Raw genomic sequence first — 144179 nt, 5'->3', positions numbered from 1 at the left:
TGCATAGGTTTCCTCCAGGTGCTCCGGTTTCCTCCCACAGTCGAAATATGTGCAGGTTAGGTGGATTGGCCATGTCAAATTGCCCCTGAATGTCCAAACGATTATGTGGATAGGGTGGAGGTGTGGGCTTAAGTAGGCTGCTCTTTCCAAGGGCCAATGCAGACTCCATGAACTGATTGGCTCCTTATGCACTGTAGGGATTGTATGATTCACAAGAAATGTGTACAACTTCCCACATACTGCAGGGTGAGCATTCTCCACAGTCCTGACATACCTTAAGCTTGCTTTTTAACTATTTAATACAAACTGGAGATGGAAAAGTAAGGTAGACTTACTCACCAATCAGCTCCCTTTCTTGTTCCAATGACTGGAGACTTCTAAACAAAGTATCAAATGAAGCATCTCTTTCACCCTGTGCACCGAATTCCCACCACCACTCTACACATCCATCAGGCATAGTCTCCTGTCTCCTCTTGTTACCTTTATTATCTGTACAGTTTGAAAAATGGTCAGTTTACATAAAGCATCTGATGAGTCACTACCTAGTTTAGCTTCCTTCTGCAGCAATTAACTCCATATGAACTAACTCCTTTCATTTGATTAACAGATAACTGTCACTGACAGTCAGTCCCTTCCTCTCAAACCAACTCCTTTCAGCTGAGTTGGTTCCTTGTTCATCTTGTTCCATGCTGCATGTTATCACCACAACAGGGGTTGATCACCTCCATATCAACTATCATTTTGGGGGAGTTCTTGCTATTAACATTCCCCATTTATCCAGACTGTGGACCAGCAACAATACACGCTTGCTTGCCTGTACCAGTGATGTTTTCCTTTATAGCCAACAAGTCCTGGAGTAGGGGCAACACGGTGGCGCAGTGGTCAGCACTGCTGCCTCACAGTGCTGAGGAGTTAGGTTCGATACCGGCCCCATGTCCATGTGGAGATTGCACATTCTCCCCGTATCTGTATGGGTCTCATCCCCACAACCCAAAGATGTGCAGGGTAGGTGAATTAGCCACGCTAAATTGCCTCTTAATTGGAAAAAAAGGATCGGGTGCTCTAAATTTATTTTAAAAATAAGTCTTGGAGTGGAACTTGAACCTGGGGCCTTCTGGTTTAGAAGTCTGAGAGTTAGCCACTGAGCGAATCCTGCTCTGTATTCTTACTGTCATCATTGGGTTTTTTTGGAATATATTTTATGAAGGCATATATAATTTTGACAACAATTTTCAAGAGGAAAAAAACAACAGGACAAATAACACCCACCCAAACAACAACCAAACCCAGCCAACGTGGCTCACATACACCATTCCCCCTTTCCCACTAAGTATTCTTGTTAACAAGTTATAGCCTCTATAGCTTTTCACCTGGTCAACAGTACTCTTCTCCGCCAACATTTCTGCTCATTGTCTACCCGAGTGGCAATGCCTCACCTAGACTTATTCATTCCTATGAGCGGGGTCTCACTGGCGAAGCCAACATTAATTGCCCTTGAGGTGGTGGTGAGCTGCCTTCTTGTATCGCTGCAGTTTGTGTGGTGTAGGTACACCTGCAGTGCTCTTCGGAAGGGAGTTTTAACATTTTGACACGTGCAGCGACACTGAAGGAATGGTGATATATTCCCAAGTCAGGGTGGCATGTGAGTTAGAGGAGAACTTGCAGGTGGCAGTTTACTATATGCTACTCTTTTTCTTCAAGGCAGTAGAAGTTGCAGGCTTAAAAGTTGCTGGTGAAGGACGTTTGGTGAGTTGCTGCAGTGCAGCTTATAGACGGTGCGCAGTGCTGCCACTGTGTGTCGGTAGTGGAGGGAGTGAGTTGTTAAGGTGAATGAGATGCCAATGCTTTTTCTTGGGTATTTGGGGATTTCTTGAGTATAATTTGAGCTGCATACATCCGGGCAAATGGAAACTCCTGACCTATGCCTAGTAGATGCTGAACAGGCTTTAGGGAGTCAGGTGGTGAGTTACCCCTTCGACTCTGTCAACCGTGAGGGATTGTGGAACATTCTCCTTAAATTCGGCTGCCCGCAGAAACCCATCACTATTCTCCGCTTCACCACGATGACATGCAAGCCGTGATCCTCACCAAAGGAACCATCACAAACCCAATACGCGTGCAAACTGGGGTCAAACAGGGCTATGTCATCGCACCAACGTTCCTCTCCATCTTCCTCAAAGGAACTCTCCACCCCCATCACCCTGAATCTTCAACTGGAGTGAAGCTAACTTACCGGACAAACGAGAAGCTGTTCAACCTCCGTCGCCTCCAGGCCAGAACCAAGACTACCCCAACTTCTGTCATCGAGCTGCAGTACGCAGACGATATCTTTGTGTGCATGCACTCAGAGGCCGAGCTACAAACCATTGTTGACGTATTCACAGAGGCATATGAGAGAATGGGCCTCAGACTAAACAACCGGAAAACAAAGGTTCTCTACAAGCCCACTCCTGCCACAGAAAACTGCCCGCCGACCATCAAGATCTACGATGAGCTCCTGGGCAATGTGGATCATTTCCCATACCTCAGGAGCCTCCTCTCAGCATGAACAGACATCGACGATGATATCCAGCATTGACTCCAATGTGCCAGTGCAGTGTTCGTACACCTGAGGAATAGAGAGTTCGAAGACCGAGACCTCAAATCCAGCACCAAGCTCATAGTCTACAGAGCAGCCATGGTCCCCATACTTCTGTATGCATCAGAAACGGACAATCTACAGCAAAAACTTCAAATCACTGGCGTGATATCGGGTGTGATCTAGTGGGAAAAGATCTAAGTGTCATTTTGGGTGCGACATGCTGGATGTTTCCCGACGGCTGGGCCAGCAAGATCGCGGCCCATATTTAACAACACTTAGTACTGAAAGTGAGTCACCAGGAGCTTCGCGCCATGCTGCCTGTCCTGCCAGTTGATTTCCCAGACACGTGCCTGCCAGCTCCCCGCTAACAAGGGGCAGTTGCTTTAAAACGCACCCCCCCAACTCACTCACAGTCACCACATCAGCATGGCACCACGTAGATTTGCTCCATGTTTCGTGGATGCCGATCGGCCAGGCTTCTGGATGCCACGGAGGCAAGATGGGACAACCTGTTCCCCTGAGGGGGCCAGAGGACCAGCTGCAGGTCCGGCAATGAGGCAGTGGCAGCGGCCGTCAGTTTGGGTAGCGTAACCAGGAGGACTGTCGTACTGTGCAGGAAGACCAATGACTTCCATCTCCACCAAAGACCGGGTCACAAGGGTAAGTGAACACTTGCCCCCTGGCATCAGTCCCACCTGCCACCTCCCTGACTCCCCCCCCCACTCCCGCCACACCCCCAACCCCCACCCAACCGTCAAACAAGTCAGCACTTCGCACCCTCCCCACATCCTAGTAAATTAATAATTTATTTACTTAATTCTTGGGAACCTGGTGACCATATGAATCCTCAAACAGCAAACCTATGATTCATTCAATCGTCTACCTACTCACAACACTAGACCGTTGATTAAATCAAATCAGCAACCATTGTTGAAATTTCTTCTTCTGGAAGCATGTTGCCACCATTGTGTGAAGCCTGCCAAAACCAACAAACACAGGAAATCTATTATTCTGCAGTGAACGGGAACACCATCTTGAAAGCTTGTAAGATCTTAAAGCTGTACTCACCTTTTTAAGCTCTACAACAAGGCTCATAATTTCACATTTCCAACTCCACTGGGACTCACATAAAGCCTTCATAGGGTGGAGTAGAAAAAGTACTGTTAATTCAGACAGTGGTCAGGGACAGAGTGGTGTGACTGCAAGGGAGGCAGGTAGGGGGATCCTGAGTTTAGGAGTTGAGGAGCCTCAGCCCTTGACCTTGTCCAACAGGTATGAGGTACTTGCTCTCTGTGCATGAGGAAGAGGGCTGTAGGGAGGATGCGTTGACTGACCACTGCACCGTGGTACAGGAAGCCATTCAAGAGGGGGGAGCAAAAAGACAAGTGGTAGTTGTAGGGGATTCTATAATTAGGGGGATTGATGGCATCCTTTGTAAGCCAGGTCGAGAGTCCCGCATGGTATGTTGCCTGCCCGGTGCCAGGGTGAGGGACATCTCTGATCGGCTTGAAAGGATTTTGGCGAGGGAGGGGGAGGATCCAGTTGTTGTGGTCCACGTTGGGACTAACAACATAGGTAAGACTAGGAAAGAGGACCTGTTTGGGGATTATCAAACACTAGGGACTAAATTAAAAAACAGGTCCTCCAGGGTTATAATCTCTGGATTACTACCCGAGCCACGTGCCAATTGGCATAGGGTTGAGAAAATTAGGGAAGTTAACACGTGGCTAAAGAAGTGGTGCGGGAAAGAGGGATTCCATTTCATGGGGCATTGGCATCAGTACTGGGGCAGGAGGGACCTGTACCGTTGGGACGGTCTTCACCTGAACCATTCTGGGACCAGTGTTCTAGCGAATAGGATAAATAGGTTGGTCACAAGGACTTTAAACTAGCAAGTTGGGGGGAAGGGAAGGGTAAAGCTATGGACAGTATAATGGTTAATGGAGAGCAAGGCAGCAGGTTACGTGACAGGTTATTATGTAAAGGTATGGGTTCAAAGACAAGGAAAATTAGGAGAAAGGGTAAAAGGAAAAATAAATTGCAAAAAGTTACTGATCAAGGTGTTAGGATTCATAACAAAGACATAAAAAACTGCATAAGTGTACTTTACCGGAATGCTCATAGTATATGGAATAATGTGAATGAGTCATGGCGCAAATCATCGTGAATGACTATGATTTAGTGGCCATTACTGAAACATGGTTAAAAGATGGTCACGATTGGGAGTTAAATATCCAAGGGTATCAGACTATACGAAAGGATAGAATGGACGGTAAGGGCGGTGATGTAGCTTTGTTGTTTAAGGATGGCATCCGGGCAATAGTAAGGGATGATATTGGTGCTATGGAGGACAAGGTTGAATCAATTTGGGTGGAAATCAGGAATAGTAAGGCGAAAAGGTCACTGATAGGAGTAGTCTATAGGCCACCAAATAGTAACAGGATGGTAGGGCAGGCAATAAGCAAAGAAATAACGAATGCATGTAGAAATGGTACAGGGGTTATCATGGGAGATTTTAATCTGCATATCGATTGGTTTAACCAGGTTGGTAAACGTAGCCTTGAGGAGGAGTTTATAGAATGTGCCCGGGATAATTTCCTGGAACAGTATGTAATGGAACCTACAAGGGAACAAGCGGTCCTAGATCTGGTCCTGTGTAATGAGGCAGGATTGATTAATGATCTCATAGTTCGGGATCCTCTTGGAAGGAGCGACCACAATATGGTGGAATTTAAAATACAGTTGGAGGATGACAAGGTAAAATCAAACACTAGTGTTTTGTGCTTAAACAAAGGCGATTACAATGGGATGAGAGAAGAACTAGCTAAGGTAGACTGGGAGCAAAGACTTCATGGTGAAGCAGTTGAGGAACAGTGGAGAACCTTCCGAGCGATCTTTCACAGTGTTCAGAAAAGGTTCATACCGACAAAAAAGAAAGACGGTAGAAAGGGGAAAAATTGACCGTGGATATCTAAGGAGGTGAGGGAGAGTATCAAATTGAAGGAAAAAACATACAAAGTGGCACAAATTAGTGGGAGACTAGAGGACTGGGAAGTCTTTAGGGGACAACAGAAAGCTACTAAAAAAGCCATAAAGTAGAGTAAGGTAGACTATGAAAGTAAACTGGCTCAGAACATAAAAGCAGATAGCAAAAGCTTCTACAAATATATAAGACAAAAAAGAGTGGCTAAGGTAAATATTGGTCCTTTGGAAGATGAGAAGGGAGATTTAATAATAGGAGACGGGGAAATGGCTGAAGAGCTGAACAGGGTTTTTGGGTCAGTCTTCACAGTGGAGGACACAAATAACATGCCAGTGACTGATGGAAATAAAGATATGATAGGTGAGGACCTTGAGATGATTGTAATCACTAAGGAGGCAGTATTGGGCAAGCTAATGGGGCTAAAGGTAGACAAGTCTCCTGGCCCTGATGGGATGCATCCCAGAGTGTTAAAAGAGATAGCTAGGGAAATTGTAAACGCACTAGTGATAATTTATCAAAATTCACTAGACTCTGGGGTGGTCCCAGAGGATTGGAAATAGCAAACGTGACACTACTGTTTAAAAAAGGAGGTCGGCAGAAAGCGGGTAATTATAGGCCAGTAAGCTTAACTTCGGTTGTAGGGAAAATGCTGGAATCTATCATTAAGGAGGAAATAGCGGGGCATCTGGAGGGAAATTGTCCCATTGGGCAGACGCAGCATGGGTTCACAAAGGGTAGGTCGTGTCTGACTAATTTGGTAGAATTTTTTGAGGACGTTACCAGTGCAATAGATAACGGGGAGCCAATGGATGTGGTATATCTAGATTTCCAGAAAGCGTTTGACAAGGTGCCACACAAAAGGTTGCTGCATAAACTAAAGATGCATGGCATTGAGGGTAAAGTGGTAGCATGGGTAGAGGATTGGTTAACTAACAGAAAGCAGAGAGTGGGGATAAATGGGTGTTTCTCTGGTTGGCAACCTGTAACTAGTGGGGTCCCTCAAGGATCAGTGTTGGGCCCGCAGTTGTTCACAATTTACATAGACGATTTGGAGTTGGGGACCAAGTGCAATGTGTCAAAGTTTGCAGACGACACTAAGATGAGTGGTAAAGCAAAAAGTGCAGAGGATACCGGAAGTCTGCAGAAGGATTTGGATAGGTTAGGTGAATGGGCTAGGGTCTGGCAGATGGAATTCAATGTTGCCAAGTGTGAGGCTATCCATTTTGGGAGGAATAACAGCAGAATGGATTATTATTTAAACGGTAAGATGTTAAAACATGTTGCTGTGCAGAGGGACCTGGGTGTGCTGGTGCACGAGTCGCAAAAAGTTGGTGTGCAGGTGCAACAGGTGATTAAGAAGGCTAATCGAGTTTTGTCTTTCATTGCTAGAGGGATGGAGTTCAAGACTAGTGAGGTTATGCTGCAATTGTATAGGGTGTTGGTGAGGCCGCATCTGGAGTATTATGTTCAGTTTTGGTCTCCTTACCTGAGAAAGGACATATTGGCACTGGAGGGAGTGCAGAGGAGATTCACTAGGTTGATCCCAGAGTTGAGGAGATTAGATTATGACGAGAGGTTGAGTAAACTGGGACTGTACTCATTGGAGTTTAGAAGGATGCGGGGGGATCGTATTGAGACATATAAAATTATGAAGGGAATAGATAGGATAGATGCGGGCAGGTTGTTTCCACTGGTCGGGGAAAGCAGAACTAGGGGGCATAGCCTCAGAATAAGGGGAGGTAGATTTAGGACGGAGCGTATGAGGAACTTCTTCACCCAAAGGGTTGTGAGTCTCTGGAATTCCTTGCCCAGTGAAGCAGTTGAGGCTCCTTCTTTAAACATTTTTAAGAAAAAGATAGATGCCTTTCTAAAGAATAAAGGGATTCGGGGATATGGTGTACGGGCCGGAGAGTGGAGCTGAGTCCACAAAGATCAACCATGATCTCATTAAATGGCGGTGCAGGCTCGAGGGGCCAGATGGCCTACTCCTGTTCCTAGTTCTTATGTTCTTATGTTCTAATTCCCACCAAGCCTTCGACTATGACACTCTTTCTCACTATCCTCATCACTATCATCCAACTGTACGTTTCCCGTTACGTCTGCCAATTTTAACTGATTGTCATGTTTCATGGCCATTTTCTGAAGTTCAAACTCCCTCTCTTTATCTTTTTCCCTGATCTGTATCTCCCTTTCTTTTTCTTTTTGTTCTGCTAGGGCTATTCTTTCTTTTCTCCTTTCTTCTCTCTCCTTTTCTTTTTCCTCTCTCTCTCTTTCTCTTTCTTTTTCCTCTCTCTCACTCTCGTATTCAAGCCGCTTTAATTCTTTCTCATGTTCCATTTGTTTAATTTGCAACTGAAGTTTTGCCATTTCCAATGAGTCAAACTCTATCTCAGGCACCTTTAAATTCTTAACCACCGCCATAATTACCTCATCTTTTCGCATCCTGTCAGGTAATGTTAACTGCAATATTTTTGCCAAATCTAACAGTCTATTTTTACTCTCTGAAAGTAAGGTATCACGTGTTATCGTGTCCACCCCCAAAAACCTCTGAGTCTCTGAAAGAGCCATTGTTCACAACACTCTCCCCACTTAAACTAAAATACCACACCGGAAAAGCAACAATCCTTCACTGTCTTTAAGTTCACAAAAGCCAATCCAATAGATAGACTTTTATCCCCCTCGAGCCCCCAATTGTTATGGGTGAGGCGTTTTCAGAGACCCAAGATGTTTCATGGAGTTCAACCAACCTCTCCCTTTAATGTATTTGTTGCTTTTCCTAGCACACGGCTTGTTCCCGAGGTGTGGAATTACAATTATGGACACGTGGGTTTTTAAACACTAAACAATGTTTACTCCATGAACTCAACTTAACATCTTAAATAAACATTGGATCTCTCAACACCCCTTACTTCAAAGATAACTCAGAAAATATTGCAACAGTAAATAATTCCTCAAAATGTTCCTTCAAACTTCCAAGAGACTTAACACCTTTAAACAGAATCACATCAGGTTAAAGGCTTTACTATTATGAGTTTAAATCACCCAAATGATCCAGAGATAGTCTTTCATGGCAGAGATTCAGCTCACTGCAAACACAGACACTCCCCAGGCTCTTTGTCTCCAAACTGCAGCTCTCTGGAAACACACAGACACACACAAGCTGCTTTTTAAAACTGCAGCTCTCTGGAAACACACAGACACACACAAGCTGCTTTTTAAAACTGCAGCTCTCTGGAAACACACAGACACACATAAGCTGATTAAAAAAAAACTGCAGCTCTCTGGAAACACCCAGACACACACAAGCTCTTTTTCAAACTGCAAAACTAAACTGCAAAATGGCTGACCTGACCTCAGCTCCACCCACTCTCTGACATCACTGTTTTCTTAAAGGTACATTGCTTAAACATCCATGTCTTAAAGGTACTCTCACATGACAGGTTGAGACTGAAAATTGAGGAGACATACAGCCACGCTTCTTGGGTGAGATCAAAGATTGTTGTTCTTCATTTTGGAATGCTGACATCCTGGTTAATGGTCACCTAACAAAGTTAAAATTAGATTTGAGTGCCTCTGTCACAGTTCTGTCAGACAAGGAACAATGGTTCTATTTGAACAATGGAAACTCTACTTTACAGAGCAGGAGAATGTCCAACTCCCGGTCATAGGCATGATCCCGTAACCACTGAGAACAGCCGCAAACAAATCTCTGAGCTGATGTACATCATCCATAACCAGCTTTTCTCCCTCCTGAGCAGGGATGTCTGCCTAGCCCTGGACCTCCTCTGGACCGATGTGAAGACTGCCATCGTCATTAGCCAGCCAGGAATACCAAACACTTATCAGTATTCAGATTCAGATTTCTCCTTTGACCTCTGCTCTCTCATTGTATAGCAGCTTTGTCCATTATCGTTGCAGGTCCTGGAAAAGCCCCAATGGTCAGACCAACCTACTGCTGGTGATTGTAGTTCCACGGAACGATCTGCAGACTGAAAATCCTCTACCTCCAACTATGATGATGGTACTACTCATCGACACATCAACTACTGTGCACACCCTGCTACTTCTTGGCATTAACAACACAAAGCAATGATGAGTCTGCTATTAAACCTTCTTCTCACCAGAGGATTTCTCTTTCTTAGCCTCAGGGGGCTCCCAGACAGAAAAACAAGAAGAAAAGCCAGCACCAAAAAGATGATTTGAAAACACAAACTGGAGAAAAAGCATCCGTGAAAGTGGCAATGACCTCGAGTATCATAGGGAAGAGCTCGCGGAGGCCAAGCATAAACAGGGGAAGGTGAGTGCAGAATCCAGAGTGTCCCACCCACTCACCTTATCAAACACCACTTACTAAACCTGTGGCAGAGTCTATCTCTGTGCGCTCCACAAGGAATGGGCATGATTAACAGCAACCACGCATCAACACAACAGCCAAAACTGACCAGGCATGGCTCAACAGGCAACGGAAGAAAGAAATGAAAGGATACCAAATGCCAGTCCAACCTTTGAGTCAACAACAAAAACCTACCACTATCCTGACAGAACAGCGAACCTGGCATGGAACGGTTATAAGGCCTGCAGAAACATCTGGGGTAATGAGAGTATTAATGCTAAAACTGTAACTAATGTTAGAATAGCATTAAGGTTGAAACAACATGAGATGTTTCATGCATGAGACGTATAACAATGTAAGATTTGAAGTAACTCCATACCCATGGGACTTAGGGGTGGTGTAGTAGAAGGGTCTGATATCACCAGGTGCACGTGGAGCTGAGTATCACCCACACAGTGATGTAAGAAGGCACATGACTCAGACCCAGGGTCAATTGAGGGTTGGCCAGAGACGTGCTAAGACTTAAAATGGAGAACGATTCCTGCCTGTACCTTTTATGTATATTTGTATACAGTCACAAGTAGTTGATAAAGATTTGCTGTTAACATACAGAAGATTACAAGGATTTCTTTAACAGACAAATTCTTCAACTAGCACCATCCCAACAAGTTTAATGACATTAGAATATTATAAATTGCTGTGTGGCCTATTTTTGTCTTCTCTCTTGGGCAGTCCATTAGGGTTGGGGATGACTTGCTTTCACTCCGGGGAGGTGGGTTCTATGGTGGCTGAATCGTTCAATCCTGGATCTGCAGACTCTGCCACAGGTTTAGTAAGTGGTGTTTGATAAGGTGAGTGGGTGGGACACTCTGGATTCTGCACTCACCTTCCCCTGTTTATGCTTGGCCTCCGCGAGCTCTTCCCTATGACACTCGAGGTCATTGCCACTTTCACGGATGCTTTTTCTCCAATTTGTGTGTTCTAAGACAAGCGATTCCCACATGTCAGAGGGGCTGTTACATTTATTTAGGCAAGCTTTCAGAGTGTTCTTGTAGCGTTTCCTCTGCACTCCTAGTGATCGCTTGTCAGATCAGAGTAAAGCATTTGTTTCAGGAGTCTTGTGCCAGGCAAGCGAGCAATGTGTCTCGCCCATCGCAGCTGGTTGAGTGTGGCCAGTGCCTCGGTACTGGGGATATTGGCCTGGGAGAGGACGCTCATGTTGGCACGTCTATTCTGCCAGTGGATTTGCAGGATTTTGCGGAGGCAGTGTTGGTGATATCTCACCAAGGATTGGCTGTACATTGTCCATGTTTCTGGTGCATACAGGAGGGCTGGGATCACCGCTACTCTGTAGACCATGAGCTTGGTGCTGTGTTTGAGGTCTCAGTCTTCGAACACTCTTCCTCAGGAGTCCGAAGACTGCACTGGTGCATTGGAGTCGATGCTGGATTTCTTTGTCGATGTCTGCTTGCGCCAAGAGAAGGCTCCTGAGGTATAGGAAATTACCCACATTGTCCAGGGGCTTGCTGTGGATTGTGATGGTCAGGGATGGTTATGTGTGCCAGGAGTGGGCTGATAGAGAACCTTTGTTTTCCGGATGTTTAGTCTGAGGCCCATTCTCTCATATGCCTTGGTGAATGCGTTGCCGTGGGTGTGTAGCTTAGGACCTGAATTTGCAAAAACACAGATGTCGTCTGCGTACAGCAGCTCGATGACCAAAGTTAGGGTCTTGGTTCTGGCCTGGAGGTGTCGGAGTTTGAAGAAAATGGAGAAGAGCATTAATGTGATAACGCAGCCTTGTTTGACGCCAGTTTGCGCACGTATTGGGTCTGTGGTGGTTCTATTGGTGAGGATCATGGCTTGTATGTCATCGTGGAGCAGGCGGAGAATGGGGACGACTTTCTGCGGGCAGTCAAATTTGAGGAGGATGTTCCACCATCCCTCATGGTTCACAGAGTCCAAGATCTTTGAGAGATTGAAGAAGGCCATGTATGGAGGTTGAAGCTCCCTGCACTTTTCCTGGATTTGTCGCGCGCTGAAGATCATGTCCATTGTGCCTCTTGCTAGGCGGAAGCCGCACTGAGACTCAGGGAGGATCTCTTCAGCCACTGGGAGGAGGCAGTTGAGGAGGATTCTCGTGATGATCTTTCCCATGGCGGAGAGCAGGGAAATCCTTTGTAGCCATCTGGGATGGCCACTTCCCGGTTACAAAATGGACACTCGCAAAGAATGCAGGGAAAATTGGACAATACTAAGAAAGAAGCAGGTGCAAGCTCTGTCTGTTGATTGGAACCTTAAGCTCTCAGACAGGACAGAAACTGCCAAGCAATCGACATACTAATGAGCCATCTCTGGGGACAAAAGGGAAACATTTAGATACACAATGTTAAGGCAGACACCCCGGCGCTTGAAGAGTCTAAAACAAAGCAGACCAACGGTCACTAGGACACGCCCAGCAATCAAGGAACCACCCGTCTATTGGAGGAAGATCGATATGAATGATTGGGAAAGACCCAATTAATTGAGGCCAAGTTCAAGGCCCGCCCAAAAGTGAGCAAAGCCCTTTTTAGCATAAAAGGTATTCCCCAAGGGAGAATCTTTCTTCTTTGGCTTTGGCTCTCAGCGAAAAGAGAGACCTGCCTAGCAGCTACATCAGACCAAGTAAGTTCCAAGTCAACGCACGCTACGAGATAGACGCTCCTAGTTGCTACCTTGTAAACAGCTCAACCCAGCAGCCTCAGAACCGAGCAACGGCCATTGTTCCTCTGACTGAGAGGGCACCCGAAGCTAAGTATAGGCTTTAGTAATAGTGGTAGTTTAGTTTGTAGAGTTTATGCATGAGTAGATTTGACTGTGTGTAAATAAATGAGCATTGCTCTTGAACTTACTAACTGGTGTATCGAGTCTTGATCAGTATTCGGTTCTGAACCTTGTGGCGGTGTCGAAAGGTACCTGCCGACTCTTGAGCAAACGTAATTAAACAGAGCTAAATTAAGAAACAGCCAAAGTTAGCAACACCTTCTGTAATTTCCGCAGTCGGACTTGTCTGATTTCTCGAAGGTGGTCAGAATTAAGGCGTCTCTGAGAACACCCGGCATGCTCTCTTCTTTCGAGACAAGGGTAATGATATTTTTGTCCTTCATTGTTAACTACTAATATGCTTTGCAAAACTTCAGTTTCCTAATTATTGAGGATAATGACTAATAGAATTAGACACGGTAGACCATATTAAATATGTCTCCTAATTTCTGATAATAATTTATATTATATTATTACATATGATCTTTTATTTTATGCCAGTTTGCCTGTTTTGTAATGACCTTTAAATTAAGTGACTGTAGTTAAGTGTGACTTCATTGACATTTTTTCAACTTTCATTAAAAAACAGTTTTCCAATTAATTTCAAGTCACGGATCAAGAATGAGGGAGTTAATACCATGGGATATTTGATCATCATTTTTGTAAATACCATATCATGAATAATCTTTCCCAAGGCTCCTCAGAGATCCCTAATTTTGTGTTTTGCTGCAGAGTCTGTCATCATTCCACTGTCAAAAAATCCCACAGAACACGCATCTTAACAGATTTTCATTCCTTCCTTGCTCCGTCCCCAGTACAAACCGTAAATTCCTCTTACTTTGCTTTGCTGAGTCTCTTTGATGTTGCTTAACAATATACTTCAGGCATATTAAGTGGCCAGTAATCAGAATGCAGGAGAGGCACAAGTCTAGCAAGTTTTGAATATCACTTCAGTTTTGCTTTGGCACAAGTTAACTGTGATAGGAAACAAGACATAAACATTTTCTAAAATCTTGGAAGCTCTCCAAGATGAGGGCAGTGCGGTCGACGTTGTCTACATGGACTTTAGCAAGGCCTTTGACAAGGTACGCATGGTAGGTTGTTGCAAAGGTTAAATCTCACGGAATCCAGAGTGAGGCAGCCAATTGGATACAAAATTGGCTTGACAACCAAGCCAAAGGGTGGTTGGGGAGGGTTGTTTTTCAAACTGGAGGCCTGTGACCAGCGGTGTGCCTCAGGGATCAGTGCTGGGTCCACTGTTATTTGTGATATATATATAAATGATCTGGATGAGAATGTAGGAGGCATGGTTAGTAAGTTTGCAGATGACACCAAGATTGGTGGCATAGTGGACAGTGAAGAAGATTATATAAGATTACAATCGGATCTTGACCAATTGGGCCAGTGGGCTGATGAATGGCAGATGGAGTTTAATTTGAATAAATGTGAGGTGATACATTTTGGTAGATCAAATCAGGACAGGACCTACGCAGTTAATGGTAGGGAGTTTGGGGATAGTTACAGAACAAAGAGATCTAGGGGTACAGGTTCATAGCTCCTTGAAGGTGGAGTTGCAGATGGACAAGTTGGTGAAGAAGGCATTCATCATACTAGGTTTTATTGGTCAGAATATTGAATACAGGAGTTGGGACATCTTGTTGAAGTTGTACAAGACATTGGTAAGACCACACATGGAATACTGTGTTCAGTTCTGGTCACCCTATTGTAGGAAGGATATTGTTAAACTAGAAAGAGTGCAGAAGAGGTTTACGAGGGTGCTACCAGGACTTTATGGTCTGAGTTATAAGTAGAGGCTGGATAGGCTGGGACTTTTTTCCCTGGAGCGCAGGAGGCTTAGGGGTGATCTTATATAGGTCTATAAAATAATGAGGAGCGTAGATAAGGTAGATAGTCAACATCTTTTCCCAAATGTAGCGGAGTCTAGAACTAGAGGGCATAGGTTTAAGGTGAGAGGGGAGAGGTACAAAAGTGATCAGAGAGAACATTTCTACACACAGAGGGTGGTGAGCATCTGGAACGAGCTGTCAGAGGTAGTGGTGGAGGCGGGTACAATTTTTTTCCTTTAAAAAGCAGTTAGACAGTTACATGGGCAGGGTGGGTATAGAGGGATATGGGCCAAATGCGGGAAAGTGGAACTAGCTTAGTGATAGAAACTGGGCAGCATGGACAAGCTGGGCTGAAGGGCCTGTGTGGTGGTATGTATTAGGGGTATTAAGGTACCCTGTGATGCCGAGAGGCTATTGGTGGATATACACTGGGTCCCGATTGGATCAGCCGACTACTGGCTCCACCCAGTAAGGCGGAGTATAAGAGCCCGGGTTCTCCCAGCAGCCGCATTCTGTAACTGTGCTGCTGGGGAACAAGTCTGCGTAATAAAGCCATCGTTCGACTCCTTCTCACCTCGTCTCGTGAGTGATTGATTGTGCTACAATTTATTACGCAGACTTTAAAGGACATGGAGCTCCGAATCATTCCGGAGCGTCTGCGAATCAGCCCCCATGCGGCAAACTCAGCGGCCACATCCATCACCCATGACGACTTGATATTTGCAATGTTCGCTTGCTGACTGATTGAACTGACTCTTAATAGTCTACATAACTGAGCAAAGTGTCTTTGAATTTCAGAATATTCCAGAGGGAGGACAATGACAGACCCCAGAGGGAGGGCAATGAAAGAGTCCAGAGGGAGGGCAATGAAAGACTCCAGAGGGGGGCAATGAAAGACCCCAGAGGGAGGGCAATGAAAGACCCCAGAGCGAGGTGAATTAAAGACCCCAGAGGGAGGGCAATGAAAGAGTCCAGAGGGGGGCAGTGAAAGACCCCAGAGGGAGAGCAATGAAAGACCCCAGAGCGAGGGTAATTAAAGACCCCAGAGGGAGGGCAATGAAAGGCCCCAGAGGGGGGCAATGAAAGACCCCAGAGGGAGGGCAATGAAAGACCCCAGAGCGAGGGTAATTAAAGACCCCAGAGGGAGGGCAATGAAAGAGTCCAGAGGGGGGCAATGAAAGAGTCTAGAGGGAGAGCAATGAAAGACTCCAGAGGGGGGCAATGAAAGACCCCAGAGGGAGAGAAATGAAAGAGTCCAGAGCGAGGGCAATGAAAGACCCCAGAGGGAGAGCAATGAAAGACCCCAGAGGGAGGGAATGAAAGACCCCAGAGGGAGGGCAATGAAAGACCCCAGAGGGGGGCAATGAAAGACCCCAGAGGGGGGGCAGTGAAAGACCCCAGAGGGGGGGGCAATGAAAGACCCCAGAGGAAAGGCAATGAAAGACTCCAGGGGGGGGGGGCAGTGAAAGACCCCAGAGGGGGGGCAGTGAAAGAGTCCAGAGGGAGAGCAGTGAAAGAGCCCAGAGGAAGGGCAATGAAAGACCCCAGAGGGGGGGGGGGGGCAGTGAAAGACCCCAGAGGGAGGGGCAATGAAAGATTCCAGAGGGAGGGCAATTAAAGACCCCAGAGGGAGGGCAATGAAAGAGTCCAGAGGGAGGGCAATGAAAGACACCAGAGGGAGGGCAATGAAAGACTCCAGAGGGAGGGCAATGAAAGACTCCAGAGGGAGGGCAATGGAGGACCTCAGAGGGGGAGGTGGCAATGAAAGAGTCCAGAGGGGGGGGCAATGAAAGACTCCAGTGGAAGGACAATGAAAGAATCCAGAGGGTGGGCAATGAAAGAATCCAGAGGGAGGGCAATGAAAGACTTCAGAGGGAGGGCAATGAAAGACTCCAGAGGGAGGGCAATGGAGGACCTCAGAGGGGGAGGTGGCAATGAAAGAGTCCAGAGGGGGGGGCAATGAAAGACTCCAGTGGAAGGACAATGAAAGAATCCAGAGGGTGGGCAATGAAAGAATCCAGAGGGAGGGCAATGAAAGACCCCAGAGGGTGGGCAATGAAAACCCCCACAACAAGGGCAACCAGAGAATTGCAGAATGGAATTAAGTTAACACATGGTGAGAGAACAGTCCAGCACAGAACTCGGAAAGCATCAAGTCTGCGTGGAACAAATCCATGCAAAACCATATTTGGAACTGTACATAGTTAAAGCCAACCAATAAAATGTTTGAACGTACAAGCCTCAAAATCTTATATATTCCCGTAACAGCCTCCCCGAACAGGCGCTGGAATGTGGCGACTAGGGGCTTTTCACAGTAACTTAATTTGAAGCCTACTTGTGACAATAAGCGATTTTCATTTCATTTCATTTCGTATTGGCCATCACCATTGCAACATCAAAAAAACATATTAAATACATAATATGAAATGCCGGTGGTGGATCTAGTTGGATCTCCGGAAAGGAGTCACTAAGGGACCCCTTTCACACATAGAAAATACATAAGAATAGAAGCAGGGGGAGGCCATTCGGCCCTTCGAGCCTGCTCTGCCATTCATTTTTGATCATCAAGTTCAATACCCTGATCCCGCCTTCCCCCCATATCCCTTGATCCCTTTAGCCCCAAGAGCTATTGCTTCCTGAAATTATACAACGTTTTGGCCTCAACTACTTTCTGTGGTTATGAATTCTACAGATTCACCACTCTCTGGGTGAAGAAATTTTCCCCACCTCAGTCCTAAAAGGTTTATCCCTTATCCTCAAACTGTGACCCCTAGTTCTGGACTCCCTCACCGTCGGGAACATTCTTTCTGAATCTATCCTGTTTGATGCTGTTATCATTTTATAACTAATCCTCTCTCACTCTTCTAAACTCTGATGAATTTAATGCTAACCGACTTAGTCTCTCCTCATATGACAGTCCCACCATCCCAGGAATCAGCCTGGTAAACCTTTGCTGCACTCCTTTCATAGCAAGAACATCCTTCCTCAGATAAGGACACCAAAACTGCACACAATACTCCAGGTGTGACCTCACCAATGCTCTATACAATTGCATCTCTAATCCTATACGGAAATCCTCTTGCTATGAAGGCCACATACTATTTTGTCTTCTTTCATTCAAGTGTATATGGCGGGATGGATTGTCCATAAACACGTGAACCACTTAAGGAGTAGAGAGATGCTCCAGCAGTCAGTGTTGCCATCAAGAAATATAATCCGAAGTACCTGATCAACCTGTTATACCATAACTGATGTCTCCATGGAAGTGATGAATCGCCTCTGCCAGAAGAGATACCCGTTATTTCAGTTCCCGTTAACATCGATCTTGTGAAAGCATCTCAGATTACAGAATTTGTTGTATCTGTCCAATTAAGATACTTCAACCAGCTCCTTAATTAAAGTTTACCCAGATGTCTTTATTTATAAGTAGAACAAAGTACAGGCATGGATATAATGCAGCACACTTTATTAAATAGTTAACCTGTAAATTACCCACTATACATACAAGAAACATCAAAGATTCGACTATACTATCCGCAAAAGTGGCTTAGTAAGTTGTAAATCCGATCCCTGAGTCTCTTTGGTTCCTCTTTGCAAAGGTAATTCGCGCTGGCTGTTGCTTGCTTGCTTGCTTCCTTCTGGTCTGGTCAGAGTCACTCACACACCAGAGACTTTGCTTCCAGTCATTGCTTTGAGTCTTTGCTGCTAACCTTCTGGTTCTGGTGTCTCTGAGATGCCTACTTATATCCCCCTCCCCGCCTTTCCAGAAACTTCTCTGGCTTACGGCCAATGAGGTCTCGGGAGGGGATCCCAGCAGCAAATGGTCCGGTTGATGACCGTTTGACAGGCAACCTGAGCCTGCCCCGGGTGTCCCATCTCTGGTGGTGTGGGCTGCACATGACCTTCCCATATAAGGCAACAGTAGATACTCTCGGTGACGGAAAGTCTGGCTCGATCTGGGCTACGAACAACAGACTTCCTGAGGTTTGACTGCAGTATGATTTTAAAATGACCACAACACCACACTACAAGAAACAGAGAAACCCCTCAAAAACTCCATTTATATCCAACTCATGTACATAATGGCCTGTGACTTTCGACCAGTGGCGGAAAGCCATGGGCTGCCGAAAGTAGAATTTTTGTTGCTTACTTTCCTCCATAGAAAGCTCCTGATGGAATTCCCGATAATAGCAGCAGCCTAGGGCCTCTGGCAGGACAGTATCCGTAGGCCCCAGTGTGGCACAGGAGGAGTGCAACCTTATGATGGGGGCAGTTTGAGAACGCCCATTGAGGACAAGTTATGAAAATCCATTATAAAGTGAAGACAGACGCAGCCATAGGATTCCCTGCTATTATTAAGGTACGTTGAAGCTTTTTATAATTTTTTTCATTATTGTTTTAAACAATTAATGCCATTATTATTGGCTCATTTAAAGTGTAATTTTTATTTTTTGTGATTTAAGATGATTTTTATTCAATATTTATAAATAAACATAGGTTTTGTCATTTGCTTTAAATCTGCGAAACTACTGTACAAATTGGCAGTATGTTATTCTCAAACTTTACGTGTGGCGTGTTTGGAAGTATTCATATATTTAATTTAACATATGGCAACTCAAGCTGTAGCAGTGAAGAGAAGACAGAAGGCCATGGATGATACAGGGTGTGTATATATCTTAATAGATAAAGTAATTGCTAAAATGTAAAATGCTAGTTTCTGACTGTAAAAGAAAGGGAATAACGGTTGTTTTGCCTACTCAGCTTTTGTTGTGTCGAATGCAATCTTAGCAACACACACTGATGTCTGTTTGCTAACATTTTGAGCTGTCATAAAATGCTGTAACCTTGCTCCTGTTTAAATTGTTCTGTGCAGCTGGCCACTGTCTTGATGTAAAATGTGTTTCGAAACATCCGGGTCTGGTTTCTTCATTCGGGACTCTTATCTTCTCCCATTGGAAGTGAATTGCTTGCAGCGCCGCTGAGCAGATAAAATTCAGGTCGTGCAAATGGGTCTGCACTCTACCCATGTGAAACACAAACAATGCCCAGCCTCGCTGGCATCCGGGTCGCTGGGGCTGCCCCACCCACCACAGACTGGCATTCCGGCCAAGAAGGTGACTGCACCCGTTTCCAGGAGTCTGAAATTGACTGAATGCTGGGTGCCATTGAGGAGAGGAGGGACACCCTCTTCCCCAGGGTGGGGCGGAAACTCAACCATACCTTACTGAACAGCACCTGGGAAAAAGTGGCAGAGGCTGTGAGTGTTAGCAGTATCACCAGGAGGACCGCACACAATGGCGCAAGAAGATGAATGACTTCCTTGGTGCAGCTTGGGTGAGTCGCCACCTCTGAGCCCTTGGCATCACTCCCGATCCTCACATCACCCCACAATCCCCTAGAGGCCCAACATCAGCCCACCTGCCTGCATCTGCCTTACATCCCACCCTCCACCAAACCCAAACACATAGAATTTACAGTGCAGAAGGAGGCCATTCGGCCCATCAAATCTGCACCGGCTCTTGGAAAGAGCACCCTACCCAAGGTCAACACCTCCACCCTATCCCCATAACCCAGTAACCCCACCCAACACTAAGGGCAATTTTGGACACTAAGGGCAATTTATCATGGCCAATCCACCTAACCTGCACATCTTTGGACTGTGGGAGGAAACCGGAGCACCCGGAGGAAACCCACGCACACACGGGGAGGATGTGCAGACTCCGCGCACACAGTGACCCAAGCCGGAATCGAACCTGGGACCCTGGAGCTGTGAAGCAATTGTGCTATCCACAATGCTACCGTGCTGCCCCCATGTTTGCACTCTTTGGACAGGAGCCTTGTACACACATGCCACCAGCTGCAGGCACCCCATAGAACTCACATACCATCGTCTCACTATGATCTTTCTGTGTCCCCAAGGATAAGACAGCCAATAATGGGTATGAGTGCCAGAAGGTGGGAGGGGGAAGTTACAGACTTCCAGTTTACGACAGAATCGAGGAGGGTGCTACTTTTGCGATGCTCCGCCCCCTCCAAAGCAGCGTACTCTAGGAGGCCCGCCCCGACCGGCTGAGTTCCCAACTGCGTGGGTCTCTCATGGTCTCATCCATCGCAAACTGAGCATGGCTGCTGCGCACTCAGCCCAACGCCGCCACAGTCGGGACTGATCCGCAGGCAGAGGCGACGTTATTCGGGGCTGGGAGCACTGTGGGAGGGTGGTCCGGGACGCGCGAGCCTGTCCAAAGAGGGGGCACTATCTCGCGGGCCGGGTCCGCGTGCTGCGTCCGCCATGTAGCATGGTGCGACCGTTGCAGGCTGCCGCCGTGCGCATGCGTGGCCATGGACCCAGCAATTCTCCGGGGCATATTGGCAGCTAGAGCCGGGTGCTCTGTGCTGCTGTCCTGCTAGCCCCCAGCAAAACGGGGAACTGGTGGCCGTTTTTCGACAATGTTTCTGGGGTAAAACGCCACCGTCCCCACGCCGGCGTGGGGACATAGCCCCAGAATCATTGCTCCAGCCCCAGATTTTAAATCCGCAATGAATTCTCCAATACCAGTCAGAGAGATAGATCACATTAGCTTACAGGAGGCTTGCATGTGTTAACTAAGGCATTAAACGTCCCTGAAGCATTTGAAGTAATCACTGAGGTTTGTAAGGATCAACATTACATCTGGGAGACTCTTAAACAACACAGCTTAAATTCCATTGCAAAATCCAAATGTACTTCAGCTCTGAATCAGCTGGGAGGACAGGCGTGCGAACGTCAGCATCCTTGAAGGCGCCAAGAGAACCACTAGCAAGGCCATGATCATCCGAAACCAACTCTGCTGGGCCAGTCATGTGCTTAGGATGTCAGAGTTCCCGCTGCCAAAGCAAATTTTCTACTGCCAGCTCCCAATCAAGAGGACAAAGGATATAATTCAAAGACACCCTGCAGGTTTCCCTCAATAAATGCAACATGGACACCAATGCCTGGGAGATCCTTGCTCAGAAGTGACCTACTCGGAGGAACACCCTGATTGAAGGGACACAATTCTTTGAGAACACCCAACGGCAGGAGGAAGGCCAGAAAAGGAGCCTGAGAAAGGAATAGCAGTGATCTAGAGTCCAAGGATCAAACCCACCTTCCGGAAACACCTGTCAAGTGTGCGGTTGATGATACGGCTCTAGGATCGGGCTCATCAGCCACGCAAAGACCCATAAATCCATGATCAGTAACACGGAGTTTCTAAGGTGGACAATCATACTCGTCAGCGAGTGATTGCTGAAGATTGCATACACTCCAAACACATTCTATAGTTCCTTTCATTGAATTAACAGCCTCATAACAACCAAAGTTTAAAAAAAATCTTTCTTTCACTTTGTGTGACTCCAAACTCACTTTATAAAATATGTTTTAATGGGATTAACATCCTCATGACAGACCAAAGTTTAAAAAATATGTATTCAGAGTGTGGTATCGCCACATGGTGAGGGAGACAGAGATATTTTGGGAGCTTGCCACAGGCATGGGGCTGTTGTACAATTATTAATAATAAATATATTTTTTGTTCACTAATAATGTCTGAGTGAAATGAGAAATGAATGGCTTTGGTAGAAAAGGGATCTATCTAACACCCCTGCATTAGAGTAAAATCACATACTCGTCAAATGGTCATGGGTTTGGAAGGTGCTGTCTAAGGAACCTTGTTGAGTTACTGCAGTGCATTTTGTAGATGGTACACATGGCTGCCACTGTTCGCCGGTGGTGGAGGGTTTGAATGTTTGTGGAAGGGGAGCAATCAAGCGGGATGCTTTGTCTTGGATGGTGTTGAGCTTCTTGAGTGTCGTTGGAGCTGCACTCATCCAGGCAAGCGGAGAGTATTCCATTACACTCCTGACTTGTGCCTTGTAGATGTTGTAGATGATGGACAGGCTTTGGGGGGTCAGGAGGTGAGTTACTCACCGTAGGATTCCTAGGCTTTGACCTGCCCTGGTAGGCACAGTATTAATATGGCTAGTCCAGTTTAGTTTCTGATTAATGGTAACCTCCAGGATGTTTATTGTGGGGGATTCAATGATGGTAATGCCATTGAATGTCAAGGGGCGATGGTTTGATCCAATCTTGTGGGAGATGGTCATTGCCTGGCACTTGTGCGGCACAAATGTAACTTGCCATTTGTCAGTCCAAGCCTGGATATAATCCAGGTCTTGCTGCATTTGGACATGGACTGTTTCATTATCTGAGGAGTCGCGCATAGTGCTGAACATTGTGCAGTCATCCGCAAACATCCCCGCTTCTGATCTTATGATGGGAAGGAGGTTATTGATGACACAGCTGAAGATGGTTGGGCCTCGGACACTACCCGGAGGAACTCCTGCAGTGATGTCCTGGAGTTGAGATGATTGACCTCCAACCACCACAACCATCTTCCCTTGTGCCAGGTATGACTCCAACCAATGGAGAGTTTCCCCCCTGATTCCCATTGACTCCAGTTTAGCTCGGGCTCCTTGAGGCCATACTCGGTCAAATGCTGCCTTGATGTCAAGGGCAGTCACTCTCACCTCACCTCTGGCATTCAACGCTTTTGTCCACATTTGAACCAAGGCTGTAATGAGGTCAGGAGCTGAGTGACCCTGGTGGAAACCAAACTGAGCATCTGTGAGCAGGTTATTGCTGAGTAAGTACCGCTTGATAGCACTGTTGATGCTTGAATCACGAATAAACTATTACAATCTGTCCCTGGGTGTCCTGTGGTTATTTGGAAGATGTACACCACACCACTGTGAAAGCACATCTTTACAGAAGGCCAGTCGCGTTTTGATAAATGCTTGAGCTAGTTGCTGGAGGCTGAATTTTCTGCAGCTTACTTCCTGGTGCAGCAGCAGAGTGAGGCAAGACTTCTGTCTGTTCAATGGTACTCATGCTGTCTGTGCCAAATCAGAATTGTCAGCACTCACATTACTTAGACGAGCTCTGGGTCTCACATTGGCAGCTCAGTTGCTTTCGCATAGAGAATAACCCATTGCTACATATTTTAAAGGCCTACAGATTTGGCCGCTTGCCAAATTCTTCTTCCTCGCTAGTAAGCGGTAGCAGTAACAGGGCAGACTGGCAACAGACAATCCCGCCAACGTTTAGTTTAGACAGGTGGGTGGGTCCAAAATCCAATTCAAAATTTTCAAATCTCAGTAAAAATCAGTGATACTGACACCAGTAATGCCAGAGTTCTATTTTCAGGTATGCAAGACCACTTCAGGCAAATTTTATTGCTACCCTTCATTACCTAGTTTTACTGCTTTTTCCATTGAGTAGAGGGTCAGTCACAGCCAGCTCAATGAACCCACACATTTCTGAAAAGCAGGAACTAATTTATAGATCTCCAGGTTTGCAATGCAGCTAGGAGTCAGCGGGATGTGTAAAAATGCACCACAATAAGCATATTTTCCAGTCAGCATCATTTTCACACCATGATGGAGATCTTTAGTGGCTTACAATCTGTGCCCAGGATGTAATAATGTAATATTGTGCCCTCTCTGCCCCCAGCCTGCCACAACGTGTCTCTTCACTGATTCCTTATACGCAATTATGATACTAAAAGCTTGTATATGTATTTTAATGTACCCATTATGGACTGCATGCAGGTGCCTGCTTTTTATTTAATTTGTGAATTTATCCTCTCTCCCTTCAGGACTATGCAGTCCAGAGTTGTGAGAAAGGATTGACGTCAAGTGGGGGACTGACAGACCTAAGATCCCGACAAAGAGAGGAAAAAATATGTAGATCCTGGAGAGAGCAAGTGTTGAGGGTGTTGTAGATTAGGAAATACAAAGAAAAGTACAGCACAGGAACAGGTCCTTCGGCCCTCCAAGCCTGCGTTGACCATGCTGCCCATGTAACCTAAAACCTTCTGCACTTCCGGGGTCCGTATCCCTCTATTCCCATCCTATTCATGTATTTGTCAAGACGCCCTTTAAACGTTACTATCGTACCTGCTTCCATCACTTCCGGCAGCGAGTTCCAGGCACCCACTACCCTCTGTGTAAAAACTTTTCCTCGAAAATCTCCTCTAAACCTTGTCCCTCACACCTTAAACCTATGTCCCCTAGTAATTGACTCTTCCACCCTGGGAACAAGCTTCTGACTATCCAGTCTGTCCATGCCCCTCATAATTTTGTAGACTTCTAGGGGCGGCACGGTGGTGCAGTGGTTAGCACTGCTGCCTCACACCGCCAAGGACCCGGGTTCGATCCTGGCCCACCTGTATTAGACCTTCCAAAATGCAATACCTCACATTTGTCTGGATTAAACTCCATCTGCTATCTTTTCGCCCAAGTCTCCACTATGCACATCCCTCCATTCAGAAAAGCCCCCTTCTATTGCTACTTTCTGTCTTATATAACCAATGCAGTTCAGTATCCATCTTGCCAGCTCACCTCTGATCCCATGTGAGTTGACCTTCTGTACCTATTTCTATGAGGGACCTTGTCAAAGGCCTGACTGAAGTCCACGTGGACAACATTCACTGCCCTGCCTTCACCAATCGGAGAGTATATGCTTGCAGAAGGTATGTCATGACATTCTGATTCTTTTTCTTTCCAATAACTCATTCGATTAATTGAGTTCATTTACACACTCTGCCAGGATTATATGGTACCTTGGAGAGTATTTCTAGTTAAGAACACATTGAATGGGGTGCAACCAATTCATAAAAGGTGTGGGAAAAATAAACTTCAGATGTAAGAGAGTCAACATTTTCAGTGGTTTAAAGTTACCTTTAAACTTTTTATGGCCGACTGTCTTCTCAGATGTTAAAAATATAACTGCCATTGGAATGCCTGGATGCCTGAATGAAATTTCCTGACCAGGGTTTAATTTGGAGTCAACACTATGAAACAATTCTGTTGCTTATTCTTACTCCAAAGGATACATCAGGGGCGGCACAGTGGCTAGCACTGCTGCCTCTCAGCGCAAGGCCTTGGGTAACTGTCTGGTTGGAGTTTACACGTTCGCCCCATGTCTGTGTGGATTTCCTCTGGATCCTCTGATTTTTTAACCACAGTCCAAAGATACGCAGGTTAGATGCACTGGCCGCACTAAATTGCCCCTTCGTGTCCTGGAATTTGTAGGTTAGATTAAGGGGTTATTGGGATAGTGTGGGGAAGTGGGCTTGAGGGGAGTGCTATTTTAGAGGGTTGGCGCAGACATGATAGGCCGAATGGACTCCTGCACCATAGAGATTCTATAAAAACAGCATAACAGCCGTTCTGCTATCAAGGCGTACTGCTGCTGAATATCACTCAGGGCACACACTTGTGATATCTGAATGTGTGGCATTATGTGGGTACTTAAATAATGAAAGCAGCCCCAAACACAGAACCATGTGAAATTTACACAAAGCAGTACCAAGCTAATTGAATTCACTTTGGATTCCCAGAAATAATGAAAATTGAAAGGATTTTACTTGTTGTTAGCATATCTTCACACTCGTATATATTTTTTTAACCCTTTGCATTTTAGTAGTGGATGGATTTGCAGGCTGATTATCAGCCTGTTGAATGCTTCTTTCGTGGCCAACAAGCCCTGGTGATGGATTTGATCCCAGAGCTCCTGGTTCAGCGGTAGGGGTGCGAGCACTGAGCCGCGAGGCCTCCTGAAGAATTTCACTGATCAACAGACAGCATCAAAGACAGATGAGGTTGTTGCTATGGTTTCCTGCAGTTCGATCACACTTCAGTGTAACAAAGTTGTGATCAAGCCCAATTACCTTTCAGGGTTATTTATTTGAACTTGGAATAAAATAGAACTGTGCCACCACATAGCTAACAATTTTAAGTGGTTCTGGAACACTTCAGTTGCTAATGGGTTGAATTACAACACAGTGACAGGTTGTGTAGATGAATAGCCTGTGTTTACCTGTTACACAGAAAGCAATAATAGGTTTAAGGTGAGAGGGGCAAGGTTTAGAGTAGATGTACGAGGCAAGTTTTTTACGCAGAGGGTAGTGGGTGCCTGGAACTCGCTACCGGAGGAGGTAGTGGAAGCAGGGACGATAGGGACATTTAAGGGGCATCTTGACAAATATATGAATAGGTTGGGAATAGAAGGATACGGACCCAGGAAGTGTAGAAGATTGTAGTTTAGTCGGGCAGCATGGTCGGCACGGGCTTGGAGGGCCGAAGGGCCTGTTCCTGTGCTGTACATTTCTTTGTTCTTTGTAATACCACCTTCTGAAGGGCAACTAGGGATTGGCAATAAATGCTGGCTTAACCAGCAACGCCCACATCCCATAAATGAATAAAGAAAAACCTGCTTTGTTCCTACATCGCTTTATTTCTCCATTTCTTTGAATACCTGTCATCATTTTAAACATCTCTACCAAATTATCCTATAACCTCCCCTATTTTAACAATTACAATTCAATTCTTCAAGAAGAGAGACTGGACAAGATACTTTGTGTAGAGACTCTCTTCCTCAGAACTGTCCTCTTTTTGGCTACGTTGGAATGCCCTGCGCAGGGAGCTGTGGGTGCTCACTCATTGCGTATAATCAAGACTGAGTTTGATAGATTGTCTGATACTAAGGGAATCAAGGAACCTGGGGATCGGCTGGGCAAGGGGAGTTCACCTTAAAGATCGGCCATCGTCTTATTGAATATCAGAACGGGTTCCAGGGCCCAAATTGCCTACCCCTGCCACAATTATATTCCTACGAGTGGATTACTGGATCACGAGGGGACAGTGGAGAGTCAACCTTAGCGGTACACTCTCCCATATGAAGTAGCATATTCCTCTCAGACTATTTACACAGCTGGCCAAGTATGGTAGACCCTCAGAAGTGTCAGCAAACAAGTTGGTTAACCTCCTTTGCAGGAAGACTAATCCAACCGTTTCTGCCATCAATTTGTAGAGTCTTTCTGGTCTGTTTATTTCTCTGACAATGCATGCTCTCTTTTTTCTGCTAAGTGTACAGAAGACTGACATGAGCAAACAGTCCATCCAAGTAACTTAATTCTCCTCCCTGGAGTTGCAATGACATTAACTGCCATCATGTTTCTGGATCTTTGCAATTTCTTTGTAACATTCAAACAATCAATATTATAAACTGCATGCTTTTCTCTCAGTGCAATATTGATTAGCATATTATGTGTAGATCAACATCACTACTTGTAACATTTAAACTTAACATTTAATAAGAAATGCAATCAGCAGGAAATGTCAGAATCAATTTTTAATCTCCTCGATAATTCATAAAATCTCCTCGATAATTCATAATTAGGCATCTGTTGTGATTAGTGTTGTGCCATTATTGACTGAGACCACTTATTTTACTATGAATGCCCAGGCTGGCCGTCAGTATTAGTCATAAAAAGAAAGACTTGCATTTTTATAATACTTTTAACAACCACCAGACAACTGAAACCACGGTACAGCCAATGAAGTACTTTTGGAGTGCAGTCACTATTGTCATACCAAAAACATGGCAGTCAATTTTGGACACTGCAAACTCTCACAGAAATCAATGTGATAATGACCAGTCCATCTATTTTTGATTGATGGATAAATATTGACCAGGAACCAGGTGTAATTCCCCTCTGAGGAATCTTGGTTAAAGATGAGGGGTGGGATTCTCCACCCCAGGCTGCCCGGAATACGATGGGACAGACAATCGGGCATCGGGGGAAACACAGGATCAGCGCTCTGCGTCGACCCGAATGCGATGCTCCGATGGCACGATGACATTGTGAACGGGGTCCACGATCCGCACCGGCGGGGGATGTAAATAAATGTAAGTGGTCACCCCTTGGGTGGGGTGGCACCCAGGCTATCGGGGGTGGGGGGGCTGCTGTGCAGTGGGGGTGGGGTGACGGGGCCGATGTGTGGTGTAGTGGGGGGGGGGGGGGGAGTGGGCATGGCCAGCAACAGGACCTCACTGTCAGGCTGCCCGCTTAAGTTGGCCGCCCGATAGCATTATTCCCTGGAAATCCCTCGTATTCCACACCATGCATAATTCTGAGAATTGCAAGGTATAAAACTGGTGCAATTCAGCACTGGGGGGGGGGGGGGGGGGGAACATTAGGCTGAATTCTCTGTTCCTGAGGCTGAGTGCCAATGCCAACGGAGGATCCCTGGTGTTTCACGACAGGAAGATCGGTGCGAAACCCTCACTGATTCCGCTACCGGTGAGGGTCTAGCAACGGCGCCACGTGAAACACCGGCGGAATGCGCGGAAAATAGTTGGAGAATAGTCGGGTCCCATGCTGCACATGCGCAGGGCTGACATGCTGCAGCCGTGCACTCTTATACACCACACACATGCACCGGTCGCACCGGCAAAAATGGCGCCGGCCGTGCTGAACCGCATACCCGCGCACCCTGACCCCACAGCCCATCTCCTGGCCACGCCCCACCACTCCCCCCAGCCCTGGCAGAAACCCCCCTGCCAGCGGCACGGCTCTCGGCCGAGTGTGGCGGCACTGGACACTGTCCGCAGCCGGCACCCGAGGCTCCCGACTGCTGGGACCACACTTGGCCCGAGGCGTCGGGAACACGGCCCATCGGAGGCGGAACATCGTGGGTGGACCGGCTGATGACCTACCAATGACGTTGCGGGTGTGCACGCCGCGCGTCCCGATGATGCTAATTTGGAGGGGGCGGAGCATCGTGACCCGCATATCCAACCAGCACCTGCCCCCATTCCGGCGTCAGGAGCCATTGTCCGCATTATCGCTGTTCCTGATTTTGGCATCGGGCTACGGAAAATCCCGCCCATAGTCTCCCAAATGGAGAATCCCGGCCAACATCTCAATCAATGCAACACAACCTCAGTGCTGCACTGGATGTCAGCTTTGATTTTTGTATTCAAGCCCTGGAGTGGGACTTGAACCCAGAACCTTACGGCTCAGAGGCAAAGCTGATTGTTTCAAAACATTTTTTAATATGTCCAATTGGCATGATAGAATTCATTGGTTCTGTACAATGTATGGAGATGGAAGCACTGTAGGCTGTCAGAGGGGCAGAAAGAGCCATGGGTATTGGGTAGAGGGTATGTACCTGGGCAGGAGAGGCCATGGATGTGTTATGGGAAGTCTGGGGTGGAGGGGGTGTGACTAGTGAGAGTTTGAGGGGTTCTTGTTTTCATTATAGCTAGACTGATGTTCCAACGGTCCTTTCAAACATCCAGCTCCATACCCAGCAGCCCCTGTGGATGCCTCCAAACGCTTCCCGGGGTCGTCTGGTCTGACTACAGTCTGCACCCACCCCCGCACAATGAAAGACCTGTCCTTCCGGGCAATTACTCCTGAGGGAGATCCGCTAAGCTGGGAATTTTCCTAACTCCCGCTACCCACCTCGAGGATGAAAATCAAGCTCAATGTGATTGTGATAACGCTTGTGCAGTGTTGAAGAATAGCTGCATCTAATTTCCTTGGCGTTAATCCAAAGTATGCAGACTCGATATAGCTGAGGTTTCGTCACATCTGTTGTGTAAAGTGGTGTATTGTGTCTGTTCAGAAATTGACACAATGGACCTTGCTTCAAAGGTTAGTGAGGACCTAACCTTACATTTATGAGTTCAGATTCAAAAGAAGGAAATCCTCATGTATGATGGCATGAAATATCTGAACAATTGTTTTATTTGTCCCACATTATGTAGAGCACCTGGAATTCCTTTGTAGAATTCCTGTTTATAATATCATCATTTCACAAGTGTTCTGATAACTGCAATAAGCTCAGAGATGACCTCACAACACTGTGGATCAAGTCTCACTCCAGAACTTGAACATCTAAACTAGACTGCCACTTTGATGGAGTACGGAGAAATGACTGAACTGCTAGAGAGGCTACCTGCGAGATGAAACACTACGTTAAGCGCCCAGCTGCCTGATCAAGTGGATATAAGCATTCCATTTATGCTATTTTAAGAAGAGTGTCATGATATGCAAACATGCAACCAATGAACACTCAGAATAGGACACTCAGAGGTGGCATCACCACAAGGGGCCAGGACATAAAGACTATAAAAGGGATGAGGCAGTCACACCCTGCCTCTTTCCACAGACAGACATCTAGAGAGTTAGACAGGGTTGATCAGCAGCATCACACCCCGGCACGTGGCTTAGAGCAAGCTGGTACAGTTAGACTGAGTTACTACAGTTAGATTAGCAGAGACTCGAACTCATTTGAGAACTGTGTTAATAGTTCAATAAACACGTTGAACTCATTTCAGAGTCTGGAGCATCCTTTAGTTAAGACTGCATCAAGTAGCAGCCTGTGTTATCCGAAGCAGGATAACACATCATGATACCAGGAGTGACTGTTCAATCTATTTAGTTCAACTCAGCAAGATCCGTGACAACCAGATACTGCATACAGGCACGATGGAAAAGATTCAGGCTCCTCATCAGCTCAGGACCACCGGCATTCTTAGTGCCAACTGGCGATCATTCAAGCAGAAATTTCAACTATGCGTGGAAGCATCCGACCTCAATGGCACGACCGAAGTGCGGAAGATAGCTCTTCTACCCACCACTGTGGGTGACCATGCGATAGAGATCTTCAATTCCTTTCACTTTTCCAAAGGGCAGGACAAAACTAAGTACCAAACCATCCTGGACAAATTCGACAGCCACTGTGAGGTGGACACCAATGAAATCTTCGAACATCTTCAAGCAGAGGATGCAAGGTAAAGACGAATCCTTCACCTCCTATCTAACTAACCTTAGACTGCTAGCGCAATCCTACTACTTCGGTGATATCACTGACTCCATGATCAGAGACCAAATCGTTTTTGGAGTCCACTCTGAACCTCTGCGAGAGCAATTGTTGAAAATCAGGCACATGACCTTGCCAGTCGTGATTTAAATGTGTACTGTGCATGAGCACTCTAAAAACCGCAATTCACAGTACAAAACGGCAGAAAGTGAAAAACAAGCCTCCCACGAGGTGGAGAGTGTTCAGGCCATCTCCCGGATGCAGCGCATTGACGAAAGCGGTTATTTTGCACGCTCGTCCCGTGGCCCGACGCATGCGCAATGTGATCGGGAACAGGAAGCGGCCGAAAACCTCACTGCGCAGGTGCAGACGTCCGAGCACCGCACCGTGCATGCGCAACGACGCACAGAGCGTCATGACGCCGACGTCATGATGTGTGCGAACTGCAGCACCGCCCATTTTTAAAAAACTGCCCTGCTCCCATTTCCGACAGCGGCGCATCAGAAGTGTGCAACACCGAATGCATGACTCTGATCCAGGCAGTGCGACGGATCCAGATGATGAATACCTGGACAGCACTTACCGAGTGGGCATTATTACGAAGTGCGAATACGCCACACCGGACACATCGCAAGTAAAATCAATCCTGGCCGTGGATTCCGATGATGAATGGCATGCAGTGATGAAGGTCAACCACTGCCCCATCCAGTTCAAACTGGACACAGGTGCCTCCGCCAACCTGATTTTGCAGGTGGACTTCAAGAGAATCAAGAAGCCCCCCACAATCCTTCCAGCTGCCTGTAAATTCCTGGACTAGAATGGAAACACAATCAAGGCACTGCGGTCCTGCCATCTGCAGGTGTCCAGCCGACACACACAAGCAAGCTTACGCTTCGAGATTGTTAAACCAGACAGGGCGTCCCTGCTAGGTGCGCACGCCTGCAAGCAACTGAACCCATTCAAAGGGTCTACACCATCACCCCGTCCCATTCGGATTTTCAGGCCAGCATCAACGACATCCTAACCCAGTACCCAGATGTATTTAGAGGGATGAGCACGCTGCCGTACGAGTACAAGATTCTACAAGGCCTGATGCCAAGCCAGTGGTCCACACACCACGACGTGTCCCTGCTCCACTGAGAAAGCGCCTGAAGGCAGAGCTCACGAGTCTACAACAAAAAGGCATCATCTCCAAGGTCACTGAACCAACCGACTGGGTCAGCTCGGATGGTATGCGTAAAGAAGCCTTCAGGGGAACTACGCATCTGCATTGACCCCAAGGATCTAAACAAAAACATTATGCGGGAACATTACCCCATCCCGAAGAGGGAAGAAATCACGAGTGAGATGGCACACGCGCGCTTCTTCACAAAATTGACATACTGCGGATGCTGGAATCTGAAACAAAAACAGCAAATACTGGACGTTCTCAGTAGGTCTGACAGCATCTGTGGAGAGAGAAGGGAGCTAACCTTTCGAGTCTGGATGACTCTGTCAATGCAAAACAAATGAACTGTTTGTGGGTCTTTGCTGCGTTTAAAATGGCTGCTGTATTGCCTTACATAATGAAATATTACTCTGCCTGCAGTGTAGTAAGACCACATCCTTGCTCCTTCCTATCTCTGTAACCTTCATGAGTTCTACAATCCTCTGAGATATCTGCACTCATCCAACTGTTGATTCCTGTGTTGATTTCAAACCTCCATTGGTAGCCATGCCTCCAGCTGCCTTGGCACTAAGCTACAATGATGAGGTATTTCTTCGCAGAGGTTTGTGCACCACTTGCTAAAACTTCCCCTTAGTGTCCAAAGATGCGCAGGTTAGGTGGGGTTGCGGGGATAAGGCGGGGGAGTGAGCAGAGGTAGGGTGTTCTTTTGGAGGGTCAGTGCAGATTCGATGGGCCAAATGGCCTATTTCTGCGCTATAGGGATTCTATGGTTCACTATTCGGTGAGCAGTGGAGCCTGTGCCTCACAGCACCAGGGAGCAGGGTTCTATTCCAGCCTGGGTGATTGTCCATGTGGAGTTTGCACATTCTCCCCGTGTCTGTGTGGGGTTCCTCCGGGTGCTCCGTCTTCCTCCCACAGTCCAAAAATATGCAGGTTAGGTGGATTTGCCATGATAAAATTGCCCCTTCGTGACCAAAGATGTGAAGGTGGTTATGGGGTTACAGGGATAGGGCAGGGGAGTGAGCCAAGGTCGTGTTGAGGGTTGGTGCAGACCCGATGGGCCAAATGGCCTCCTTTTCCACTGTAGTGACTCTATGGTTCTATTGCTCGGTGAGCAGAGGAGTCTGTTGGAAAGATTTCTGATTTACACTGGAGTCAAGAGGTATGGGAGGTAGGCAGGCAGGAAAGTGGATTTAGGGCCACAATCAGCTCTGCCATGATCTTATTGGTGCTGGAGGAGGCTCGAGGAGCCTAATGGCCTACTCCTGGGGCGGAATTCTCCGCAATCGGTGTGAAGACCGCCGACTGGCGCTAAAAACGGCACGAATCAGTCCGGCATCGCGCCGCCCCAAAGGTGCGGAAGTCTCCGCATCTTGAGGGGCCGAGCCCTAACCTTGAGGGGCTAGGCCCGTGCCGGACTGATTTCCGCCCCGCCAGCTGGCGAGAAAGGCCTTTGGTACCCCGCCAGCTGGCGCAAAACTGACTTTGCCGGGCAGCGCATGCGCAGGAGCGTCAGCGGGCGCTCACGGCACCCCTCGCATGCGCAGTGGAGGGGGTCTCTTCCGCCTCCGCCATGGTGGAGACTATGGCGAAGGCGGAAGGAAAAGAGTGCCCCCACGGCACAGGCCCGCCCGTAGATCGGTGGGCCCCGATCACGGGCCAGGCCACCGTGGGGGCCCCCCCGGAACCAGATCTCCCCGCACCCCCCCAGGACCCCGGAGCCCGCCCGCGCCACCTTGTCCCGCCGGTAAGAGAGGTGGTTTAATCCACGCCGGCGGGACATGCATTCCAGCAGCGGGACTTCGGCCCATCCGGGCCGGAGAATCGCCGGGGGGCGGGGAGGGGAGGGGCCCGCCCAGGGGGGGCCCGCCCACCGGCGCGGCGCGATTCCCGTTCCCGCCGAATATCCGGTGCCGGAGAATTTGGCAACCAGCGGGGGCGGGATTCACGCCAGTCCCCGGCGATTCTCTGACCCGGCGGGGGTCGGAGAATCCAGCCCCAGGTTCTTATGTTCTTATTAAGCTCTGGAATTCCCTTTCTAAACCTCTTCTCCTCTCAACTCTTTCTTTAAAAAAACTCCTTAAAACACCTCATTGGCCAAGCTTTTCACCACCTATCCAACATGGCTTGATGCTAACACTGCATGGGCTGGTTTAACTCAGTGGGCTAGACAGCTGGTTTGTAATGTAGAACAAAGTCCAGCAGGGTGGGTTCAATTCCCATACCGGCTTATCCAAACAGATGCCGGAATGTGGCGACTAGGGGCTTTTCACAGTAACTTCATATTTGTGACAAAAAGATACTATTATTATAATAATTACCTGAAGGACATATTGAAGTGGTGAAAAGTCAAAAGTACAGTTCGTTCCTTCAGTTTTATAGAATGGCTTCCACGCTGCTAATATGATCACTTGCTTTGCAATCAAGGGGATTATCTCAGCTCATTTCTATCCATGTTCCCCGTGGTAAAATTATTCAGAAGAATGGGGTCAGCTTCCAAGTGTATGCTGATGACCTCCATACATCTACTTCATCATCAAAACCATGTCTTCCACCTCTACCCTTCTCTTTTCTTTGCTGGAGAAACCTTGGCTCACAAAGCTAAGGTTCTCTGATGTCTTTATTTCGCGTCTCTTGCATCAACCCTTCTCAAACTTTAATGCATCCCAAATGCCACAACCAGACTCATCAGCCCTGCCACCACACTAGTTCAGTCTAACCATCCCTGGCTCCCTCTGCCCCAGCAAGTCAGTTTCACATCTCTCTGTGGTTGTGTCCAATTCCACCTCAGACTTCTGTCTGAAACACACACCCTCTGATCCTTAAGACCTACCTCTTACTAAACATACCGTCGCCTTTTCTAAGTCACTTGAAATGCCTCCAGCTTTGTTTGATAATGTGCCTGTGAAGAGCCAATGAGGGCTATTCATACAAATATTTCCAATGTTGCTGCTGTTCTTGGAGTTGTGCCACCAGACACATGCTCTTCCCTTGTCTCCCTCCATTATCGGCAGTGCTCATTCAGCCTCGAGGCTCCAGCCCTCATGAGCACTCCGCCCAGGTTCATTGTCTTGCCATTAAGAATTCCACTTTAAATTCCGTTATCTCTTTTATGTAGTTCTAGTGAATTACCCATCGATTCCTGTGACACAACTTTCTTGTGCGCTATTCCCATATCCTGTACAGCATATGTTGTTTTATTGAGTGTGGAGTGTGTTTAACATTAATTTGCCCATCTCTGCTAACTGCTCTACTCCCTATATGTTAGTTGATTATTTATCAGTCCGTTGTGGAAAGCTGCTCAATTCAAATTAAAAGGTTGAACTTCACAACTCCCTAATAAGCGCAATGGAACTGCTGTGCGTCATGAAGGTCTGTGCGTCCCTGGACATTAAATTAGCAGTCTGTAGAGATTGTAATATTTAAGATACAGGATGTTCCGATGCTTGTCACATTGGTTCCTTCCTAGTGACGAGAGTGGGACCCTCTGGGTGTCATTTGATAGGTCACCAGATCTATTCAAATGTCAGTGGATAACTCTTTTTGAGGCAATCAGTTTTTAGAGAGACTGCCAGCCAACAAGTGTCGCAGAGACTGGGACAGGAGCTGAGCTCGCCAGCAGATCGCGGCGTCATTTTGAATGACTGCCCCGATGTCTACAGCCACCTCCCCCTTCCCGCCTTTTCAGGCCCGCCCCCCCCCCCCCCTCTTTCTGGACCCCTTCCTTCTCAACCCAACCTTTTCTTGGCCCCTCACATTCCCCCCCCCCCCCCTCACCTCCCCTCATGGGCAAGGCCCCCCAAAGCTTGCCATATGGCACTGCCAGGGTGCCTGAGTAGCACTGCCAAGGTGTCAGGGGTGTGGTGTTGGGTGTTCTGACACACAGATGAGCCAACACGGTTGTATATGGTACAACGCTATTTTATTCAAACTTACTATGTACAGTTTTGTCTTGACACTCTGCACGTGGGGGTTCCCTGCTTGTGATTTTGTAACAGCTCTTCTCTGTGTCTTTGTCCCCAGACCTACTGACCACCAGGTGTCGTGCTCGTGCTTTTTATGTGGTTGGTGTTCTTGTCTGTGATTGGTTGTGGTGTTGTGTGCTCTGATTTGCCTGTTGGTGTGTCCATCATGATGTGTGTGTTTGAATATCATGACATCCCCCCTTTTTACAAAGATATGTGCCTACGTGGTAATAAATATGATCGTGTCGTGAGTGCATCTAAGAGTGTGTGTGTGTCGTGTGCAGCATGTGCATATGACGGAACTATGTACATGGGGCGATGTCGGGTGCGTCACATGAACCAAGTTTTACCATAACATAACATGAATGCGAACGAGAGAAGAGAAAAAAAAAACTTGAACAGTTGTCCAGTCAGACGACATCTGGAACGATAAACAACAACAGGTTATCATGTAAAATTGTGCAACTTGTTAGACATATGAACGGTGTTATAAGTCCAGTCTAATGGGCTTGCGACGAGTTCGGGTTGACCGCCTCAAGGGCGGATCAAGAACCACCGGCTGCTGTGCAGGCATGGCCATGGGTGGCGATGGAAAGGGCGTGATGTGCGGCAGCTCCACAAAGTCATCCTCGGAAGCCTGTTGAGGATCTGGCGTGTGCGTACTGTGTGGCTGTGAGCGTGGAAGTCGGCGAAGGGCGCGCCGATTGCGGCGACGCACTGAACCATCCGGCATGCGAACCAGGAACGAGCGGGGAGCCACTTGTCGGAGGACTTCGGCCGGTGCTGACCAGCCACCATACGGTTGATGGACGCGTACTTTGTCTCCGGAGGACAGGGGGGGCAGGTCCGTCGCTCGTGTGTCGTACCGACTTTTCTGGCGATCACGCTGCATTTGCATGTTCCGAAGAACCGTCTCATGGTCTGTTGTTGGTGCCAGGATGGAAGGTACCGTCGTCCTGAGGGAGCGACCCATTAGTAGCTGCGCTGGCGAGAGACCCGTGGATAGCGGGGCCGATCGATAGGCCAGCAAGGCGAGGTTAAAGTCCGATCCGGCAGCAGCCGCCTTGCACAGGAGCCGCTTGGCGATGTGGACGCCCTTTTCAGCCTTCCCGTTCGATTGTGGATGTAGAGGGCTGGATGTCACATGAGTGAAACCATATGCTGCGGCAAAGGACGACCATTCACGGCTGGCGAAGCAGGGTCCATTGTCTGACATGACAGTCCTTGGAATGCCATAGCGAGCAAATGTTTCCTTGCAGGCCCCAATGACTGCGGACGACGTCAAATCATGGAGAGGCATGACTTCCGGGTAGTTTGAGAAGTAGTCTATAATAACGATGTAATCTCTGCCGAGCGCGTGAAATAGGTCAACACCCACCTTCGCCCAGGGGGACGTCACCATCTCGTGTGGTAGAAGTGTCTCCGGAGGTTGCGCCGGCTGAAACCTCTGACAGGTTGTGCAGTTGAGCACCATGTTGGCTATGTCTTCGTTAATACCCGGCCAATATACCGCCTCCCGGGCCCTTCGTCTGCATTTTTCGACGCCCAAGTGGCCTTCGTGTAGTTGATGAAGAATCATCTGGCGCACGCTGTGCGGAATAACGATCCTGTCTGATTTCATAAGGACCCCGTCTATGTTGGTAAGGTCATCTCGCACATTATAAAACTGGGGGCACTGCCCTTTGAGCCACCCTTCCGTCATGTGGCGCATCACTCGCTGCAGAAGGGGGTCAGTCGCCGTCTCTGCGCGTATGTGGGCCAGACTAGGATCATCAGCTGGCAGATTTGCTGCTGTCAGAGTTACGTGTGCCTCAATTTGACGCACGAACCCCTCCGCATCTGGTGGTGTGCTCACTGCTCGGGAAAGAGTGTCCGCCACGATGAGATCCTTCCCCGGAGTGTAGATCAGATCGAAATCGTACCTCCTGAGTTTAAGTAAGATGCGCTGGAGGCGAGGAGTCATGTCGTTCAGGTCTTTGTTAATGATGTTGACCAGGGGGCGGTGGTCAGTTTCAACCGTAAATCGTGGCAGGCCATACACATAGTCGTGGAACTTGTCCAGTCCAGTTAACAAGCCCAGGCATTCTTTTTCTATTTGCGCGTAGCGCTGTTCGGTAGGGGTCATGGCTCGTGAAGCATATGCAACCGGGGCCCGTGACGACGTGCTGTCTTTTTGCAGGAGTACCGCTCCAATACCAGATTGGCTGGCGTCTGTTGAGATCTTTGTAGGGCGCGTCGTGTCAAAGAACGCCAGCACTGGTGCCGTGACCAGTTTGTGCTTGAGCTCCTCCCATTCCCGCTGATGCGATTGGTGCCAGTTGAATTCTGTCGATTTTTTTACGAGATGGCGCATATTTGTTGTATGAGAAGCCAGGTTGGGAATGAACTTCCCAAGGAAGTTGACCATGCCCAGGAATCTTAGGACAGCCTTCTTGTCAGCCGGTCGTGGCATGGCTGTGATGGCGCTAACTTTGTCTGCATCGGGACGGACCCCTGACCTTGAGATGTGGTCCCCGAGGAATTTCAGCTCCGTCTGGCTGAAGGCACACTTCGCACGGTTGAGACGCAGGCCATTTTGTCGTATGCGGGTGAAGACACGTCGTAGACGATGCATGTGTTCCTGCGGAGTGGTGGACCAAATGATGATATCGTCCACATATACACGTACCCCTTCGATGCCTTCCATCATCTGCTCCATAATGCGGTGGAAAACTTCAGATGCTGAAATGATGCCGAATGGCATCCGGTTGTAGCAGAATCTGCCAAAAGGGGTGTTGAATGTGCATAGTCTTCGGCTGGCCGGGTCCAGTTGGATCTGCCAAAATCCTTTGGACGCATCCAATTTGGTGAATATTTTGGCTCGCGCCATCTCGCTGGTGAGGTCCTCTCGTTTCGGGATGGGATAGTGTTCCCGCATGATGTTGTTATTCAGATCTTTAGGGTCTATACATATGCGGAGCTCGCCAGAGGGCTTCTTTACACAGACCATGGAGCTGACCCATGGCGTGGGCTCCGTGACCCTGGATAGGACCCCTTGGTCCTGAAGAACCTGCAGTTGTAACTTGAGGCGGTCTTTGAGTGGCGCAGGAACCCTGCGAGGTGCATGAACGACAGGGATGGCGTCCGGTTTGAGTCGAATCTTGTACGTGTATGGCAATGTCCCCATGCCTTCAAAAACCTCCTGGTTGTGAGCAAGGAGGGAATGGAGATTTGCGTGGAACTCAGCATCCGGGAAGTCGGATATCTCATCTGGAGAGAGAGACATAATGCGCTGTACCAGGTGAAGGACCTTACACGCCTGTGCGCCCAGTAACGAGTCCTTTGATGAGCCGACAGCTTCGAAGGGGAGTGTGGCCGTGTGCATCTTGTGAGTTACCTGTAGCTGGCAAGATCCTATGGACGGGATGACGTTCCCGTTATAGTCAACCATCTTGAGCCGGGATGGCGTGATGGGTGGTTTGACCTTCATGGCCTGGACTGCAGAATATGCAATCAGGTTGGCGGATGCGCCGGTGTCCAGACGGAAGGTGACGCGCGATCGGTTGACCGTCAGGTGGCACACCACTCATCGGCTGGATTGATGGCATTGACCTTGTTGACATCGATGACGGAAACGCGGAAGGCATCCTGGTCATCTGCATCACTTAACTGGAAGTCTTGATGCGTGGGCTGGACGGTCCTGACTTGTCTGCGAGATTGTCGAGGATGTGCCGGATCCATGGGTTGAGCCGAACGACAGTGGGCAGCGTAGTGGCCCATCTTGCCACATCTGAGGCACTGTCGGTTTTTTGCAGGACATTGCCCTTTTAAATGTAGAGCTCCACAATTGCCGCACGTCATGACGTCACGGCGTTCGTTGCGCCACTGCGCATGCGCAGTGCGATCTTGCGGTGGGCGCGCCTGCGCAGTGCGTCCCTCGTTGTGGCCGTTATTTTTGGCGCGCACCTGCGCGGGAGACCGCGAAAAGCGCGGGAAGCGGCCGCTGTCGTCCGGGCCGTGGGTCGGGAAGTAATCGACGGCCTGGATGCGTTCGACGTCGTGGGCGGCCTGGCTTGCCGATTCGACGGCTGGGGACCCCCTCCGTGCCAACTCGGACGCCTGAAATCGGGCAAAACGGCAGGTAGCATTTTCGTGGAGGACACAGGCTTCCACAGCAGACGCTAAGGTGAGGCTTTTTATTTTAAGAAGCTGCTGGCGTAGGCCACTAGAGGCAACGCCAAAAACAATCTGGTCCCTGATCATGGACTCTGTGGTGGTGCCGTAACCGCAGGACTGCGCTAGAATCCGGAGGTGCGTCAAGAAGGGTTGAAAAAGCTCCTCCTTACCTTGCAGGCGTTGCTGAAAGAGGTATCTTTCAAAACTTTCATTTACTTCAACTTTAAAGTGCTGGTCCAGTTTGAGGATGACCGTGTCATATTTGGATTGGTTTTCGCCTTCTTCGAACACCAGTGAGTTGAAGACGTCGACGGCGTGCTGACCTGCGTAGAAGAGGAGCATTGCAATCTTCGTTTCATCCGAGGCACTCTGTTTTTCGGTGGCACGGATGTACAGGTCAAATCGCTGCCTGAAGAGCTTCCAATTGGTACCTAGGTTCCCCGCGACTTGCAACGGCTGCGGTTTGTCGGTGCGGTCCATGTCCAGAATGGCAGGTTAGTAGGCAGGTATCGATCCACTCCTGTACCATGTGGTGTTGGGTGTTCTGACACACAGATGAGCCAACACGGTTGTATATGGTACAACGCTATTTTATTCAAACTTACTATGTACAGTTTTGTCTTGACACTCTGCACGTGGGGGTTCCCTGCTTGTGATTTTGTAACAGCTCTTCTCTGTGTCTTTGTCCCCAGACCTACTGACCACCAGGTGTCGTGCTCGTGCTTTTTATGTGGTTGGTGTTCTTGACTGTGATTGGTTGTGGTGTTGTGTGCTCTGATTTGCCTGTTGGTGTGTCCATCATGATGTGTGTGTTTGAATATCATGACAAGGGGGAGTGCCCCGACGTGTCTGGTCCACATTTGTGGAAAACAGTTCTAAACAGCGCCTGGTTGATGGTTCGCAGTCGCAACAATTGCCTCCCGAGCACTGGTGAGTGGTATCCGGTTATTATCTCATTATCTGGATCAGGCCCAGCGAGGGTGTGATCCAGATCGCGACGGGCAGAGCGAGTCTGGTGACTCGTGGTTGGCTTGGCATCCGGGGCAGAGCCCAATTTGAGGCTCTCGCGCGATTCACTGTTTATGCCCAGCTCTGCACTGGGCGCAACGCAATGGCTGAATTAAGCCCAAAGTTCAGTGAGTTTGGCTGACTCGCAGTGGGACTAACATTTGGGAGACTTTTGAGAAATCCAAGGACTCTTTTGTTTGCATCTGTCATTACTCTGTGGTGTGTCCACTCACAGTGTGTTTGTTACTTCACGTGTACCTCATACTTACTGAATGTTAGAGTACAAGATACATATTGTAAATTGTTTTATTTTTCTGAACGTGTAAAGTTTGTTTGCATTTGTTCAAAATCCATAGAATCGTATGTCTTTATTCCAAAAGTAGTTGTATTTAATCTCAAACTTGTATTTGGATTTGGACTTGTCACGTGTACTGAGTTACAGTGAAAAGTATCGTTCTGCATAGAGTCCAGACAGATCGTTCCATACATGAAAAAACATAATAATAATAATAATCGCTTATTGTCACAAGTAGACTTCAGTGAAGTTACTGTGAAAAGCATAGGATATATGATGAACACTTAGACACAGATATTGGATGAAGTACATGGAGTGGAATGCGACTCAGTAGAGAAGATGTGTGGAGACATCAGTTCAGTCCATGAGAGGGTCATGAGAGGGGCTGTTTAGCACAGGGCTAAATCGCTGGCTTTGAAAGCAGACTAAGGCAGGCCAGCAGCATGGTTCGATTCCCGTAACAGCCTCCCTGAACAGGTGCTGGAATGTGGTGACTAGGGGCTTTTCACAGTAATTTCATTTGAAGCCTACTTGTGACAATAAGCCATTTTCATTTCATTCAGCAGTCTGGCAACAGCAGGGAAGAAGCTGTTTTTTGAATCTGTTAGTGCATGTTCTCAGACTTTTGTATCTCCTGCCCAATGGAAGAGAATAACCTGGGTGGGAGGGGTCTTTGATTATGCTGCCCGCTTTCCCAAGGCAGCAAGAAGTGTAGACAGAGTCAATGGATGGGAGGCAGGTTCATGTGATGGACTGGGCGGTGTTCACAGTGCAGATGGCACTGCCCCGTGCACTGAAAGGTTGCAATGGGCAGAAATGCTCCAGCAGAGTTGGCAAAACAAAAGAATCTTCAGTACAAATCTAACAAAGTAAATACTTCAGAAGGAAACAGAGGAAAAGGTCTGAAATCTCAAGGCCAAACCAACAACAAACTCTCACCTGAACTCGCAATAATTCACACAGCCACTGCCCCAGCTCCCTTTTATCCTGCATTTGGATGAAAGAAGTGAAAAAACGGGATGGCCGCCTGCTCGTGTTGCCCGTGCACTGATCTAAACCTCAGGAGGACAGCGTAACATTCCAGTCGATTGCCCTTTTAATTGTCTTAACAAGCTGATTAATTTTCTGCAGGAGCATTTCTGACTCCTCCTACTGGAATATTGTGCGCACATCCGACATCTCCTTTTTAATAAAATAGTTTTATTGGTTTTGCATTTATTTGCAACAACAATTCCAGAAAAGAAACACAAAAAAGGGAAGAAATAAACAAGTATGAATATATAGGAAACATATATACAGATACGATGTATATTAACATTGGGCTCCCGGTAATCAGTTACCACAACCGTACTGTTTAACTATACCTGATACGAAAACATACCCGGGTGTGTTTGAGGCCACCAAGGCACTGTTGTTGTTTGCTGTGGCCACACCCATGAGATTTTTTTCTTTCCCTCAGTACCCTTTGGTTCCTCTGCCCTACTTCCGGCTGGTGTCACCCCATTTCCTGTCCCCCAACCCCCTCTTTCCTTCCTCTTTGGTGCCTGAGTTGATTCCATGCCCTGAGCATGGCCGCTGCCACCGGGTTTCTTGAGTACTCGGTTGGGGGAATGGGTGCTCGGAGAGATGTCCCTGTGCAGGAGGCCTCCTCTGTTCTCACCCATTCCGCTTCCGCCTTTTTGATCCACCCCCGCACCCTTTCTGTGTTCACTGTCCAGTGGTAAAATGGGAGGTTCGCCAGGGCCAGGTCCCCCATATTCCTCCTTCTTTGGAGGACGCTTTCACGGATGCTCGGACTCTCACAGGGCCGCCATTGCCACAGCCCAAAAGGCAGCCATCTTGTTACGCACCCCACTGACCATCCACCTTAGTCCCTGGTTCTGCCGAATGACACAGGCCGTATGGGTGCCGAGTGAGGACCTAGTGGTTCCTCACCTCTGCGGCAGTTGTGGGGGGCGGGGAGGTGAAGTGAGTGTTGGGGTGGAGGATTGAAGGGGGAGGGGGATGGAGGGAGGGTTGGGGAGTGGAATGTCTGTGTATACTTACTCATGATGCCCAGTGTAGGTCATTGACCTTCTTCTGACACTGGAAGCCAGTCCTCCTGTTCACACTGCCCGAGCTGACTGCTGCCGCCACCTCATCCCAGGCAGCACTGGCTGCCTTGTGGCTCACCCTCCAGGACCCTCGGGGGAACAGGATATCCCTCCTGGCCTCCACTGCGTCCAGGAGCCTCTCTAGGTCAGCATCCCCCAATCTTGGGGCCTGTCTCCTGGGCGCCATTGTTGCGAGCTGGCTGGCGTTGGCTGAGCAAGTGCAGCTTAAGTGCTGCTCGACCTTGTTAGCAGGGGGCTGGTGAGCGCAATCACGACGAATCAGCTGGTGAGCCGGCATTCGGGGTGAGAAGCCCGTGAGGCCTCGTTAAGTGGACCAAATAATGTTGAATAGAGTTGCCGGTCTTACTGGGCCAAGCGCCGGGAAACCCGCGACAATTCACGCTCGCTACCACTCTTGGAAATTGTTACAGAGAATCGCGCCCGAAGTCTCCCCCCATGATCAGTTGGCGGGAGCCTAGGTCAACAATCTCCACCATGGTTTTCTTAATGAGGTCAGCGCCGCCCCAGTTAGGGATGCATATGTTTACAAGCACCACCGGTGCTCCTTCAAGGACACTGCTAGCCATTACTACCGTCCCCCGGGTCTGTCACTGTGTTTGTCACTGTGAAGATAGTCCTTTAGCTAAACAGCATGGCCACCCCCCTCACCCTCGTACTGAAGCACGCTTGATACGTCTGTCCTATCCAGCTCTTCCTTACCCTCAGTCAGTCCTTCTCCCTGAGGTGTGTCTCTTGAAGGAAGACTATGTCGGCCCACAGGCTTTTTAGGTGGGTGAAAACTCTGGATCTTTTCACCAGGCCATTGACACCCTGACGTTCCAGGTGATTACTCTGATGGGGGGTTTCTGCCCCTCCCTCTGCCATACTTACCACGTGGATGTGCCCCTGCACGCCAGGGTTTCCCTTTGATTATGGGCCATCCAAGATAGCCACTGTTGTCTTATTTGTTCCAACCGTTGCACGTGTGACCTGTTGTGACCAGCATTCTACCCTCCCCCACCTAATCCATGACCGCACAACCCCCTGGCCGACTGCCCTTGCCATTCCTTCTTCCCTTTTCCCCTGCCTCGATTGCCTTCCCTTTACCCCTCGAACCCCCCTCCCCCAGTTCGTTATTTTGTCCCCCCTCCCTTTACCAGGTGGTCTCCCCCTTTCGGGAGGTGGGTCGCGCACCCCTCTCTCTTTTTACTCCTGTGTACGAGCATACTCGCCAGCATGATGGCTCTTTTTGTGCTCGTCCTCCCCCCTCCCTTCTTGCTTCAATGAACCTCTGCCTCCTGTGCCGCCCCTTGCCCCCCCCCCACCCCCCTCCACCCCCACCCACCCAGATCGTGGAAGCATTCAGAACCAAAATGAAGTCTTGTTTGTGAATTCTTGATTGTCCCTTATTGCTCTCTTCCCAGCCCGTTCTTCCTGATGAACTCATTCGCCTCCTCAGACGTGTTAATGTTATTTGTTGTCACAGATTACCCGAAGTCTCACAACCAGATACAACATTCCAAACCGTACCTTGTTCTTAAATAAAGCTGCTTTTGCCCAAGTCTCCTCTCCTTTCTGTCCAAAGCCTCTTTAATGGGGGCCAGAACGGCTTCTATGGCAGACCTCATGACCGACATAAGGTCCTCCTTTATAGGGTCCCTGGTGTTTCTGGAGTTCTACTGAAAGAAGCTCCCTCAACTGCTCCACCGATGAGTGGGCCGAAATTTGCATTGGCAATCCTGCTTGGTCTGCCATGCTCCACTCAGCCTCGCTCCGCGTCTCCCCCCCGCTCTGAGGTTGGGGTCCTCCTCTCCCATAATTTGTCCGGCCCTCTGGCTGGTTCAATGGCGGTTCTTTGTTTGGTGGTTAGTTTGGGTGAGGATGGGAGGGGTTTGGTTACTTTTTGTGTCCGATTGACAGGTTAAAAGGCCTAAGTTGAAGTTCCCAAGAGAGAGCCACCTTTCATGAAACCGCTCAGCTCAAACCCGCCACTGGAAGTCTCACCCAACGTCTTCTTGCGCGATTTAACATTCTTCCGGGTCAGCCACGTGCCTGAAAATATTGCATAAAATTCTGACCATTAAGTGGCCAATTTAGTGACTTCTCAAAGACTACTGGAGCCTGTGGAATTATACATAAAATTACTTAGAATTTGCAGCACAGAAACAGGCATTCAACCCAACTGTCAGTGTTTATGCTCCACGTGAACCTCCACTGACCCCTCTTTATCTCGCGAGCAGCTTAACCTTCTACTCCTTTCTCTATCATGTACTTATCTAGTTTCATTTTACACAAGCCATTACTGTCATCTTAAATTTAGGACAGCCAGCTTTAGTATTACATCTGAAATAAAATGGTGATGTTAAGCTGCTGGATTCTTTAACATGTTCTTTCAAACTGCATTCTGAGCTTCATGCCATAAGTGTTTTATTTTGCTCTGTCCTGTTGCCATTAAGTCAAGTCTGATTCATAGCCAAAGAACATAAGGAAAAATTATGAGGTGCAAGTTTGGTATCTGAGATCTGATGGATCCAGTGTGGTTCTGCGAAGAATTTGATCTCCTGTTTATTTGACCTCTTTTATTCAGAGGAGGGTATGTACTCTGAAAATGGAAAAGGGGAAAGGTTGTTTGATCAGTACGAGTGATGTTTAAAAATGTGAATTCCAAGAGTACGATGGATGCAAAAACAGATTAGCAATGAAAGTAGTCGAAGGGTTTGAAAAATGAGACTGGCAATAAAACAATGAACAATAAAAGCTTTGCATTTATATAGTATGTTTAATAAAACATCCCAAGCTGCTTCACAGCCGCGTTACCCCCCAAAAAACAACAAATCGAGGATTGTAGAATATTGACCAAACTAGTGGACAAATGAAGATGAAGCTGTGTTGTTTGCACGGACAGATAAGTGCAAAATAAAGGTTCCAGTTCTGCAAGCAGGACTATTGTCATGAATTACAACATTTTTTTTTACACAGAACATTTCAGATCCCAGAGTGTCAGACTGAAGGCTTCACTGTTGTCCCATCAACATTGGGAACTAAGTGAGGGCTTGCCAATTATTACTGATAATATTCCAAATAACAGTTGGCACCATGAATAAGGATAAATGTATTCCTCAAATGTTGACAACACAGAGAATAACAACTCTTCATTGTTTAATTGTACTCCAGGAGTGTTTAATTGTACTCCAGGAGTGTATTACCCCTGAGCTTAATTTGCTAGGTGTCAGCTCCGATGGTTACCCATGTCAACTTACATGAAGGAGCATTGATATGTTCTAGCACACTGAGTAATATGAGTCCTCCGCCATCCTATTCGCCAAGTGTCCATCACTGGAAAATGCTGGGATCACCTGACAGAGCTTCGATGAACCGTTAACATTTCAGTAATAGCTATGTTCAGTTATAATTGATGATGATTTTGAAATTCATTCTATCCAATCATGTCATACTTCGTGCAAGCCATGAAATTATTTAAATAATACTTAACAGTGATCTCTCTGGAATGCATGGCAACAGTTGCCACATAACTATAATCATTGCGCCTCAGGAGTAATTAATTGTATGTGAATCATTTGAAGAAGCTTCTGAGAAAGGTGTGCATGCCATATGTAAGTGCAAGTCTCTATTTTTCCTTTGTTCAGTTCCCTTCCGAGTTTGCATGAAGGGAAATCAATTTCAGTCATTAAATTAAATTGTATTGACTCATCTTTTGAAGCTGAAGAAAAGTGAAGATGACCCTTATCCGATCAGTAACTTTCTATTGGTCTCTACAGGAACTTGAAGAAAGACAATTTCACATCTTAAGTGATGCGTGAGAATTTGATTACATTTATACCTGATTACTTCTTTTTTTATATCAACTTCGAGTACCCAATTCTTTTTGTTCCAGTTACGGGGCAAATTAGCGTGGCCAATCCACCTATCCTGAACATCATTTTGGGTTGTGGGGGTGAGACCCACGCAGACACGAGATACATAATTATTTCAATTTATTACATAGTGGGCGAAATTCTCCGCCTCGCGATGCCGCAAGGCGAATTGCGGTTGGGTGGAGAATCGGGCGTCCGGCCAAAATCGAGATCGGTGCCTGCCGCCAACTCGGGCACCATGCTCCGGTCCCTTGCTGATGGCGATAATGAGGTTTGCACCCCAGGCCAGCATGCAGATCCACCATTTGCTGTATTTAATATGATTAGCGGGTTGGACACAGAATGTGTCTGCAATGCTCCATGTCTCTCAGGCAGATCTCTCACGGGTGGGAATTACTACAAGTATTGACGAATGTGGACTGGGCGCCATGGCTGTGGAGGGGAAAATGGAGGCGAAAGAAACACTCAAGCACCATTGAAAACTGTTGGGCTTGCTGGGGATGGCTGCCCAGGATGGGAACAGCAGCAGAAGCGGGTAGGAACTTGGTGCCAAGTCCATGGACTCAGATTATTCCCCTCAGAATCGGGAAGGCTTGCCTCAGGCCGTCATTGCTGCAGTCTGTATTTTCATAGATTATCATAGAATTTACAGTGCAGAAGGAGTCCATTCGGCCCATCGAGTCTGCACCGGCTCTTAGAAAGAGCACCCTACCCAAGGTCAACACCTCCACCCTATCCCCATAACCCTGGAGCTATGAAGCAATTGTGCTGTCCACAATGCTACTGTGCTGCCCAATAAACGCACCTCTTTGGTGCTACTTACAGGCTCTTGGCTGCTCACACTGCTGAATGCTGCCTGTGTCCTAGAAGTGCTCAGAAAACCTCTAGTCATCCAGGAGCCCACCCCTCTGGACACCCTCATACCACAGTTATATCATCAAGGGCCCAGGTCAATCAGGAGCCCACTGGGTTTTGGCACTCCTCAGAAGCGCTGCCCCATTGCAGAGGGAGCAGGGGATCAGCAGAGCTCAGCCCAGAGGACACCTGCACTGCAGCCTACAGAACCCTCCCTGATTCTCGGCCCCTCTCAGGGCAGAGGACGAACCAGTGATCCACCATGCTACGGATCACCAGCTGTCTCCTCCTGCTGAGGCTGGCAGCGCTGACTGCCTCTGCCACCACCTCTCAGGCAGTGTTCAGGAAGCCAGGCTTCAGTCTGTAACCCATGCTGGGGAAGAGGGTATCCCACCGCTCCTCACTGGCATGGAGCTGTGGGTCCACCTCGGACTCCTGGCCTTGGGGGGCAGGTCTCTGAGCCACCTTGGTGGCTGCAGGAAATGTGTGGTAAGTGGAGTGCTTAAAAACAGCCAGTCTCTTTGGTTTTAACCCTGGCCCCAACAATTAGAATGCCCGCTCTCAGGGAATTGCTTGGAATTCGTGCCAGCAGAATTCTGGCCCATTACTATAGACTGAATTGCTCCACGAATAGTGCCCCAGAGGTAATGCGAACCGCACGCAATTCAGTCCCGGTGCCAACACTTAGGGCGCATTTCTCGAGAAACCTTTCTCAGTGTGGTAGCGAGCGGGAACTGCCATGGGGTTCCCGGTGCTCGGCCCAGAGAGGCTGGCAATGCTATTCAACGTTAACTGGTCCACTTAACGAGGCCTCACAGTCTTCTCGTCATAAATGAAGGCTCACCAGCCCCATGCTCGCCAGCCCCCGCTGGGAGGGAGGGAGAGAGGAGGGGGGGGGGTGGAATGGAGGGGGATACCCACACCCAGTGACCATCAAGGCGATGGTCACGCTGAACCTCGGTACCTCGGAGTCTTTCCTGGCACCGAGTGGGGACGTGTCTGTGCTATTGCAGATATCCACACATGGGTACATCTGTGCAGTCACGGATGCCCTATATGCTCGGGCAGTGGACTACTGTGGTAGTATGTATTAGGGGTCATGTGGGACTGGAAGCCCTAATGTCATTGGCTGACAGATCCCGGGTCCTGGTTGGCCGTTGACCTCTAGCTCCGCCCTGAAGGCGGAGTATAAGAAGCCGGAGTCCTCCCCCGCAGGCCATTCTACTATCGAGCTGCGGGGGAACAGACACGCTTAATAAAGCCTCATCGACTTCACTCTATTCGTCTCATGGAGTCTTTGTGCGCTACAATTTATTAAGCGTGCCTAAAAAGGACTATGGAGCTCAGGATCATCCCGGAATGCCTGAGGATCAGCCCCCACGCAGTGAATGCGGCAGCATCCTTCAAGCACTGGCAGACTTGTTTCGAGGCCTACCTCAGAACGGCCACCGGCCGGGTCACAGAAGACCAAAAACTACAGGTCCTGCACTCGAGGGTGAGCACGGAGATTTTCTCCCTCATCAAAGACGCGGAGGATTTCCAGACGGCGTTCGCAGCACTGAAAAGTCTCTATGTCCGCCCAGTTAACCAAATCTACGCTCGCTACCAGCTCGCGACGAGAAAGCAAGGTCCCGGAGAATCGATGGACGAATTCTACGCCGCGCTGCTGATTTTGGGACGAGCCTGCAGCTGCCCTTCGGTGAAGGCAAATGAACACACGGACATGTTAATGCGCGATGCTTTTGTGGCAGGTATGAATTCCTCCCAAATCCGCCAAAGACTTCTAGAAAGAGAGTCGCTAGGACTCTCAGAGGCCCGGGCCCTAGCAGCCTCCCTAGACGTGGCCGCGCGTAATACCCGCGCCTACGGCCCCGACCGCACGGCAGCCCATTGGGCTCCGTACGTACCCGTCGCGACAAACCCACCCCCCCCCCCCGGACATCCCACAGGCTTGCGCGGTCCAAACGCCAAGTCGCACCGGGGGCGCCCGCTGCTATTTCTGCGGCCAGGCGAAACACCCCCGGCAGCGCTGCCCGGCCCGCACAGCAATCTGCAAGAGCTGCGGGAAAAAGCCATTTCGCGGTTGTGTGCCGGTCCCGCGAGGTCGCCGCTGTCCCGGGAGAACAGGGAGCCCTGCACGCCGCTTACGCTCCCCAACCCCCCCCCCCGGCGCCCCATGTATGACCCGCCGGCGCTACCAACTTGGGTCCCGACCACCGCTGTCCCCAGAGATGAGGGAGCCCCACGCGGTCCTAACGCTCCCCAACCCCCCCAGCGCCCCATGTGCGACCCGCAGACGCCGCCATTTCGGGTCCCGGCCACCACGAGGTGAGGAAGGGCGCCGCCATCTTGGACCACCCCAGACCTGTACGACGCGTGGGGGCGGCCATTTTGTCCACCCCCGCCGCCATCTTGTGACCCCCCAGCCATGTGCGATGTATGGGGGCTGCCATTTTGTTCATCCCCGACGCCATCTTGGACGGCAACAACGGACCCCACTCCACTACTACAACCACGTCTCGCTTCAATTACGCTCGATCAAGCTCGGCCCCGGACACTCCAGACGACGACGACAACGGTGCTAATAAACGGCCACGAGACACCATGCCTAGTCGACTCCGGGAGCACGGAGAGCTTTATCCACCCCGACACGGTAAGACGCTGTTCCTTGACTACCTATCCCAGCGCACAAAAGATTTCCCTAGCTGCAGGATCCCACTCCGTACAGATCCAAGGTTTCTGCATAGTTACCCTAACGGTGCAGGGGAGGGAGTTCAAAAACTACAAACTACACGTCCTTCCCCAACTCTGCGCCCCCACTTTACTGGGATTAGATTTCCAGTGCAATCTACAGAGCCTTACGTTCAAATTCGGCGGCCCAATACCCCCACTCACTATCTGCGGCCTCGCAACCCTGAAGGTGCAACCCCCGTCCTTGTTTGCGAACCTCACCCCGGATTGCAAACCCGTCGCCACTAGGAGCAGACGGTACAGCGCCCAGGACCGGACCTTCATTCGGTCCGAAGTCCAGCGGCTACTAAAGGAAGGCATAATCCAGGCCAGCAATAGTCCCTGGAGAGCACAGGTGGTAGTAGTGAAGACAGGGGAGAAACAAAGGATGGTCATAGACTATAGCCAGACCATCAACAGGTACACACAACTAGACGCGTACCCTCTCCCCCGCATATCCGACATGGTCAATCGGATTGCCCAACATAAAGTCTTCTCCACCGTGGACCTCAAGTCCGCCTACCATCAGCTCCCCATCCGCCCAAGTGACCGCAAGTACACAGCCTTCGAGGCAGACGGGCGATTATACCATTTCCTAAGGGTCCCATTTGGCGTCACAAACGGGGTCTCGGTTGTCCAACGGGAGATGGACCGATCGGTTGATCAACATGGGTTGCGGGCCACGTTCCCGTATCTCGACAATGTAACCATCTGCGGCCACGACCAGCAGGACCACGACGCCAACCTCCAAAAATTCCTCCAGACCGCCAAAGCCTTGAACCTCACGTACAACGAGGACAAGTGCGTTTTTAGCACCAACCGGCTAGCCATTCTGGGCTACATAGTGCGCAATGGGATAATAGGCCCCGACCCCGAACGTATGCGCGCCCTCATGGAATTTCCCCTCCCGCACTGCTCAAAAGCCCTGAAACGCTGCCTGGGGTTTTTTTCATACTACGCCCAGTGGGTCCCCCAGTACGCAGACAAGACCCGCCCCCTAATACAGACCACGACCTTCCCTCTGTCGACAGAGGCTTGCCAGGCCTTCAGCCGCATCAAAGCGGATATCGCAAAGGCCACAATGCGCGCCATCGACGAGTCCCTCCCCTTCCAGGTCGAGAGCGACGCCTCCGACGTAGCTCTAGCGGCCACCCTTAACCAAGCGGGCAGACCCGTGGCCTTTTTCTCTCGAACCCTCCACGCTTCAGAAATCCGCCACTCCTCAGTGGAAAAGGAAGCCCAAGCCATAGTGAAAGCTGTGCGACATTGGAGGCATTACCTGGCCGGCAGGAGATTCATTCTCCTCACCGACCAACGGTCGGTAGCCTTCATGTTCGATAATGCACTGCGGGGCAAAATCAAAAACGACAAGATCTTAAGGTGGAGGATCGAGCTCTCCACCTTCAACTACGAGATTTTGTATCGTCCCGGAAAGCTGAACGAGCCGTCCGATGCCCTATCCCGCGGCACATGTGCCAACGCACAAATTAACCGCCTCCAAACCCTCCACGAGGACCTCTGCCACCCGGGGGTCACTCGGTTTTTCCACTTTATCAAGTCCCGCAATCTCCCATACTCTTTAGAGGAGGTCCGTATAGTCACAAGGGACTGCCACATCTGCGCGGAATGCAAACCGCATTTTTTCAGGCCGGATGGTGCGCACCTGATTAAGGCTTCCCGTCCCTTTGAACGCCTTAGTCTCGATTTCAAAGGGCCCCTCCCCTCCACCGACCGCAACACATACTTTCTTAATGTGGTGGACGAATACTCCCGCTTCCCATTCGCCATTCCCTGCTCTGACATGACCGCGGCCACAGTCATTAAAGCCCTGAACACAATCTTCACACTGTTCGGTTGCCCCGCATACGTCCACAGCGACAGGGGGTCCTCTTTCATGAGTGACGAGCTGCGCCAGTTCCTGCTCAGCAAGGGCATAGCCTCAAGCAGGACGACCAGCTACAACCCCCGGGGGAACGGGCAAGTAGAGAGGGAGAACGGCACGGTCTGGAAGACCGTCCTACTGGCCCTACGGTCCAGGGACCTCCCAGTTTCACGGTGGCAGGAGGTCCTCCCGGACGCTCTCCACTCCATCCGGTCGCTATTATGTACGAGCACTAATCAAACGCCTCATGAGCGTCTCCTTGTCTTCCCTAGGAGGTCCTCCTCTGGAACGTCGCTGCCGACCTGGCTGGCGGTCCCAGGACCCATCTTGCTCCGAAAGCATGTGCAGGCACACAAGGCGGACCCGTTGGTCAAAAGGGTTCACCTCCACCACGCGAACCCGTAGTACGCTTATGTGGAGTACCCCGACGGCCGACAGGACACGGTCTCCCTGCGGGATATGGCGCCCGCCGGCAACACACACACCCCCCCGACACCATTCACCCAACCCCCCCCCTTCCTGCCACCGCCGCACCCCGCGACCGCCCCCTTCCCAGGAGGATCGGTTCCCCTCCCCTCAGGCCCGACCAAGGATAAAGCCCAAGCTGAAACCGTAAGGCTCCCGGAAATGACAACACCGGTACAAGCACCACCACCACCACTGGGGCCGAGGCGATCGACACGGACGACCAGACCGCCCGACCGACTCGTGGCGTCGATCTAAATCAATATATGGACTTTTCACAAGAACATTTTGCTTTTCTCCCGATACCTTCTGTAAATAGTTGAAACAGGACAAAATTGTACATACTGTATTGCCATGTGAATGTTTTCCTCCCAGGACCAGCCCTGTAAACCCTTACCACCATGCGAAGCATCACCTCGCCGGGTTCATTTTTGACAAGGGGTGAATGTGGTAGTATGTATTAGGGGTCATGTGGGACTGGAAGCCCTAATGTCATTGGCTGACAGATCCCGGGTCCTGGTTGGCCGTTGACCTCTAGCTCCGCCCTGAAGGCGGAGTAAAAGATGCCGGAGTCCTCCCCCGCAGGCCATTCTACTATCGAGCTGCGGGGGAACAGACACGCTTAATAAAGCCTCATCGACTTCACTCTATTCGTCTCACGGAGTCTTTGTGCGCTACAACTACATTAACTTCAGTCAGGACCAAGCCCACCAGGATGGTCTGGCAGCAGAATTCGTTGCCGTCGCTGGCATTTTCCAGATCCAGGGATGGACAGACGGGACACATGCCTCCCTCGGAATATCGGCTCATCACCAGTAGAAAGGGCTTCCACTCCCTCAATGTGCAGTTGCTGTGTGAATGCCACCTGCAGATCGTGCATGTCTGCGCCCAATATCTAGGCAGCACGCAAAATGCTTACATCCCGGTGCACTCATAAGTTCCTGACACCTTCAAGGCATTCCCTCGGGTGAGGGGTTGGCTCTTGTGTGACAAGGGTTATTTGCTGAGGTCGTGGCTAGTGATGCCTGTCCAGAGGCCCCAGAGCGACATGGTGAACCATTATAAAGGCACCCATGCAGCAACCAGGACCAATATCAAGCGATGCACGGGCATTCTCAAGACGAGGTTCAGTTGCCTGGACTGCTCTGGTGGGCTCTCCAGTACAGCCCCAGGAGGGCCGTGCACATTGCGGTGGCCTGCTATGTCCCGCACAACATTATGCAGCAGAGAGCGGACATGCTGGAGGAGGAGATGGAAGAATGCTAGGCCTCATCCGACATGGGGGATATGGGGTTGGCCAGGGTGACGAGGGCCTGGGGCCCAAGTGGGGTGCTCCAGGGCCGCTGCAACTTGATCATCCTCAGGTTTGCCAATCAGAAGGCTTGGCCATCGGCAGCTCAGCCTCCCTGTCCCACCTCTCCATACCCCCCACAGCCACCCACATCCTCCATGTCCCTCCTGCCTTCATTCCATCCCTCCACCCCAGCTCCCCCACCCACTCTGAGGTTCTTACCAGCATCACCATATGCTGTTGGCCCTGGGTTGGGAGTCTCAGCGGGTCTTGTAGGACAGAGGATGATGAAGGCTCACTGTGAGATGAACTCTGTTGCTCCTCTTCGTTTGACAAAGTCTGGCTACTGCCTTCGGGATCACATTCCACTGACTGCCCAGGTCATTCTGTCTGCTGCCCATTCCACCTCACGGGTTCATATATTCTCGGGGGAGGCAGGGATGGGGCTGTGATTGGGGGGGAGGGGGGACAGTGATGGAGATGGTGAGCGATTATGGCGCCCCCACACATCTAACCCCATTCCCTGCCGCCTCTGAAGGTGACAACAGGCGGTATGTGCAATTGTCCTGGAGACCCTGCCCTATGCCATCCTGCAACATCCACACCCCACACTAAAACCTCCCATCGCTGTTCCCCCACCCCGCCCAGCACACCCTCTACACCCAGCCCACACTTTTTTGGACAGAGGATTGAGGCAAGTCAGAATGTTGGTGACTATATACAGTTTAATAGTGACTATATACAGTTGTTGTGCCCTGACCCTAACTCTGTGCTGTACCCATGCCAACTTAACTGGTGTCTAACGTTTTCAACTTTCATGGCCAACCGTTCCTTCTACATGTTTCCCAGACAGCACATCAGACGTGGAGGCGGCCTGGTGTATTTTTTGCCCTGTGACCTGAGAAGCCTTTGACGGCCATTCTCTGGAGGGCCTGGCCCTGGATGAACCTGGCCGCCTTCTAGGTGGTACAGGCGACGAGGTGCCGCCCTATTCTGCTGCCTGCCCATGAAACGCACCAGTGTCAGGTGGAAGGGATTCAGAAGCGCTAAGGTGTTCCAGCACCTCCCTTGTGGGAGGCACTGGCACGGGCCCCATCACTTCCTCATCCCTTGGGGTGCGTGAAGGCCCCCAGACTACTCCAGGGGATGGAGGTGAGGCCGGCGTGAGTTCCAGGTGCTCCACTGTCACCTGGTTCTGCCAGTCCTGGAGACCCACTCTCATCTCAACTATGGTCTCGATGCCCTCAGCCATGGAGCACAGAGACTGTGCCATGCCACTCAGAGACTGTGCCATGCCACTCTGAGACTGTGCCACGTCACTCTGTGACTGTGCCATGCCACTCTGAGACTGTGCCATGCCACTCAGAGACTGTGCCTCGTCACTCTGAGACTGTGCCACGTCACTCTGAGACTGTGCCTCGTCACTCTGAGACTGTGCCTCGTCACTCTGAGACTGTGCCACGTCACTCTGAGACTGTGCCATGCCACTCTGAGACTGTGCTATGCCACTCTGAGACTGTGCCATGCCACTCTGAGACTGTGCCACGCCACTCTGAGACTGTGCCACGTCACTCTGAGACTGTGCCATGCCACTCTGAGACTGTGCCATGTCACTCTGAGACTGTGCCATGCCACTCTGAGACTGTGCCATGCCACTCTGAGACTGTGCCATGTCACTCTGAGACTGTGCCTCGTCACTCTGAGACTGTGCCACGTCACTCTGAGACTGTGCCTCGTCACTCTGAGACTGTGCCACGTCACTCTGAGACTGTGCCATGTCACTCTGAGACTGTGCCACATCACTCTGAGACTGTGCCATGCCACTCTGAGACTGTGCCATGTCACTCTGAGACTGTGCCATGTCACTCTGAGACTGTGCCTCGTCACTCTGAGACTGTGCCACGTCACTCTGAGACTGTGCCTCATCACTCTGAGACTGTGCCACATCACTCTTAGACTGTGCCATGTCACTCTGAGACTGTGCCACATCACTCTGAGACTGTGCCACATCACTCTGAGACTGTGCCACATCACTCTTAGACTGTGCCATGCCACTCTGAGACTGTGCCATGTCACTCTGAGACTGTGCCATGCCACTCTGAGACTGTGCCATGTCACTCTGAGACTGTGCCATGTCACTCTGAGACTGTGCCATGTCACTCTGAGACTGTGCCACGTCACTCTGAGACTGTGCCACATCACTCTGAGACTGTGCCACATCACTCTTAGACTGTGCCATGCCACTCTGAGACTGTGCCATGTCACTCTGAGACTGTGCCATGCCACTCTGAGACTGTGCCATGTCACTCTGAGACTGTGCCATGTCACTCTGAGACTGTGCCATGCCACTCTGAGACTGTGCCTCGTCACTCTGAGACTGTGCCATGTCACTCTGAGACTGTGCCATGTCACTCTGAGACTGTGCCATGTCACTCTGAGACTGTGCCACGTCAATCTGAGACTGTGCCATGTCACTCTGAGACTGTGCCATGCCACTCTGAGACTGTGCCATGTCACTCTGAGACTGTGCCATGCCACTCTGAGACTGTGCCATGCCACTCTGAGACTGTGCCATGTCACTCTGAGACTGTGCCATGCCACTCTGAGACTGTGCCATGTCACTCTGAGACTGTGCCATGTCACTCTGAGACTGTGCCATGTCACTCTGAGACTGTGCCATGTCACTCTGAGACTGTGCCATGCCACTCTGAGACTGTGCCATGCCACTCTGAGACTGTGCCATGCCACTCTGAGACTGTGCCATGCCACTCTGAGACTGTGCCATGCCACTCTGAGACTGTGCCATGTCACTCTGAGACTGTGCCATGCCACTCTGAGACTGTGCCATGTCACTCTGAGACTGTGCCATGTCACTCTGAGACTGTGCCATGTCACTCTGAGACTGTGCCATGCCACTCTGAGACTGTGCCATGTCACTCTGAGACTGTGCCACGTCAATCTGAGACTGTGCCTCGTCACTCTGAGACTGTGCCATGTCACTCTGAGACTGTGCCTCGTCACTCTGAGACTGTGCCATGTCACTCTGAGACTGTGCCTCGTCACTCTGAGACTGTGCCATGTCACTCTGAGACTGTGCCATGCCACTCTGAGACTGTGCCATGTCACTCTGAGACTGTGCCATGTCACTCTGAGACTGTGCCTCGTCACTCTGAGACTGTGCCACGTCACTCTGAGACTGTGCCTCGTCACTCTGAGACTGTGCCACGTCACTCTGAGACTGTGCCATGTCACTCTGAGACTGTGCCACATCACTCTGAGACTGTGCCATGCCACTCTGAGACTGTGCCATGTCACTCTGAGACTGTGCCATGTCACTCTGAGACTGTGCCTCGTCACTCTGAGACTGTGCCACGTCACTCTGAGACTGTGCCTCATCACTCTGAGACTGTGCCACATCACTCTTAGACTGTGCCATGTCACTCTGAGACTGTGCCACATCACTCTGAGACTGTGCCACATCACTCTGAGACTGTGCCACATCACTCTTAGACTGTGCCATGCCACTCTGAGACTGTGCCATGTCACTCTGAGACTGTGCCATGCCACTCTGAGACTGTGCCATGTCACTCTGAGACTGTGCCATGTCACTCTGAGACTGTGCCATGTCACTCTGAGACTGTGCCACGTCACTCTGAGACTGTGCCACATCACTCTGAGACTGTGCCACATCACTCTTAGACTGTGCCATGCCACTCTGAGACTGTGCCATGTCACTCTGAGACTGTGCCATGCCACTCTGAGACTGTGCCATGTCACTCTGAGACTGTGCCATGTCACTCTGAGACTGTGCCATGCCACTCTGAGACTGTGCCTCGTCACTCTGAGACTGTGCCATGTCACTCTGAGACTGTGCCATGTCACTCTGAGACTGTGCCATGTCACTCTGAGACTGTGCCACGTCAATCTGAGACTGTGCCATGTCACTCTGAGACTGTGCCATGCCACTCTGAGACTGTGCCATGTCACTCTGAGACTGTGCCATGCCACTCTGAGACTGTGCCATGCCACTCTGAGACTGTGCCATGCCACTCTGAGACTGTGCCATGTCACTCTGAGACTGTGCCATGCCACTCTGAGACTGTGCCATGTCACTCTGAGACTGTGCCATGTCACTCTGAGACTGTGCCATGTCACTCTGAGACTGTGCCATGTCACTCTGAGACTGTGCCATGCCACTCTGAGACTGTGCCATGCCACTCTGAGACTGTGCCATGCCACTCTGAGACTGTGCCATGCCACTCTGAGACTGTGCCATGCCACTCTGAGACTGTGCCATGTCACTCTGAGACTGTGCCATGCCACTCTGAGACTGTGCCATGTCACTCTGAGACTGTGCCATGTCACTCTGAGACTGTGCCATGTCACTCTGAGACTGTGCCATGCCACTCTGAGACTGTGCCATGTCACTCTGAGACTGTGCCACGTCAATCTGAGACTGTGCCTCGTCACTCTGAGACTGTGCCATGTCACTCTGAGACTGTGCCTCGTCACTCTGAGACTGTGCCATGTCACTCTGAGACTGTGCCTCGTCACTCTGAGACTGTGCCATGTCACTCTGAGACTGTGCCATGCCACTCTGAGACTGTGCCATGTCACTCTGAGACTGTGCCATGCCACTCTGAGACTGTGCCATGTCACTCTGAGACTGTGCCATGCCACTCTGAGACTGTGCCTCGTCACTCTGAGACTGTGCCATGTCACTCTGAGACTGTGCCATGCCACTCTGAGACTGTGCCATGTCACTCTGAGACTGTGCCATGCCACTCTGAGACTGTGCCTCGTCACTCTGAGACTGTGCCATGTCACTCTGAGACTGTGCCATGTCACTCTGAGACTGTGCCACGTCACTCTGAGACTGTGCCATGCCACTCTGAGACTGTGCCACGCCACTGTGAGACTGTGCCACGCCACTCTGAGGCTGTTCCATGCCACTCTGAGACTGTGCCTCGTCACTCTGAGACTGTGCCATGTCACTCTGAGACTGTGCCATGTCACTCTGAGACTGTGCCTCGTCACTCTGAGACTGTGCCATGTCACTCTGAGACTGTGCCATGTCACTCTGAGACTGTGCCATGTCACTCTGAGACTGTGCCATGTCACTCTGAGACTGTGCCATGTCACTCTGAGACTGTGCCTTGTCACTCTGAGACTGTGCCATGTCACTCTGAGACTGTGCCTCGTCAATCTGAGACTGTGCCATGCCACTCTGAGACTGTGCCATGTCACTCTGAGACTGTGCCATGCCACTCTGAGACTGTGCCATGTCACTCTGAGACTGTGCCACGTCAATCTGAGACTGTGCCATGCCACTCTGAGACTGTGCCATGCCACTCTGAGACTGTGCCATGTCACTCTGAGACTGTGCCACGTCAATCTGAGACTGTGCCACGTCACTCTGAGACTGTGCCATGTCACTCTGAGACTGTGCCATGCCACTCTGAGACTGTGCCTCGTCACTCTGAGACTGTGCCATGTCACTCTGAGACTGTGCCATGCCACTCTGAGACTGTGCCATGTCACTCTGAGGCTGTGCCATGTCACTCTGAGACTGTGCCATGTCACTCTGAGACTGTGCCACGTCACTCTGAGACTGTGCCATGTCACTCTGAGACTGTGCCTCATCACTACGAGACTGTGCCACGCCACTCTGAGACTGTGCCATGTCACTCTGAGACTGTGCCACGTCACTCTGAGACTGTGCCATGACACTCTGAGACTGTGCCATGTCACTGTGAGACTGTGCCATGCCACTCTGAGACTGTGCCATGCCACTCTGAGACTGTGCCATGTCACTCTGAGACTGTGCCATGACACTCTGAGACTGTGCCATGTCACTCTGAGACTGTGCCTCGTCACTCTGAGACTGTGCCATGTCACTGTGAGACTGTGCCATGTCACTCTTAGACTGTGCCATGCCACTCTGAGACTGTGCCATGCCACTCTGAGACTGTGCCATGTCACTCTGAGACTGTGCCATGCCACTCTGAGACTGTGCCATGTCACTGTGAGACTGTGCCATGTCACTCTTAGACTGTGCCATGCCACTCTGAGACTGTGCCATGCCACTCTGAGACTGTGCCATGTCACTCTGAGACTGTGCCATGCCACTCTGAGACTGTGCCATGTCACTCTGAGACTGTGCCACGTCACTCTGAGACTGTGCCATGTCACTCTGAGACTGTGCCATGCCACTCTGAGACTGTGCCATGCCACTCTGAGACTGTGCCTCGTCACTCTGAGACTGTGCCATGTCACTCTGAGACTGTGCCATGTCACTCTGAGACTGTGCCATGCCACTCTGAGACTGTGCCATGTCACTCTGAGACTGTGCCATGCCACTCTGAGACTGTGCCATGTCACTCTGAGGCTGTGCCATGTCACTCTGAGACTGTGCCTCGTCACTCTGAGACTGTGCCATGCCACTCTGAGACTGTGCCATGTCACTCTGAGGCTGTGCCACGTCAATCTGAGACTGTGCCATGCCACTCTGAGACTGTGCCATGCCACTCTGTGACTGTGCCTCGTCACTCTTAGACTGTGCCATGCCACTCTAAGACTGTGCCATGTCACTCTGAGACTGTGCCACGTCAATCTGAGACTGTGCCATGCCACTCTGAGACTGTGCCATGTCACTCTGAGACTGTGCCATGCCACTCTGAGACTGTGCCATGCCACTCTGAGACTGTGCCATGCCACTCTGAGACTGTGCCATGCCACTCTGAGACTGTGCCATGCCACTCTGAGACTGTGCAATGTCACTCTGAGACTGTGCAATGTCACTCTGAGACTGTGCAATGTCACTCTGAGACAGTGCCACGCCACTCTGAGACTGTGCCACATCACTCTGAGACTGTGCCATGCCTCTCTGAGACTGTGCCATGCCACTCTGAGACTGTGCCATGCCACTCTGAGACTGTGCAATGTCACTCTGAGACTGTGCCATGCCACTCTGAGACTGTGCCATGCCACTCTGAGACTGTGCCTCGTCACTCTGAGACTGTGCCACGTCACTCTGAGACTGTGCCTCGTCACTCTGAGACTGTGCCATGTCACTCTGAGACTGTGCCCCGTCACTCTGAGACTGTGCCACGTCACTCTGAGACTGTGCCTCGTCACTCTGAGACTGTGCCTCATCACTCGGAGATGTGCCTCATCACTCGGAGATGTGCCTCATCACTCCGAGACTGTGCCTCATCACTACGAGACTGTGCCACTCACTCTGAGACTGTGCAATCTCCCTCTGAGACAGGCCGAGGTCAGCTAGTACCCGGCCAATGCTCTCGACAGCCAAGACCATTTGTGACTGAGCCAGGTTCTGGAGCACCGCAGCAATGTCCCTGGGAGCCTGGTGCACGTTTGCCTGTGACTGCCTTGTCCTGAGCCTCAGCCATCGACTGCACAGTGTGCCTCAAGCCTTTGCTGTCTTGACCCATGCCTACGACTTTCTCACCCAAGGCTTCCACTGTGGATGCCACTATATCGGTGTTGTCCTGGGTACCATGCATTGTCAGCAGGGTCACCTGCACCTGAAGGCGATTGGACTCCCCAACGGCATCTGCAGGCGCTGGAAGATTGCTGATACCCCCTCCTGTAGATCCTGGCTCTGCGTCTGCATTTCTATCATTGACGGGATTATTTTTTCCAGAAGTGCGATTCCTGTCTGGACTACAGCTAATTCGTGGGATCGGGCTGCCCTCCCACTTCCCGCTCCCTAGGGAGTTCCTAGCTCCACCTGATCTGACGCAGCATGTGTGACATGCACACCAGAAAGTGTCCCAGCAGCCCCTTCACCAACATGACCCACTGAGGTGATAGTCTCTGGGATGGTGGAGGGTTCAGGTGAGTGTAATGCCGATAAATCAGTGGGACCCCCAGTCTGGTCCTCTGGGACGTTCTGAGCTATGGGTACGAGTAGCCCAGATGGGCGGGGTTCGTAAGGTGGTGATCCTGCAAGACAAAGACAAGACACATGATGAGATCTTGGTAAGAGTTATGTGGGGGAGAGGGGTGGCTCACTTGCTGTCGGGACATCGCTATGCATTAGGGGCTCACTTGGTTGATTAAGATTAAGGAATTTATAAAGGGTGGCATGTGGCGCAGTGGTTAGCACTGGGACTGCAGTGCTGAGGACCTGCGTTTGAATCCCAGCCCTGGGTCACTGTCTGTGTGGAGCTTGCATATTCTCCCCATGTTTGTGTGGGCTTCACCCCCACAACCCAAAGATGTGCAGGCTAGGTGGATTGGCCACGCTAAATTGCTCCTTAATTGGAGAAAAAATAATTGGGTACTCTAAATTTATTTTTTTTAAAGATTAAGGAATTGATGGGATGTATGAAATTCACTCATCCATGCCTGGTGTGGAAACTGGTAATCCAGTCATTTGTGTTTATAGAATTAAAATAATGACAACAATTTGTGGGTAATATGTAGAGGTAGTAGGATATTTATGAGAGATTGTGGGAAATGCATTTGCTGGCTCTGTATCTTTGCTGTGTTATGATTTAGCAATAGGATGAATGGAGTTTTGAGATCAAAGGCAGAATTAATGTAAGATGTGAGTGACCCACTGTATGTTGTACATATCCAGCAATAATGAATTATCATACCTAAGTAATGATTCTAATTGTGTCACATGGTATCTCATTAAAAACGTGAGCACTCATACTGGATTGTGAAGTGTGATGTCTTAATAAAGACCCTATTCTGCATTGTAATAACTCTGATGTTTATAGTAATGAGGCCAATTAGATCAGGGAAACTGTACAATAGGCAGTATAAATTCTGAGGAAAATCATACCATTTTGTCAAATAGTAGGAGCGAGGCTCACGTCAGGAGTTCAGACTGAGAACCGTATCGTGAATCCTCGCTCTTTCTGCACAATGTCATTCGCTCCCCGTAACCAACGCGACTCATCAGAGTATGCAGTTCTCCGAGACAAGTCAGCTGCCCAGCAAGGTGCCCCAGAGGTATGGATGCCTTGGAGGAGCTTCTGAATTAGACGTGCTCTCCTGATAGCCCTCTCTCTGGCGAGGTTAGCAGTGGAGGTTTCCAATGGACATGCTGAGCTGGCTAGCTTTGCCAGTTTTCAGGCCTACCATTTTGATCTCTCTTCCTTCCAGCTCTGTGAATGTATTTCTTGGAGGAGATAGTCAAGGTGTTTCCTTTGTAGAAATGAGATGCGATGAACAGTTTGGAGGACAGAAGTGTTTATTTTGCATTAACTGGCCTTTCTTCCACACAGAGTGGAGAAATAGTAAACACCCACTTGCCAATCCTTTCCTTTTCAAATCACTCACCAAGAGACAAGGCATCAATGTGTAGCTTTACTGGGTCAACAGATCAATAAATGCAAGTCCGATTTTAAAAGAAAACTGTCTCCATGAAGCAAGTTTGGCAAACATTATTATTTGGTTTACAAATGTATGGCACAGTGGCATAAATCAAGATCAAATACATTGGGGTTACTTTTAAGAATTGCAAATTGTGTAAAGTGGACACATCAAATCAGATTGGGCACCATGGGGCAAAGTGTATATGTGTGGTTGATTCAATATTGGTCACATCACACAATTGTCACAAGTTCAAATTACCTGCCGCCAGAGCATCAACAATGATTAATACAATCACAGCAAAGACACATATCTGAAACAAAATACATTTTTACGAAGGCAATGCTTACTTAAAATCAAATCTAAGGGGAATGCCATACTCATTATATTCAATTGTGTTGCAATTATCTGTTTGATGGATCTTCTAGTTGGATGCTAACATGTTCAAGGCTTCGTACACTGCTATCGCTGTTCTAGTTTAATGCCAAACAAAAGCTGCACACGGCTCCTTCATTACAGTTCAGCATCTGTCATACTCTCTTACTATACTGTGGCATGAGTGGTTGTGTCTCCATATTTTCCTGATGACTGGACAGGCAGCATCAGTGGATCTTTTTAATAGCCTCCATCTTGTATCTTGTTTCATTTTCCGGACTACCATGCTAAGTTTTGATCTGAAAATTGTAATTTCAGCAAAACTACAGCAGGCAAAATAGACTTGAGCACAGTCGAAAAGTGCTCCAAAAAGCTTTTTCACGCCGTTTCTTTCCAAGCCAATGATTAATCCTTCATATCGTTGATTACCACACTTGGATCAAACATCTGAAAGGTTCTAACATCCAATAAATGTGCTCCATGTTGTCGACTTTAGAAGAATGGTTATCCTAACAAGAGAGCTTGGTCATTTCCATTATTATTTGTTTATATTCTCTTCGGAAGTTGTGGTTTAAAACACCATATATTATAGCATTCAGGCAGCTGTTGAAATATGCCATAAAATAGCTGGCAATGAACAGCTGTTCTGGTATCATGCTAGCTAAATGTGGGTAAATCGCTACTGCCAGGCCAATGAAGTTCAATGGTGCCCAACAAACAGCAAAGAGCACAAACACTACAAACATGGTCAGAAAGTTCCTGAAGTCATGGGGATTTATCTTGGATCGACTATCGGGCTTAACACGCCTCCTAACCTGGATGACAAAGATCCAGATACGCAGGTAGCAGTATGAGACAATGCTGATTGGCAGAATGAAATGAATGACCACCACGATGACTGTGTAGAAGGAATTGGCAGACTGAGCAAATGTGCAGGAATAGATGCGAGGATCATACTGAAGGGATTCCACGAAGAAATTAGGAACGATTGCTAAACAAGTCAACACCCAGACCAGTACCACAAAGCACGCCGTGCTCCTGTTGCTGAAGATTTTGTCATACTTCGAACCATGGCAGATGTAACAATATCTGTTGATTGCAATGCTGGTGATGTTAAAAATGGAACCAATCACGCTGAGCCCCATGAGGAAGCCACTAATTTGACAGTGGATGTAGCCAAGAACCCATCCATTGCGAAATATTGCTATTAGGATGAGAGGATAAGGATAGATGGCTACAAGAAGGTCAGCGATGGCGAGGCTTACCACAAAGGCATTACCTATAAAAGAGCACACCAGGTTAGTTCAGCAGTAAATATCATTGCTTTCAATCACAATGGTTGCAGTAGAATTTATTCAACTTGCAGCAGGTGGAGGAAGTAGAAGTTAAAACAATTCCTCAATCATTTAGCCATTCTAAAGCCCAGGTTCAATTAGTGTTCACTTGGCTGAAGCTCTACTTCTAATGCAACTGGCTTTGGATCCCAAGTGTGGCTGTTTTCCTCTTGTACATCCGCTTTAATCTTGGGCAAATTATCAGAGAGCCAGAAGAAAGGTAGAACCAATATGCAGAGTTTTCTCATTCAGAAAAGCATAGGGGAAAATGTTTGCAAAATATGCACAGGGGATGTGGTGGTGTAATGGTATTGTCACTGGACTTCTAAAGCAGAGACCCAGGGTAATGCTCTGGTGCCCTGGGTTCGGATCACACCATAGCACAGTGTTCTTCAAAGTTGGGGGCACGACACGCAGGTGGGTCACGGGTGGGTGTCGGGAGGGTCGCGGAGCCGTTGTCCGCGGCTCTCCCGATCGTGCAAAGCCCTGTGCAGCGGCCGGCTTTTCATAACGCCGGCTGCAAGCAGCCGCGAACATGTTAAAAAAAAAATTTGGCCGCATCACGCATGCGCGCAGGATGGTCGGCGCGCACGATAATCGGGCACGCATGCGCAGTGCGGCCGCTATTTTTTTAAACAGTTGCAGCTTTTTGTTTTACAAGCTCTGTAGTGGTTTCTATTCAGTTATTCATTCATTTTATTCATTTAATTTTTATTTTTTTCATTTATTTTATACATTATATTTTTTTTACAAGTTCGGGGGGGTTTTATTCATTTTTTTCATTTATTTTACTCATTTTATTTTTTTACAAGTTCAGGGGGGGTTTTATTTGATAAAATGTTACAGGAAAAAAATTCAGAACTTTGGACAGATGGAGACTCCATACTTTCCGACACCAGAAGGCTTCACCTTCATTCAGCAGGTTCCATTGGAGGAGCGTGTATGAGGGCCAAAGGGACCCAAAACCACTTCCTCCATTTTTGTCAGCAGCAAACAAGGTAAGAGAAAATGGTGGGTCGCGCAGGTCGGCCGGCGTGGGTCATGAAGGTTGGTCGGCGTGGGTCGCGAAGGTCGGCTGGGTTGGGTCCCGAAGGTTGGCCGGTTGATAAAAATGGGTCCCCGGAAAAAAGTTTGAAGAACACTGCCTTAGCAAATGGTTTAATTTGAATTTAATTTTAAAAATATGGAATTGGCCATTAAATGATTGTCTTGTTTACTAATGTCCTTACCCGGTCTGTCTGTCCTACATGTGACTCCAGATCCACAGCAATGTGGTTGACTCTTAAATGCCTCTTTGCAATAGCCTAAAAAGCCATGTAGTTCAAGGGCGATTAGGGATGTCCACATCCCCTGAAGGAATAAAAATACATTTTATTAGAAAATGCTAACCACTGTGTAAAAACATATTGGTTGTTTTTTCCCCCAGATGTTTGGAGGTGGAAATAGCAACGGCAGCTTTATGGCTGGTATTGCTCTCGCCAGCACATTCCTATTTCTCTGTTCTGGATTTATTTTTTAGCGTCTCATAACAATTCAGTTCTAATTTTTAAAAATGGGTCGTTCAAAAACTTAATTTGATCTCCTTCCAAATTGAGTAATCACCATTTCCAATGACTGAATAAGTGATGTGTTTATAACAGAGGATGCAATGAAAGTTATTGGATTTTTGTAAATTACTTCTGTGTTCCAGGTGCTTACATTTGGTTTAGTTTATTGTCTCTGAATAAAGTAATTTACCATTTTATTACATTCAGTCCCTACTGCCGCTTAGGGAATCAGAATCAATTATTCTGTCAGCTCTACCATGGAAACCATAGATTAATGGTCTCGGCTATCAATTCTCAAACATTTACACGCGTGACTCTCCGATCTTGTCCATTGCCTCCCTGCTGCAAGTGAGGACCGAATATTTGGCGTTCCAGCCAAAAAGCTATTTACTTTTAGCGGAGAATCCCAGCCGCAAGCGAGGTCGGAGGATTTCCGCACACATTTTAATGCATTTATAGACTACCCTTGTTTACCAACCAAACCAAACGGTGCCTCTGTATCAGTGCCAGCATACCAAAGGAAGGGTACTTTGGGCACACCAAGCTCAAATCTGAACTCACTGAGCGGGATTCTCCGTTAGCCGACGCTGAAATCGTGAAAGGTGATTGGGCGAGAATCGGTTCCGACGATGAAATTGAGGCAGGTGCCGATTTGACTTCAAAACGAAACGCTCCAGGATCTCAACAGCGGCGTCAATGCATTCCAGAACGCACTTACAGTCGACACTGTTTGCACATCATTAACGGGCCCGACCCAGAATTCTCCGGGGCCTCCACGTATCTCTGCCTCCGATGGGCCGAGTTCCCGATGGCGTGGTTCACTTGTGCTTTTAAAAACCGTGAAACCGGCTTGGCAGCTGCTGAGGGAGTGAGAGGGGGTACAAAAGGTCGGGGGGATTCTCCCAGGGCTGGGGAAAGTAGTGGGGGGTGGCCAGGAGGTGGACTGTGGGGTCGGGGTGAACGGGCATGTCACACCATTGCCATAGCCGGCAAGGCAGCCATGCAGCTGTGTACACCGCTAACAGACCACTTTGAACCTAGTGCCATGGGTTGTATAGGTGTCACCCCCTGGGCACCTCCTTGGGTGCCCTTTGGCCCCAGCCAACCCACCAGCTGTATCAGCACGCTCCAGAATAACCAGTGTGTAGCGCACAAAGACTCACGAGAGACGAACAGAGATGAAGTCGATGAGGCTTTACTAAGCGTGACTTGTTTCCCGCAGTTCAGTAGCTGACTGGCCTGCGGGGGAGAGCTCCAGTTTCTTATACTCCGCCTTCAGGGCGGAGCTAGAGGTCAACAGCCAACCAGGACCCGGGATCTGTCAGCCAATGACATCACGGCTTCACAGTCCCACATGACCCCTAATGCATACTACCACACAGTGCCATCCTTTTGGCTTGGATAAGTGTGTATGGGGAGTGTAATGTGTATGTGCGGCTACAGCCTGTCAGCCTCCCGAGTGTCGATCACGGACCTGGCGAATCCCACACCGTTTGTCATTGGAATCGATTGTGTTCCACGCGGCATCGGTACTAGCCCCTTACCAGTAGCGCCACCAGTTTTTCTGTCGTAAAAGTCCATGGATTCTGCGTCGGTGTCAACACTTAGTCTCAGAAACAGAGAATCCCGCCCCTGGTCTTCAAACCCAATCTATGCACTGTTCTATGCAGTTTGTTCAATTGGCACAACCTATGAAATTAATTAACTGTGCTTGGTTTGTGGAGACTGGACACCCAGGTTTTTCCACTCGAGCCAGCGATGGGCATCGTGGAGGGTGGGACCAGAAATGTAGAATCTGGCCAAAAGCCAGAATAAAGCGCATACTCAGTAAGCTTTGCGCATGTGAAGTTGGAGACAGCCTGAGTGAGAGAGCTAGAGTGAGGTTTGAAACTTGGTAATTTGGAGCAGTGTGATAATTAAAGAGATAAGTGGTAAATTTAATTTTCCTGTTTTTCTGTTAAAAGTTTAGTGGTCCAGTTAGCTGGAGTTGCCCCCACCTAATTGCTGAGTGGCAGCTATCTGTCAATCACCTGAAACCGGATTAGAGGCAAAAGGTGTAAATTGCATTCTTTTGTTTGAAGCTTAACTAGTGTGTCATCTCATTTCAGCTGGGCTCTATATAAGAGAGAGGCATGAACCACACTCTCTGCTGAGTGAGAGAGCCAGATTGGGGATTGAAACTTGGTCATTTGGAGCAGTGTGGTAATTCGGTGCAGAGTGGGAGGAGGTGCTTTTCCCCTTCCATTTTGTTTTCTTTCTTCTTGGTTTATAACTGTTAATCTGCAGGGAGAGATCCAGAGAGCATCCTGGGAAGGTAAGTGATATGAAGATCTACCTCATTTAGGGAGCTGTGACCAGGAGAAGCAGAGTGCTGTGTGGGGGAAGGTAAGTGACCAGGAGAAGCAGAGTGCTGTGTGGGGGAAGGTAAGTGACCAGGAGAAGCCGAGTGCTGTGTGTGTGTGTGTGTGTGGGGGGGGGGGGGGGGGCAGGGTGATGCACTATCAATTACCACAAAGAGGAGAGTAGTGGAATAATCGAGGCTTTATTGAGCAAAGATGTTGTGCCTCCTGTAGTTGGAACCAGAATGGCTGCAGCACCGGCGAGCACACACATTTATACGCCGCCTACTGAGTGGAGCTAGCAGGCAGGAATTTACCCATGTACCTCTACAATATGGGCAGTGCCATAATACATGTAATACAACTAGTGGTGACTACCACATTCACCCCTGTTAGAAAAGAGTCCAAAGGGGGTGGTGGAAAACTACCACATTCACCCCCTGTTAAAAAAGAGTCCGGCGGGGGTGGTGGAAAACATTATAAGTTAAATCTGTTGGGGGCCTTGACCCTCTGTGATCGCCTCAGTCCTGGTGGTGATGTGGGTACCGACTTGGTCACCTGTGACTCCGGGAGCATGTTGCCCTTGTCTTCGTCACCCCTGAGTGGAACCAGTGGGAGGACAGATCCTACTGGGGTGGGGGCTGCGGTGAGGTTCGCTGGAGGGAGGGTGGGTGGCGCAGGGGTGAATGAGGCAACCGGGGGTGGTGGGGGCGGTGTCAGGTCGGGGGTCGTGGGTGGGGATCCAGCAGGTGCCAGGTCCCGGAGGGAGACTGTGTCCTGGCGCCCGTCGGGGTGTGCCACGTAGGCGTACTGCGGGTTTGCTTGTAGGAGGTGGACTTTTTCAACCAAGGGGTCCGACTTATGGGTCCGCATTTGCTTCCGAAGGAGGACGGGCCCAGGAACTGTCAGCCGTGTTGGGAGCGAGACCTCGGAGGTGGACTTCCTGTGGAAGGCAAACACCCATTCGTGAGGGTTCTCATTATCGCTGTGCAGAGGAGCGAACGGATGGAGTGGAGCGTGTCGGGGAGGACCTCCTGCCAGCGAGAGACCAGGAGATTTTTAGACTGCAGGGCCAGCAGGACGGCCTTCCAGACTGTCCTGTTCTCCCTCTCCACCTTCCCGTTTCCCCGGGGGTTGTAGCTGGTCGTCCTGCTCGAGGCAATGCCCTTGCTGAGCAGGAACTGATGCAGCTCATCACTCATGAAGGAGGATCCCCGATCGCTGTGGATGTAGGTGGGGAAACCGAACAGAGTAAAGATGCTGTGGAGGGCTTTAATTACCGTGGCAGAAGTCATATCGGGGCAGGGGATGGCGAAACGGAACCGGGAGTACTCATCAATCACGTTCAGAAACTACGTGTTGCGGTCGGTGGAGGGGAGGGGCCCTTTGAAGTCCATGCTGAGGCGCTCAAAGGGGCGGGAGGCCTTCACCAGGTGCGCTCGATCTGGCCGATTGAAGTGAGGCTTGCACTCCGCGCAGACCTGGCAGTCTCTGGTGACGGTCCTGACCTCCTCAATGGAGTAGGGCAGGTTGCGGGCCTTGATGAAATAGAAGAACCGGGTGACCCCCGGATGGCAGAGGTCATAGTGGAGAGCCCGGAGTCGGTCAACTTGTGCGCTGGCACTTGTACTGCGGGATAGGGCACCAGGGGACTCATTGAGCTTCCCTGGGCGATACAAGATCTCATAGTTATAGGTGGAGAGCTCGATCCTCCACCTCAAGATCTTGTCATTTTTGATCTTGCCCCGCTGTGTATTATTAAACATAAAGGCAACCGACTGTTCGTCATTACAGTGAGGAGAGTGAATCTCCTGCCGGCCAGGTAATGCCTCCAATGCCCAATGCCACAGCATCCACAATGGCTTGGGCCTCCTTTTGGACAGAGGAGAGCTGAATTTCGGAGGCATGGAGGGTGCGGGAAAAGAAGGCCACGGGCCTGCCCGCCTGGTTGAGGGTGGCGGCCAGAGCTACGTCCGATGCATCGCGCTCCACCTGGAAGGAGAGGGACTCGTCGACCGTGTGCATCGTAGCCTTGGCGATGTCTCCCTTGATACGCTTGAAGGCCTGGCGGGCCTCAGCCGTCAGGGGAAAAACTGTGGACTGAATGAGTGGGCGTGCCTTGTCTGCATAATTAGGGACCCACTGGGCATAGTAGGAGAAAAACCCCAGGCATCGTTTCAGTGCCTTGGGGCTGTGGGGGAGTGGGAGTTCCATGATGGGTCACATGCGGTCGGGGTCGGGCCCTGGGACTCCATTTTCACGACATAGCCAAGGATGGCTAAGCGGTTGGTGCGGAACACGCATTTCTCCTTATTGTATGTGAGATTAACGACTTTGGAGGAATTTTTGGAGGTTTGCGTCGTGGTCATGATGGTTGTGGCCGCTGATGGTGACGTTATCTAGGTACGGGAAGGTGGCCCGCAGTCCATACCGGTCAATCATTCGGTCCTTCTCTCGCTGGAAGACCGAGACCTCATTAGTGATGCCAAAGAGAACCCTAAGGAAGTGATAGAGGCGACCATCTGCTTCGAAAGCAGTGTATTGGCGGTCCTCCGGGCGGATGGGGAGCTGGTGGTAGGCGGACTTCAAGTCCACTGTGGAAAAGACTCGATAATGCGCAATCTGATTGACCATGTCAGATATGCGTGGGAGGGGGTACGCGTTGAGCTGCGTGTACCGATTGATGGTCTGACTGTAGTCAATGACCATTCTATGCTTCTCCCCGGCCTTTGCTACTACCACTTGAGCTCTCCTGGGGCTGTTGCTGGCCTCAATGATCCCTTCCCGCAGAAGCCGTTGGAAGGTCCTGTCCTGGGCACTGTACCGTCTGCTCCTGGTGGCAATGGGTTTGCAATCCGAGGTGAGGTTCGCAAACCGGGAAGGTGGATCAACCTTAAGGGTCGTGAGGGGTCTGCCGAATTTTAAGGTTAGGCTTTGGAGAAGGCACTGAAAGTCCAGGCCGAGTAACAGAGCAGCGCAGAGGTGGGGGAGGACATAGAGCCGGAAGTTGCTGAACTCCTGGACGGTGAGGGTCGCGATGCAGTACCCCCGGATTTCCACGGAATGGGATCCGGAGGCCAGGGAGATTTTCTGGGTGACGGGGTGTACCGGGAGGCAACAGCGTCTTAACGTAGTGGGGTGGATGAAGCTCTCTGCGCTCTCAGAGTCAAAAAGGCAGGTTGTCTGGTGCCCATCGATCTTCACCGTCGTCGTCGCGGTCGCGAGGTTGCAGGGCTGGGACTGATCCAAGGTGATCGAGGCAAGCTGCGGCAGATGCTGGGAGGTTCCGGGCTGGTCGGCGGTGGTGGAGGTAGCGGCAGGCGATGAACGGCCTGACGAGCAGGGGTCCTGAGACGCCGTCCAAAATGGCGTCGACACCCGCCCACAGCGGGTGACATCAAAGATGGCGGCGCCCACAGGCCGCACGTGGCTTGCGGTGAAGAAGATGGCGGCGCCCACGGGCCGCAGGTGGCTTGCGAAGGGGACAATGGCGGCGCCCGTGGGTTGCATGTGGGGGGTATAGGAACGCCAGGCCTGGAAACAGCGGCGACCGACCGGGCCTGGCAAACAGAAACAAAGCGTCCCTTCTTCTCACAGCCGTTGCAGGTCGGGCAGTGCTGCCTGGGGTGTTTGTTATGCCCGCAAAAATAGCACTTAGGGCCCCCCAGAGTTGGCTGACTGCCGCGCGGTGCAGGCTTGCGGTGAGCTGGAGGCGGCAGCTGGTGGGGCCCACAATGCCCACCAGGGTGCTGCGTGGTTGGGGGCGTAGGACTGGACATTATGGGAGGTCATTTCTAACGAATTAGTGAGCTGCCTAGTTCCTGCAAGATCAAGCTTGGCCCCTTCCAGTAGCCGCTGGCGAAGGTACGCAGACTTCATGCCCGGAACGTAAGCGTCTCGAATTAAAAGTTTGGTGTGCTGGACTGCCGAAACTGCCTGGCAGTCACAGTTCCTACCTAGGATGTGCATGGCACGCCAGAAATCATCCAGAGACTCCCGGGGAGTTGCTGTCTCGTAACCAGGAGGTGCCTGACGTATACTTGATTGTCCATGACTTTGGAGTTAGTGGGCGCATCCCGGATGAGAGGAAAAATGTCAGGGCTCACCCGTGAATAGAGGACTTGGAACTTCTGCGAGTCCGAGGGTTCCCCAGCGGATGTTTGGAGGTAGCTTTCGAAGCAGGCTAGCCAGTGGTCAAAGGCGGACATAGCGTTGGCTGCTTGAGGGCTCAGCTGCAGGCGATCAGGCTTGATGCGGAGATCCATCATTGTAAAAAAATCTTTGCCCAATAAATTGATGCACTATCAATTACCACAAAGGCGAGAGTAGTGGAATAATCGAGGCTTTATTGAGCAAAGATGTTGTGCCTCCTGTAGCTGGAACCAGAATGTCTGCAGCACACACATTTAGACGCCGCCTACTGGGCGGAGCTAGCAGGCAGGAATTTACCCATGTACCTCTACTACATGGGCTGTGCCGTAATACATGTAATACAACTAGTGATGACTACCACCCAGTGGCTACTCTTGATTTTCTGAAACTGACAGCGAGGTCGGACTAATAAAACCTTAAGTGACATCTCAGGAGGGCTGTGATTTGATCGGCTGATAGGGAGCTGTGCTAAATTTGAATATCCATTTAAATTACTGGTTCGAAATTGCATTGAGACTGAAGTAATAAGGATACATATATTTTTAAAAATAAAATATTGATGGAGGGTTTGTGATGTGCTGTTTGTGCGTGATGTGGGAACTGGTGGACCTCATTGGGGTTCTCAGTGAGCACGTCTGTAGTAAGTATTGGTTGCTTGAGGAACTCTGGCTCAGAGTTGATGAGCTGGATTCTGAGCTTCGGACTCTGCGACATATCAGGGAGGGGGAGAGATAGTTGGACACTGCGTTCCAGGAGCCAGTCACACCCCTTAGATTAAATACCTTGAATTCGGCCAGTGGTCCAGGACAGGAGGGTGTGGCTACAAGTGAGGCAGATAGAGGGATCCAGGAGGTAGGGTTTCAGGAACCTCAGTCCCTGAACTTGTCCCACAGGTTCAAAATTCTTGCTCCCTGTATGGACGGGAATGAGGTCTGCAGCGAGGATGAGCAAACTGACCACAGCCCAGTGGTACAGGGAGCTGTTCAAGTGGGGGGAGAAAAAAGAAATGTGGACGTAATCGGGGATAGTATAGTTAGGGGCATTGACTCTGTTCTCTGTGACCAGGATCGAGAATCCCGAAGATTGTGTTGCCTACCTGGTGCTTGGGTTCAGGATATCTCATCTGGGCTGCAGAGGAACCTAGAGCGGGAGGGTAAAGATCCAGTTGTCGTGGTCCACGTTGCTACCAATGACATAGGTAGAACAGGAACAGAGGTTCTGCTAAATGGGTATGAACAGCTAGGAGCTAAACTAAAAAGCAGAACCAAAAAGGTAATAATCTCTGGATCACTACCTGAGCCACGAGCTAATTGGCACAGGGTCAATAAGATTAAGGAGGTAAATGCATGTCCCAAAGATTGGTGTGGGAGAAATGGGTTTGAATTCATGGGACATTGGCACCAGTACTGGGGAAGAGGGGACCTGTTCCGAAGGGATGGTCTTCATCTCAATCATGCTGGGACGAGAATCCTAGCAAATTGGTAACTAGAGCTGTAGTAAGGGCTTTAAACTAAATAGGGGGGAGTGTTCCGATCGCGGAGAAACTAGAAAACCCAATTTCAATGAGGAGGCAAGAGTGCAGCTTAGCAATGTGGTTGATGGTTACCAGAAAATAAAAGTAAGAGACAGAACAGGTTACATTATCTAACATTAAAATAAGTTTAAAAGCTTTGTTTCTAAATGCAAAAAGGATTCGTAACAAACTTAATGAGCTAGCGGCGCAAATAGAAACAAAAGGTTATGACTTGGTGGGAATTACTGAAACGTGGTTACAGGGAGACCAGGACTGAGAATTGAATATCCAAGGGTACGCAGTATTTCGGAAAGATAGGGTGAAAGGAAGAGGAAGTGGTGTAGCCCTGCTGGTGAGGGAAGGGATCAGCGCTGTAATGGGAAATGACATAAGCACTGGAGATCAAGATGTGGAATCAGTCTGGGTAGAAATAAGAAATAACAAAGGGAAGAAGTCCTTGGTAGGAGTAATCTATAGTTCCCCAAACAGTAGTTCTACAGTGGGCCACAGTATAAACCAGGAAATACTGAGGGCTTGCAAGAAAGGTACGGCAATAATAATGGGTGATTTTAATATGCACATAGACTGGAGGAATCAAATTGGCAAGGGTAGCTTGGAGGCAGAGTTCATTGAAGGCATTCGAGATTGTTTCCTGGAACAGTATGTTGGGGAACCAACCAGGGAGAAGGCTACTCTCGATTTGGTATTCTGTAATGAGGAGAGATTAACCCTAGAGTCCCACACTAGGGTTCTGGAATTAAACAAAGGAAATTACATGGGCTTGAGGACAGATTGGGCCCGTATTGACTGGGCAAGAAGACCAAAAGGTGGGATAGCTGATGGGCAGTGGCAGTTGTTTCAGGAGATACTCAATTCCTCACAACTAAAATATATCCCAGTGAGGAAGAAAAATGGGAAGAGGGGTAAAAAAACATCCATGGCTAAATAAGGAGGTCAAGGACATTATAAAGACAAAAATTAAGATATATCATATTGCAAAGGCGAGTGGCAGACTAGAAGATTGTGGAACTTTCAAACATAATTAAAAGGATACTAAAAAAGTAATAAAAAAGCTAAGGTAAATTACAAAAAAGAATTAGCACAGAACATCAAAAAGAATAGCAAAAACATCTACAGGTACATAAAAGGGAAGAGAGTCGCAAAGGTGAATGTTGGCCTCTTGGAAGGTGAAACTGGTGAGGTAATAGTGGGGAACACAGAAATGGCAGAGATGCTAAATCAATACTTTGCCCCAGTTTTCACGGTGGAGGGCACGAGTGCCATTCCTATAGGAACGGGCAATTCGGAGGTAATAGAAAAGGTGAAACTTGGAAAAATCAGCATCAATAGGGAAACGGTGCTCGACAAATTCTTGGGTTTGAGGGCAAACAAGTCCCCAGGGCCTGATGGCCTACATCCTAGGGTGTTAACGGAAGTGGCAGCAGAGATAGTGGATCCATTGGTTATGATATTCCAAAATTTCATGGACATGGAAAAGGTTCCAGTGGATTGGAAAAATGCTGACATAACACCCGTATTCAAAAAGGGAGGGAGGCAGAATGTGGGAAATTACAGACCAGTTAGTTTAATATCTGTTGTTGGAAAATTGTTAGAATCAATTATCAAGGAAATAAAATCAGGACAATTGGAAAACCAAAGCTCTATCCATCAGAGTCAGCATGGCTTTGCGAAGGGCAAATCATGTTTGACTAATTTGCTTGAGTTCTTCAAAGATGTGACAAGCAAAGTGGATAATGGGGATCCTATAGATGTAATATATCTGGACTTCCGGAAGGCGTTTAATAAGGTGCCGCACAGAAGGTTAATTCAGAATGTGAGATCACATGGGATTAGGGGTAACTTATTAGCTTGGATAGAAGACTGGCTGATGGACAGGAAACAGAGAGTTGGGGTAAATGGGTCTTTTTCTGGATGGCAAGTTGTAACTAGTGGGGTGCCACAGCATCCGGTCCTTGGGCCCCAGCTATTTACAATCTATATAAATGAGTTGGATGCAGGATAGAAGGTTCTATAGCCAAAATTGCAGATGACACAGAAATAGGTGGGGCAGTAAGCTGCAATGAGGAAATAAGAACCTTACAAATGGATATAGATAGGTTAGGAGAGTGGGCCAAATTGTGGCAGATGGAGTTTAACGTGGATAAGTGTGAGGTCATGCATTTTGGTCGAAAAAATGGAAAGGCAATTTATTATCTAAATGCAGAGAGACTTTGGAATGCTCCGATGCAGAGGGCTCTGGGTGCCCTCATACATGAGTCGCAGAAAACAAGCATGCAGGTGCAGCAGGTAATAAAGAAAGCAAATGGAATGTTGGCATTTATAGCAAAAGGAATTGAGTATAAAGGTAAGGAAGTGTTGCAACTATACAAGGCATTGGTGAGACAACACCTAGAGTATTGTGCATAGTTGTGGTCCCCTTATTTGAGGAAAGATGTAGTGGCATTGGAGGCAGTTCAGTCGGTTGATTCCAGAGATGAGGGGCTGGATTCTCCCACCTTATCTGACGCAAGAACGCCACGGGCGAGAGGCGGACAATGGAGAACTCTATTGACCTCGGGCGGGATTCTCCAGTCGCCGGGTGAACGCGGCCGGTGAATCCCGCCCGAGAGATTGAACAGTTTATGCCTAAACTCTCTAGAGTTTAGAAGAATGAGGGGAGATCTAATTTAGGTCTACAAGATGCGTAGGGCGGCACGGTGGCACAGTGGTTAGCACTGCTGCCTCACGGCACCGAGGTCCCATGTTCGATATCGGTTCTGGGTCACGGTCCATGTGGAATTTGCACATTCTCCCTGTGTCTGCGTGGGTCTCACCCCCAAAGCCCCCAAGAAATGTGCAGAGTAGGTGGATTGACCATGCTAAATTACCCCTTAATTGGAATAAAAAATAATTGGATAGTCTAAATTTTTAAAAAATAAAGAGATGAAAATGGCTTATTGTCACAAGTCGGCTTCAAATGAAGTTACACATTCCGGCGCCTGTTCGGGGAGGCTGTTACGGGAATTGAACCGTGCTGCTGACCTGCCTTGGTCTGCTTTCAAAGCCAGCGATTTAGCCCTGTGCTAAACAGCCCCTGTAGACAAGATGCTAATAGGTATGGATAAAGTAGAATAAGAGGTAGGAAATTTAAAACAGATTTGAGGAGAAATTATTTCTCCCAAAGAGTTGTGAATTTGTGGAATTTGCTACACCAGAGTGCGGTGGATGCTGGGACGGTGAGTAAATTTAAGGAGGAGTTAGACGGGCAGGATGGCGGAGTTGAGGCCAGGATGGGATCAGCCATAATCACATTGAGACAGGCTGAATTAGGGATCTTAGGCAGCAGTGACCACAATATGATAGAATTTACCCTGGAATCAGATGGAACGGTATGACAATTAAATAAGGGTAACTACAAAGACGTGAGGGAGGAGCTGGCCAGAGTTGATTGGAAAAGGAGCCTAGCAGGGAAGAACAGTGGAACAGCAATGGCAGGAGTTTGGGGGAGTTATTCGGGGGGGGGCACAGCAGAAATTCACCCCAGGAGGAACCAGGAGGAGGAAACATGCTAAAGGGAGGACAAGGCATCCATGGTTGACAAGGGAAGTCAAGGACAGCACAAACGCAAAAGAAAAACCTTACAAAGTGGCAAGGATTAGTGAGAAGTCAGAGGATTAGGAAGCCTTTAAAAGCAAGCAGAAGACAACTAAAAAAGCAATAAGGGGAGAGAAGATGAAATATGGGTTCAAGCTAGCTAGTCAGTTAAAAGAAGATGGGAAGAGTTTTTTTTCAATATATAAAAGGTAAGAAGTGCAAAAATAGACATTGGACCACTGGAAAACATGGCTGCAGAAGTAATAATAGGAAACAAAGAAATGGCAGACAACTGAACAGGTACTTTGCACCAGTCGCATCAGTCTTCACAGTGGAAGACACCAGTAGGATGCCAGAGTACCAGAAGAATCACGGGACAGAAGTGAGTGCAGTGGCCATCACTAAGGAGAAGGTTCTGGGGAAACTGGAAGGTCTGAAGGCGGATGAGTCACCTGGACCGGATGGACAACACCCCAAGGTTCTAAATGAGATAGCTGAGGCGATTGTGGAGGCATTGGTGGTAATCTTTCAAGAATCACTGGAGGCAGGAAGGGTACCAGAGCACTGGAAAGTGTCTAATGTAACACCACTGTTTAAGAAGGGAGGGAGGCAGAAGACAGGAAATTATAGGCCGATTAGCTTGACTTTGGTCATTGGTAAGATGTTAGAGTCTGTTATTAAAGATGAGATCGCGGAGTACTTGGAAGTGCATGATAAAATAGGACTGAGTCAGCACGGCTTCGTCAAGGGGAGGTCATGTCTGACAAATCTGTTCGAGTTCTTTGTGGAGGTAACAAGGAAGTTAGACAAAGGAGAACCAGTGGACGTGATTTATTTAGATTTCCAGAAGGCCGTTGAGAAGGTGCCGCATAGGAGATTGTTAAATACGTTAAGAGCCCATGGTGTCAAGGGTAAGTTCCTGGCATGGATAGTGGATTGGCTGATTGGCAGAAGGCAGAGAGTGGGGACAAAGGGGTCTTTTTCAGGATGGCAGCCGGTGACTAGTGGTGTGCCTCAGGGGTCTGTGCCGGGACAACAACTTTTCACAATAAACATTAATGATCTGGAAGAAGGAACTGAAGGCACTGTTATTAAGTTTGCAGATGATACAAAGATATGTAGGGGGACAGATAGTATTGAGGAAGCAAGGAGGCTGCAGAAGGATTTGGACAAGCTAGGAGAGTGGGCAATGAAGTGGCAGATGAAACACAATGTGGAAAAGTGTGAGTTTATGCACTTTGGTAGGAGGAATTTAGGCATGGACTATTTTCTAAATGGGGAAATGCTTAAGAAATCAGGAGGAATTTAGGCATAGACTATTTTCGAAATGGGGAAATGCTTATGAAATCAGAAGCACAAAGGGACTTGGGAGTCCTTGTTCACGATTCTCTTAAGGTTAACGTGCAGGTTCAGTCGGCAGTTAGGAAGGCAAATTCAATGTTAGCATTCATGTCAAGAGGGCTAGAATACAAGACCAAGGATGTGTCATAACACTACTCCCCCATCTCAAGTCACACCAGGGCACCAGAATATCCCTGTAATATTCTCCTCTCTGATAAAAGACTTGCCTGTGCCAATACAGGATATAGTCAACAGTGTAGAAAGTCCAACATGACAAAAATACATAAAAAGCACAACCAAATTTGTTCTAAGGGGACATTCCTCAACAAAGGTGAGGCCCGTATGGATAACCCTACAGCCATACCGCCGTCACCATCAGGAGACAAAATCCTCAACAAAGAGAAGAGAAAAGGAAGAAGAACAAAGGAATGGGAGGCAAATTCCCCTCCCACATATTGAACCCACCACCACCCAGCAATGGCTTGGTTTTACCATGATTAAAGAGAGAGGATATCAAACAACCAGTATTACCATCATAAAGACATGAATAATAAGAAAAGAGACGCATTAATAGCATGCATCACAGCTGCTTGGAGTAAAAGTTCCCAGAATGCTTGAGGACAAAGAATAGACATTCATTATGGCACTCAAATGTTAACACCTCCCAGTAAACAGGATTTATGACATTCAAATTATAATAAGACAAAAAAAACAATTTGGCAGGGAGAAAGTTCAGATTTCAAATTTCCAGAGCTGCAGATTGTCGGTCCAAGTCTTCACCTTCTATAGACTTAACGAAGGCCAAGGCGGCATGGTGGCATAATGGTTAGCACAGCTGCCTCACAGGATTCATTGTGCCTATTATCAGTATTCTGCAGCTCAGCCTCATGGGCACACAAATTCTGCGCCAACATGCCGAGGGTGTAATCTATTACTTGGATAATACTTGCAGTCATAATTTTCTGTGCCTCAGGGAGCGCTGGGTCAAGAGCAAACAAGTCTCCATGTTGAAAAGGCGGCTCCCCAACCATCTCATCAACTGTGCCCTCTTATCTCAGGATTTGTTTTGAGTTCTTCGGCTTTTGTCTCCAATACTTATCCAAAAGGATTCCAAAGACATGTTACTAAGTATTAACTCTCGGATTAGGCAAGCTTGCATCGTGCAAACGAGATAAAAGATGGATTATAAAGCGAGTGGCACCAGAGGCCCAGGAAAACCTGCTATTGTCGCACCCAAAGGTTAGTTAGGGGGCCTCAGTAGGGCATTGTTTTTCAAACCTTTTCCTGGCGACCCACTTTTACCAAATGGCTGTCCCTCGCGACCCACACCATGTTCACTTACATGTGAGCCTGTCTTCACTTTTATGCGTTTAAAATTAATATAATTTATTTTCCTCACTTGTGACGGTAAATTGCATTCAGTTCTCAATACTTAAAGCCAAGGTGTTGCATGGCAACAAAATAATTCCACCTCGTAGTTTGCAAATTAACTTACCAACAGTTTTACATCCCCGACACCGATACCGCTGGTTTTACATCCCCGACACCGATACCGCTGGTTTTACATCCCCGACACCGATACCGCTGGTTTTAAATCCCCGACACCGATACCGCTGGTTTTACATCCCCGACACCGATACCGCTGGTTTTACATCCCCGACACCGATACCGCTGGTTTTAAATCCCCGACACCGATACCGCTGGTTTTACATCCCCGACACCGATACCGCTGGTTTTACATCCCCGACACCGATACCGCTGGTTTTACATCCCCGACACCGATACCGCTGGTTTTACATCCCCGACACCGATACCGCTGGTTTTACATCCCCGACACCGATACCGCTGGTTTTACATCCCCAACACCGATACCGCTGGTTTTACATCCCCGACACCGATACCGCTGGTTTTACATCCCCGACGCCGATACCGCTGGTTTTACATCCCCGACACCGATACCGCTGGTTTTGTCCAAAAGGACATTTCCAACCCGAAGCCTAGATTTAACTCTGGGCTCCAAAGTGCTAAAAAGCTGCTTAATCGATCTGAGGATTTGACACGCCATGTACCATCCCACCGACGCATCAGCCATCCACGTTTTCAGACGTCCTCTCATTTTGAAATTGATTCAACCGCAAAATATTTCAATGCACAAGGGGGAAATAGTGAGTTGGATTGTGAGATAATGGCAATGCTCGTCAAAGTCTGAAGCCATAACCTGCCTTCGCGGCAGGAAATTTGAGTCTAGGGCATAGTCCACTGACCACGCAAGCTCCTACAGCTGCAATTTAAATGGAATTCACTGCACATTTAAAAATACACCCCTCTCCCAATTGTTACCTTTTCCTTTTAAAAAAAATTTAGAGTACCCTATTCATTTTACTTTCCAATTAAGGGGCAATTTAGTATGCCCAATTCACCTACCCTGCACATCTTTGGGTTGTGGGGGTGAGACCCACGGAGACATGGGGAGACTGTGCAAATTTCACATGGACAATGACCCAGGGTTGGGATCGAACCTGGGACCTCGGTGCCATGAAGCAGCAGTGCTCACCACTGTGCCACCCCAGCCTTTTCATTTCCTAAAGTGCATTTAAATTGTAGGAGGCAGTACTAAGCTTTTCCTCCAGATCAAAAGGCCTCATATACTGGCTATCTCAACGTCTGAGAAGTACTGCCTTCTACAAAATGCGCGCTATAAACAGAACAGAACCAGACCTAGGTGTAACGCCACACCAGTGCTGATCTCGCAGCCATTACAAATGGCTATCATAATGAAACATTGTATTTGTGTATTGGCTAGGTATTAAATTTAACCTTATGAATGTGCACTTTCTTTTTGAACAGGATCACGTTAAAGCAGCAAAACGATACCCCGAGAGAAACGGAAATAAAGATCTGGTGATCTTTGTGGATCATTTGTGCCGACCCATTTTTCAACACCCACAACTCCCACTTTGAAAAACACTGTTGTAGGGGGTCCCTTTAGTTAGGGGCCTCCTGAGGCTGGCGAAGTTTTGGAAAGTGTTTGCGGATAGTATCAAAGATTCTGAGGGTGAAGGTGTTTTTGAGCCCATGGGTGGCAGTATTTGGAATGTCGGAGGATCTGGGAGTGCAGGTGGGGAGAGACACCGACATGTTGCCCTTTGCCTCCCTGATAGTCTGGAGGTGGACATTGCTCGGGTGGTGGGACTCGGAGCTGCCTAGGACAGGGTGAGTGATTTGGCGGTGTTTCTGCTCCTTGAGAAAATAAAGTTTGCTATCAGAGGTTCGGAGGTCTGTGAGGGGGGGGGGGGGGGGGGGGGGGGGCAGGTGTGCATTGTGGAGGGGTGGCCCTTGAATGGACTTTGGGTGAAATTCTCTTAAGGGGTTACCCCCTCAACCCATTGTGAGATCCATCATGTCCGCTTCACGTTTGGTGATACCTACAGTGAATCCCGCCCACGTGATTCCCAGCCCAGAGGACCAGAGAATCGCAAAGTCCCGGAGACTCAGGTGCCGGGCCCGCTAAGTGGATGCAAATGGGTCATTAGGACCCATCTGCATCCATTGGCATCCTCCCACTGGCACGCGGGATAGAACCCCGATGCCGTCCCTAGCAAACCTCGATTTTGGTTGGATGACCGATTCTCCACCGATCACGATCTGCATTGCCGGCATCATGGGGCGGAGAATCCAGGGCCCTGACTCCTCAAAGCCTGTCCAACGTCTGCAAGGTTCAAGTGAGCAGTGTGATAGAATACTCTCCACTTGCCTGGATGAGTGCAGACCCAACAACACTCAAGAAACTTGGCACCACTGAGCACAAAACATCCTGCTTGATTGGTGCCCCATCCGTCACCTTTAACATCCACTGCCTCTTCCACTGCCATGCAGTAGCAGCCGTGTGTACCATCTACAAGATGCACGGCAGCAACTCACCAAGGCTCCTTCAACAACACCTTCCAAACCTGTGATCTCTACCATCTAGGAGGACAAGGGCAGCAGATGCACGGGAACACAATCACCTGCAAGTTCCCCTCCAAACCAGTCACCATCCTGACTTGGAAATGTATCGCCGTTCCTTCACTGTGGCTGGCTAAAAACCCTGCAACTCCCTCGCTAATGGCATTGTAGGTGCCACATAGACTGCAGTGGTTCAAAAAAGCAGCTCACTAACACCTTCCCTCGGGGTGGGCAATGCCTCGCCGATGACACCCACATGTCATGAAAGAATATTTTTTAAAGTACTATTGCAAAAGGCCCCAAGATAAAATGAACCTCTAGAACCACACAATCTCAGCCCACACATGAAGAATGGCCAAAGGGGTCGATGGAAATGAAGCCCAGAGAGATGGCGGAGAGGAAAATTGAAAATGCAAGAATTCTATTAAATAGAGATGGATTTATTGGGCTTAATGGGCTTGGTAAAATTCACTAGCAATTTACACAGGTTTTGCTCATTTGGGAGAAGATAAATTGCATTCCTCCAGGGCTGTTGCTAATCTTTCATTGAAGTTGTAGCAAGTGATCAGGGACCTGAGACTTGCAAGCAGCCACAAACATCACATTTATTTGATTCACAGTTGGACTGGTGAATTTACTGTTGCAAATCACTCTTACATTCCATTACTGACTCATTTCATCCAATTGTTTACGCATCATATCAGAAGTTATGCAGCAGGCACTTATTTGGCATAAAGTGGCTTGTACACAAGATGAACCCCCACTTGACAGCCTGTAGGTGCACAACATTATGAGAGATGTTATTGGGCTGAATGGATTTGAGTGCTTTCCCAAGCTGCAGTATGGAATTGGGAGCAATGTCACCATTTCTTTTCTTACAAACAAGTAAGGGCTTTTACCTAAAAATATCAAATATTGTCCCCGCAAAGGCACAGATCAATGAGATAGGTTTCTGGAATTTGGGGCGGGATTCTCCCCTACCCGGCGGGGTGGGGGGTCCCGGAGTGATGGAGTGGCGGGAACCACTCCGGCGTCGGGCCGCACCTTTAGGGGCCAAACCCTCACCTTGAGGGGCTAGGCCCGCACCGGAGCGGTTTCCGCTCCACCGGCTGGCGGCAAAGGCCTTGGCGCCACGCCAGCCAGGGCCGAAAGGTCTTCGCCGGGCGACGCGGTTCCGCGCATGCGCGGGAGTGGCTGCTGACGTCATCCCCGCGCATGCGCAGGGGAGGGGGTCTCTTCCGCCTCCGCCATAGTGAAGATCACGGCGAAGGCGGAAGAAAAAGAGTGCACCCTCGGCACAGGCCCGCCCACGGATCGGTGGGCCCCGATCGCGGGCCAGGCCACTGTGGTGGCACCCCCACGGGGCCAGATCGCCCCGAACCCACCCCCAGGACCCCGGAGCCCGCCCACGCCCCCTTGTCCCGCCGTTCAAAAGGTGGTTTAATCCACGCTGGCGGGACAGGCATTCCAGCAGCGGGACTTCGGCCCTTTGCGGGCCGGAGAATCGGTGGGGGTGGGCCCGCCGACTGGCGTGGCGCGATTCTCGTCCCCGCCGACCGACACGGCGCGATTCCCGCCCCCGCCGAATCTCTGGTGGCGGAGACTTCGGGACACGGCGTCGGCGGGATTCACGCCAGCCCCCGGCGATTCTCCGACCCGGCATGGATTTGAGTACCATGGGTGCACTCTTCTTCAGCCTTCGCCATTGTCTTCACTATGGCAGAGGCGGAAGAGACCCCCTCCCCTGCGCATGCGCGGGGATGACGTCAGTAGCCGCTGACACTCCCGCGCATGCGTCGCCCTGCGAAGACCTTTCAGCCCCGGCTGGCGTGGCGCCAAAGGCCTTTCCCACCAGCCGGCAGAGCGCAGACCACTCCGGCCTGTGCCTAGCCCCTCAAGGTGAGGGCTTGGCCCCTAAAAGTGCGGAGACTTCCACACCCTTGGGGTGGCCCGACGTCGGAGTGGTTCCCGCCGCTCCATTACGCCGGAACCCCCCGCCCCGCCGGGTAGTGGAGAATCCCGCCCCTGGTGTCTGACAAATTGCTATCCAAAATGTTTCCATTGTGCTCAGAAACATCTGAAATATAAATGAGCTCAGGACATTCACTTAGCTTCTCTGAATTACAGTAACAAATCAAGGTACTCGGCCAATGTCAGGAGAGTGTGATGCTTTATTGATTAATCCTGTGAGCTAGGCTTGAACTGTGCATCCAAGGAACAAGCAGCAGAGTTGCAGTTTCAATATGTGTGGCATTCTAGTTATCATAAGTATAGAAATTGTAGCAATATCCAAGAAAGTTGCCATCAATTTATTTTATTACCTGAATCTCACTGTGCCAGACAACAGCAAGGTCCTGAAATTCCTGAGCTGGAGAGGGTGGGAAGCAACTTTGTTACCTGGGTGGGGATAGGAATTGAGAATGCGTCCCAACATCCCATCCCCATGCTCATATCCCCACATCATCCCGATACCCATCCCCATTGTCCCAACATCCCACCCCAATCTCCACTAACCTAACATCACATGCCCGTCACCCTACCAACACCCCGCTCTGTCATATCAAAAGCAGGTGACGAAGAGATTTCTCAGATTACTTGGGGAAATGTTGAACACTCTATATTTTAAGATGCCTCAGCTCAACTCACACCAATTGCTGGAACCCCAACAATGCTTGTGGAAGAAAGCTGGTGGCTGACAGAGAGAACTGATTACACTTTTCAAACAGGCTTCCTTCTGAGATGAAGAAATGTTTCCCCTTTTCTTCGTCTTCTTGATGAATCTCAGGGGTGGGCCAACTTTGGGTAACTTTGCCTTCCACCAGAGAGAGAGAGATCCAGGTGAGCGCTGATGAAAAACTTGAATTATGTAAATACCGGTCCTTAGATTTGGGGTCACTTAATAATAATAATCGCTTATTGTCACGAGTAGGCTTCAATGAAGTTACTGTGAAAAGCCCCTAGTCGCCACATTCCGGCACCTGTTCGGGGAGGCCGGTATGGCCTCTGTAAGCCACTTTGTTGGCTTATAGCTGGGGCTAAGACTCAGAAGAATGTCACTCCACTGCACAAGTACAGGCTTGGTAGAATGGACTCCCTGGAATTTGGGAAACTAGGAATGAAAGATCCCTTCTTGTAAATAGCACTCAAAGTCCAAAGTAAGGGAAGCTAGCATGCTGGATAGTTAGACTGCAAGCGTGGGGCACCTACAAAGCAGCAGTAACCTCATTTAGTTGATAATTAAAACACATTCTATAAAAACATCTTCTATCTTCTGAACTTTGAAACAAGAGGGATAAGCCAGCAGAGCCCAAAGGTTTAAAGTAAGTATATGGAGGTTACGGATAGTGGCCCAGTGGTTAGCACCACTGCCTCACAGCACCAGGGGCCTGGGTTCAATTCCAGCCTCGGGTGACTATCTGTGTGACGTTTGCACAATCTCCCGTGCCTGCGTGGGCTTCCTCTGGGTGCTCCGGTTTCCTCCCACAGGCCAAAGATGTGCAGATTAACTAGATTGGCCATGCCAAATTTCCCCTTAGTGTCCAGAAGATCGGGCGGCACGGTGGCGCAGTCGTTAGCACTGCTGCCTTCGGCGCTGAGGACCCAGGTTCGATCCCAGCCTGGGGTCACCGTCTGTGTGGAATTTGCACATGCTGCCCGTGTCTGCGTGGGTTTCGACCCCACAACCCAAAGATGTACAGTTTAGGTGGATTGGCCATGCTAAATTGCCCCTTAATTGGAACTACAAAGTGTCCAGAAGATTAGGTGGGGTTATGGCGATAAGGTGAGTGCATGGGCATAGGTAGGGTGCTCTTTCAGAGGGTTGGTGCTGACTCGATGGACCGAATGGCTTCCTTCTTCACTGTCGTCGCTCTATGATTCTCTAGGTATCTTTTTGCTGATATATTCTATAAGAACATAAGAACTAGGAGCAGGAGAAGGCCATCTGGCCCCTCGGGCCTGCTCCGCTATTCAATGAGATCATGGCTGATCTTTTGTGGACTCAGGTCCACTTTCCGGCCCGAACACCATAACCCTTAATACATTTATTCTACAAAAAGCTATCTATCTTTATCTTAAAAACATTTAATGAAGGAGCCTCTACTGCTTCACTGGGCAAGGAATTCCATAGATTCACAGCCTTTGGGTGAAGAAGTTCCTCCTAAACTCAGTCCTAAATGTACTTCCCCTTATTTTGAGGCTATGTCCCCTAGTTCTGCTTTCACCCGCCAGTGGAAACAACCTGCCCACATCTATCCTATCTATTCCCTTCATAATTTTATATGTTTCTATAAGATCCCCCCTCATCCTTCTAAATTCCAACGAGTACAGTCCCAGTCGACTCAACCTCTCCTCGTAATCCAACCCCTTCAGCTCTGGGATTATCCTAGTGAATCTCCTCTTCACACCCTCCAGTGCCAGTACATCCTTTCTCAAGTAAGAAGGCCAAAACTGAACACAATACTCCAGGTGTGGCCTCACTAACACCTTATACAATTGCAGCATAACCTCCCTAGTCTTAAATTCCATCCCTCTAGCAATGAAGGACAAATTTCCATTTGCATTCTTAATCACCTGTTGCACCTGTAAACCAACTTTTTGTGACTCATGCACTAGCACACCCAGGTCCCTCTGCACAGCAGCATGTTTTAATATTTTATCATTTAAATAATAATCCCTTTTGCTGTATTCCTCCCAAAATGGATAACCTCACATTTGTCAACATTGTATTCCATCTGCTAGACCCTAGCCCATTCACGTAACCTATCCAAATCCCTCTGCAGACTTCCAGTATCCTCTGCACTTTTTGCGTTACCACTCATCTTAGTGCCATCTGCAAACTTAGACACATTGCTCCCAACCATCTATGTAAATTGTGAACAATTGTGGGCCCAATACTGATCCCTGAGGGACACCAGTAGCTGCTGATTGCCAACCAGAGAAACACCCATTAATCCCCACTCTTTGCCTTCTATTAATTAACCAATCCTCTATCCATGCTACTACTTTCCCCTTAATGCCATGCATCTTTATCTTATGCAGCAACCTTTTGTGTGGCACCTTGTCAAAGGCTTCCTGGAAATCCAGATATACCACATCCATTGGCTCCCGTTATCTACCGCACTGTTAATGTCCTCAAAAAATTCCACTAAATTAGGCACGACCTGCCCTTTATGAACCCATGCTGCATCTGCCCAATGGGACAATTTCCATCCAGATGCCTTGCTTTTTCTTCCTTGATGATAGATTCCAGCATCTTCCCTACGACCGAAGTTTAGCTCACTGGCCTATAATTACCCGCTTTCTGCCTACCTCCCTTTTTAAACAGTGGTGTCACATTTGCTAATTTCCAATCCGCCGGGACCACCACAGAGTCTAGTGAATTTTAATAAATTATCACGAGTGCATTTGCAATTTCCCTAGCCATCTCTTTTAGCACTCTGGGATGCATTCCATCAGGGTCAGGAGATCTGTCTACTTTTAGCCCCAATAGCTTGCCCACCACTACCTCCTTAGTGATAACAATCTTCTCAAGGTCCTCGCCTGTCATAGCCTCATTTCTATCAGTCACTGGCATGTTATTTGTGTATTCCACTGTGAAGACCGACCCAAAAAACCTGTTCAGTTCCTCAGCCATTTCCTCATCTCCCATTATTATATCTCCCTTCTCAAGCTCTAAAGGACCAATATTTACCTTAGCCACTCTTTTTTGTTTTATATATTTGTAGAAACGTTTACTATCTCTTTTTATATTCTGAGCAAGTTTACTCTCAAAATCTATCTTACTCGTCTTTATAGCTTTTTTAGTAGCTTTCTGTTGCCCCCTAAAGATTTCCCAGTCCTCCAGTGTCCCACTAAGCTTTGCCACTTTGTATGCTTTTTCCTTCAATTTGATACTCTCCCTTATTTCCTTAGATATCCACGGCCGATTTTCCCTCTTTCTACCGTCCTTCCTTTTTGTTGGTATAAACCTTTGCTGAGCACTGTGAAAAATCGCTTGGAAGGTTCTCCACTGTTCCTCAACTGTTTCACCATAAAGTCTTTGCTCCCAGTCTACCTTAGCTAGTTCTTCTCTCACCCCATTGTAATCTCCTTTGTTTAAGCACAAAACACTATTGTTTGATTTTACCTTCTCATCTGTATTTTAAATTCCACCATATTGTGATCGCTCCTTCCGAGAGGATCCCTAACTATGAGATCATGAATCAATCCTGTCTCATTACACAAGACCAGATCTAGGACCGCTTGTTCCCTCGTAGGTTCCATTACATACTGTTCTTGGAAACTACTGTGGATACATTCTACAAACTCCTCCTGAAGGCTGCCTTGACCGACCTGGTTAAACCAATCGACATGTAGATTAAAATCCCCCATGATAACTTCTGTACCATTTCTACATGCATCTGTTATTTCTTTGTTTATTGCCTGCCCCACCATAATGTTACTATTTGGTGGCCTATAGTCTACTCCTATCAGTGACTTTTTCGCCTTACTATTCCTGGTTTCCACCCAAATGGATTCAACCTTATCCTCCATAGCACAGATGTCATCCCTTACTATTGCCCGGATGTCATCCTTAAATAACAGAGCTACACCACCTCCCTTACCATCCACTCTGTCCTTCCGAATAGTTTGATACCCTCGAATATTTAACTCCCAGTCGTGACCATCCTTTAACCATGTTTCAGTAATAGCCACTAAATCATAGTCATTCACGATGATTTGCGCCATCAACTCATTTACCTTATTCCGAATACTATGAGCATTCAGGTAAAGTGGGGGCAGCACGGTAGCCTTGTGGATAGCACAATTGCTTCACAGCTCCAGGGTCCCAGGTTCGATTCCGGCTTGGGTCACTGTCTGTGCGGAGTCTGCACATCCTCCCCGTGTGTGCGTGGGTTTCCTCCGGGTGCTCCGGTTTCCTCCCACAGTCCAAAGATGTGCAGGTTAGGTGGATTGGCCATGATAAATTGCACTTAGTGTCCAAAATTGCCCTTAGTGTTGGGTGGGGTTACTGGGTTATGGGGATAGGGTGGAGGTGTTGACCTTGGGTCGGGTGCTCTTTCCAAGAGCTGGTGCAGACTCGATGGGCCGAATGGCCTCCTTCTGCATTGTATGAAAGTACACTTATGTTGGCTTGTTTCCCTCTGTTTTGAATCTTAACACCTCAATCAGTAATCTCTTCTAAGTTATATTTCCTCTTAACTTTTCTCCTAATTTTCCTTGTCGTTGAACCCATATCTTCATGTAACATCCTGCCGCGTCGCTTACCATTGATGTTTTTAGTATTACTGGGCCTATTCACTGAGCTCCCCTCAGTCACTGTACCTTGTACTGTCGCCCTTTTTGATTTTTGACTGTGGCTTCTCTGCCTTACACTTTCCCCCTGACTGCCTTTTGTTTCTGTCCCTGGTTTACTACGTTCCAACTTCTTGCATTGGTTCCCATCCCCCTGCCACATTAGTTTAAACCCTTCCCAATAGCATGAGCAAACACCCCTCCCCAAGACATCAGTTCCAGTCCTGCCCAGGTGCAGACTGTCCGGTTTGTACTGGTCCCACCTCCCCCAGAACCAGTTTCAATGCCCCAGGAATTTGAATCCCTCCCTCTTGCACCATCTCTCGAGCCACGCATTAATCCTATCTATCCCGAAATTCCTGTTCTGACTAGCATGTGGCACTGGTAGCAATCCTGAGATTACTACCTTTGAGGTCCTACTTTTTAGTTTAACTCCTAACTCCCTGAATTCAGCTTGTAGGACCTCGTCCCGTTTTTTACCTATATCGTTGGTGCCTATGTGCACCACGACAGCTGGCTGTTAACCCTCCCCCCCCCCCCTGCAGCCGCTCCGAGACATCCTTGACCCTTGCACCAGGGAGGCAACATACCATCCTGGAGTCTCAATTGCGTCTGCAGAACTGCCTGTCTATTCCCCTTACAATTGAGTCTCCTATCACTATAGCCCTGCCATTCTTCTTCCTGCCCAGCTGCGCAGCAGAGCCAGCCACGGTACCATGAACCTGGCTGCTGCTGCCTTCCCCTGGTGAGCCATCTCCCTCAACAGTATCCAAAGCGGTACATCTGATTTGCAGGGAGATGACCGCAGGGGACACCTGCACTGCCTTCCTACTCTTGCTCTGTCTTTTGGTCACCCATTTTCTATCTCCCTCAGTAACTTTCACCTGCGGTGTGACCAACTCACTAAACGTGCTATCCACGACGTCCTCAGCATCGCGGATGCTCCAAAGTGAGTCCATCCGCAGCTCCAGAGCCGTCAAGCGGTCTAACAGGAGCTGCAACTGGACACACTTCTTGCACGTGAAGGAGCCAGGGACAGTGGACGTGTCCCTGAGCTCCCACATCGCACACGAGGAGCATGACATGGGTCTGGGATCTCCTGCCATGTCGTAAACCTTAGGTAAACTTATACAACTACAATTTCAAAAATGAAAGAAAAAATAAAGAAATTAGGCAATGAAAAGAAAAACTACTTACCTGTCGCTTACCAGGGATAAAAAGCACCTCCTCCCCCCCCCCCCCCGCCACAAAGCTTCGAATTCCCACCTAGCTTCAAATTCCCAAACACACTCGTGGTTGTGTCTCACTCTGGCTGTGTCCTCTCTGGCTCACTGGGAGAACTCACTGGGAGTGAGTTACAAGTTGCTCTTTTTCAATTGGCCTGAGTTGACTCCCCTCCCCCACCTGATTTTAGATCAAAGTAGATTAAGCTGACTGACACTTAACTGCCAACCAGTTATGTGAGTGGGTGGGGTAGCCCTTGTTAACCTACACTGCACAATTCTAGATTAATTTAAATTAATTTAAACTCCTGAACTTTTGTGTCTAGTATTTTTAGCAACTGATTAATTAGCTCAAGAGTTGGATCCTGGAGGTAATGGGGCGAAATTCTCAGTTATCGGCGCAAAGTCCGCCGACCGGCGTCAAAAACGGCGCAAATCCCACCTGCATCACGCCGCCAAAAACGTTGCGAAGTCTCCGGCCCGGAATGGGCTAGCAGCGACGTGACGCTATCCGCGCTGGCTCACGTGGTTCACGCCGTGCGATGTCATACACGCCGCACGGCGTGACGGCTCATTAAGGATGCGCTGCTCCCCCCACCCGACCGGAACACCCGACCGGGTGGCCGCCCGCCGCTCAGCCCCGAGGTTCCAGTCTCCTGACATTGAGGCGCTCCTGAACGCAGTGGAGCAGAGGATGGAGGCCCTGTATCCCGGACACGGCCGCAGAGTCGCCCCACGCCACAGCCGGCGTCTGTGGAGGGAGGTGGCAGAGGCCTTCAGCGCTGTGGCCCTGACACCACGGACAGGCACCCAGTGCCACAAGAAGGTGAACGACCTCGTCAGTGCAGCCAGGGTGAGCCTCCCCCCCCTGCCCGATATCCATATCCCCCATATCCCCCCTCCCCCATATCCCCCCTCCCCCATATCCCCCCTCCCCCATATCCGCCTTCCCCCATTTCCCCAAGTGAATCCAGCCCTAACCTTAACCTCTGCAATACACATGCAACCGATGGCGTGCATTCATATACCTGTCTAACACTGTTGCCTTTTAACCCTGCCACCCCCCCCCCCCCCCCCCCCCACAGGAGAAACGCGCACACAACACCAGGGAGCATGTGAGGACTGGAGGAGGCCCAGCTGATGAGAGGCCACTGACCGAACATGAGGGAAGGGCCCTGGAACTGGCTGGCGGACCTGAGGACCGGGAGGTTGCTGATGCAGAGGTCGGGGGCCCACCAGCAAGTGAGCCACCGACAGCCCGTCCCCATATCCCCCCTCCCCCATATCACCTGATCACTGCCTGCGTGTCTAACCATGCATGCTTCATTGTGTATCGCAGGAGCAAACGTCGAGGCACCCATCCCCGCAGATGCAGACCGCCCGCATGATGCCCCTCGGAGACCACGGGGGATGGAGAGACCCGGACCCTCTGGCATGCGACGCCCGCAGGATGGCCCTCGGAGACCAGCGGAGATGGAGAGACCCGGACCCTCTGGCATGCGACGCCCGCAGGATGCCCCTCGGAGACCACTGGAGATGGAGAGATCCGGACCCTCTGGCATGCGACGCCCGCAGGATGCCCCTCGGAGACCACTGGAGATGGAGAGACCCGGACCCTCTGGCATGCGACGCCCGCACGATGTCCCTCGGAGACCACTGGAGATGGAGAGACCCGGACCCTCTGGCATGCGACGCCCGCAGGATGCCCCTCGGAGACCACTGGAGATGGAGAGACCCGGACCCTCTGGCATGTGACGCCCGCACGATGTCCCTCGGAGACCACTGGAGATGGAGAGACCTAGAGCAACAGGGAGACGACGCCCCCGTCTCGTGCGGGTGCGACGACGCAGGCGTGTGCCACCCAGCGACGAGAGGGGCAGCCACAGGCCCCCGTCACAGCCGAGCCACGAAACCACTACCCAGGACACCACTATCCAGGACACCACTACCCAGGAAACTGAAATACAGGACAGTGACACAGATTGGATGGGCGGAGACGAACTGCCACCCCAAAGTGCCACGGACTCAGAGTGGGACGATGCGCATGACACAACGCCACTGCTGTCACCACCACCCTCCACCATCGCAGAGACGCTCACCTTTGTTGGGCACTTTAGTGATGAGGCGTCTGGTACACTCACTGGTATGCACAACACAGCAGTCCCGGTACAGCAGGTGGAGGTAGGAGCAGCAGAGGGGCCGGGCGGTCGGAGGGCAGCCCAGCCCAAGCGAACATCTGCCGCCCAGACGGATCCCGGGTTCCTGGAGTTACCACACCCACACATAGATCCGATGCAACCACCGACCCGGAGACGAGCGAAGAGGGTGACGGTAGGCTTGCAGCGGCTGCAGTCGCAGGTGGAGGAGTCCACCCGCGTCCAGGAGCTGTGAGTGGTGCCGGTCATGCGTGCCACCCAGGCCGACACCGCACGGGTGGCGTCCGCAGTGGAGGCAATGGGTGCGACGGTGTCAGACATGGGGAACGGTTTGCGAGGCCTGGGGCTTTCGGTGCAGATGGCGTCTGTGGCCCAGGACATGGCTGCCCTCTCACAGGAGGCCATGAGCCAGCGCCAGCGGCAGATGGCAGAGGCGCTCAACGCCATAGCCCAGTCACTGCAGGCCATGGCCCAGTCTCAGCAGGCCATGGCCCAGTCTCTGCAGGCCATGGCCCAGTCTCAGCAGGCCATCGCTGAGGGCATCGACGCCATTGCCCATGTGCGAGCCGGCATCGCACAGTCACAGACAGGGTTTGCCAATCCCCTGAGCTCCATGGCTGCAAACCTGCAGACCCCTGTCGATACCAGCACGGGCCTTCAGGACTGGCAGCGCCAGATGTCGGGGGGGGCGTTGGATGGCCAGTCCGTTCGCATCCCCCACCCATGTAGAGGCCTGGGGGCCATCGGGCACCCCGAGGGAGGAGGAGGTGCTGTGGTCCGTCCCTGGTCCCCCTGTAGGGGAGGTCCCGGAACACCGCGACACCTCGGACTCCCCCCCTTCCGTCCCAGGTGCATCGGGTGGGCAACGGACAGGACAGGCTGGCAGCTCGCCATCCCAGTCGCCCGGGCCGCAGCCTGGCCCATCTAGGCCAGGACGCCCCAGGAAACGGCCGCCAAAGGGATCCCGTGTCAGAGGGCAGGAATCACAGGAGTCCACCTCCAGTTCTGCTGTACCGTCTGGGGAACCACGTAGACGTAGTCATAGGGTCCGTAAGGCCAAACAATTAGACACTGAGTAAGTTGGCACGGGTGCAGGGCACAGATGAGTTTTAGGGGCTAGGGCACGTGCATGAACTCCGTTCGTTATTAAAGTCAATGTTACACCTACAGAAGCTGCCTTTGTGCTCTGTCCAAAGCGTGCGGGGGTGTCATGTACGTTGAGCGCAAGTGTGTGTGTGAGGGGTGGTCTTACCTCAGCCCCAGGTGAGTCTGCCCCCTTCCCCCTGGGCCGCCATCAACATCCCCCCGGGCAGAGGACGGGACCGTGCGCTGCAGTGTCACAGCCGCATGCAGGGATGGTCCGGGTGGATGGTGGTACTGTGGCCATGGGTCAGACATAGTCCAACGATGTGGAGCCAGGAGCTCATCGCAGGGCGGGTTGTCATCATCCTCCATGGCCTACAATAGACACGTGTCCACCGGCAACTGTGTGAGCCCGGCCGTTGTGCCGCAGGTGGATCGGCAATGGGGGGGTGGTGTGCATGCGGGTGGGGTGGGTGGGGTTGGGGAGGGGGGTGAGGGTGCTGAGTGGGTGGATGGGTGGGGGGTGTGGGTGGTCAGCTGTTGCCATGGTGTGCGGTCTGTGGCCATACTACCCGATTCCCACGCCCATCTAGTCAGTGAAGCGGGCGGCTATCAGCCTGTCCCGTGCCCGCTGGGCCAGCCGGTAACGGTGGACAGCCACCCGCCTGTGTCTACCCCGTCTGCCCTGACCATTACCCCCATCCCCCTCATCTGGGGAGGACTGCGCCTCTTCCTGCTGCTCCTCCACTCCGCCCTTCTCTGCCTCCGGCACATCGTCCCTCTGCTGGGCTATATTGTGCAGGACGCAGCACACCACAATGATGCGGCCGACCCTATCTGACCGATACTGGAGGGCGCCCCCAGAGAGGTCCAGGCACCTGAAACGCATCTTCAGCACGCCAAAGCACCTCTCTATCACTCCCCTTGTCGCTACATGGGCATCATTGTAGCGGTTCTCCGCCTCATTGCGTGGCCTCCGTGTAGGCGTCATCAGCCACGATCGCAATGGGTAGACTCTGTTGCCCAGCAACCAGCCCCTCAGCCGGGGATGGCGTCCCTCGTACATGCCGGTGATGTATGACCATGACAACACGTATGAGTCGTGTGCCAGCAGGTGGCAGGTGTGTGCCACGGTTTCCCGGCTCATCCGGAGTCTCCTCCTGCATTCTCGGTCCGTGAGGTCCTGGGATGACTGCCGGGGCCGGTACACACGGGGCGCCCTCGGGTGCCTCCATTGCCGTGGGGCCGCGACGTCCTTCTCCCCCTCCTCGTCCTGTCGGTCAGGTGTCCCTTCAGCCTGGGCGGCTGCTGCCTGCCCCTCTGCGGCAGCCTGCGCCGCCTCTCTGGCACGCTCCTCCTCCTCCTCATCCAGGGCAACATGGACATTAGCGGCTGCCGCCACGGCAGCCAACATCGCTGGCTGATCGGAAAACACGATGGCCTGGGGGGAGGGAGGAACGACGGCATGTCATCAATGCCCATACCCCCTCCTCCCCCTAGCCAGGTGGCATGGATCGCATGGGTCCGACTGTTGGAGGCTGGCACCTGGCCAGGTGGACCAACTCACTTGCCCCCCCCCCCCCACATCCCTCCCCGGCACGGACCCCGTCCCCCCATCCCCCTCCCCGGCACGGACCCCGTCCCCCCATCCCCCTCCGCGGCACGGACACCATCCTCTTCCCCGGCACGGACCCCATCCTCCTCCCCGTCATGCCCCCCCCCCATCCCCCTCCCCGGCACGGACCCCACCCTCCTCCCCGGCATGGACCCCATCCCCCTCCCCGGCACGGACCCCATCCCCCTCCGCGGCACGGACACCATCCTCCTCCCCGGCACGGACCCCATCCTCCTCCCCGTCATGGCCCCCCCCCCATCCCCCTCCCCGGCACGGACCCCATCCTCCTCCCCGGCACGGACCCCATCCCCCTCCCCGGCACGGACCCCATCCTCCTCCCGGCACGGACCCCATCCTCCTCCCCGGCACGGACCCCATCCCCCTCCCCGGCACGGACCCCATCCTCCTCCCGGCACGGACCCCATCCTCCTCCCCGGCACGGACCCCATCCTCCTCCCCGGCACGGACCCCATCCCCCTCCCCGGCACGGACCCCATCCTCCTCCCGGCACGGACCCCATCCTCCTCCCCGGCACGGACCCCATCCCCCTCCCCGGCACGGACACCATCCTCCTCCCCGGCACGGACCCCATCCCCCTCCCCGGCACTCACCCCCCCCCCCCCCCCCGGCACTCCCCCGGAGCCCAGCCCACTCTAACCACCCACCCCCGCCGCACACACACACACACAAAACCCTACACACACCTCTCCCCCACACATTCAGACTGCGGCCACGCCATCGTCTGTCCAGCGGCCAACCCCCCAGGCCGTCACCCACCTCCACGCTGGTCGGCGTAAACCTTGAGCACTGGTTGACGCCGATTGAAAGGAGGTTTGATTTACGCCAACGTGACCCGTCATCACGTCGGCGGGACTTCAGCCCATCCGGACGGAAGGATATCGGCAGCCCCAAAATCCATTGCCTTGCGCCCACCCGTGCCATTCTCCGGGGTGTGCGGCGCCATTGACGCCCCGCCGACCTTTCTCCCTTCGGAGACTTCGGCGGGCGGCGGGGGCGGAATTCACGGCGGCCAACGGCCATTCTCCGACCCGCTGGGGGGTCGTAGAATCTCGCCCATGGAGTGCCAGAGAGAGAGAGATCAAAACACTATGGGCGTCATTCTCCGACCCCCCGCCGGGTCGGAGAATCGCCGAGGGCTGGCGTGAATCCCGCCCCCGCCGGTTGCCGAAGTCTCCGGCACCGGAGATTCGGCGGGGGCGGGAATCGCGCCGGTTGGCGGGCCCCCCCGCTCGATTCTCCGGCCCGGATGGGCCGAAGTCCCGCCGATAAATTGCCTGTCCCGCCGGCGTAAATTAAAGCACCTATTTACCGGCGGGACAAGGCGGCGTGGGCGGGCTCCGGGGTCCTGGGGGGGCGCGGGGCGATCTGACCCCGGGTGGTGCCCCCACGATGGCCTGGCCCGCGATCGGGGCCCACCGATCCGCGGGCGGGCCTGTGCCGTGGGGGCACTCTTTCCCCTCCGCCTCCGCCACGGTCTCAACCATGGTGGAGGCGGAAGAGACTCCTTCCACTGCACATGCGCGGGAAACTTTCAGCGACCGCTGACGCTCCCGCGCATGCGCCGCTCTGACATGTCATTTCCGCGCCAGCTGGCGGGGCAACAAAGGCCGTTACCGCCAGCTGGCGGGGCGGAAATTCCTCTGGCGTCGGCCTAGCCCTTCAATGTTGGGGCTCGGCCCCCAAAGATGCGGAGCATTCCGCACCTTTGGGGCGGCGCGATGCCCGTCTGATTGGCGCCGTTTTGGGCGCCAGTCGGCGGACATCGCGCCATTTCGGGAGAATTTTGCCCCTAATGTGACAGCAACACAATAGAAGGAGCTGATTGATGTGGAACTGGTAAGCTTTTTTCAGATCGGGTAGGGACAGCAAGGTGGCGCAGTGGTTAGTGATATAAATAATATAAGTAATCTAAACTAAGAAATAGCACAACAGGTTGTGAGGTCCAGACTACATTTTGTGGGAGTTTATGGGCACCAAGATTATCCTGAGTGAACACAATAGATACTCCGCCTAAAACCTTTGCAATTGGTAATCACTGAGCTGCAATGTGAGTTACAGGCACTCTGAAAATATAAGGGAGAGAAAACGTATCTGAACAGTTTACTCCAGACTTTGTTCGCAGCTTGTAAAGAAGTGCAGAGTAAGGCTGGTGTGGTTGGTAGTGTGGATGAGAAAATGGAATCTCGGTTAGACCGAGAATGAGGATCCGCAGAAACCGGTTCTATTCAATAGGCACAACCTACCTACTGCCTGTGAGAATAAAACTGAAGACAGTCAGAAGGGAAACAGGAATAGACCTTGGAACAGGATGCTTTCTGAAGTGGAGTTGAGGAGGAGGGAAAGCATAATTGGTAGTTAAAGCTGAATTAATAGTTGGGGGACAGAAAGCTTCCCTTGTACGCAGGGTTGAGACTGCTAAAATTGCCCCTTAGTGTCTAAAGATGTGCAGATTAGGTGGTTTTACGGGGTTGCAGGGATGGGGTAGTGGAGTGGGCCTAAGTAGGGTGCTCTTTCAGGGGATTGTTGCAGACTTGATTGGCTGAATCGCCTCCTTCTGCACTGTATAGACTCTATGGACTTTTGCAAGGTATGTCACTTTTGTAGACCACAAACGAGTCTTTGGGCAGCACGGTAGCATTGTGGATAGCACAATTGCTTCACAGCTCCAGGGTCCCAGGTTCGATTCCGGCTTGGGTCACTGTCTGTGCAGAGCCTGCACATCCTCCCCGTGTGTGCGTGGGTTTCCTCCGGGTGCTCTGGTTTCCTCCCACAGTCCAAAGATGTGCAGGTTAGGTGGATTGACCATGATAAATTGCCCTTAGTGTCCAAAATTGCCCTTAGTGTTGGGTGGGGTTACTGGGTTATGGGGTTAGGGTGGAGGTGTTGGCCTTGAGTAGGGTGCTCTTTCCAAGAGCTGGTGCAGACTCGATGGGCCGAATGGCCTCCTTCTGCACTGTAAATTCTATGAATCTATGAGTCCGAGCCAAGTTAGTAAAAGGAAACTTGGTTTATTGCAAAGTAATTATATTTACAATACACAGCAGATCCCAGCCGGGTCTCCTCTGTCGGTTCCATACCTGGCCAACTTTATACAGATCTCAACCATGAATGATCTCGGGCTCCGCGCCCCCTTAGCGAGGGAGCTCACATTCAGCGACATTCACGGGGAGACTGATTGCTCCAACCCCATAGGTCTTATGTGGGTTGTAACATCCCCCCCCCCCCCCCCCGAATGTCCGGAGACTCTTCTGGCAACTGCGGAATATGAGGGCACCGGCCCCCGACTCTCTTCACCCATTGCTGTGCTTCCTGCACTCACGGTGCTGGATCTGACAGTGTATATCTGGATGCCTCTTCCATTCAGAACGCCTTGGTGGTTGTACTCTCTGGGGCTGCTGCACTGCTTGCTTCCCATTGGGGATCTCCGACGCCTGGGTTTCCATGTCAAAATCCGTATCTACAATCTCTCTCATCTCGGCGTCTGGACCCGCTTGAAGTAATGCTCTAGACTCTACAGGCATCGGGTTTGGTTTGACTGGAACATTGGACTGTATGTGATCGAGGTGCTTTTTCATGACGCAAACTTGTGCCTGAACTTGATAAGATAGCAGCCCCGTCTGGCTGATCGCAGATCCACTGGTTGCCATCTGCAAAATTTCAAACGTCGACTGTATCACCTGGTACAAATAATCTGGGCTGTTTTTGTCGAACAGGGCGGCGCCCTTGCAACTCCTGTCTGTGGCGTACTTTCCAGCCGATATCAGGGAAACCAGATTAAGATGGGTTCGAAGCCTCTGGACCAGAAGCAATTCAGCCGGTGCCAACCTGGTTGTGGCATGCAGAGTGGTCATACAGCAGAACAAGTACTTGGCCAGCTTTGTGTCTATCGACTCTAAAGTCTGCTTTTTTAGTCCTCATTTGTACCGCCCTTTCTGCCAGCCTGATTGAAGCTGGGTGATATGGGGCCATACGGATGTGGCACACCCCAGAAACCTTCAGGAATCCCGAAAATTCTTCACATGTGAAAGGTGTTTCATTATCGGTAACCAACACCTCTGGGATACCGTGTGTACTGAAAGACAAGCGCAATTTTTCAATAGTCGCTCTAGAGGGGATTGCCAATATTCTATGGACTTCCAACCACTGAGAGTGGGCATCTATCAGGAGTAAGAACATGAAGCCTTGAAAAGAGCAGACAAAGTTGGTGTGTAACCGCACCCACAGTCGCCCCGGACATTCCTATGGGTAAAGGGGCGCAGCTGGGAGAAGCGTCTCGTGCTCCTGACACACACCACGCTGCTGGGCAACTCTCTCTAGCTAAGTGTCCAGGCCCGATCACCAAACGTAGCTACATGCCATCATTTTCATTTTGGACACCCCTGGGTGCACGTTGTGCAAATCCCTGAGGAGCAGCGCCTGGTCCTTGCGATGTGATAAAACGGCACCAATGCCGTATGGTGACGCACCACACGTGACAATTAGCTGTTTGGTAGGATCAAAATGTGTTACCAATCCAGAGGAAGTCAATTGTTTTTTATTCATGTGAACGATGAAGTGTTCCTTGACCAATGGACCTGGTCCCTATGGTACTCGGTTCAGGGCGGGGTATCGGGCCTGGGGGGGTTGGCTCGCCGGGAGGGGGCGCATCCTAGGGTGTTTACCTCCGTCTCCTGGATCTCCTGCACTCCTCTCTCGGCGCTTTCACAGGAGAGCAAAGTTTGCACGGCCTGTTGAAGATCTGGGGACGGTTCAGCTGGCAACTTCCTTTGAGTGGCTCTGTTATTTATGCTACAGACCAAATGGCCATGCAGCATTTTGGATACGGACTCATTTATGTTCTACAAACCTGGCGACCAGGATACAACTGGAAGATGATTTGGGTCACTGTGCAGAGTCCGCATGTTCTCCTCGTGACGCTTGGCTTTCCTCGGGTGCTCCGGTTTCTTCCAAGTCCCAAAAGACATGCTGTTAGGTGAAGTGAACATTCTGTATTCTGTGTGTACCTGAACAGGCGCTGGAATGTGGCAAGTGGGCTTTTCACAGTAACTTCATTGCAGTGTTAATGTAAGCCTACTTGTGACACTAATAAAGATTATTAGTATTAAAATAGTAATAGGGCAACACGGTGGCGCAGCGGTTAGCATTGCTGGCTCACGGCGCCGAGGTCCCAGGTTCGATCCCAGCTCTGGGTCACTGCCGTGTGGAGTTTGCACATTCTCCCTGTGTTTGCGTGGGTTTCGCCCCCACAACCCAAAAAATGTGCAGCGTAATTGGATTGGCCATGCTAAATTGCCCCTTAATTGGAAAAAATGAATTGGGTACTCTAAATTTATTTTAGAAAACAGTATTAAGATAGTAAGAGCTACAAAAAAACAAATATAAAAACCAACACAATTTTTATGATATTTGGAAAAAGAGGGTGGGCAGGAGCAATGCAGACACCTTGACAACTGATAATGGTGCTTGATGAGTGGAATGAGTTTGACGTGGTGCATATGAACTTCCAAAGGGAGTTTGTGAAAGTGCCACATAATAGGCTTGTCAGCTAAGTTAAAGCCCATGGAATAAAACAGACATTGGCAGCATGAGTACAAAGTTGGCGAGGTGAATTAGAAATAATGATTGATGGTTGCTTTTCAGACCGGACGGAGGTGTATGGTGGAGTTTCCCAGGGATTGGGATAAGGACCATAGCGCTTGGTTTGATAGATCCATTTTAATAGTAAAAGTTTGGAGCTCTCTTTTGTGAATGCCAGTTGATATTAGATGAATTGTTAATTTTAACCAGAGGGACCTGGGGGAAAGGTGGACATATGGATGTAGGCTGCTGATCAACCATGATCTCATGGAATGGCCGAACAGGCCTGAATGGCTAAATGGCCATCTCCTGTTCTCAAGTTCCTATAAATCCATTGAGAATTAGTATTAATAGTAGTCTCAGTTACAAAGTTACTTAAAACCTCCACAATCTGGAGAGATTGCATAATAAAATCAAAACATATTGGAAATGCACCGCAAGTTTATTAGCATATGAAAAGGGAAAACATAAGTTTCAGTTCTGTTAAAATAATGTTGCATTCACATTAGAGTTTATAACAAGCTCCCTCAGTCAGAACTGCTGTAGATTACAAACTAGTTTTTTATTAGCTTGATATCTTGTCCAGATGGCTGAGAGTATTCACTCATTTAATCAAAATGTTACTGTAATAAACCCAACTGGCCTGATATGATTGAGATGCCTGTTTTGTGTTTAGTAACCTTGCCCTCCATCGAAGTAACGATTAGAATCTTTGATGTAGTGAGCTTGGTTGCAGCAGACTGGCACTCTCTCCTGTGCTGCCACCTATTGATTACACATGGATGTCCCAGCGGTTCATTCATAACGAGTAGTGGGGCTAATTTGTAATTCCGAGGCGCGATGCTATAGACTGTTTAATCTGTCCACACTATCAGATAAAATGAGCCGATAACTGAGCAGAGCAGACTCTGTCTATGGTAGAGAAGCCACCATTGACTTGTGCAGTATTTCAGATAATGGCCAGATAGTGTGCCTCACCCTCTGCACAGAATGGTCTGAATTTAATGGAGGATAAATGTGAACGTTGTGAGAGGGGGTCGGCTAACCATGTGCGCATGTTCTGGTCGTGTCCTAAGCTTGTGAGGTTTTGGGGCTTCTTCTTGAGCACCATGTCGGCCATTCTGCAAATTGAGCTGAAGCCCTGTCCCTCGGGGACCACGTTTGGGGTGTCGGACCTGCCGGAGCTGCAGACGGGGGGGGGGTTGATGTTCTGGCCTTCACCTCGCTGATTGCTCGAAGGTGGGTGCCGATGGGGTGGAGCTCAGCTTCTATGCACAGTGCCTCAGTAAAGCTGGGGCATCTTATGGAGTTTTTATACCTCGAGAAAGTCAAGTACACTGTGAGGGGGGTAATTGAGGGATTCTACCAGAGATGGCAGCCGTTTATTCTGTAATTTAAAGAGCTGGGGCGAGATTCGCCGACCCCCCGCCTGGTCGGAGAATCGCCGGGGGCTGGCGTGAATCCCTCCCCCGCCGGTTGCCGAATTCTCCAGCACCGGATGGGCTGAAGTCCCGCTGCTAGAATGCCTGTCCCGCCGGCGTGGATTGAACTACCTACCTTACCGGCGGGACAAGGCGGCGCGGGCGGGCTCCGGGGTCCTGGGGGGGGGGCGCGGGGCGATCTGGCCCCGGGGGGGGGGGGGGGGGGGGCCACACGGTGGCCTGGCCCGCCAATCCGCGGGCGGGCCTGTGCCGTGGGGGCACTCTTTCCCTTCTGCCTTCGCCACGGTCTCCACCATGGCGGAGGCGGAAGTGACCCCCTCCACTGCGCATGCGCGGGAATGCCGTCAGCGGCCGCTGACGCTCCCGCGCATGCGCCGCCCGGCAATGTCATTTCCGCGGCAGCTGGCGGGGCACCAAAGGCCTTTCCCCCCAGCTGGTGCGGCGGAAATCAGTCCGACGCGGGCCTAGCCCCTCAAGGTTAGGGCTCGGCCCCTCAAGATGCGGAGGATTCCGCACCTTTGGGGCGGCACGATGCCGGACTGATTTGCGCTGTTTTTGGCGCCGGTCGGCAGACATCACGCCGATTACGGAGAATTTCGCCCCTGGTCACCATTAGTTGCTAGGGGGCATTCTCTGTTGGGGTCTTCTTGTTTAAGGGGTGAGGGATGATTTTCGGTTGCTTGTTACCGTTGTTCTGCTGTTATGTATAAATTTGAAAATGTTGAATAAAAATATATATTTTTTAAACCCACCTCCTCAGGCATTTCCTGGAGCCTAAATAGGATTAACGTGCATCGGGTAGTCCACTGCCTGTCATTGGTTCTCTTATGCCTTAAAAGGCAGAGTCCCTAAGAGCTGCCAACCAATCAGACAGCTGGCAGCCCTTAAGGCCCAGTAAGACCATTTGTGTCAGTGACCGCTGCGGGTATTGCAGCAGGGTCCAGAAAAGCAGCAACAATGGAGGACTCAGCAGAGAGGTTTGTGCGGCAGTCAGAAAGGCCATGAATGGTGGGGCCGGAGGGGAGGGGAGGGGGGGTGGTGGCCGGGGGGGGAGGGGGAGGGGTGGCGGGGGGGAGAGGGGTGGCCGGGGGGGGAGGGGGGTGGCGGCGGGGGGGTAGCTGGGGGGAGGGGATCGTGGCAGGGGGAGGGGGTGGTGGGGGGGGGGGGTGGCGGCGGGGGTGGGGGTGGCAGGGCAGTCATTGTGGAGGGTAGGGAAGGGCTCTTTCTGTGGGGGGGTGGCGGCGGGGGTGGGGGTGGCAGGGCAGTCATTGTGGAGGGTAGGGAAGGGCTCTTTCTGTGGGACTCAGGGTGTCTGATCAGGTGGGCCACCACCCCCAGGCCTTCAGGTTATACCCGCTGGCTTACATAATTGGTGTATGCAGCAATCCCCCTTCTGCCCAATGGAATGGACACTTTAGGAGGTAAATCACTTCCAGGCGGTAAGACCGTCCTCAGCCTTGACCACCCCTGATTTAAACTATTTGAAAGGCAATAAGTTCTTCACCCTGTGCCTCCCCCCACAATTAGACAACCACCCCCTGCCATCCACCCACCAACCCAGCCTGCTCATGATGGTGGGGATGCTCAGGGTGGTGGGGCTATTAAATACGACACAAAACCCACCTTGCATATGAGACATCATTCACTTTCAGGAATGTGTCGACTCCACTCTTAAGATTTTGACATTCTACTAATTATTAGGGTCTGTAACATGTCAAGGTTTTATTCTTTTACTACAGTTCTTTTTTTTAAATTGGACGGCCCAATTCTTTTTTTACAATTAAAGAGCAATTTACCATGTCCCATCCACAAATACATCCACATAGCGCTATTTAAAACTAAATGTTAAGACTAATAAAAGTACAGTAAGGCCAATAAATCAGCTTTAATTCTTAAACAAATAATTAATTGTGTGCTCCAAGTCAATCTTATAGGGCCGGAGACAGAAGATGGTCAATATTCCAGAGGGAATCACTGGTCCATGTCTAAATGGATAACAGGTTAACCATTTCCTCCTCTGTGTTCACGTGACAGAATGGTTAGACAGCATCTGTGCTTCTACTATAACTGGTTTTTGAACCATATTGCTCAAGCATCATAAACCTGGATGATAACAAGTGATATTGTTAACAAAATTAAAGCTCTTGAATGTTGCAAGTGAGAAAGGAAGGGGTTAATAAATGTCTGATGTACAAGTATGTGAAAAAGTTGCAAACTTTACTGGTAAGATAAATTGAGTAGATTAGATAAGAATAGAATAGATTTAGAATTCCTACAGTAAGTTTAGACTATAGCCCCGAAAGATAAGGAGTCATTGGGTCATCTGAATGAAGTATTTAAAATAATGAAGTGAATCAACAGAGACGAGGAATGACTCGCCTGTTTCTCAGTGCATTCCAAAATAATAAAACATCCTTCTAAATTTAGGACTGATCTCAAATCCAGGCAAAATATCTTCACACAGAGATAGCGGAATGTAATGGCCTCCAAGGTCAGAGGCATAAGCAACTGATTCTGTAGCTCGCAGAGAAAGGACAGGGAACTGGGATTAAAAAGGTAAGATAGTGCGATCGCTAATATGTAACAAAATGAACTTAGTGACCAAAATGCACTCCTGTCATGTTTGACAAGGATAACACATGAGACTGGGAGAAGGAAAAATAAGGTAGTGTTAAGGGGACCAGGATGCCACTTTATTTATTTATTCACAGGATTTAGGCATTGCTGGCAAGGCCAGAAGTTATTGTCCACCTTACCCCGAAGGCCAATGAGCCACCTACTTGAACCTCTGCAGTCCATGTAGTGTAGGTACACCCACAATGCTGTTAGAGAGGGTGTTCCAGGATTTTGACTGAGTGACGGGAAATGGATGGTACGTGACTTTGCAGGGAATTTGCAGGTCCAACGTTATTCCAACATACCTCTTGTCTTTGTCCTTCAAGGTATAGAGGCCATGGGTTTGGAAGGTGCTTTGGTAAGTTCATGCAGTGCATCTTGTAGCCTTCTTGAGTGTTTTTGAAACTGCACCCATCCAGGCAAGTGGAGGGCATTCAGTCGGATGAATTAAGCAGCATCTGGCCTGCCCTTGCAGCCATTGCATCAATACAAATGGTTCAGTTTAGGTTACTGACCTGTGGTGACACCAGAGTATTGATGGTGGGGATTGAAAGTGGTAATGCCATTGAATGTCATGGGGAGGTGATTAAACTTGCATATGAATACATTAAAATTTCTGACAAGAAAAGTTCAGGAGGATTCAAGAAGCTTATTCCACACACATAGTGCTATTTCCAACCCCCCCCCCCCTTTCCCCCCCCCCCTCTCTCCATCAATTATTCTATCACCCCTCTCTCTTCACCCTGTGGTCAATGTAAGTCCCAGGGAGAGGGGGGCAAAGCTAGGGCCAATAAAGGGGTGATTTCAAGAGGGTGCTGTTATATTATTGGGTTCAGTAATATGTATCGTTACTAGTTGCTGTTGATGCAGAAGGTCTGATGGTGTAATCCTGAAAGAAACCACGAGTCTTCAACTTAAAGCAAACTAATTTATTAAGTAACGATCAATTATACTTGAGTTCGACACTCTACAGAACTATCACTAGAAATCAAGTAATTAAATATTAATGTATTAACTGATTCAAAACTACACGTGCTAACTATGCTGTGATCTATCTATCATACACCACTGCTGTCTAGTCACTCCTGGATTGAAAGAGACCAAGATCCTCTGGGAGCTGGTACTTATAGTGGAATCTAGTGGTGCCCTCTAGTGGTAGTATTACAGCTAGATGTTATAATTAACCCTTTAGTTATATCATTACAGTGGCCATGGGAAGAGAGAGCTGGGAGCTTGTATTTCAGGGGGGAATATGTACATTTTGTGTAGTTTTCTTACTCTCATGGAGGCCTGCCATTTCAAACCTTCATTTTGAAGAGGAAGCTACTTAGTATCAAAAGAAAGTAGAAAATGTTACAAATTTGTTTTTTTTTTTCATTGTTGATCTTTTATTCACCTTTACATTCAGGCTAGGTTTCTATTTGAAGTATAAATATTAACCATATCATTGTCAATGGATAAAAGGCTGGAATGATAAGCTATTTTCAGTGACGAGGTGATTAGATCAGTAACAGAAGTTGACGATTGGCCACATTTTGCAAAATTGCAAATCCTTCTTCAGTTACAAAGATCCAGCTTCTTTGCTTGGTAATCATATCTGAGAAACGCAGGCAATGAGAAAGTGAAGCTGGATGGATAAGCTAGCAGGGAGAGTGTTCACTTCTCCAGAAGATTAAACCTTAGCTGTCACAGTCAATAACATTGGGCTGCATTTTGCGGGGCAGGGTGTTGACCGTGAATTGTTAGTGTTCACCGCCATTCCCCCAAAACTAAGCATAATTTCAGGATGCCGGGCATTCACAGATCAGTGGTGAAATCCCAAGTAGTAGTCTGTCAGTCAGGGCTCTGTTACAGGTTAGCCCATGCCTGCTCCCCCACCCGAGTGGGTCCACCGCCCTTCCCCCTCCCCCCCCACTTGCCGAGCACTGGGGCAGCACGCCCAGTGCCCCGGGCTCTTTGCCTGTGAGCAAAGATGGCTACTCACCTCCTCGGCTGCCCACGGAAGACCTTCCGCCAGGTTCACGTGTTTCAAATGGAGTACCAATCGGCGCCAGTGTGACCACTTGCTGGGGAGGCTGCTGAATGACGTTGGATATGGGGTCACTCTCATTGATTATATGGAAATGGGGCTTCAGTGGTGATAATTGGTTTCTTGCCATGCTATGGCAAGGTCCCGATTTTGCCTATGGAGCGGGTCGGTTGCATCGCAAACTGTTTGGTGCCCGGCGCGGATCTCATTTGTGGCCTCTCCCGCTATTCACCGGCCTCGTACCGCTTGAGCGGCAGCAGAATGAGGCTGGAGAATCGCGCCCATAGTCTCACCTCACTTTCACACACTTAACACTGTAGTTCTGATCAGCCATGACATGCTAATGACGCAAACACACTGTACCACATTCAGCAACACTTTCCTCTCCTTGACACACAGCAGGGTGGCACACAATTGGAGATAGCAGGAGCTCCCCAGCAGGGTGAGCCTGGTTGCATGTCCTCGCCCTGATGGAGGAGATGGTGCTCACTGCCACTGAAGTGGCAATGACTCAGCTGTGACCAAAGAAAATGATGGAATACTCATGCCCAATCCTGCTACTCACATCCCATTTCACCTCTTGACACCATAACCTCTTCTTATTTACAAGCTGCAGATGGTTTGGAAGAGGTGGATCTTGTTTTCTCGTCTGACCCTCACCAACCCTGTACACGTGCCTTTCTGATATCCAAGTTCTGGAATCTAATCAGCATTCTGTTTAAATAATTCAAAGCATCTTCAGGGAATATCTGTCTTAGTGTTGTGAACACGACACCTCCTTTTCTACCAAAATTTTTCCAAGACAGAATTATTGTCTTTGTGAACAGAAATGTAAATAAGCTAACCCACACACTGTGTGAGTTTTGTTGAAGAGAACATGACAAAAATTGTTCAAGACTTCTTTGTGATTTCGACCAGCAATGGGCATTTCAAATCGTAGAAATGTTGGTCCTTGTGATAATTAGTCATGGGGTCATACAACACAGAGAGTGTGCTTCGGTTCATCGAGTCTGCATCGACAATAACTACCCACTTACCAGCACTTGTCACATTTCCTTGAATGTGATGGTGTTTCACGTGCTCATCCAAGTGCGTTTTTGAAGGTTGCGAGGTTTCGAGCCTCCACTACCTTCCCAGGCCATGCATTCAAGGTTCTGACAACCCTCCATGATTTTGTTTTCTCAAATCCCAGCAGAATCTCCTGCCCCTCACTCTCTACTATGCACCCTTGTGATTGACCCCTCAACCAAGGGGAAAAGCTGCTTCCTATTTACCCTGTCCAAACCCTTCAAAATCCTACACACCTCAGTCATAACCCCCTCAACCTTCTCTGCTTGAAAGAAAACAATCCAAGCCTATCCAGTCTCTCCTTATAGCTCAGATGCTCCATCCCAGGCAACATCCTGGTGACTCTCCTCTGTGCCCCCTCCAGTGCAATCACCTCCTTCCTATGGTGAGGTTACCAGAACTGCACACAATACTCCAGCTGTGGCCTAAAGGGTGGCATGGTAGCACAGTAGTTAGCGCTGTTGCTTCACAGAGCCGAGGTCCCAGGTTCGATTCCCGGATTGGGTCACTGTCTGTGCGGAGTCTGCACGTTCTCCCCGTGTCTGCGTGGGTTTCCTCCGGGTGCTCCGGTTTCCTCCCACTAAGACGAGCAAGGAGGGGACATGAGAAGTATTTGGCAGGAAGGATCAAGGAAAACCCAAAAGCTTTCTATAGGTATGTCAGGAATAAGCGAATGACTAGGGAAAGAGTAGGACCAGTCAAGGACAGGGATGGGAAATTGTGTGTGGAGTCTGAAGAGATAGGCGAGATACTAAATGAATATTTTTCGTCAGTATTCACTCAGGAAAAAGATAATGTTGTGGAGGAGAATGCTGAGCCCCAGGCTAATAGAATAGATGGCATTGAGGTACGTAGGGAAGAGGTGTTGGCAATTCTGGACAGGCTGAAAATAGATAAGTTCCCGGGACCTAATGGGATTTATCCTAGGATTCTCTGGGAGGCCAGGGAAGAGATTGCTGGACCTTTGGCTTTGATTTTTATGTCATCATTGGCTACAGGAATAGTGCCAGAGGACTGGAGGACAGCAAATGTGGTCCCTTTGTTCAAAAAGGGGAGCAGAGACAACCCCGGCAACTATAGACCGGTGAGCCTCACGTCTGTAGTGGGTAAAGTCTTGGAGGGGATTATAAGAGACAAGATTTATAATCATCTAGATAGGAATAATATGATCAGGGATAGTCAGCATGGCTTTGTGAAGGGTAGGTCATGCCTCACAAACCTTATTGAGTTCTTTGAGAAGGTGACTGAACAGGTAGACGAGGGTAGAGCAGTTGATGTGGTGTATATGGATTTCAGCAAAGCGTTTGATAAGGTTCCCCACGGTAGGCTATTGCAAAAAATACGGAGGCTGGGGATTGAGGGTGATTTAGAGATGTGGATCAGAAATTGGCTAGCTGAAAGAAGACAGAGGGTGGTGGTTGATGGGAAATGTTCAGAATGGAGTACAGTCACAAGTGGAGTACCACAAGGATCTGTTCTGGGGCCGTTGCTGTTTGTCATTTTTATCAATGACCTAGAGGAAGGCGCAGAAGGGTGGGTGAGTAAATTTGCAGACGATACTAAAGTCGGTGGTATTGTCGATAGTGTGGAAGGATGTAGCAGGTTACAGAGGGATATAGATAAGCTGCAGAGCTGGGCTGAGAGGTGGCAAATGGAGTTTAATGTAGAGAAGTGTGAGGTGATTCACTTTGGAAGGAATAACAGGAATGCGGAATATTTGGCTAATGGTAAAGTTCTTGAAAGTGTGGATGAGCAGAGGGATCTAGGTGTCCATGTACATAGATCCCTGAAAGTTGCCACCCAGGTTGATAGGGTTGTGAAGAAGGCCTATGGAGTGTTGGCCTTTATTGGTAGAGGGATTGAGTTCCGGAGTCGGGAGGTCATGTTGCAGCTGTACAGAACTCTGGTACGGCCCCATTTGGAGTATTGCGTACAGTTCTGGTCACCGCATTATAGGAAGGACGTGGAGGCTTTGGAGCGGGTGCAGAGGAGATTTACCAGGATGTTGCCTGGTATGGAGGGAAAATCTTATGAGGAAAGGCTGATGGACTTGAGGTTGTTTTCGTTGGAGAGAAGAAGGTTAAGAGGAGACTTAATAGAGGCATACAAAATGATCAGGGGGCTGGATAGGGTGGACAGTGAGAGCCTTCTCCCGCGGATGGATATGGCTGGCACGAGGGGACATAACTTTAAACTGAGGGGTAATAGATATAGGACAGAGGTCAGAGGTAGGTTCTTTACGCAAAGAGTAGTGAGGCCGTGGAATGCCCTACCTGCTACAGTAGTGAACTCGCCAACATTGAGGGCATTTAAAAGTTTATTGGATAAACATATGGATGATAATGGCATAGTGTAGGTTAGATGGCTTTTGTTTCGGTGCAACATCATGGGCCGAAGGGCCTGTACTGCGCTGTATTGTTCTATGTTCTATGTTCTAAGTCCCGAAAGATGTGCTTGTTAGGTGAATTGGACATTCTGAATTCTCCCTCAGTGAACCCAAACAGGCTCTGGAATGTGGCGACGAGGGGGTTTTCACAGTAACTTCATTGCAGTGTTAATGTGAGCCTACTTGTGACAATAAAGATTCTTATTATCATTATTACTAACATTCTGGTCAGCACCAACATAACCTCCTTGCTCTTATAATCTATGCCACGACTGACAAAGACACGTGTCCCTTATGCCTTCTTAACCACCCTATTCACCTATTCTGCCGCCTTCAGTGATCTGTGAACAAGTACCCCAAGATCCATCTGTTCCTCTGAGCTTCCTAGTGTCTTGCCATTGATTATATACTCCCTTGTCCTGTTTCTTCTTCCAAAATGCATCACCTTGCACTTATCAGGGTTAAATACCATCTGCCATTGCCCTGTCAATCTGGCCAACCTAAGTATAACTTCCTGTATCCTTGGCCCTCTTCTTCACTGTTAACCACCATAACATTCTTGGTGTCATCTGCAAATGTACTTATCATTCCTCCTACATTCTCGTCTATATCATTTATATATACATAACAAATAATAAGGGAACCAGCACTGATCCCTGTGGATGCCGCTGGACTCTGGCCCCCGGTTACTTAAACAGCCTTCTTTCACGACCCTTTGTGTCCTATTACTAAGCCAATTTTGGATTCAGCTTGACAGGTTTCCTTGCATTCTATGTGCTTGGCAACCTTCTCAATCATTCTCCCATGTGGGACCTTGTCAAAGGCTTTGCTAAAATCCAGATAAACTACATCAGCTGCACTTCCTTCATCCATACACTCGGTCACGTTATCAAAAAATTCTCACAGATTTGTTAGGCATGACCTCCCTCTGACAAAGCCAGGCTGACTATCCCTGATCAGCTCATGCCTTTCCAATTGGAAATTAATTCTCTCCTTCAGAATTTTCTCCAATAGCTTCCTGAACCCTGTAATTCCCTGGTTGATCTATACCATCCTTCTTGAAAAGTGGAACAACATTAGCTGTTCTCCAGTCCCCATGGCCAGAGAGGAATTAAAATCTTGTGTCAGAGCCACTGCAATTTCCTGTCTCACCTCCCACTTGGGATGCAGTTCATCTGGGTCTGGAGATTTGTTTATTTTCAGCCTCCAATACCTCTTCACTTCCTATGTCAAACTGTTCAAGGTCCTCACAGTCCCATTTCCTGAATTCTGTACCTACGTCCTCCTGAGACCAATGAGAAGTATTTATTTAACACCCTAGCAATGTCCTGCTGCTTCACACACAGATTGCCCCCTTGGTCTCTAATGGGCCCTACTCTTTCCCTGGTTAACCTCTTCCCCTTAATATATTTATAGAATATGTTAGGGTTCGCCGAAGTATTATTCACATGTCCTTTTTCATGCCCTTTTTGCTATTCTATTGCTTTCTTAAGTACCCTCTTGCACTTCTATATTTGTTTAGGGCTGCAGTTCAATTTCTTCCTTTGGACTTGCTAAATGCCTTTCTCCTCCTCCTTCACCAGTCCTGGACTATCCTAGACATCCAGGATTCCCTGACCTTATTGCTCCTGCATTTCCCCCTATAGGGAACATGTTGGACCTGTACTCTCCCCATTTTCATTTTGAAGCCCTCCACTGTTCTGCTGTAGATTTCCCCACAATAAGCTATTCACAGTCAACTCTGGCCAGATCTTGCCTTAATTTAGTAAAATCTGCCTCGCCCCAATCTATAACAAACTTGAACCATACCGTGTTGTGGTCGCTATCACTAAAATGCTCCCCCACTGCCATGTTGAACACTTGTCCAGCTTTGTTCCCCAGAACCAGATCCAGCACTGCTCCATCTAATGTTGGGCCTTATACATATTGATACAAAAAACTTCCGTGAATACATTTCAAGAAATCCACCCCCTCCAGACCCTTTACACTTATGACTATCCCAATTTATGTAGGGGAAGTTGAAATGAGGTTTGAAAAACTGCTGAGGTAAACTGTTTAGTCTCCAGGTCACTTTGTAAACTTACTGCAGTGGTTTTCTCATTTTATGAAATAACGTTCCTATCTATGTTGTCAAAACAGTAACAATTACCTGCTCGAGACCAGAGTACTGAACATTTATTACGGGCCAGTGTTTAGGTAACCCCAAAGTATATTATGGAGTTCACCTGACCCACAACATTTATTAGATTTTGGTTATGGGGAGCACAAGGGCCCACTCTACAGGTGCGATGCAACAGAGAACTAAAAGTATTTTTAAACAAAACAATTTTATTCTATGAATCCAGTTAACATTTTATAAACGCACAGTAAACATCTTACCAACTATCAACACACATAACTCTACAGATACAATACTCTATAGGTAACCCTTAAAAACTTCCCAAACAACATCCATAAGTTAACCCCTTTTTAAATAAAGACAGCAGGTTTAAATTCTCTACAGAAACAGATATTACTTTGAAATCATCTATGATCTGGAGATATTCTTTAGCTTGTAGAGAGAGAGATCATTACACAGCTGCTTGCTTTGAATGCAGCTCTCCAACACTGAAAACAAAACTAAACACACACTACAGCTCCCAGCTCAAAACAAACGTGAAAGACAGACAGCCCAGCTCTACCCACACACTGACATCACTGCAGCTATTTGAGAAACACCCATTTCTTAAAGGTACATCCACCTGACAACACTTTTGTGTGCGCTTATGTATACGCCTATGTGTACAAATGGCACACTCTCTCTCTCGCTCTGGTAGGTGACTTGCAACAACATTTATATACCATCTTTAACATAGCAAAATACCCCAAGATGCTTCAAGAGCAGGGGAGGGGGGATAGCAAGCAAAGTTTGACAACTAGCTACTCAAAAAGATATTATGGCAGGTGAAGCTCGGTCTAACAGTTTGATTTAAGGAATGTCTTTCAGGAGGAAGGAGAGATAAAGAGGTAAAAATAATTAGGGAGGAAATTTGAGAGTTTAGCATCGAGTCAGCTGAAGCCACGGCTGTCAATGAAATGAAAATCGCTTATTGTTACAAGTAGGCTTCAAACGAAGTTACTGTGAAATGCCCCTCGTCGCCACATTCCGGAGCCTGTTCGGGGAGGCTGGTACGGGAATTGAACCGTGCTGTTGGCCTGTCTTGGTCTGTTTTAAAAGCCAGCTCTTTAGCCCTGTGCTAAACCAGCCCCAGATGGAGTGATGAAAATCAGGGAGGCACCTGAATTCAGCTTTGGAGAAGTGCCGAGATCTCAGACAGTTGTAGGATTGGAGGAAGTTGCAAAGATTTGAACACCAGGATGAGAATTTTAACATTTTAAAATTTTACAACTCTTTGAGACTCAGGCACAAAAATGACCTTCTGACTGAAACTCATGAAGCCTGAAGTTAAAACACCTATAATCTGCCACTATGTCACAGAGAGGAGATATAATTAATTTTTTTTAAAGTATCTTCACATTGAAGAGGGACATAATTGAACTAATAATCCCACAGAACTGTTTAATTTAAATGTTCATCATCTGCATGATCTCTTTAGGAATTGACTTATTTGGTTCAGATCATTTATTGGTATTATCCTTATCCTTGTGTGTAATCACATCACATCTGGGCAGCTGACACTATAATATTGCAATTAGCAATTTTATTGTGAAACCAAACCAAAGCAGTGGGTAAAGCGACATAGTTCAACTGATAAAGCCACACACACTTTCCCATTTATTTTCCTTTCTCAAAAACATTGGCTTGATCATTATGTTTCTCAAAGAAAAGTTACACGTCTTAACCTTTATAGCGTTAATTGGTTTTCTATTTTCATACAGGTCAATGCAGTGCTCTTTGTCGTGTTATTCACCCCTGGGGTAACACGGACTGCAACACGATGCAGATAAACGATAAAACATACACCAAACGTAGGCGTTGGTTCAATAAGATTTATTGAACTTCAGTAACGAAGCACACGGCTGCCTGTGGGTTGACTCTCTACTACTCAAAGTAAACTAACTCTAACTATCTAGACCAGGCTAGCTCTCATCCACGTGTAGAAGGTGTTGAATGATTTGTACACCCTGACTGTCACTACAGTTATCATCAGTGGAAAGAGGCGGAGTGCTGATGCCTCGTGTGTTTTATAGTTGGAAGCCCCCCTCTGGTGTTCTGTCTGGTGATTGGTTGTGTTCTGTATGTTGATTGACTCACCTGGGTGTCTGTCACTGCCTGCTTTTACCTCATGATGTGCATGAGTGCATATTATGACACACTCTATATCTGATCTTGTTTACCCAGGGGGACAGTACGTCATGGTCAGCGGTGGTGCTGGTAAATGTGTACGCTCCCAACTGGGACGTCACAGAATTTATAAAAAAGACCGTGGCAGAAATCCCCGACATCGACACACACCGACTGAATATGGGGGGGGGGGCGACTTTAATTGCGTAGAGGACCCACTGACCGACCGATCAAACCCCAGAATGGGAGAAAGACAGGCATGGCTAGGGAGTTGGGAATATTCATGGAGCAGATGGGGGCGGTAGACTCATGGAGGTTCCTGCACACGGGAGAAAAGGAGTTCTCGTTCTTTTCGCAGGTGCACAGGGTGTACACCCGCATCGACTTCTTTGTGGGGAAATCGGTGCTTCCAGGAATCATAGGAGCGGAATATACAGCGATCGTCATCTCCGCCCACATCACATTACGTGGGTGTGAGGTTGGAGGTGGGCTGTGCCCAGCGCCCCACATGGAGGCTGGATACGGACGTCCTGGTCGACAAGGCCTTCTGCCAGAATACATCGTGGGCCACAGGCTATTATGTTCGTAACAACCAGAACGGGGAGGTCTCACACTCTACATTCTGGGAGGCACTGAAGACTGTGATTAAAGGGGAGATCATAGCCTACAAGGCGTGCAGAGATAGCGAAGAGAGGGCGGTCAGGCCGCAGCTGGTTGACTCCATTCTGGAGGTCGACAGAAAATACTCCGAGGCCCCAACCGAAGGGCTGCTGGCGGAGAGGCAAAAGCTACAAATGGACTTTAATCCACCAGGAAAGCAATGCACCAACTCCGCCAGACACGGGGGACCTTCTATGAACACGGGGACAAGGCTGGCTCACCAGCTGAGGAAGCAGGTAGCCAAGAGGGAAATAGCACAGGTAAAGAACAACAGAGGCAGACTGGTAGCAGAACCAAAAGAGGTCAATCAGGCATTTGAGACCTTCTACCGAGGACTGTATACCTCCGAGCCACCCGACGGGGACGTGGGGATGAAACAGTTGCTCGACGGACTGGAACTACCAGCTGTGGGGGAAGACAGATTGTGGGGGGTGCTGGAAGCACCAATAGATCTGGGAGAAGCCATGGAGAGCATCAGCTCCATGCAGGGGGGACGGCGCCGGGACCTGATGGGTTCCTGGCGGTCTTCTATAGGAAATTTGCTCCAGCCCTGGTCCCACACCTAAGGGACATGTTTGCGGACTCGCTGGTAAGGCACACTTTGCCTCCTACACGAGCGCAGGCCAAATTCTCATTGATACCCAAAAAGGATAAGGACCCGACGGAATGCGGATCATATTGACTCATTTCGCTGCTGAATGTAGATGTGAAAATACTCGCAAAGGTCTTGGTCAAAAGGCTGGAAAGCTGCGTCCCAGAGGTCATCACAGACGACCAAACGGGCTTTGTCAAGGTTAGGCAACTCACTGCAAACATCGGGCGACTGCTGAATGTAATAATGACCCCCGCCCCCCCCCCCCCTCCCCCCCCCCTCCCCCCCCCCCCCCCCGAGGAGAGAACACCAGAAGTGATCATCTCCCTGGATGTAGAAAACGCCTTCGACAGAGTCGAATGGAAGTACCTCCTCGAGGTACTGGAAGTTTGGGCTAGGAGCCTGGGTGAGACTCCTGTTCAATGCTCCCAAGGTGAGCGTTCGAACCAACACCACCAGCTCTGAATACTTCCAGCTACAAAGAGGTACCAGGCAAGGATGCCCGTTGTCCCCGCTCTTGTTCGCGGCAGCAATCGAACCCCTGGCGATAGCCCTGAGGGACGCGAAAAGTGGAAGGGCATCCAGAGAGGAGTCAAAGAGCACAGAGTCTCACTCTATGTGGATGACCTGCTCCTCTATGTCTCGAAGCACCAGGAAGGATTGAAGGCAATCATGCAGATCCTGAAAGAGTTTGGAACCTTCTCAGGTTACAAACTTAACCTGGGCAAAGGTGAGGCATTCCCAGTGAACCCAAACAGGGGAGGGGAAGAGCTGGAGGGACTCTCTTTTAAAACGGCCCAGAACAGATTCCGATACCTGGGGATCCAAGTAGCCAGAGACTGGACCACAAGTGGACCCTGACCAGCCTGGTGGAGGAAGTAAAAAAGGACCTCGAGAGGTGGGGCTCACTCCCACTCTCCCTGGTGGGGAGAGTGCAGACGATCAAGATGAACGTGCATGTCCCAAACTTGCCGGGTTCTGGACAGCCTTCTCCGAGGCAATGCCCAAGATTGTGGGGGTGAGGGTGAAGCCATGCCCAAATGTGGCAATCTTTGGTGTATCAGAGCAGCCAGAGTTGCACATGGGGAAGAGGGCCGACGCCCTCGCTTCCGCTTCCCTAATCGCCCGCCGGAGAATCCAGCTCGGCTGGCGATCGGCAGCACCACCCACAGCTGCAGACGGGCTCGCTGACCTTTCGGAATTTCTCCACCTGGAAAAGATTAAGTACGCCATCCGGGGATCGGAGGAGGGCTTCCTAAACGCATGGGGACAGTTTGTCGCCCTGTTTCAGAGCCTGTTTGAGGCCAGCAACACCGAACAAGATGGGCAAACGGGAAAGTTAGAAAGAAAAGGGAGAGGAGAAAGAAAAAAAATTAAGACGGCGGGGTGGGGGCATAGGAATGCGCACCCGGGGGGGGGGGGAAGAGAGAAGAAAAGGTTGGAGGGCCTTCCTCTCCCCCCCCCCCCCGCAAACACAGGGGAAAGGGAACACAGCTGAACTAGTGGCGTAAGAAAAGAAAGGGGGGAGAGGAAGGCGGGGGGGAGAGGAAGGCGGGGGAAACACCTCCCCCGAAAAACTGACCAGGGGGACACGGGGTGGGGGGGTGGGGGGTGGAGGGACCACACGCCGAGCCAGAGGGCGGCAGAGTGTAAATAGGGGAAATTAAGGGAAGGACAAGACAAACCTTTTTGTATAATACAGTAAATAAACACGGCCAACAATGTACATATCTGTTTCTAAGTTTTCAAAGTGCCAATAAAAAGATTTTTTTAAAAAATTGTTTGAAATAAAGATTGAACTCAAAAATTGTTAAACTAAGACATGTACATTTCAAATTAAAAATGAAATGATACCATCATTAACAACAATTCAACTATTTTGCGTTGAAGAGAAATCAAATTAATGGAGGGTCAAACTAAGGGACAACCCCTCAAAGGGATACTACCTTAAACAAAAACAAATCACAAATGAAACTTAAACCATCAAACTAAAATGTGGACACACAATAAAATCCCTAGCTACTTAAGGGCGGCATGGTGGCGCAGTGGTTACCACTGCTAACCTACGGCACTGAGGACCCGGGTTCGATCCCGGCCCCGGGTCACTGTCTGTGTGGAGTTTTCACGTTCTCCCGTGTCTGCGTGGTGCCTTTGGACTTTGTACTACATTAGACATGAACTGTTGCTGTAATGTTGTAATATCCACCATGTATCAAATCAGTTCTCACAAATATTTTTTTTTTTGAAACACAGTCATTGCCGTTTGGTAGACAGGTACAACAGCAACTTCCCACAGATAGCAATTGAATGTGATGAATTTTACAGTAGAAAAGTCGGTCTTGAGTCGATCAATTGTTAAAATGGTTTCCTGTAACAATAATACACTGTGGGCTGTCTTAACAAGCTGAGAATGGGACCTCCGCCTCGCCGGGAAAGGAAGACCCTTCCTCGAGAGCTGCTGACCAGTCAGTTTGTCCGGTAGATGAGTTGTTCCAGCAGAACCAGAATTCAGTAGTAGCCACTGCTGAGACTACAAACCTTCCTGAGGAAAAGATCCATGGGATATCTGGCTTACAGGTGACTTCTACGTTGTTGGTTAGGGAGGGATCGGGGACACTAGGGTGAGGTTTGTCTTCTGGAAGAGGGAGGGTGCACCATCTGGGGGTAGGGGATCAGGACACCCGGAAAAGGAGGTAGCCCCATTCCTTCTTGCCTCTTAGCCCAAGGTCATGAAAGAGTCACCTCGCTTTCTTCATTCTTTTTTCCAACCGCACATATTATTGGGACAGTGGCAGAAACTATCTTGTAATTGACCATTACGTGGCTTGTTAAGAGCTTCAACAAGCCTAAGGATGGCTGGTCGATGCATTACCCGCCCACTGTATTTATAGGAAGGCGGTTGGATAGCCACCCATTCTTTCTTACTCCCAATCCACCCCTGTGAGGGGGTGGGGGGTGATCCATTCCAATTGCCTTTCAGAAAATATTGGTGAGCTGCCTTCTGAGCAACTGATTAGCTGTTTCATACAACTGGCTGTCTGGGTTATTTCAGAGGACAGTTAAGAGTCAATTATGTTGCTATGTGTCTGGAATCACAAATAGCCCAGGGCACATTACCTTCCCTCAAAGGCATTGTCACCAGTACTGGTCAGGTGGATCTAATTAACTATATTTAAATTTACCAACTGCCACAATGGGATTTGAATTCATGTCTCCAGATCATTCGTCCATGGTTCTAGATTGGTCTATTACATGGACAACGCATTACCCATCCAATAGGGTTTAATGTTCACCTGATTGGGAGGATGGGTTGCAACCTACAGACTATTTTCAATCAATCATCCATCAAACAGCTGATTTCATACTCTTTGACTGCAGACCATTAGGTTACACTTGTAAGAATATTTTTTGAGCTAAAAACCTCTACTCCTATGGTAACCAATGCTCTTGAGGTCAGGGTATTCACTTCACAAAAGTAGTAACTCAATCCTAGAAAATGTTGTAACGTCCGGTGCATTTATCTGTTCAGACATGTGTAGTTATAGTAAGAGATTTAATGTCATGGTATCACTGATAACATTGCAGTGTACACTTTGGAAAAATAATTTTACTCCAAAATATCCAATAATGTACATACAAGGCATCTTCCAACATACTTCATCTAACCCTAGCAGCATTCCCTTCCTTCCTCCCCCATCTAGCTTCCCATTGAAGACATGTGGCATTCACCTCAATTGCTCCCTATGGTAACAAGTAGCCTTGTAGGCTGCAGCAAGACTACAGTCTTCACAAGGAAGGAAATGAGGGCTGATTTGGAGATGATATCTTTGCTAGGCTCTCACCTTCCTGGCCTTTGGACTACTACCAGTGCTGCTCCCGGACTATATTTGCTGTTGTTCTACTAAAGGATGGTAACTGGTACCGAATGGGGTAAATGAGCAAGGAAGGTCAGGGACCCAGGGCAGTATACACTAATGGGGGGTTAGGGGCCCCCGGATCAGTGATACAGGTCTCAGCCGAGGAACTGGGGAAAATGTTCATTGCGATCACGCACTGGCGGGCCTGGGCCCTCAGAGAGAGGGTCTCCAGGATATTTATTGACGTGCTGTTCAGGGGCCGGCGTTGCACAATGTTAGTAGATACTGGGGCCTCAATATGGATAACCGACATGGATTTACCTCTAACCCATAGAATAGCCCAGATCGGGGGGGGTAGAAGATGGAGTTCGGGTGGCAACTTTGAGTGAGCCCACCCTTTTAGATGTCAAGGATTGTGTGATAAAGATTCAGATACGGGTGTATGAAACCGCTGAGGGAACCATTTTAGAGATAGACTGGATGGAACAATTAGGGGCAATAATTGACACAAGAACACAAAGCATCGAGTGTCGGACGCCATACTCGATAGACCGGTGAGGAAGAAAGGTGCGGCATTATGTCCAAACTATCGCTTCAGTCGCCTCGGACTGGAAGCAGCAGGGAATATGGGGAATCATAGCACAGACCTACCCAGCAGTATGGGCGAAAGGCAAGCAAGATTGTGGGAGGTTAGAGGTGCCCCCGATCGCCACAGAGGGAGAGACTCACCCGCCACACCGGCAGTACCCCATAAAACAGGAGGCCATAGATGCTATGCGAGCTATAGTGCAGGAACTATAGCCCTTCTGAATGGAAGGTTGTGATGAGTGGTGTTCCACAGGGATCTGTGCTTGGGTCTCTGTTGTTTGTAGTGTACATAAACGATTTGGAGGAAAATGTAGCCGGTCTGATTAGTAAGTTCGCGGATGACACCAAGGTTGGTGGAGTGACAGATAGTGTTGAGGATTGTCAGAAGATACAGCAGGACACAGATAGGTTGGAGACTTGGGCAGAGAAATGGCAAATGGAGTTTAATCCGGACAAATGTGAGGTAATGCATTTTGGTAGATCTAACATAGAGGGGAAATATACCGTAAATGGTAAAACGCTTAGGAATATAGAAAGTCAGAGAGATCTGGGTGTGCAGGTCCATAGATCTTTGAAGGTGGCAACACAAGTGGACAAGGTAGTCCAGAAAGCATACGGAATGCTTGCCATCATTGGACCGGGCATAGAGCATAAAAACTGGCAAGTCATGCTACAGTCGTATAGAACCTTGATAAGGCCGCACTTGGAATATTGCGCACAATTCTGGTCGCCACATTACCAAAAGGATGTGGAGGCTTTGGAGAGGGTGCAGAGGAGGTAAACCAGGATGTTGCCTTGTCTGGAGGGTGTTAGCTATGTGGAGAGGCTGAATAGACTTGGACTGTTTTCATTAGAAAGACAGAGGTTGAGAGGTGACCTGATAGAGGTCTACAGATTATGTGGGGCATGGATAGAGTGGATGGGCAGGCACTCTTTCCCAGGGTGGAGGGGTCAGTCACCAGGGGGCGTAGGTTTAAGGTCCATGGGACAAAGTTTAGAGGAGATGTGCGAGGTAGGTTTTTTACGCAGAGGGTGGTGAGTACCTGAAACGCGTTGCCAGGGGAGGTTGCGGAAGCAGATAACGGCGTTCAAAAGACTTCTTGACAAACACATGGATAGGGTGGGTATAGAGGGATACGGCACAAGGAAGTGTTGAGGGTTTTGGCAAAGGTTGGTATCATGACCAGTACAGGCTTGGAGGGCCGAAGGGCCTGTCCCTGTGCTGTACTGTTCTTTGTTCTAACTACAAGAACAGGGATTAGTGAGAAGCACCCACTCGCCCACAAACTCCCCAATCTGGCCAGTCAGAAATCCAGGCGGCTCATACTGATTGACAATGGACTACGCGAGCCTGAACAAATATGCGGTCTGGGAATAACCTATTGTGGTGCACTTGACCACAATATGGACTAACCTCAGCCCAGAACAAAATTTATTCTCAGTATTGGACATCGCAAACGGGTTCTGGTTCATTTCCGTGTGGGAGGGGCATCAGGACAAATTGGCATTTTCTGTAGGGGAACAGCAATACACTTGGACTAGATTGCCCCGAGGGTTCCACAACAGCCCAGCCATATTCCACAGGCATATGGCCCAGATAGTAGCTGTGGTAGACCTTAGCGGGACACAGAGTAGCATACTCCAGTATGTAGATGATATCCTAATAGCCTCTCAGGGGGAACGGGACCACATAATCGCCCTGACCCGAACTCTGGTGACCATAGAACGTGTAGAATGGGGGCCGGAGCAAGACACCAACTTTGAGCAAATAAAACAGACCTTCACTGGGGCTACCAGATTTGGCCAAGCCCTTCCACTTGTACTGCGACCATCAGGGGGGACATTCAACAGCAGTAGTGGGTCAGAAACACGGGGATAGGATGCGGCCAGTAGCATATTATTCCACAAAACAGAGTCCCGTAGTGGCAGTGCGCACAGACTTTAGACTGCGTCACGTGGGCCATACATATATCCGAACCCATAGTACTTTTTGAACCTATTATCCTTCACTCCCCTCACTCCACAGTACAGTTATTAGAAACAGGAAAGCGGCGGGCAGTTTCAGACAGCCGCCGCGCCAAGTGGGAAAGGGTGCTACTGCCGGCGGATAAACGCATACAGATAGTGAAAGACTCAACCTTTAACCCCGCAACCAGGATAATTAAAGAAAGTATGGAACACAGTTGTTTAGAGGAAGTTGATGAGGGCGAGAGTGTCAGGATAGCAGAAGAACTGTTAGAAGGAAAGGATGTAGTAGAGTTATATTTAGATGGGTCTAGGAGATACCATGAGGGGGTCCCACAGACCCCATGGGTGGTAGTGGACTGAACCGGTGCAGCACTAAGATGGGAGTCAGATCCCAGGGACTCAGTCAGCTCAAATGGCTGAATTAATAGCCCTCACCCAAGCATTGCTCTTAGCAGCGGGAAAGAGGGCAAACATTTATACCGACAGCAGGTACGCATTCGGGGTAGCGCATGACTATATAATAGTTTGGGCTCGGCGGGTGGTACATAACCTCCTCAGGGGGGCATATACTGCATGAGAATTATGTCTGGGAATTAGTAGAGGCAGCGAAGGCACCCGCGGAAGCTACGGTAATCACGATAAGCGCACAAAGATCCAGACCGCACAGCAACAGGGCAATGCTTACGCTGATAGGGCGGCCAAAGCTCTCACCGTGCAGATCCAGAGTGTACAAAGAGAGGAAGCAAATGCCATGTGAGAGTACCTTTATGAAATGGATGTTTAAGCAATGTACCTTTAAGAAATGGAGCTGATCATATTACTGAAGGATGTCAGAGGGTGGGGGGAGCTGAGCTCACTTCTGCTTTTTTTTGAGTTTCAGTTTCAGGAGGCACCTGGGAGTGTCTGTGTGTTTTGCTGTGAGCTGCAGGAAGAAACACAGAGCTGGTCTATTGATGTCTGCAATCCAAAGACTATAAATATATTGAATGTAACCTAATGTCTGTTTTTGAAGGTTTGAAGTCTTTTGGACGTTTAAAGGAACCGTTTGAAGGATTATTTAGTGTTGTAGTCCTTTGGGTTATCTTTGAAGTAATGGGTGTTAAGATATTCAATGTTTGTTTTTAAAAGGTTAACTTGAGTTCATAGAATAAACATTGTTTTGTTTTAAAAAACATTTGTCCATTTCTGCTGTATCGCACCTGGAGAGTACGCCGTGTGCTTCCCACACCACAATCTATTACAAGTCGTGGGTCGGTTGAACTCCATGAAACACTTTGGGGTTCTGTAAACCCGGACCCAGAACACAAGACCTGTTGCTGCATATGAGCAGGATCCAGACAGCGTAGCGAAGGTACAGCTTGCCGCAGCAGGAGAGGAAGCGAACGAATGGTAGAAAGACGGGGCCATGAAAGATAGGGTCAAAGTCTGGAGGAAGGATGGGCAAATAGTGGCACCCCAATGTATAAGGCACACCTTATTGAAAGTTTAGCATGGGATAGCACACATTGGACGAGATAAAATGATATAGCAGATGAGCAGGTGCTGGTGGTGGAAGGGCATGGGGAGAGAGGAAGCCAGACATTGCCAGCAGTGTATAGTCTGTGCCCAGTGTGAGCCAGGGAACTCTCCCAAGATAAGGCTAGGGTATCAACCCAGACCTCGGGGGCCTTTGAAACAGTTACAGACAGACTTTACTGGAGCACTCCCCCCATCTCAGAATAAACGGTACCATGTGGTACTGATAAGACTCATTCACAAGGTGGGTGGAGGCATTCCCCTGCAGGGATTGCTCAGCGGGACGATGCTAGGATATTAGCAGAGGAGGTTATTGCGCGGTGGGGTGTCCCATTACAGGTAGATTTAGACCAGGACACTCACTTTACGGGGGAAATAATGAAGCAGGCTTGTGCCCTGCTGGGAATCAAACAGCGATTTCACATCCCATACCACCCTATCATTATTATTACCGGCAAGGCTCAGGATGATAGAAAGGACAAACCGGACCCTTAAAAACAGCCTGACCAAAGCCTTAGTGGAAACCGGACAGGGGTGGGCGAAGGTTTTTCCCGCCATCTTAATGACAATGCGAGCCACCAGGGCAAGACGGACGGGACTGACACCCTTTGAATTAATGACCGGGAGGGCCATGGCGCGCTCAGAGAATGTAATAACCGGAGGCGCAGAAGTTTGCAATGCAAGGGAAAGAGTATTCAGTTTTGTCAGACACTTCGCCAAGCAGCTGTATAGCCTCAAAGGGGAAGTGGTAGATATGCAGAGAACTAAAAATTGGGAAAAGGAAAAGGAATGTATCAAAATTCAGAACCCCATGGTGGGGGATAAGGTAATGGTTAAAATACTTCCCGGGCGAGCAGGTTTGCAGCCCCGATGGGTAGGGCCTACGGGGTGATTGTTGCAGGAGATACCTGTGCACTGATAGATATGAAAGGCTCACCGAGGTGGAAGCATTATACGCAAGTAAAACTATATACCAAAACTAAAACCAAAAGATGCCTAATGTCCCTCCGGCTGGTGGGAATAATCTTACCATTGATGACCACGAGGGCCTGGGAGGTGCCGACCGTACACGTGGACGGAAATACCTGCTTATGTCCGGGGCAGTACGTCCAACTTACCCTGGAAGGAACAGGCGAATGGATCAAGAAGCCCAGCACTTGGATATCGGCGCGAGTGACTCCCGCCAGCCATCGGACCCAAGTCATAACAGCCGTATGGGGAAGATGACCAATCGCACGGTGTTCGTGTCCCTCGAGTGACCCGGGATCCCGGTCCGAGTTAAGGACCCGGGCTGTGGATGGGCCAACACAAACTGGAGAACCCACACCGCCAAACAACCCTCAGGTTGGCACTTTCTTCGGGAAACGTGGAAAGGACACAGGTTCGATATACCATCCTGACTGGGACTAAAAACAGAAAAAGACTCAGAAGGACATTTGCTCATAAAAGGAATATATAATAATAATAATCGCTTATTGTCACAAGTAGGCTTCAATGATGTTACTGTGAAAATCCCCTAGTCGCCACATTCCGGCGCCTGTTCGGGGAGACCGGTATGGGAATTGAACCCGCGCTGCTGGCTTTGTTCTGCATTACAAGGCAGCTATTTAGCCCACTATGCTAAACCAGCCCCAGTGTATATGACACCCACACGGGTTTGGGAATGTGGGTATTCATATGTAACATAACATGAATCAAGTGAAGAGGTGTGGGTCGTCAGTCCATACTAAAACCTGACCGCTGGATGTGCTAATCTCCCTCCCTTTGTGTGGGAGCCTGGCCTTGACGGTCAATATTGTCAGGAATACTGCACACATGTACTTGATGGATTAGGATGTAGTGATGTTAGATATTTTAATCTCAGTACTTGTGGGTATCAAAAGCTTACCCAGTGCCCTCAGTTGGTTGCACTCCCCCCAGACGGATTAGTTAGGATTGGGAAACCAAAGATCCGATTACATGATGTGACCATGGTGTCTTTAGAAATTACATATAACCTCACAAGGTTATTAGAAGTCCTACAATCTAAATGCCACAACCATCCCAGTGCCTTAAGGTGGGCAAAACCCAGGCTGCAGGAGACCAGACGATTACAACTATAGGATCACTCCTGAATCCAAGGTTCACAGACAAAGTAAAAGAAGCAGCCTCGGGGACATTGGAGGATTGCTTGGCAGTGCAAACTCAGTACAGATAGCCAAAGTAAATAGTTATGCCTCTTCGGTAGCCACGAGGAATTAAGGGCTATGGAGAGAGAGCGGGTAAATGGAGTTGAAATCAGCCATGATTGAATGGTGGAGTGGACTCGATGGGCCGAATGGCCTTACTTCCGCTCCTATGTCTTATGGTCTTATGGAAGTTGGAAAAGGGCTGCAATATGGGGCTTATGAACTGAGTGCGCACTGACTGCCATAAACCTACAAGGAATAGGGCTCCTGCAGGCCTTGGACGAAATAGCTGCAAGCATAATTAACACCACCTGGGCACAAGAAAAGAGCCTGTGATACCCTGGCTAGAGATTTGATTGACAGTGGCTGATATTGAGGACTTGAGATTCGGAACTATCCTGCGGCACTTATTCACCTCCCTATATAAAATAAACCTCCTAAATATACATAGGGACAGGCACAAGCTGGTGGTCACCCGACCCGGTGGTGGACCAGTAGGGGGAGAGATAAAATTCATTATGGCAGCTCCACAGGAGAACCCCTCGAAGGGAACCTTTAAGAATAGTTACAGATGTGAATCATTGGGAACAGTGCAGGAGGGCTGGGTTTGCTGGACTGGATCCAGGGGGTACGTGGCCCACAAAGGAGGCCTGGCAAATGAGCACTGCGCAATGCTGTTTGGAGTCAGCCCATTACATAGTATGTGCATGTAAGACATTTGAACCCCTGTCAAATCATAGCAAGGTATTAGTCGATGTTCTGCCATTAAAGGAAGGTAGCCCGATCCAGTGGTGTTTCATCACACCAGTCACGGAGATAATCTCAGGGGGCCTGCAGCCACAGCTTCTGTATGCAAGTGACAGACTCACTCCCAGGAAGGACATCAGGTTACCTATTTGGGGCCTGGTGGGATGATTCCCTGTACATCGACGAGATACCAGGCAAAATAATCAGACAGGCCATGCACAGGGCAATGGAACTTGCTCAGGGATACTCAAAGCAACAAACGAGCAAGGGAAGGATCCAGGTTAACCTAGCAATACAGACAGCCATTCGGGTAGGACTCTCCGGGACATACCATTGGTGGGACATGTTCTTTCCAGGGTCAGCAGGAAACCGATTGTGGGGGTGAGACCCACGCAGACACAGGGAGAATGTGCAAATGGGGATGACCATTGGCACGGGCGTAGTACTGGCATGGGCAACCATCATGTGCTGTCAGCAACGCAAAAAGGACAAAGTTAACACCCTGTACCCACTCACTCCAGTGACATCCCTCCATACCCGGGAAGGGGAAAATTTAGTAGCTGAGAATTACAGCAGGATTGTTCAGGACACTTTCCGTGATCTGGAAGGCCAGCTATCCGAAAGATCCGGTACCGTATCCTCAACATAAACCAGAAGGCAGGAGAGCATCCACAAGGACCGGCGGGGATATCCACAAGAAAGAAATGTTTAGTAATAAGAAATATATGAAAAATCAAAAAAATATCTGTTAATGACGTTCTTGGGTGTGACCACGAGCTATCAGTGGGGAGTGTAGTCAGGAAAATGGAGCCTCAGAGGTACACTTAGGGCAGCAAGGAAAAACCTGCCTGGTAAGGGTTTAACCGACAGTTTCCAAGAACCTAATCAAATTAGCATAGTACAAGCCAGCAGGCCACAGTTAACATACAACCAATAGGACAGTGATCAGTCTGGCTACGGCCAGTCTAGGAAAGACATTGTACTATTTGAATACATGCAAATATCAGGGACATGGAGCAGATTACCATCCCATCACGGATCCATTGTTTAGACATGGTCCTTTTGTATTACACAGCAGGTGGGCAAAAAGTACTTTCGGAACGATTAGCAGCAATGTATGTAAAACAGTGTATCAGCATCATCTAATCGGGATGACTGTAATCCCATCACATTGCCGGCCGATAATCGGTTGCATTGTACTATTTGAATCACTCATATCATGTTGAATCATTTTGAATCACTCTGTATCAAGCTGAAACAGTATAAAGAATTACGTGAGGGCTTTTTTGGGGCAGAGCGACTTGGACCGAGCTGTAGTTAAGACGGCTGAGTTTTAGCCCTCCCACATGCATGTGGCAAATAAAGCTATTTTGTTGAAGTTTTATACGGTCTGAACAACTCAACTCATTTAATTCTGCTAACAATAATCATATAATCCGGGAGAAAATCCAGAGTAACCAATAATGGTCTTTTATCTACTTTTACCACTCATCTTCAAATTAGTTAGACAAAATGTCATGTTACAACTTTGTCAAGGATTATTGAGTAAAGTAAAGCATCAGAGGCAACGGGACACATCACAAATGGGCGCTATTCCTCAGAGCATTCTAAGCGAGGGTGTGATGGCTTTTCAAACAAGTGTAGGGTAAAGAAGACTCAATATTTATTCCTACATGTAAACATAATGTATTTATAACTAAACCATTGCGATACCAATTATTGTATATTAACATGTACAGGGCTGCACAGTGTCGCAGTTGTTAGCACTGCTGCCTCATGGTGCCGAGGTCCCGAGTTTGATCCCGGCCCGGGTCACTGTCAGTGTGGAATTTGCACATTCTCCCTGTGTCTGAGTGGGTCTCATCCCCACAACCCAAATTTGCGCAGTGTAGGTGGATTGACCACGCTAAATTGCCCCTTACTAGGAAAAAGAACAATTGGGTACTTTAAATTTAAAAAAAAGAATATTAACGTGTGGATATAAATCTTTTTATGCTATCGTGGTGCCTGATGTTGCTGAAAAATAATAAACTGTTTCTTTGGCTTAGTTGATTTCCAACTGAAGCATTTCCATGGACTTTGAAATTTAAAATGTAATTTTAATTAGGGTTCAGAATGTTCTCGTCTCTAAAAGCTTCGTGGAAAAATATGGAGCTGCAGTCAGATCTAATTCTGGCCCATGCGGTTCCCCTCCACTGAAGGAGATTATAAACTGGGTGGCCTTGGAGAGTAGTCTCGCATCCTGCAATGCCTGTTCTCCAACTGGCAGGATATACATTGCACAGTATCCCAACGTGTGATTCAGTTGCCAGTCCAAGATCATAACAAATGCATTATACAATATAACCAGACCAATCTCTCTATCCAATTACCTTTTCCATTATTTTAATGAAAGCATTGTCAGGGCAGAGAGGAACAAAAGGAGAGAGAGGGAGTGAAAGGAAGGAAGAGAGAGATACAGAGGAGTTAGTAAAGGAGGGGGAAGAGAGGGAGAAGTGAAGAGGGAGTGGAGAGGGAGCAGGGAGAGAGACAGACAGACAAGAGGGACAATTGGGTGGAGAGTGATAGAGAAAAGCAGAGAGGGGTGAAGGAGGGAGAGGGATTGAGGGGGATAAAGAGACAGAGAGAGACGGAGGAAGAGAGGGAAAGGAAGGAAGGAAGAAGGAAGGGAGAGGTGAAGGGTGGATGGAGAGAGAGGGATGGGAGAAAGAGGACATATATAGGGAAGGGTATGAGGGAAGACTGGGGGGTGAGGAGGGATAAGGAAGAATAGGAAGGGATGTAAAAGAGGAGCAAGAGAAAGAGGAGAGAGGGTGGGATGGAGTGGGAAAGGAGGGGTGGAAAGAGCCGGAGGGAGAGTGGGAAGAATAATGAGAGGGAGAGTGTGGGGAGATGGAGAGGAAGGCAGGGAACGAGGAGAAAGGGAAGGATGGGGGGTTAGGTAGGGGAGTGCGACAGATGGACAGAGGGAGGGCAGTGGGTGGGAGGGAGGGAGAGAGGGGGGGTGAGAAAGGGGTGGCCTGGTGGTAGGAAATGTGTGGGGGAGGAGGGGTTACTAGGGAGCAGAGGGAGGGTGGGAGGGAGGGGTTAGTGGGGAGCAGGGGGATGGGAGGGAGGGAGGGGTGGTTAGTGGGGAGCAGAGGGATGGGAGGGAGGGGGGAGGGGTTAGTGGGGAGCAGGGGGATGGGAGGGAGGGGTTAGTGGGGGGCAGGGGGATGGGAGAGAGGGGGGGTTAGTGGGGAGCAGAGGGATGGGAGAGAGGGGGGGTTAGTGGGGAGCAGAGGGATGGGAGGGAGGGAGGGGTTAGTGGGGAGCAGAGGGATGGGAGGGAGGGAGGGGTTAGTGGGGAGCAGAGGGATGGGAGGGAGGGGGGGTTAGTGGGGAGCCGGGGGATGGGAGGGAGGGAGAGGGTTAGTGGGGAGCAGAGGGAGGGAGGGAGGGGGTTAGTGGGGAGCAGAGGGAGGGAGGGAGGGAGGGGGTTAGTGGGGAGCAGGGGGATGGGAGGGAGGGAGGGGGTTAGTGGGGAGCAGGTGGATGGGAGGGAGGGGGGGTTAGTGGGAGCAGGGGGATGGGAGGGAGGGAGGGGGATAGTGGGGAGCAGGGGGAGGGAGGGGTTAGTGGGGAGCAGGGGGATGGGAGGGAGGGAGGGGTTAGTGGGGAGCAGAGGGAGGGAGGGAGGGAGGGGTTAGTGGGGAGCAGAGGGAGGGAGGGAGGGAGGGGGGGTTAGTGGGGAGCAGAGGGAGGGAGGGAGGGGGGGTTAGTGGGGAGCAGGGGGATTGGAGGGAGGTAGGGGCTAGTGGGGAGCAGAGAGAGGGAGGGAGGGAGGGGGTTAGTGGGGAGCAGGGGGATGGGAGGGAGGGAGGGGATAGTGGGGAGCAGAGGGAGGGAGGGAGGGGGGGTTAGTGGGGAGCAGGGGGATGGGAGGGAGGGAGGGGTTAGTGGGGAGCAGGGTGAGGGAGGGAGGGGTTAGTGGGGAGCAGAGGGATGGGAGGGAGGGAGGGGTTAGTGGGGAGCAGGGGGATGGGAGGGATGGAGGGGGTTAGTGGGGAGGAGAGGGAGGGAGGGAGGGGGGTTAGTGGGGAGCAGAGGGAGGGAGGGAGGGAGGGGTTAGTGGGGAGCAAGGGGATGGGAGGGAGGGGTTAGTGGGGAGCAGGGGGATGGGAGAGAGGGGGGGTTAGTGGGGAGCAGAGGGATGGGAGGGAGGGGTTAGTGGGGAGCAGGGGGATGGGAGGGAGGGAGGGGTTAGTGGGGAGCAGAGGGAGGGAGGGAGGGAGGGGGTTAGTGGGGAGCAGAGGGATGGGAGGGAGGGAGGGGTTAGTGGGGAGCAGAGGGATGGGAGGGAGGGAGGGTTTAGTGGGGAGCAGGGGGAGGGAGTGAGGGAGGGGTTAGCCGTGAGCAGAGGGAGGGAGGGAGGGGGGGTTAGTGGGGAGCAGAGCGAGGGAGGGGGGTTAGTGGGGAGCAGGGGGATGGGAGGGGTTAGTGGGGAGCAGAGGGATGGGAGGGAGGGAGGGGTTAGTGGGGAGCAGGGGGAGGGAGGGAGGTGGGGTTAGTGGGGAGCAGGGGGATGGGAGGGAGGGAGGGGGTTAGTGGGGAGCAGAGGGAGGGGTGGTTAGTGGGGAGCAGGGGGATGGGAGGGAGGGAGGGGGTTAGTGGGGAGCAGAGAGAGGGAGGGAGGGAGGGGTTAGTGGGGAGCAGGGGGATAGGGGGAGGGGGGTTAGTGGGGAGCAGGGGGATGGGAGGGAGGGAGGGGTTAGTGGGGAGCAGGGGGATGGGAGGGAGGGAGGGGTTAGTGGGGAGCAGAGGGAGGGAGGGAGGGAGGGGGTTAGTGGGGAGCAGAGGGATGGGAGGGAGGGAGGGGTTAGTGGGGAGCAGGGGGAGGGAGTGAGGGAGGGGTTAGTCGTGAGCAGAGGGAGGGAGGGAGGGGGGGTTAGTGGGGAGCAGAGGGAGGGAGGGGGGGTTAGTGGAGAGCAGGGGGATGGGAGGGGTTAGTGGGGAGCAGAGGGATGGGAGAGAGGGAGGGGTTAGTGGGGAGCAGGGGGAGGGAGGGAGGTGGGGTTAGTGGGGAGCAGGGGGATGGGAGGGAGGGAGGGGGTTAGTGGGGAGCAGAGGGAGGGGTGGTTAGTGGGGAGCAGGGGGATGGGAGGGAGGGTGGGGGTTAGTGGGGAACAGAGGGAGGGAGGGAGGGAGGGGTTAGTGGGGAGCAGGGGGATAGGGGGAGGGGGGTTAGTGGGGAGCAGGGGGATGGGAGGGAGCGGGGGGTTAGTGGGGAGCAGGGGGATGGGAGGGACGGAGGGGTTAGTGGGGAGCAGGGGGATGGGAGGGAGGGAGGGGTTAGTGGGGAGCAGGGGGATGGGAGGGAGGGAGGGGTTAGTGGGGAGCAGGGGGATGGGAGGGAGGGAGGGGGTTAGTGGGGAGCAGGGGGATGGGAGGGAGGGGGGTTAGTGGGGAGCAGGGGGATGGGAGGGAGGGAGGGGGTAGTGGGGTAGTGGGAAAGGAGGGGTGGAAAGAGCCGGAGGGAGAGTGGGAAGAATAATGAGAGGGAGAGTGTGGGGAGATGGAGAGGAAGGCAGGGAACGAGGAGAAAGGGAAGGATGGGGGGTTAGGTAGGGGAGTGCCACAGATGGACAGAGGGAGGGCAGTGGGTGGGAGGGAGGGAGAGAGGGGGGGTGAGAAAGGGGTGGCCTGGTGGTAGGAAATGTGTGGGGGAGGAGGGGTTACTAGGGAGCAGGGGGAGGGTGGGAGGGAAGGGTTAGTGGGGAGCAGGGGGATGGGAGGGAGGGAGGGGGGGTTAGTGGGGAGCAGAGGGATGGGAGGGAGGGGGGAGGGGTTAGTGGGGAGCAGGGGGATGGGAGGGAGGGGTTAGTGGGGAGCAGGGGGATGGGAGAGAGGGGGGGTTAGTGGGGAGCAGAGGGATGGGAGGGAGGGAGGGGTTAGTGGGAGCAGGGGGATGGGAGGGAGGGAGGGGTTAGTGGGGAGCAGAGGGAGGGAGGGAGGGAGGGGGTTAGTGGGGAGCAGAGGGATGGGAGGGAGGGAGGGGTTAGTGGGGAGCAGAGGGATGGGAGGGAGGGAGAGGGTTAGTGGGGAGCAGAGGGAGGGAGGTAGGGAGGGGGTTAGTGGGGAGCAGAGGGAGGGAGGGAGGGAGGGGGTTAGTGGGGAGCAGGGGGATGGGAGGGAGGGAGGGGGTTAGTGGCGAGCAGGTGGATGGGAGGGAGGGGGGGTTAGTGGGGAGCAGGGGGATGGGAGGGAGGGAGGGGGTTAGTGGGGAGCAGGGGGAGGGAGGGGTTAGTGGGGAGCAGGGGGATGGGAGGGAGGGAGGGGTTAGTGGGGAGCAGAGGGAGGGAGGGAGGGAGGGGTTAGTGGGGAGCAGAGGGAGGGAGGGAGGGAGGGGGGGTTAGTGGGGAGCAGAGGGAGGGAGGGAGGGGGGGTTAGTGGGGAGCAGGGGGATGGGAGGGAGGTAGGGGCTAGTGGGGAGCAGAGAGAGGGAGGGAGGGAGGGGGTTAGTGGGGAGCAGGGGGATGGGAGGGAGGGAGGGGATAGTGGGGAGCAGAGGGAGGGAGGGAGGGGTGGTTAGTGGGGAGCAGGGAGATGGGAGGGAGGGAGGGGTTAGTGGGGAGCAGGGTGAGGGAGAGAGGGGTTAGTGGGGAGCAGAGGGATGGGAGGGAGGGAGGGGTTAGTGGTGAGCAGGGGGATGGGAGGGAGGGGGGTTAGCGGGGAGCAGGGGGATGGGAGGGATGGAGGGGGTTAGTGGGGAGGAGAGGGAGGGAGGGAGGGGGGTTAGTGGGGAGCAGAGGGAGGGAGGGAGGGAGGGGTTAGAGGGGAGCAGGGGGATGGGAGGGAGGGAGGATGGGGTTAGTGGGGAGCAGAGGGATGGGAGGGAGGGAGGGTTTAGTGGGGAGCAGGGGGAGGGAGTGAGGGAGGGGTTAGTCGTGAGCAGAGGGAGGGAGGGAGGGGGGGTTAGTGGGGAGCAGAGGGAGGGAGGGGGGGTTAGTGGGGAGCAGGGGGATGGGAGGGAGGGAGGGGTTAGTGGGGAGCAGAGGGATGGGAGGGAGGGAGGGGTTAGTGGGGAGCAGGGGGAGGGAGGGAGGTGGGGTTAGTGGGGAGCAGGGGGATGGGAGGGAGGGAGGGGGTTAGTGGGGAGCAGAGGGAGGGGGGGTTAGTGGGGAGCAGGGGGATGGGAGGGAGGGAGGGGGTTAGTGGGGAGCAGAGGGAGGGAGGGAGGGAGGGGTTAGTGGGGAGCAGGGGGATAGGGGGAGGGGGGTTAGTGGGGAGCAGGGGGATGGGAGGGAGGGAGGGAGGGGGGGTTAGTGGGGAGCAGGGGGATGGGAGGGAGGGAGGGGTTAGTGGGGAGCAGGGGGATGTGAGGGAGGGAGGGGTTAGTGGGGAGCAGGGGGATGGGAGGGAGGGAGGGGGTAGTGGGGAGCAGAGGAAGGGAGGGAGGGGTTAGTGGGGAGCAGGGGGATGGGAGGGAGGGAGGGGTTAGTGGGGAGCAGGGGGATGGGAGGGAGGGGGGTTAGTGGGGAGCAGAGGGAGGGAGGGAGGGAGGGGTTAGTGGGGAGCAGGGGGAGCGAGGGAGGGGGGTTAGTGGGGAGCAGGGGGAGGGCGGGAGGGGGTTAGTGGGGAGCAGAGGGAGGGAGGGAGGGGGTTAGTGGGGAGCAGAGGGAGGGAGGGAGGGGGTTAGTGGGGAGCAGAGGGAGGGAGGGAGGGGGTTAGTGGGGAGCAGAGGGAGGGAGGGAGGGGGTTTAGTGGGGAGCAGAGGGAGGGAGGGAGGGGGGCTTAGTGGTGAGCAGAGGGAGGGAGGGAGGGGGGTTAGTGGGGAGCAGAGGGAGGGAGGGATGGGGGTTAGTGGGGAGCAGGGGGATCGGAGGGAGGGAGGGGTTAGTGGGGAGCAGGGGGAGGGAGGGAGGGAGGGGTTAGTGGGCAGCAGGGGGAGGGAGGGAGGGAGGGGTTAGTGGGGAGCAGGGGGATGGGAGGGAGGGAGGGAGGGGGTTAGTGGGGAGCAGAGGGAGGGAGGGAGGGGGGGTTAGTGGGGAGCAGAGGGAGGGATGGAGGGGGGTTAGTGGAGAGCAGGGGGATGGGAGGGAGGGAGGGGTTAGTGGGGAGCTGGGGGATGGTAGGGAGGGAGGGGTTAGTGGGGAGCAGGGGGAGGGAGGGAGGGAGGGGTTAGTGGGGAGCAGGGGGAGGGATGGAGGGGGGGTTAGTGGAGAGCAGGGGGATGGGAGGGAGGGAGGGGTTAGTGGGGAGCTGGGGGATGGGAGGGAGGGAGTGGGTTAGTGGAGAGCAGAGGGAGGGAGGGAGGGGGGGTTAGTGGGGAGCAGGGGGATGGGAGGGAGTGAGGGGTTAGTGGGGAGCAGGGGGATGGGAGGGAGGGAGGGGTTAGTGGGGAGCAGGGGGAGGGAGGGAGGGAGGGGGGTTAGTGGGAAGCAGGGGGAGGGAGGGAGGGAGGGGGTTAGTGGGGAGCAGAGGGAGGGAGGGGTTAGTGGGGAGCAGGGGGGTGGGAGGGAGGCAGGGGGTTAGTGGGGAGCAGAGGGAGGGAGGGAGGGAGGGAGGGGTTAGTGGGGAGCACAGGGATGGGAGGGAGGGAGGGGTTAGTGGGGAGCAGTGGAGGAGGGAGGGAGGGGTTAATGGGGAGCAGAGGGATGGGGGAGGGAGGGAGGGGTTAGTGGGGAGTAGAGGGATGGGGGAGGGAGGGGGGGTTAGTGGGGAGCAGGGGGATGGGAGGGAGGGGGGTTAGTGGGGAGCAGGGGGATGGGAGGGAGGGGGGTTAGTGGGGAGCAGGGGGATGGGAGGGAGGGGGGGTTAGTGGGGAGCAGAGGGGTGGGAGGGAGGGAGGGTTAATGGGGAGGAAGGGGATGGGGGGGAGGGGGGCTTAGGTGGGAGCAGGGGGATGGGGGGAGGGGGGGTTAGTGGGGAGCAGGGGGATGGGAGGGAGGGGTTAGTGGGGAGCAGGGGGATGGGAGTGAGGGGTTAGTGGGGAGCAGAGGGATGGGAGGGAGGGGGGGCTAGTGGGGAGCAGGGGGAGGGAGGGAGGGGGGGTTAGTGGGGAGCAGAGGGAGGGAGGGAGGGAGGGGGTTAGTGGGGAGCAGAGGGATGGGAGGGAGGGGGAGTTAGTGGGGAGCAGGGGGATGGGAGGGAGGGGGGGTTAGTGGGGAGCAGAGGGGTGGGAGGGAGGGGGGTTAGTGGGGAGCAGGTGGATGGGAGGAAGGGGGGTTAGTGGGGAGTAGGTGGATGGGAGGGGGGGTTAGTGGGGAGCAGGTGGATGGGAGGGAGGGGTGGAGGGGGTAAGTGGGGAGCAGAGGGGTGGGAGGGAGGGGGGGTTAGTGGGGAGCAGGTGGATGGGAGGGAGGGAGGGGTTAGTGGGGAGCTGGGGGATGGTAGGGAGGGAGGGGTTAGTGGGGAGCAGGGGGAGGGAGGGAGGGGTTAGCGGGGAGCAGGGGGATGGGAGGGAGGGAGTGGGTTAGTGGAGAGCAGAGGGAGGGAGGGAGGGGGGGTTAGTGGGGAGCAGGGGGATGGGAGGGAGTGAGGGGTTAGTGGGGAGCAGCGTGAGGGAGGGAGGGAGGGAGGGGTTAGTGGGGAGCAGAGGGATGGGAGGGAGGGAGGGGTTAGTGGGGAGTAGGGGGATGGAAGGGAGGGGGGGTTAGTCGTGAGCAGAGGGAGGGAGGGAGGGGGGGTTAGTGGGGAGCAGAGGGAGGGAGGGGGGGGTTAGTGGGGAGCAGGGGGATGGGAGGGAGGGAGGGGTTAGTGGGGAGCAGAGGGATGGGAGGGAGGGGTTAGTGGGGAGCAGTGGAGGGAGGGAGGTGGGGTTAGTGGGGAGCAGGGGGATGGGAGGGAGGGAGGGGGTTAGTGGGGAGCAGAGGGAGGGAGGGAGGGGGGGTTAGTGGGGAGCAGGGGGATGGGAGGGAGGGGGTTAGTGGGGAGCAGAGGGAGGGAGGGAGGGAGGGGTTAGTGGGGAGCAGGGGGATAGGGGGAGGGGGGTTAGTGGGGAGCAGGGGGATGGGAGGGAGGGTGGGAGGGGGGGTTAGTGGGGAGCAGGGGGATGGGAGGGAGGGAGGGGTTAGTGGGGAGCAGGGGGATGGGAGGGAGGGAGGGGTTAGTGGGGAGCAGGGGGATGGGAGGGAGGGAGGGGGTTAGTGGGGAGCAGGGGGATGGGAGGGAGGGTGGTTAATGGGGAGCAGGGGGATGGGAGGGAGGGAGGGGGTAGTGGGGAGCAGAGGAAGGGAGGGAGAGGTTAGTGGGGAGCAGGGGGATGGGAGGGAGGGAGGGGTTAGTGGGGAGCAGGGGGATTGGAGGGAGGGGGCGTTAGTGGGGAGCAGAAGGAGGGAGGGAGGGAGGGGTTAGTGGGGAGCAGGGGGAGGGAGGGAGGGGGGTTAGTGGGGAGCAGGGGGAGGGAGGGAGGGGGGTTAGTGGGGAGCAGAGGGAGGGAGGGGGTTAGTGGGGAGCAGAGGGAGGGAGGGAGGGGATTAGTGGGGAGCTGAGGGAGGGAGGGAGGGGGTTAGTGGGGAGCAGAGGGAGGGAGGGAGGTGGGCTTAGTGGTGAGCAGAGGGAGGGAGGGAGGGGGGGGTTAGTGGGGAGCAGGAGGATGGGAGGAAGGGGGGGTTAGTGGGGAGTAGGTGGATGGGAGGGGGGGGTTAGTGGGGAGCAGGTGGATGGGAGGGAGGGGTGGGGGGGGGGGTAAGTGGGGAGCAGTGGGGTGGGAGGGAGGGGGGGTTAGTGGGGAGCAGGTGGATGGGAGGGAGGGAGGGGTTAGTGGGGAGCTGGGGGATGGTAGGGAGGGAGGGGTTAGTGGGGAGCAGGGGGAGGGAGGGAGGGAGGGGTTAGTGGGGAGCAGGGGGATGGGAGGGAGGGAGTGGGTTAGTGGAGAGCAGAGGGAGGGAGGGAGGGGGGGTTAGTGGGGAGCAGGGGGATGGGAGGGAGTGAGGGGTTAGTGGGGAGCAGGGTGAGGGAGGGAGGGAGGGAGGGGTTAGTGGGGAGCAGAGGGATGGGAGGGAGGGAGGGGTTAGTGGGAGCAGGGGGATGGGAGGGAGGGGGGGTTAGTGGGGAGCAGGGGGATGGGAGGGATGGAGGGGGTTAGTGGGGAGGAGAGGGAGGGAGGGAGGGGGGTTAGTGGGGAGCAGAGGGAGGGAGGGAGGGAGGGAGGGGTTAGAGGGGAGCAGGGGGATGGGAGGGAGGGAGGGGGGGGTTAGTGGGGAGCAGCGGGATGGGAGGGAGGGAGGGTTTAGTGGGGAGCAGGGGGAGGGAGGGAGGGAGGGGTTAGTCGTGAGCAGAGGGAGGGAGGGAGGGGGGGTTAGTGGGGAGCAGAGGGAGAGAGGGAGGGGGGGTTAGTGGGGAGCAGGGGGATGGGAGGGAGGGAGGGGTTAGTGGGGAGCAGAGGGATGGGAGGGAGGGAGGGGTTAGTGGGGCGCAGGGGAGGGAGGGAGGTGGGGTTAGTGGGGAGCAGGGGGATGGGAGGGAGGGAGGGGGTTAGTGGGGAGCAGAGGGAGGGAGGGAGGGGGGTTTAGTGGGGAGCAGGGGGATGGGAGGGAGGGGGTTAGTGGGGAGCAGAGGGAGGGAGGGAGGGAGGGGTTATTGGGGAGCAGGGGGATAGGGGGAGGGGGGTTAGTGGGGAGCAGGGGGATGGGAGGGAGGGATGGGGGGTTAGTGGGGAGCAGGGGGATGGGAGGGAGGGAGGGGTTAGTGGGGAGCAGGGGGATGGGAGGGAGGGAGGGGTTAGTGGGGAGCAGGGGGATGGGAGGGAGGGAGGGGTTAGTGGGGAGCAGGGGGATGGGAGGGAAGGAGGGGGTTAGTGGGGAGCAGGGGGATGGGAGGGAGGGGGTAGTGGGGAGCAGAGGAAGGGAGGGAGGGGTTAGTGGGGAGCAGCGGGATGGGAGGGAGGGAGGGGTTAGTGGGGAGCTGGGGGATGGGAGGGAGGGGGGGTTAGTGGGGAGCAGAGGGAGGGAGGGAGGGAGGGGTTAGTGGGGAGCAGGGGGAGGGAGGGAGGGGGGTTAGTGGGGAGCAGGGGGAGGGAGGGAGGGGGGTTAGTGGGGAGCAGAGGGAGGGAGGGAGGGGGTTAGTGGGGAGCAGAGGGAGGGAGGGAGTGTGTCAGTGGGGAGCAGAGGGAGGGAGGGAGGGAGGGGGTTAGTGGGGAGCAGAGGGAGGGAGGGAGGGGCTTTAGTGGGGAGCAGGGGGATCGGAGGGAGGGAGGGGTTAGTGGGGAGCAGGGGGAGGGAGGGAGGGAGGGGTTAGTGGGGAGCAGGGGGAGGGAGGGGTTAGTGGGGAGCAGGGGGATGGGAGGGACGGAGGGAGGGGGTTAGTGGGGAGCAGAGGGAGGGAGGGAGGGGGGGGTTAGTGGGGAGCAGAGGGAGGGAGGGGGGTTTAGTGGAGAGCAGGGGGATGGGAGGGAGGGAGGGGTTAGTGGGGAGCTGCGGGATGGTAGGGAGGGAGGGGTTAGTGGGGAGCAGGGGGAGGGAGGGAGGGAGGGGTTAGTGGGGAGCAGGGGGATGGGAGGGAGGGAGTGGGTTTTGGAGAGCAGAGTGAGGGAGGGAGGGGGGGTTAGTGGGGAGCAGGGGGATGGGTGGGAGTGAGGGATTAGTGGGGAGCAGGAGGATGGGAGGGAGGGAGGTGTTAGTGGGGAGCAGGGGGAGGGAGGGAGGGAGGGGGGTTAGTGGGAAGCAGGGGGATGGGAGGGAGGGAGGTGATTAGTGGGGAGCAGAGGGAGGGAGGGAGGGGTTAGTGGGGAGCAGGGGGATGGGAGGGAGGGAGGGGGTTAGTGGGGAGCAGAGGGAGGGAGGGAGGGAGGGAGGGGTTAGTGGGGAGCACAGGGATGGGAGGGAGGGGTTAGTGGGGAGCAGGGGAGGGAGGGAGGGGTTAGTGGGGAGCAGAGGGATGGGGAGGGAGGGAGGGGTTAGTGGGGAGTAGAGGGATGGGGGAGGGAGGGGGGTTAGTGGGCAGCAGGGGGATGGGAGGGAGGGGGGTTAGTGGGGAGCAGGGGGATGGGAGGAAGGGGGGGGGGTTAGTGGGGAGCAGAGGGGTGGGAGGGAGGGAGGGTTAATTGGGAGGAAGGGGATGGGGGGGAGGGGGGCTTAGGTGGGAGCAGGGGGATGGGGGGAGGGGGGGTTAGTGGGGAGCAGGGGGATGGGAGGGAGGGGTTAGTGGGGAGCAGGGGGATGGGAGTGAGGGGTTAGTGGGGAGCAGGGGGATGGGAGGGAGGGGGGTTAGTGGGGAGCAGGGGGAGGGAGGGAGGGAGGGGGGGGTTAGTGGGGAGCAGAGGGAGGGAGGGAGGGAGGGGGTTAGTGGGGAGCAGAGGGATGGGAGGGAGGGGGAGTTAGTGGGGAGCAGGGGGATGGGAGGGAGGGGGGGTTAGTGGGGAGCAGAGGGGTGGGAGGGAGGGGGGTTAGTGGGGAGCAGGTGGATGGGAGGAAGGGGGGGTTATTGGGGAGCAGGTGGATGGGAGGGGGGGGGTTAGTGGGGAGCAGGTGGATGGGAGGGAGGGGTGGGGGGGGTTAGTGGGGAGCAGAGGGGTGGGAGGGAGGGGGGTTAGTGGGGAGCAGGTGGATGGGAGGGGGGGTTAGTGGGGAGCAGGGGGATGGGAGGGAGGGGGGGTTAGTGGGGAGCAGGGGGATGGGAGGGAGGGGGGGTTCGTGGGGAGCAGGGGGATGGGAGGGAGGGGGGGTTAGTGGGGAGCAGGGGGATGGGAGGGAGGGGGGGTTAGTGGGGAGCAGGTGAATGGGAGGGAGGGAGGATTAGTGGGGAGCAGAGGGGTTGGAGGGAGGGGGGATTAACTGGGATGAGGAGGCTGTATTTTGAACCCCAGCCTTCCCACTCGATGCTGCTGGCGGACCCGTGTTCAGGCTGAGCGATAGCGGCTCCCTGCTGCCAGCCTGCGACTCGCTGCTGGGGAGAATCCACCCTCAGCTCCCCTTCTAAAGTTGAAGGGAAGAAGAAGAAGAAGAAAACTTGCCTGCTTTGCGCAGTTTCTTGTTTCTGAACACGGACACGATGACCAGTAAATTGCCCAGAATATCGACCAGGATGGTGAATATGAGGACGCTGGCCAGGGTGCTGATCACCCAGAGCCTCCTGTCGGGAAGTCTCTCTCCCTCTTCAATGGACAGATTCTTCGGCAAAATCCTGTTCCCATTCATCGCAGGTCACATCATATCATCAGGGAACGACTGAGAGAAATATCAATATCTGGAATGAGTGGGGTGTTGCTGCCGGACACTGACTCTCAGAGAGGCTCTCCCGCACCGCCTGCTCCTCCACACTTCAGCCAAGTGCTCTCCTCTCCACTTACTGGAACCTGTTTCCCTTCCCACTCCTGCTTTGTCAGGACAGTGTGCTTCCCAATCAACTCCGCAACTGCGATTATATAAACAACAACAAAAATCCTAACAATCAGACTGGGTTAGGAACAGAAGTGGCCGTTTAACCATTTCGGCGCCGCTTGGGAGAGAAACGGCATTCAGGGATATAGTGTGGTGAATGTAGACTGGACATATACATATGGTGCGTGTGTGATATCTATATATGTGTGTCATATACGTTTCGGTGTGTATTTGCATATGATATGTGTGATATATATGTAGAACAAGAACAACCATAGAATTCCTACGTGCAGAAGGAGGCCATTCGGCCCATCGAGTCTGCACCGACCCTCTGAAAGAGCATCCTTACCCAGGCCCACTCCTGTGCCTTATACCCATAACCCCACCTAACCTTTTGGACATGAAGGGCAATTTAGCATGGCCAATCTGCCCACCTTTGGGCTGTGGGAGGAAACCGGAGCATCCAGGGGAAACCCATG

At 50.8% G+C, this 144179-nt stretch overlaps 1 protein-coding gene across 1 annotated transcript; it reads right to left on the bottom strand.

Annotated features, from left to right (window-relative positions):
* Window positions 1-64336: 64336 nt before the first annotated feature.
* On the bottom strand, window positions 64337-143517 carry LOC140427401 (melatonin receptor type 1A-like). The gene is made up of 2 exons (XM_072512935.1): window positions 143334-143517; window positions 64337-66022 (listed from the first exon to the last, which is right to left on the bottom strand). Exons 1-2 carry the CDS (start codon window positions 143515-143517, stop codon window positions 65253-65255), a joined length of 954 nt encoding a protein of 317 aa, XP_072369036.1. The 3' UTR covers window positions 64337-65252.
* Between the last annotated feature and the right edge of the window lie 662 nt (window positions 143518-144179).

This window comes from Scyliorhinus torazame, chromosome 7 (assembly GCF_047496885.1).
Source record: "Scyliorhinus torazame isolate Kashiwa2021f chromosome 7, sScyTor2.1, whole genome shotgun sequence".
Lineage (NCBI taxonomy): Eukaryota > Metazoa > Chordata > Chondrichthyes > Carcharhiniformes > Scyliorhinidae > Scyliorhinus > Scyliorhinus torazame.
This window is presented reverse-complemented; position numbering and strand designations above follow the sequence as displayed.

Excerpts from the sequence above, each read along its gene's own strand:
- LOC140427401 (XM_072512935.1), bottom strand. The coding sequence starts at position 143,517 with ATGAATGGGAACAGGATTTTGCCGAAGAATCTGTCCATTGAAGAGGGA. Across the intron at positions 66,023-143,333 it reads CAAGAAACTGCGCAAAGCAG|GTAATGCCTTTGTGGTAAGC; the intron begins GCAAGTTTTCTT and ends GCTCTTTTATAG.